The 144,179-nt window shown below is 42.5% G+C and overlaps 7 protein-coding genes and 1 long non-coding RNA gene across 11 annotated transcripts; 5 read left to right on the plus strand and 3 right to left on the minus strand.

The window, feature by feature from the left end:
* Positions 1-1,730: 1,730 nt before the first annotated feature.
* Positions 1,731-5,437, plus strand: LOC119722262. Its single transcript, XM_038192304.1, has 4 exons — positions 1,731-2,055; positions 2,932-3,138; positions 4,576-4,714; positions 5,108-5,437. The coding sequence occupies exons 1-4, from the start codon at positions 1,731-1,733 to the stop codon at positions 5,364-5,366; spliced, it is 930 nt and encodes a 309-aa protein (XP_038048232.1). The 3' UTR covers positions 5,367-5,437.
* A 1,792-nt stretch (positions 5,438-7,229) lies between these two features.
* On the minus strand, positions 7,230-32,707 carry LOC119722461 (alpha-N-acetyl-neuraminyl-2,3-beta-galactosyl-1,3-N-acetyl-galactosaminide alpha-2,6-sialyltransferase-like). Of its 2 annotated transcripts, none has more exons than XM_038192593.1 (6): positions 31,702-32,707; positions 13,073-13,290; positions 11,963-12,208; positions 11,380-11,801; positions 10,572-10,679; positions 7,230-9,048 (listed from the first exon to the last, which is right to left on the minus strand). In XM_038192593.1, the coding sequence occupies exons 2-6, from the start codon at positions 13,184-13,186 to the stop codon at positions 8,535-8,537; spliced, it is 1,404 nt and encodes a 467-aa protein (XP_038048521.1). In that variant the 5' UTR covers positions 13,187-13,290; positions 31,702-32,707; the 3' UTR covers positions 7,230-8,534. The 2 variants fall into 2 exon arrangements, with proteins under 2 accessions (XP_038048521.1, XP_038048520.1); XM_038192592.1 differs by lacking the exon at positions 31,702-32,707 and adding an exon at positions 20,240-21,397.
* A 2,737-nt stretch (positions 32,708-35,444) lies between these two features.
* LOC119722464 (alpha-N-acetyl-neuraminyl-2,3-beta-galactosyl-1,3-N-acetyl-galactosaminide alpha-2,6-sialyltransferase-like) lies at positions 35,445-40,320 on the plus strand. Its single transcript, XM_038192596.1, has 5 exons — positions 35,445-35,675; positions 36,182-36,481; positions 36,925-37,340; positions 37,669-37,776; positions 38,097-40,320. The coding sequence occupies exons 1-5, from the start codon at positions 35,652-35,654 to the stop codon at positions 38,419-38,421; spliced, it is 1,173 nt and encodes a 390-aa protein (XP_038048524.1). The 5' UTR covers positions 35,445-35,651; the 3' UTR covers positions 38,422-40,320.
* A 98-nt stretch (positions 40,321-40,418) lies between these two features.
* On the minus strand, positions 40,419-76,199 carry LOC119722462 (beta-galactoside alpha-2,6-sialyltransferase 2-like). Of its 2 annotated transcripts, none has more exons than XM_038192595.1 (6): positions 76,065-76,199; positions 61,935-62,344; positions 46,783-47,427; positions 45,710-46,134; positions 45,009-45,116; positions 40,419-41,688 (listed from the first exon to the last, which is right to left on the minus strand). In XM_038192595.1, exons 2-6 carry the CDS (start codon positions 61,965-61,967, stop codon positions 41,322-41,324), a joined length of 1,578 nt encoding a protein of 525 aa, XP_038048523.1. In that variant the 5' UTR covers positions 61,968-62,344; positions 76,065-76,199; the 3' UTR covers positions 40,419-41,321. The 2 variants fall into 2 exon arrangements, with proteins under 2 accessions (XP_038048523.1, XP_038048522.1); XM_038192594.1 differs by lacking the exon at positions 76,065-76,199 and adding an exon at positions 68,279-68,597.
* Positions 76,200-76,294: 95 nt separating this feature from the next.
* On the plus strand, positions 76,295-92,133 carry LOC119722465 (cysteine-rich protein 2-binding protein-like). Its single transcript, XM_038192597.1, has 16 exons — positions 76,295-76,397; positions 78,510-78,642; positions 78,781-79,000; positions 79,267-79,381; positions 80,089-80,217; positions 81,077-81,231; positions 81,347-81,492; positions 81,644-81,763; positions 82,785-82,905; positions 83,561-83,843; positions 84,253-84,373; positions 84,773-84,967; positions 85,582-85,697; positions 86,309-86,514; positions 88,148-88,329; positions 91,804-92,133. The coding sequence occupies exons 2-16, from the start codon at positions 78,592-78,594 to the stop codon at positions 91,975-91,977; spliced, it is 2,334 nt and encodes a 777-aa protein (XP_038048525.1). The 5' UTR covers positions 76,295-76,397; positions 78,510-78,591; the 3' UTR covers positions 91,978-92,133.
* Positions 92,134-94,494: 2,361 nt separating this feature from the next.
* LOC119722466 (E3 ubiquitin-protein ligase Topors-like) lies at positions 94,495-99,671 on the minus strand. Of its 2 annotated transcripts, none has more exons than XM_038192599.1 (3): positions 99,515-99,671; positions 98,189-98,665; positions 94,495-97,900 (listed from the first exon to the last, which is right to left on the minus strand). In XM_038192599.1, exons 2-3 carry the CDS (start codon positions 98,621-98,623, stop codon positions 95,942-95,944), a joined length of 2,394 nt encoding a protein of 797 aa, XP_038048527.1. In that variant the 5' UTR covers positions 98,624-98,665; positions 99,515-99,671; the 3' UTR covers positions 94,495-95,941. The 2 variants fall into 2 exon arrangements, with proteins under 2 accessions (XP_038048527.1, XP_038048528.1); XM_038192600.1 differs by having other exon boundaries at positions 99,506-99,666.
* Positions 99,672-99,810: 139 nt separating this feature from the next.
* LOC119722467 lies at positions 99,811-101,737 on the plus strand. Its single transcript, XR_005270448.1, has 2 exons — positions 99,811-100,090; positions 100,750-101,737. It is a non-coding gene; the product is annotated as an uncharacterized LOC119722467 (long non-coding RNA).
* Positions 101,738-115,079: 13,342 nt separating this feature from the next.
* On the plus strand, positions 115,080-125,619 carry LOC119722468 (bone morphogenetic protein 8A-like). The gene is made up of 2 exons (XM_038192601.1): positions 115,080-116,076; positions 122,724-125,619. The coding sequence occupies exons 1-2, from the start codon at positions 115,626-115,628 to the stop codon at positions 123,590-123,592; spliced, it is 1,320 nt and encodes a 439-aa protein (XP_038048529.1). The 5' UTR covers positions 115,080-115,625; the 3' UTR covers positions 123,593-125,619.
* Positions 125,620-144,179: the final 18,560 nt, after the last annotated feature.

Consider the following 144,179-nt stretch of genomic DNA (forward strand, 5'->3'; position numbering starts at 1 on the left):
AACACGTATACGGACGAAGTTCTCACCCAAATCATATCTCAATAATTATCAGTTCCATGCAGTTTAGACAATGATCATCATCTTAAAAGTATATATTTCTAGTGATTACTTTAATTTATGTACTTCCATTTCATGTATTTATATAAACAGCTCCACACAATTGCGCTACTGGTGGCGAAGAGCCTGATTCTAAACCAAATTTTATCCATCTATCTATCAAGCTAATATGTGTATTAATGTATACAGAACTTGTATTCACACGGGAAACAACTTGTAAACTTGTTGGTGTTTGAAACATTTTCTTCCTTTTTTTGGGGGGGGGGGGGAAGGGACATTTGACTGTATGCAAAAAAGTGACATGAGTTTGAAACTTACCACGATCAGACATCTTGATGTGACGAAGAAGTGCTGATCAGATCTTTGCTGTTCTCAGCAAAGCGGTTCACCAAGCCTGTACCTCTGTCTGTCGAAGTAGACTTTGGTGTCGGTCTGCAAGAATCCTTGGTTCTTGCAGGAGGGGTTGAATCGGTGTCTTCGGGTGGATAACCAGAAGGATGGGAGATGGTTCTCTCTCGGTGGTTCCCTGAAGACACTCCGATGAGGGGTCGGGGAAAAATTTCTCAAGACTTCTTGAGAAAGGGGTTGGCAGAGATATCTGCAGGATATCACCAGACCTCAGAGAGGCCACTGGTGAAGAGTTCACTTGGACTTTCTGGTATCAGACCAGATGGATAGTACGAACAACCCAAAGTTTCGCAACTTCGGGTCTGAAGCTCGGCAGGAGTGCTCGGTCGAAGTCCGGCACTCTGGTCTTTACTTGCTCGTGCTTCGTGAAAAGATCTCTCGATGAAATCGCAATCGATTCGCAGCGGAAAACGCTCCAAAAAGCCTCACAAACAAAAACTTGCTTGCAACGCCATGAAAGCTAAAACGGTTCTGAGGACGAAAACAAACACGCGGGGAAGCCTTGGTTCCGGCGTCATTGTTACATCATGGTGAGCATGCGCGGTTTGGGAGGCGCGCCCAGAATTTCGATGTGGTTATGGAAACCTATGTTTTGTTTTACACTATGACGTCATTCCGAGCAAACACGCGCTTAATTTGCATGGATGTTGCGGAAAAGTTCAACGAACTTAATTTTGAAATTTCAGTTTTTAAACTTAGCGTAATAATAAGACACTGAATATGAAACTAAAATGACATTTTTCTAACATTATTTTGTGGGTCCTTTGGGTTTGGGATAGGTTGGGTAGGTAAACTTTTTGGAGGTGAAGATGAAATAATTCTCAACACGTGAGGTTGTTCTAGATTTTCTTTCATTAATTTTTTTTTTGCATTTTGTCGACGTCTTGAGAAACAATCACGGAAATGTCAACTTGCTTGAATTTCCTCGTTTTGCCGATGTACATTTTAAAAATGCCTTTCGCCCTTCATAATTGCACCTTCCCAAGATTTTCACACTGGCAGTATAACGAAGAAAATGACAGTATGTATATGCGAGCAAGCTCTGGCGAAAGACACTGAGACGTTTACATTCATTTTTGAACTTTAAATTTTCGAGAAAAGGGACAAAATCAGAGCAAAGCAAAATAAGACTCAACCCTCTCCTGACATAAGAAGTGAATACACGTGTTGACCTACTTGAAGTTTGAGTCAAATTCAAATATAAGCTAATTTTGTCTTTCTTGTTGTAGGTGTCTTATAAACCATTTGAAATATTTCCATTTACTATGACCTTTGCTGCTGACATCATCACTGTTCGCTTGTTTGTTACTCTTGTGACTTTCTTAGACTGCGTCCTGAAGAATTCTGTCCTGAAGGAATCTAAACTGAAGGCAACACTTCAAGGTCCGAGTTGCCGGTACCCCCCTCGTCAAACCTGTCTGCCGCAGCCCCTTGACGGCCAAGACAAGTACAACATCCCGAGCGGTGCTCTGCTGAATTTCAGCTGTTCGCGGACCGACTCGGCGCCTGCAGGTGCCGACCTGTACGGGTTGGACCGGGTACACTGTGATGACGGGTGGTTTCAACCGGCAAACTTCCCCGTATGCTTCGGTGAGTAAAAGTGGGCTGCCATTTTGTACTGAGTGTTGCAACCGTGGCCTAAATGTAAAGTGGTAAAGTCTGTCAAGAACCGTTTATCTCCGGTTTCCTTGGCAACGAGTGAGAATAATCCATTCCTCCCTGGATGGGATGCCAGTCCACCGTTACTCCCCATCTAATTGCAGTATCAATTTTTACTCCTGGGTGGGGGTGGGAGAGGCAAGTTGGGGTGAAGTGGCTTGCCCAAGGACACAACATAATATCCAGCAGCTGGAATCGAACCCCTGACCCTCTGATCATGAGTCACGAGCCCTTACCACTAGGCCACACCACCCCTCTAAATGAGGGGTCACATTCAGGCTCCTTATTAGATTTTAAGAAATCACAGTTGCAATCGATAACAAAATATTAGTTATGCCACCGTATGCATATTCCCTGCTTTTGGTATGAGAGGATACTAATGAAGATCACAGCTTTTTGGATTTCGATTTAAGGAGAAAAAAAACAAGGTTTGCTACCCGGATATTTTGCACGTCCCAAACTCCTGGGAATGTTGTCATTGGTTCCAGAATCGCAGCGACCTGTATTTTTCAAGGACTTGTATTGAGCAATTTTGCAACAAAATATGCAGATTTGAGGAAACATTGTACCCGATAAAAAAATAATGAACAGAATTCGCCTGTCTCCAACCAGAGTGAATTTGAGTCGACTCAAGTCGACTTGAGTTGACTTGAGTCGTTCCAATGCTTGTTGATTTGGTTCTGTGTGATTCAGAAACAGAAGTCTGAACTTGGGGTCAATACTGCGAGGTACATTTCATACAATCTGACTAATGTTAGTTATTCTTTTAAACTTAATTCCTTGCTTTTTCTATTTTAATTTGACAAGATCGGTGCCAGATCAATGAGCAAAACTTGACATCTGCCGGTCTGAACATCAGCGGTGGGCAGGTGGCTGAAGGGAACACTTTGCGTAGTGGGGACAGCTACACGGTTCACTGCAGTGCTGTGGATGAAACACTGTGGGGACATGCGACCATTTACTGTATGGACGGGGAGTTTGTGCCTTCAGTCTTGCCCGTATGTTGCCGTGACGGTAATTTCGATTCCTTGACTTTCATTTAAAACCGAAACTCCCGACCCTTCACTTCAAAATCAAACACTTTCGTAGACTTCAGCGCGTCCCAAAATACCCGCAACTTTTTTTTTGGCGAGGCTCTAGCGTCGGCGCGGAAACACGTACCGCCATTATTTTTATACCATTTTAAAGCTTGGATTCTGAAATTTATTGGTGTGAAATTTAAAAGAGTTTTAAAATTATTCGTGTTCTAATAAAAGGCATGTCGAAAACAAACTCGACCGATTTCAAGGAAAATCGATGAAGCGGTACATCAGAGGCAAATTCGAGTCACACTTTAAGCGCGCTTTTTGAATAGGTACATATGCACTTGAATTTCAAAACTGAACTTGAAACGAAGAACAATATTGTGAATTAATTTAAGTTTTAGTCTACGCGTGGATCGCAAAGAATAGGAAACACAGAAAGTAAAAGGCAACGAGATCGTCACATCATGAACATGATAAACCGTTTCCACATTAGAAAACATGCGCATGATTGATTGATTTTCCTTAAAATCGGTCGAGTTTGTTTTTGACATGCCTCTATTTGAACACGAATCATTTCAAAACCCTTTTAAAAAACAAACCAACACCCACCAGAGATAAACTTAAGATAAGATTCTAAGCTTTAAAATGATATAAAAATGATGGCAGTACGTGTTTCCGCGGCGAAGTTAGAGGCTCGAAATAATTGCGGGTATTTTGGGATGCACTGTAGTAAGACCCTAATGTGAGAGGTTTCAGAAGTTTCTTTTCGCCGCGGTTGATACGAAGAAGTCAATAAGATATAGGTGCCGGTCACCATCGTTTTCCAAAGTTTGGCACAGTGTTATTAAAACAAAATAGCCGCATTAATCAATTTGAAAAATCTGTTATTATTGATTTTCAGTGCCGCGCGTGGCTCGTTAAGTAGTGCGTTCGCGCGCAATTCTCTGACTATTTTTTTCTATTTCTGCAAGTGAGTAAATTGGGGGGGGGGGTAGTGTTGAGAAATAAGCGGAATGGTCGAGTAATCACAACAATATTTTTGGACACTGACCAAGTTCATTGCCCTAATGAATTTCAGTGCTGTGTTATGCACGCTGTGTAAACTCCTGCATGTTGTGAAAAGGGCTATACGATTATAATTGGAATCATTTGCCTGGTTATCAGTCATCATGGCAAGACCTCAGTTTAATGTTCAAGGGCAAATGATTCCAATCCCAAACCACATCAGAAAAAGGCTTAAGCCTTTAGGATGATGAGTTTTTGCACAATCAATTCATGGTTTTGTAGTAATTTCGAAAATAGTCAGACAGACACTTTTTTTGGGGGGGGGGACAAACTGTGTTTAACAGGCAATCTTCGTTTTCAGATTCAATCGTATTTTGTTACAGAATTAATGAGTACTGTCCTCTCTCTATATATTTCCCAGGTGGCACAGTTGACAAAGAACAACCCTCGGACACCGTGTCGATGGTGACTTTTGTAGCCGTGGTAGCGCCCACGGGTGTTGCCGCCGCTCTGCTGTTCATCGCTCTCGTGGCCGTCTGGAGAAAGACACCGCCGCGAAGGTGGGACAGTCAACTTACAAAGAAATGTCGGCAAAATTATTGTCGTAAAATTGGATACAACACCTTCTGAGCTATCAGTGTTTTGTTTCAGTAGTGGTTGTCCGTCGAATCGACTATGATGTCCTCACACAACACAAGGTTTAATTGTTTAGGTACTTGTGACTTCATGGCTTCGCAGGCCAAATTCAGAGAGACAGAGCCACTCACGCGCCTTGTTTTAGTCCTAAGGGATAAAAAGGACTGCAATTTTGGAAAGCTTCTGATGGATTTCCAATTTCAATATCAAATTCAGTTTCAAATGTAAATGTTTGAATTTCGTGCATTGAAATTGGATTTAATAACCAAACTACTTCTTTTTTTGGTTTGTTTCTTTGTACTTCTACTACAAACTAGTGAGGAACGGTCGAAAGAAAGACAGAACAGCAGGGAAGTCATGATTGTGAACACCGCCTTCGCATCCGATCGTTCCCCGTCAACCTCGATCCCACCGAACGTGCCCGAGCGACCCTCCAACAGTTACTTCTCCTCAGCCGGGGTCTCCGAGTCATACCTCACGCCCACCGTCAAGGACCCGCCCACCGACAGCAAGGGCTCGATCTACGACTACATCGATCCCAAATCCACAGATTATTACCTTGAACTGGTGGCGTAGATGGAGGTAAACTCATAGTCGTTTTTGTGGGGAGTGTGGCCTAGTGGTAAGGGTTTGTGACTCATGATCAGAGGGTCAGGGGTTCGAATCCAGCTGCTTGTCGTATGTTGTGTCCTTGGGCAAGCCACTTCACCCCACTTGCCTCTCTCCACCCAGGAGTGTAAATAATAGCTGGGGAGTAAACTGCAATGGACTAGCATCCCATGCAGGGGGAATAGAAATATTCTCAGTCGTTTCATGCAACTGAAACCGGAGATAAACGCCGGCCTGATGGGTTAGGGCCTACATTGGCTCGTGACAGACTTTAGATTTGCTTTACTACTTCATAGTTTTTTTTTAAGTGAGACTTAAATGTCTCCTGACGACGGACAGAGCACACTGTTCGAAACGTCGAGTTTAAACAACTGGTTCTTCTCAGAATCACACAACTCAAAGGAGATATCATTCACATGGTGTTACCGCAAACCTTCCATCCATTGGTCATAGTCGTTTGGCGGAAACAGTAGGGGTACTTCCAGAGCGTAGAAGAGCCGCAAACCACCAATTAGGGATAGTTTGTGTATATTGTTCTGTTTATCCAGCCAACTTTTTTCAGATATTTATGCGATAAGTGAGATTCCTTTCCTCCCATTTCTACCAAAAACTTGATATCCGTTAAAATGACATGCGAGGAGAATTGTATTGCCAATGCAGTTTGGTTGAGGAACCACAGACATAATAAGCCATTGACCGACGAAGGCATCGGTTCCAAGCGACGTCAGGGTACCACACACGCGATACCTCGCCAGACTGCAGCAGCTCTTGCCCGAGGTATTACCACTTTCGTATTGGCTCATTCTGCGCACGTGACCCGGTCCTCCGATTGCTCATGCAAGGTCCAGAGTACACTCCAGTAAAGTGGCCAAAATCCGTCCGCCGAGCTCTTGAATAAAAGTTATACACTCACATTATTCTATATTAGAGAGTTCTGAGAGCCGTGGAATTGGGGAATTGAAGACATAATGGCACTGCACCTCTAGTCTGGACTTGGGACTTCCAATTCTGAGCATTTTGGATGCAATTGGGTCCGAAAGTGGCGCCATGTAGCCATGTTGTGGAGGGATCCTTTTTTTTCAAAATGGCCACTTTCTCAGGTTGGGAAACATCATTCGTTTCAGTGGTGGTCTTCTCTCGGGGTGAGAATTTCTCGAAAAGGCAATGGTCAACCCACCATTAATTGAAAAGAAAATGAAAGATGACATGTTGATCATCAGTTTTCTGTGCAGCCTGAACACCTGCGAGAGTTTTGATTATTTTTAAAAAGAATTGTGAAATATGGGGATTTAACACTGGTGTATATGGGATTTGTATACTTGGGTGCACCCCCACGACTTTGAAAGATTCACCTAGTGCGCCCTCGCCGGCCGTATGCATTTTCTTTGAGGTGTTTGACACTTGGTGGCGGTGTGACACGAAATCAAATAGAATCTCCATGTACAATAACCAGGAGGGTTTGTTGTTTAAAATATAACGGTTGATAAATTGTATTTGTAAGAATACATATTGTAAATAGCGGTTCGGAAAATAGCGAATCTTAGCATTGCTAGGCGTCTGAGTGCAACTTTAATTTCGAGCTTTTAAGCATTGTTTTGTAAATGATTCTCTTAAATTTGTTAAAACAAATTCTGGAATTTTCCCCAGATTATCAGCTCACTTTCCTTCTCGCGCAAATTGGCCAGAGTTTTTTTTCTTTGAACATTTAGTAAACTAAACTACATCGCCAGCCGTTAATCAACAAAACCGATTTACATTTTAAGATTTTGTTTTTGATGATATTGGTTTATATTGCGAGACAACTTAAGAGAAGAGAGAGAGCGAAGAATGTTTGTTGACATAACTTACTGTTTATTTAATATATATTGCATATCGTGTGCCTTTTAAAACAAAACAAAAAATTATACTTTACATATGTTATTGTATACGATAAGTACATAGTGTGGAATAGTATATTTCATAATGTTTCAAATTCGTTGGTGTTTAAAATAACTATTTATACTAATTACAGACCAACTTTGATATTAAATAATTCAATATAATACAGAGTATGTTATTTAGCTATATATTTATAATATTGGTTTTGCATGAAAATATTAAAATACCCTGAAACTCACTACTACAATATTTCATTCCGCTAGGAGGTATATCATACACAATAAACAAAAATTACTGAAGTTGATTTTTAATCCATTTTGTTCTCGACCAATCACATTTGTTTCATTCGCTCCGTGCATGAAATACAGATGGCGCTCTTTGGTCAACCAACGATGGCCAATGAAGGACGCATCACGCGACAACAAAATGGATCCCAAGTGTCCTTTAGTGATGGTGCATTTGTACCGCTGAGGGCGTTCTAATGCACGGAATCCACTCGGCCGGCAACATGTTGTCCAACTGCAACAGGCGTGGTCTCATTCCCGATTTTGGGAAGCGTGGGATGTTCAGTAATTTTGGACAAGCAAATTCCCATGACAAATCTCTCTTTTTTTGTTACAGAAAGTTGTAGGCGCCAAAGGAATAGAAAACAAAACTTGATTTAGAAACATCTCAGTGTCCACCTTGCCCCATGCACAGATCGGCTGCTGTGTACACCAGAGTCGGTATACTGCTGGTTCTTTTGAGATTCAACCGGCATTAGATTCTACGTGAGATGGAAAACTGTGGTAATAACGTGCAGCAATGATGCTCTGATATGTACTAGCAGTTTACTGCAAGTCGCTGCAGGGCAGTTAGCAGCTGCCGAGATCAGCAAGGCAGCGCAGGACATAACACAGAACAGGGTAAAAAGTCCAACTGCTCCGATGAAATTAACGAGGGTGATAATACAGGACGGGTCTTGTGACCAGCGTTACTGCCTCACTGCCAAACATGGGAAGATAGGTGCAGCAAGAACTCAAGGAAAGAAGTGTGGAAACTAGAAGTGAGAGATCGGGGAGTATTTATTGATTGATATATTTTACTCCATCCATTCACTACTTCGAACAAACTCATCACACTTTGGCACGACGTAACATTTTGAATCGTCTGAAAAATAACCACCCACAGAGCTGCAGCTACCAACGTCTTGGCATATTGCAATCAAGAACATCATCTCTCACTTTGAGTTTTTTTCTTTCTCTTCATCGATTATTATCAGCTGTCAGAATCCGTAACCATCTCTTTTTGTCTTCTGATCTTGCGACCTCCCACCATCAGGAAGGCATAGTCCGCATCCTCCCGACTCTCAGCACCGTCTTTGGGGTTCCCCATCAGCGGGTCCCCAGCACCGTTCCTCGGCGAGGCTCTCTCGCTCTCGCCGCTGTGCTTTGCCCCGGCGTCCGGCCGGTTCTTCCCGCTGCCCGCACCGGCAACGACCACCGCCGGTGCGTCTTTAGTCCTGTTCCAGCCGTATTTCTCCCGGTACAGCCTCATGAAGGGGGAGTCCAGCCCAGTCCGGTTGTCGGCCTCGCTCGGAGTCTTCCAGCTCGGGTGGATGAACTTGATGTTGTACTTCTGGGCCCAGCGGGCGAAGATGAACTTCTCAGTGACGAAGAGATGGCCGCTTGTCAGTCGCTCCTCGCTCTTCATGTAGTAGCCGCACTCGGTGCGCGTGGTGTTGCCCGCGTTGCCGTAGTAATGGTATGGCGTGGAATCGTTTGGGTGCTCCCTGGAGTTGAGATCCAAAACAGAAAAAAAAACGACCCGTAAAAGAAAATGATGAACTGTTTTGTCTTAGAACTAAAACAGTGAAACATAGAACAAACTGTATCGGGACTTGCACCTACGACCCTAGATACACCACAACGGCGTTTTTTGGCAAGTTGACCTATAAGCTGGTTGGAGGTTTCCCAATAAAGCCAATGTCTTTGTACATGGGGCTCTTGTCAAAAAACAAGTTAAAACGACATGCTAAAGACCCACGCACGCCTTCATCATTTTTTTTGGGGGGGGGGGGGTTCATATCAAACAACGAGTATACATGCCGAGCACCGGAGGCCACAGGTCTGATATGAATGAGATTTTCGACAACATCAGGCACGATTACGCATGCCTGAAAATCATCAAATTCACCAGAGAGCATTACTCAAAGTGCATTGCGCTCTCTTTGAGCCATATCGCCATGAAAATGCCTTTTTTCCCTTCTCAATTCAGACACTCAAGGGCCTAGCCTCTCCACAAAAAAAAAAAAAGCATTAGCGACGTGTCCCCTCCAAAAGCTGCCTTGCATGATCGCGCCTTATCTCTCGCTTCTTCGGCAAGCAGCAGTCGCCATGGCAACGCATCACTTGGGAGAGGAAAAAAATACCGACCGGAAGAGGTAGTTACGGCGAGAGCGAGCGAATTGAAAACCGGCCAGTGTTTATCATCTTTACTCAGGCCCGGACGCGCGGGTACAGTTCGCCCCGTGAGTGACTCGGGACGTATCGATAGCACGGCGTGTGGCAGGTCGTCACATGGTCCCCTGGAACCTATCGAATGACTTGCAAGCAGGGTAGGGTTATCAATTCCGAGAGAGCGGATGCCCGAATGGTGCTAATTGGTCGATTTGTATTGAAAGCCCCGGGGAGTTGCCACAAATACATGACTTCAGAGAATCAGATCTTTAACAAAACGGTCGGTACAGAATTAAAAACAACTTTACAGTGACTTCTTTTTTTTTTCTCCCCACGTTAAGACGATGCCGAAAACAACACTCGAATTCTAAACAAAATCAGGCATCTTTCCTAAGGCCCTGAAGTTTCGTCTCAGTGAATACATCCGACTCGGCCGCAGATTCAAACGCAAGGCCACGTTGGGAAAGCTTCAGCCGACATTATTATGTGCACGCTGTTATTAAATTACGCGTCCTAGACGAGGCTTAATTCGAGTTTGATTTCTGATTCCCTTTCGAATTCAAGGCTGAACGCCTTTCACGGCGGTCTCACTTGCATAGCGCGCACGCAATCTGTAATGTGCTAGTTCAGTATTTGTTAACCCCAATAGCGCCTGTGACGTCACACAACATGGCGCTTGCCATGCACGAACAAAACGTGTCGATGTTTTGTCAAAAGAATTGTCAAAATTTGACATTTAAAACAAAACTGTTTATTTCCCCAAAGACAACCAGATCTTGCTGTTATGGAAAACATGTACTGCGAAAGGAAATGTCTTTTTTCTTTTTTAAATTAAAAAAAATCAGTTTGGACTCACAAGCAGTAGTCTCCGTACACCATTCCGTACACGATGAGATCATCGCACATATCCAAGGCTAGCAACATCGTGTGCCATCCGGTGGTCAGCCATGTCTTGGCCTGGGTCCTGATGTCAAAGGTCAAATAAAACAACAAAGATGGTCAATAATGTACAACCTCATTTTTATACTAATAATGTTGTGCTTATGCGCTTTATACCAAAGGTCTCAAAGCGCTTCACAATTTTATACCACTGTTCATCAGGCCATATGAGACCAGTTCTTCTGCAGCAACGGATCAGCGCATTTTGGTCTCTTCCTTCACAGGTACCTACTTATACTCCTGGGTGGAGAAAGGTAATTGTAGTAAAGTGTCTTGCCCAAGAACACAAGCATCAGCGCAATCTAGTCTCTACCTTCACAGGTACCAATGTATACTCCTGGGTGGAGAGAGGCAATTGCGGTAAAGTGTCTTGCACAAGAACAAAAGCATCAGCGCAAACTGGTCTCTACCTTCACACGTACCCATTTATACTCCTGGGTGGAGAGAGGCAATTGTAGTAAAGTGTCTCGCCCAAGAACACAAGCACCATATTCTCCGTCAGGGTTCGAACCGACGTACCGCGGCACACGAGTCGAACACCGTAACAATTGGGCCACAGCGCTCCACAAAACCGAAAGTATTTGCGTGAGACAACTCATATCCAAGAGTGGACGCAAAACGAATATGGCGCCTAAAATGTGGCATTCCAATCACATGGTGATTTCGGTGTCTACGAATTGTTTGATCACGTGCTTCGTGCGTTACGAGTCACGTGACCCACTCACCTGGTGATGCCGGTCTCGTTGTGGAAGACCTCGTTGTTGTACCGCATCATGGCCAGCGTGTGCATGTAGAAGCTGACATTCTTGTACAGCTGCGAGTAGTTGAGTATCAACCGGTAGGCCGGGTTCTTGTAGACGTTGGTGGCGTACAGCCAGGCGATGATGATGTTCTCGCTCTTGGTCCTCTCGTACATGAAGTGAGTCTTTTGGTTGCTGGGCTTGTTCTGGAAGGTGGGCCGGAAGTTGGAGTGACCCACGACCCTGACGGTGGTGCGCGAGCCGACATCTGCCTCGTAGCGCCGCGTGGGGGCGTCGTTCATGCGGATCACGCACTCCGTGGCGTCGATGGCCTTGCCCGCCCTCTTGCCTAAGAGCTGACCGGAGCTGGTCACCAGTGCGCATGTGTGGCATCGGAGTTCAAACGGCTGTAGAAAGGAGGACACTAAAGTATTTATAGAACCCGAAACTAACTGGAAAAGTTGACTAGGTTTAGTTTAATCAATTTGTTGTACAAAAAAGTCTGAATTTGAAATTTGAATTGGGGTCTCCTGGAACTCATTTGTCAGCCTTTTAGACATAACAATACCTTGTGGTCTGGCACAGATATGGGCACCATCATCTGCTGCCGGTGCCTCTGGAACGTCTCGTTCTTGGGGATCTTCCGTAAGAGGTGAGGGTAGCACCGGGGGAACGGGCAGGAGAGCGGCCCGCGGGCGAAAAACGCAGCCCCGCCGCTGGATACGTCCGCTCCAGAGGTATCGACGTAGTAGTAGAAGAAGAAACAGATTAAGAAGGAGTAGAAGGAGGCGAAGAACAGCATGCTACATGGACCCTGTGGAGAAGAAAGAATTGGAATCGAATATTAAAATTCAAATCTAGCACCAACATTTGCATACCTGATGCAATGATGTAAACCTTTCAGCAGCAAAAGTTAAATTTCTCAAAAGTGTTGCCGTAGTTATGTCCTTTCTTGATAGAAACCGAATCGGACAACCGAAGCGGACGGACATCTAGCTACATCTCTCCCACCACTAACTGTAAGACGCTACGTTGCATCATTGAGATTGTTCTACGGGTACTGTTATTGGATGTGCTTGCGGGGAACGTTCACTTCTCGTTTCTCCATGGTAAATCTTCACCTGCTCTGCAGCATTTGTTGCATCCCCTTCATACAATTTTTTCTTAATGGGTGGCGCTGGTTGAGGTGTTCTTCTTCTGCCTCATTATGGACACTCCTTGCAAGAATCCGGCTTTCCCTTCAAATTATTTACTTCAATGAAAGCAAATTGTTCAGCGGTTTCTACTTTCTCTTACAGATTGTATCTGTCTTTTCTTCCTTCTACATATAGCTGCCATCTTGATGGACTGGAGACCAGCAGATCTCATAACACACGTGTATATGAGGACAGGCATCGGCCACGCGTGGTCTTCTATTTTATTGGTTGCCAATAGTTTGGTTGGCCTACTTCTCCTGCACAATCATGCGTCACGCTTAACCAGCGAGGCATCCTATTGGTACGCGCGTAGATATTTAAATTAGGTTGACGCCTACAATATAGGTCTTTCTGGCCGGTATCAGACTTTGAATGGCCCGCCTGTGTTGAAGTGGAGTGCCTTTTGGATTTCGGTTCTTAAATAAAATGATTCAAAATATACACTTTTTTTTTAAAGAAACTACTAACATCATGTTACTTACGCAACTCCTGCCAGTGATTGGGTTCTGGAAGCACATGATGACGAGTGTCCCGCTGATCCATGGAGTCACGGACATCGGGCTATCGTGATCATAGTGCGCCCCCTCTTGTCCCATACGGTGTACTCGATTTCAGCCACAGAGTTCGCTTTGGTACAATCCATTAATTAAAGGTAGTCAGGAAACTAGACTGGTTGCAGCAGTTTCCAGTAACGACGGACCTGAAAAACGAAAGCACAGAAGACAGATAGTTTCAATTGATATATAGGGATACTCGTTACAGTTTGATTTGAACCAGTTATCAATATTGTAAATGAGGGTTGCTTTTTCCTGTCGGAATCATACTCGCAACATCAGGTGTTATTAGTCATTTCTTATTTTAACTTTGCCTTAATTTTAATTCATTGCCTTATTCAATGTTCAGTACTGTAATAAGTAAGTTAAGTAAAAAGGGATGCAGTTGGGATTGGAATCATTTGCCTGGTTATCAGTCATCATGGAAAGACATCAGTTTAATGCTCAAGGGCAAATGATTCCAATCCCAAACCACATCAGCCTTTTATTACAACATGCAAGATGTTACACAACTTACATAACACAGCACTGAAATGACTCAGGCATTGAATTTGGTCACAGTGTCCACAAATGATGTTTTGCTCAATTGACAATTGTAGAGTGATGCGTGACTGAAATTAAATGAAACTCATAAGGGTTGAGGCCAAGGCTTAGGAGTATCTGCACAACCAAAAATGTTTAAAATTAATCTCATGGTTTTGTAGTTATTTTAAAAACAGTCAGACGAACACTATTTGGAGGACATATTGTATAACAGGAACACTTTCAAGATGATTCGACCATAAAATTAAACCGGCACGAGTCTCGTAGTTCACTGGTTCTGTGAGAACATTGAATATGGTTGACAAGCCAGTAAAATTAACAGTTACTGCTTACCACCGCTTTTACCGACCATTTGCTTCAAAAAAAGGTTTTTAACCCGAAGTCTCCCCTTTAAATACAAAATCTTAGCTTAATGTGGGACACCTCAGGGTACGACAGACTGCATATATTATTACATCACTTACGTGATCATGTGGCCCGCAAGATGTGGCCGGCGCATATGTAATAGCATGGCGCAGCCGAGTCGATTAATTTGATGGCAATCTAAATGCATGAAATGATTTTCCCCGGGGATAATCTTTCTGCTCAGATTGCACGGAGAGGCCCTCGGGGAGTGCAGGGCTCGGCCATATACGCTGGCCCGTTGCAAGCCGATCGCGGGCCACAAAGCCCCCGCAATCATGCTAATGTGTACATAGTGCACGGGGTAAATTTTAATTTGCCCGTTGCTTTCCCGTGGCTGAAACCATTATAATTCATTCCTTTATACTCAAATAACAAAAATGGCCGCACGGGGACTACGCTCACAAGTTCACGACGCCAATTTCAGTGTCTTATGAAATTTGAAACTGTATGGAATTCGTCACCGTGCGCGATATATAACATGTAATCTGTATAGCTGCGTATTCTGTGTCATGCGCAGTATAGTCAAGGAGTATCTAATTCACCGGGTACAATAATATTTTTACAATTCGGCAGGTGTTGCATGGAAATTGGTCCATGAAATTAAGCGCCAGTTGCGCAAACAAAAACGCCACTTATATCCAGCGGCATCAAATCCTCTTGAATACCTCTCGATAGGCCTATATTATGTTCCTTGACGCATTTCCAACTCCAAGCAACTGAGAAACATCATAAGTATATTCAACATGAAAGCTTAGAACAATTGAGGGGGTAAGAACCAGCCGAAGCAGGTGTTTTCGAATCCAGGTCATCTTTTTTGTTCGGATACGGATTAATTATATAGTCGGGCTCCCTGCCAGCAGCTGAATGCATATTTAAACGGAGATGGATATCGCCGGTCCAATATATTGTGAATATATTATAAACACAAGAGTGCAGGTAGCTGCAGTTGCATACTGCATCGTGGAAAGTGCATATAATAAAATGATATAATATAGTTTAAATATATATATTCAAACTATACATGATCTATATCTTTTATCTTTGTCCTGTACGTCATTCTTTTACGAACTTTGTTATTTTATAATACAACAATCCACCAGCATCACAAGCATCGCAAACTATCAAATATGTATCATATCTGTTCATCAATTTCTTGTATAAATTCATCGCAATTATCTTGTTTACTGCGACCGACCGTGCTGGCTGCAAGTTTTCTGCGACATGACGATGATCACAAGAGGAGCTCACGAAGTTGGAAAGAAATTTGATGTGAAAAAACAAAAACTACAGCGAGGCTATCTGCGGAGAAAAAAACAAACATGACCTATATTTATTTTACAATTTTGGTTTGTAGCGTGGCAAGCACTATCCTCATGGGGCGGATGAGCAGCATCCTTGCACGGCCTTCCCGGTGGACTAACAAGTTGCTGCTCGCTCGGAACACGCGCGCCTAAAAAGGAAGTGTTCTTTTATGGCTGTATAACACGATATGGTTGGAGGCCTCTTACGGGTATACGGATTATCATATCATACACAGAGAGAAGCACTCTACATGTGTTTGCTTTTCTTCTGGATGGAGGTTGGGGGAAAGAGGACGCAGGTTGGGAGCTCCAAAGGGACGGAGCAAGAGCAAGATTGCTTGGAAACCGTTTCATGGTATTTGGAGCAGCCATTTTACACATGCGTTCTATAAATTCGGATCCACTTCTTTTCCTGTCCCTGTTACATTTGACATCTATGATTTTATAATTCTGATACATTTCTTAATGCAGTCGTCCTCCAAGAGTGATTATGAACAGCAAACTACCTCCCCCCTCCCCGTCAAAATAACCCATCCTTAAAGTCATTCTTAATGATACAGTGCTTGAAAGGTAAATTACACAATACCAAGATACAAAACTAGAAAGTGTCACACTTGTCCATAAATCTATAGAATATCCCGTATATCCCTGCACGCCTTTAATGGATAAATGCATATCAAACGTGTTATTGGAGGACACTTGGACGACATTGCTGGAGTGCGCCATGGGTAGTGTTAATTTAAAACCATGAACAGTGTTAGTTTTACACTGCAGTGTGAATGAGAGGACCGCTGTCGAAACGCAGAGATACTTTAAAGGTACAACATTGGGTTTTGCTGGGTGGATTTGGGGGTTATAGTAGTTTATAATAAACTTTATTACACTGGCATGTTTACAGTTTTATGTCCATAGATGATGGATATTTTCTTGTGGTATTGTTCCCTGACCTTACTTCAGATGAAACGCAGCAATTCATGGACATGAGGGAATTGTCAGGTCAGGGAACCAGAATAGCTGGCTTGCACCTGTTCACGGTACGGATGTATAACCGATTGCAAACACAATGTGGGCTAAAGGGCAGCATTTGAAAAAAGGCATTTGATACTTGTCAATAAAACTACATGTGACAGCACACCAGGTGTCATGATTTCACAAGATATGCATTAGGCTATTATTCACTTACAGTCAGTCAAGTGAGGTATTTCATAATAATTTGGTAGTTCTGTTTGTTGCTGATGTTCGCAAATGTTGTATATTCCTTTAAGATATAGCTTAGATATAGGAGCAGCCCCTTTATGTTTTCTTCGGAGCATTCCAAGTCGCTGCGTGGAATGCTTGTTCGAGATATACGACCTATGCAGGCGTTGACTCTTTACGTCTGACTTTTTACCGAGAAAAGGTCTCGTATGGGGTCGTTCGTCATTCCCTTCCCCCCGGAGCCCGTGATGGATTAACTACCCAATGCCGAGACGTCGCGCTGCCGCCATGAACTTCTTGGTTTCGATGTCTTGTATACCGAGGTTTGAAATGCCAGATTAGTACGCGAATAGATGAGGTACGGCGTAATGTTACATTATACTTCCGTGTTAAACACATGTTGACAGCACATTGAAGGACGAGGGTCATGAACTATAAGCTTGGAATATACATTCGGAGAACGGGAATGTGTGGCGGATCTGCGGGGAGGGGGCAGGCGGTCTCCCCCCCCCCCCGGCCGCAAAACAAAATGGAGAATTATGCAGAAAAAAACGTAGCACGTGCCTGCTACATCCCCGCCCCCTTGACAGCTATCGTCCCCCCCCCCCCCCCACCCCGAGCCAAAAGCTGGATCCGCTCCTGGAACATAGGTAAATCACTTTCAGTCACGTGATTCAGAAATAATGTTTCTATTTACAGCAGAAACGACCGTTAGGCCTATGAAAATGTCCTAAACAAACATTCGTAGAGCGTAGGGTTTCAAAACCAAAGACAGGTGCCGGTTAATGATAATCGCTTAATTGTGACTCAGCTCTGAGCTGGTTATTTTTAGGTTAGCGCTTAAATGTAATAAACAATATTTGAAAACATCAAAACACAAAACTGCCAAATTATCATACAATACCTTTACTTGACTGTAAGTGAATAACAGTCCCATGCATCTTGTATAATCACGGCACCTGATGTGCTGCCATTCTCAAGAAAAGTATTTTTTGTGGATACCAATTCCCAACGTTGGTCGGCAGACTTTTTTTTCAAATATACCCCAATTTACCAATATCTTAGTCCACATTTTCTTTGCAATTGATTACACATCCGTGATCGTGTGCAAGCCAGTTAGTCTGGTTCACTGACCTGACAATTCCCCGACGTCTATAAATTGTTCCGTTTCGTCTGAAGTATAGGGTCAGGCTACCAGAACAACTTTTTTTTGTCCTGCATACTTTTTCGTCTTGCAGCTCCATATCATTGGGCCCTGATTAGTCCATATTACAAATGTACATGTAATTATTTTAATCAGGAGTATAATCAAGTGAATCACAGAGCAGTAACAAGTCAATCACAAGTCAAATCGCAACCAAGCTCTTACTTTAGGTAACGGAGAGTGGATACCTGTACGGCAGCGTAAAATTCGCAGAGGACAGTTAGGGTCCTCATTTTCTCGAGGGGGTACTTAGTGGGTTGTCAATAGCTCATCTCTGCCATCCCTCAGATTCTGAGCGGTGGAGGTGGGAAGGAGAGCAGAAAGGGCAGGGGCCAGGGCCCAGGCCCGACCCGGGGGGGGGGGGGCTTGGGGACACGCCCACTTAGTTACGTCACTAAATGGATGATGATAAAGAAATACATGGGCATGCCTTTATCACAGCTCAGACAAAAAGATTGTCAATTTACGTTGAACTGCAATTGCGATATTTGAGAATTTTGATCATCTCTGATAACCTCCTGTTGATTGCTAATGCCAGAATTTGTCCTGATGATGTGACTGACCGAAGGCCTACAGCCATGCAACCGACGACCACTCGTCATAATATCAGCCCCATCTCCCCACAGATTCTCCTTGCCGTGTTTTTACGGGGGATTTTAGCTCATTCCGGAGCTGTTTGGACTGACAGGTCTCTGCAGCCCGCTTGATCCCCATGCCCGCCGGGCAAGTAATTCATTTCTAGGCGCGCCAGAGTGACACGATGTTATTTGTCGAGCTCCTATAGCCGGACAGAGCCGTTCGACAAGTTGCAGTTCGTGGGTGGAATTAGGAAGGGACATTGGAGCCTTTTAAGGCCCACACTGAAATAAGTCCTTCTCCATTACCTATATTAACTCCCCCGCAATGTTTTCGTATTCATTTGCTGCAAAAAAATCCCACCAGATTTCATTCCCCCCCGTAAAAAGTGATTTAGATATGTTACAATGATGACTTTTGTGCCTCAAGATTGACACAAAATCGTTCTGTATTCCTTAGTCGCATATCTTTTTCTTGTGAATTACTCGGTAGAAATTAAAGTCAAAATGTTAAAGTGGAAATATCACTTCTGTTAAAATAAATCGGGAAAACATTTAAAGAAAAAGATGGTTTTTTTATCCTTCAACAGCAAAAATTGATTTTTGTTTTTCATTTTCAATTGGACATTGGAACGCTTGCCGTGGTTCTTTCAGCCATGCGATTGCCTCGATTTAAATATCGTCAACCAGCAAAAACAAATCTATTTTATTTTTGATGCCTCAATCTTGTTATTGCTCCAATTAACACTCAAATGCTTCCTGGAATGGACCGATGGAAACGTTTTTTCCTCTCAAGTAACCAAAGTATAATCACTTACTTTCAAGCCCGACAAAAGAATGGTATGCAACTAATGAATTTTTATGAGTGTAATGGTAAGAATAATTTCCTCATGAAATTGTTCTTTCCATTGCACGAATGTGAAACATTGTTTTATACAACACCTGATTAAATCCTCGTCATCTGATTGGCCATGAAATTGTTCTTTCCATTGCACGAATGTGAAACATTGTTTTATACAACACCTGATTAAATCCTCGTCATCTGATTGGCCAGAGCCGCCAATAGTGTGACCGTGCAATCGAACTTTATTTACCATGGAATAGAACTTGATTTTTTGCGGTACGGCCGTGCCGTGGGTTGGGACGAGTAATTCAATGACATGTGATCAACGACCAACCAATGAGATGACGGGGATTTATTTGAATGTATATCTTACACAATGAGTGAATGGAAAAATTGGATGCTAAAAATTTCAAAAATCGTGCCTGACATCGTTTTAAATCTATTATAAACATTCTTTCCTGGTATATTCTTAGTTTTCTTACCATGGAGGAATGTTCTTACTGACATCCCAATTGCCGTCCAAAATACATCACCGGACACGTACGGATTCTTCTTATAGTTTTCTGTTTTGCAATTTATATAGCAATGACCTTACCAGTTATTTATACAACAGAAACAACATCATTCTGGTCACAACAGAAACAACGTCCTTCTGGTCATAGCCTCGTGAAAACAAAACATTGATAACTCAATCCTATAATAACATAAAGTATTTTTAGAACTTATAAGAAAAAAAAGGTAATTAATATCCGAATACATCCTGCGAAGTTTATCATTTTGTTTTCGATTTACTATAAAGGCTGTGCTTGAAATTACACATGGGTCTGTGTGAAGTGGCTGCCGCGCCACTACCATAGACTCGTGTGTAATTTCAAGCCGCAGCCAAATTCGGACACGTCCTTACACATCTCATTGCATGTGTAGCCCATTTGTATACTTTCCCGCAATGGTTGGAAGATTTTTCCCAGCACCACCCAAAGATCCAACTCACCCACCTCCTAAACACCTCAAACGCCGACGACTTACCGCTCTGAGCCGTACCATCTCCGTCGCCAGTTCTGACAAGGATATTAAATTCCCGTCACTTCGTCATCAACTGACACTGTGGCGTTATACGTGAGACATTATCAATTGGTTGATTACACCGTTCTTATGCTGTCATAACTTCACCTGCCTGCCCCCGTCTTTGCGTCACTCCCGCGTGCATACCGCCAGTATGGCATGTGCATGATAAAACGCCGTCTTGTTATTTTGAAGAACAGCATCCAATATTGCGAATTCCTGTCGCATATTTATCCAACGGTCCGCATTATTATGAGAGTGATATGAGAGTGCGCCGGAGTACGGCATGCATATACTGTATTTATACAAGGGGTGATTTTTTCCCCCACCAGACATCAAGAGCTCAGAAAATGCTGAAGTCAAGCCAGCGTGAAAATGCGCAGCGAGCACCGGCGGTTGATGGTGGCTGACCCCTCCATAAACTCGTCTCGCCCGGGGCTTGTTTTATCCAACCTCACGGTCCATCTCGTGACCCGTGGGCGATGTTTACATCGACCTCGAACCGTCTGTCGCCATCACCCCACTTCTAAACATGAAGGGGGTAAAAGTCGGACCATCAGCCTGCCCCGTTGAATGCAAAATTCACCGAGTACTGCTCTAGTACAACCTCGGAGAAGTAGGCCGGCTGCTTTTGTGGTGCACTGCACACAATTATTCAAACTCCAAGGGTGAGAGACCACGCTGAAGCGGAGCGCAGTTCAACCGGGGCAACCTCCGCTCTCGGCCCACAATACAGCCTGTTTACTGTTAGTACCGAGGAGTAAATTCCGATGGGATATCGACAAAGAGAACAAGTGCTGAAGGAGGCAACTATTCATTCCACGGCCTACATGCCGAACCACTGAGGATGACAGAATCGTCTGGCCTCGGCGGAGACAATCGGATCTACAACGGCATCACAACAGAAATAGTGCAAATTATCTCAGATCTTAAAACGCGAGACAACTCGCAGTGACAGCGGTGTTTTCACTCTCCCCGGCCGCCGGAGCGTAAGATAAAACGAGACGAAAATTACCCTGTCGTCTGTTATCTCCTAAACTAAAACGGTGACGTGCACCGAGTACTGCATCACATTCTGTGTTGTAGCTTAGACACGTCTCGGCTGGTTATGGACAGGGCATAGTGATACCTAATGGTAGAGTACAGCGAGTAAGGCGCGCATCCCTCATTGCAATACCGACTCCAAGTCACAAAACCCCGCCGGCAAATATTGACGGATAGCCTGGTGTATTAAAGGTAGACGGTGGGATTTGTAAGTTGTCCTCTTGAAGATAGCTCAAATTCAAACCGACATTAATTCGAGATTTTGTCAAAGCTGTACTAGGATTTGCGCTGAATCACCCACTCTACTATGAATTTCCATCGTTATCAAAATATCATGTTCACGATTGACGCCGTGAGCATGAGAAGTATAAGGTGTCATTTAAACAGGTCTTAAAACCGAGAAGACACTGCTCACTGTGAGACGGGGAAGATCAAACACAAATCCCTCTAAATCCCTTAGATGCTGCTCGAGGCACATAGAGAAATACAGGTTTTGCGCATGCGCCGAACAGTCCCAATTCTTCTCCCACACTGCTGCCCAGTAGAGGGCGCTAGGGTTATTCATTAATACCCAGAAGTGCAGTGAGATCAATTCCACACGACTTCCGAATACAAAGATCAGTGATCAGAAGGAGTTTGCTGCGGAAGTTTGTTCGGGGATGTATGTCCGAAGAGGAACATATAAATTGAAGAAAAACCGTCAGCACTTATATAATTAATGGACCTTTATCATGCTGCCATAATTTCAGTCATGTTCCCTGTATTCACTATCGGTAGTGGATGATAATGTTTTTGTGCAAAAAAGGAACCAGACTATTTTTTTTCTTCCAGCCTCGCTTTGGTTACGTTGATTTGAATTGGACAAACAATCAAGATGGCCGCAACATGATATGGTCTTTTAAATCTAAAGATGAAACACACCTACACAAATCAGTGTAAAGGTATAGAAACATCTTCAGAAATATTTTATCGTGTCCAACACATCTGATTGTCTATTACAGACTGTGAATTTGTATTAAAGCAGCAGCAACAACAAAATCCCCATCCCCATCATCTCCTCCTCCTCCTCCTCCTCATCATCGTCTTCATCATCGTCTTCATCATCATCAACAACCAACAAAGCAAAACAAAACAAAGCAAGCCTTCTGCTTCTAAATGGCGTCAGTATACAGCGCCCTCAAGCGACCACAATGCCCTTTACAACTTATCACCAAAGGAAGGCCTACCTATGTGTTTATGCATAAGAAACGAAGCCATGCCAATCCTCAGGGCTTGTAAGCGGTTGCAGATAGATTAATCCAGCGTCATCGTAATAATTCGAACGCCCGCCATCACATCCGCATCTTCATTACCCGAGATATCGCCCCGGGGGTAGGGGGTCTCGTGGAGTTCAGGTTTGCCAGCGACCGTCGTTCCTATCCCACGGGGTCGAGCCGGCGCGATTACATCCCGACTATGCAAGCGCGCCATGACCTGAAAACTAAAAACATACCGACTCGTCTCTCAAATCCGAGTTTCATTTCAGTTGCGGCCTCAAGTCGGACCCCTAACTATACTTTCAAGTATTATCTTTCGTGCTCAAACCAAACAACATTGTGTTAGTTTTCGTGTTTCATAAAAAAATAACCCTGAGCTGGAATTTCCGGAATCACAGAGCTCAATTTGAAAAACAAACAAACCAAAAAGCCGACGCCAATGCTGCAAAGTAAGCCGTAGCTTGAGGAATGGGAGCGGTCAGAATCACAGCTCAGTTCAGCATAGGAAACAATGTTTTTTTTTAGCCAATAAATGACTGTGGTTAATTACAAATCAACCGAGAACGGTCACAGGCGGAAAAACATATCACGATTATTTTGTCGTGTTTTTTGTGTGTGTGTGGGTGTGTGGTATTTCTGTGTTAGGCACAGCTAAATGGAATTGCCACCGATATTATACAGTTTTAATTAAGAAACTACACATGACATATATCATCCATATCAATTTTGCCCGTTAAACCATGGAGTATTAATATCGAAAATTGTTACACTGACCTGTAAAAAGTGTTTTGTTCATGGGTGCTGGACTAAAAAAACAAGACAAAAATGTTGGTCTTGTAGTCTGGTTCCCTGACCCTTACTTCAGACGAAACGGAGCAATTTACAGATGGAATTGTCAGGTCAGGGAACCAGACTAGCTGGCTAGCACCCGTTTACGGATGTGTAACCGATTGCAAACAAAATGTGGACTAACTAAATTTGGTAATTGGGGGGGGGGGGAGTATTTGAAAAATACTTTTTTTCCAACGATGGTCGGCGGACGGAAAATTGATAAAAAAAATTCCACCTTGAAAATGACAGCACACCAGGTGGCATGATTTAACAGGATGCTTGAGACCATTATTCACCTACAGTCAAGAAAGGTATTTCATAACAATTTTGTAGGTTTTTTTTTAGATGTTTTCAAACGTATCATTATTGCCTATAAGAAACTGGTATGCCATATATTCTACACATGACATAGATCATCCATATTCATTTTTCCCGTTAGAAAATGAAATATGCAAATCTAAAATGAAATGAAATGCAAATTTCTACCAATTTAATCAAGGCAATGTTTTAAGATGTTGACAAGAGATGTCATAATTATGGGGGAGTCCGAATATGTCAATATTACCTTTCGACGAGATCGAGGATCGTATTATTGCAATGACTCGCAACTGGCGCCGGTGAAGGAAACGCTCGCCAGACGCCCGCGAGTGTTTTATTCAAAGTCGAGCTCGAGTCTCGTGTATGACCGGCAGCGTTTGGGCCAAAATGAAAACGAACCCTCGACGACGTCAGATAATGTAGAATCGAGAAAGGCTTTTCAAATGGAATAAGAAGGAACAATCCTTGTACGGGCCCCAGAACCCCCAAGGCCCAGTTCGTGCAGCTCTCGCAGTTAAAGACAGTTCCGGTAATGAATCTGAAATTATTAATTCACCGGTGTTTTCCCCGTTTTGTATAGGTTTAACTGTCGGGAACAGTACCGCAGTGCTTCGGTAATTATCATGGGAGATCAGTCACTGTAGCTCTAAATTGGGAAGTTTACACAAACTTTTAGATGCCTGTGAAATTCTGATTTTTGCTTCGGTGATTATTGCATTTTTTTTTACAAGCAACAGAAATGTATGAACTATAATTGTACCAGAAATGGCGTGCACGCATGCGCAAGGCCGTAGTTTTGTGTGGGAACATTTTAAAACAAAAACATGTATGGGAACAATGTATCACAAGGACGTATGGGATATTATGTTATGTCTTTAAAAAGGTTATTTTGTGTTCAAATATGCACCTGTTCATGATACCTTCAGGAGACAATTTGTCGTCCTAAATTGTACCTTTGGGAGATACCGAACATTAGGGAGATGTTCAATGTCTCCCTAATGTCACAGCTCCTATTTAGAGGCAAAATGGTACCTTCGCAAATAGGCTAGATCGATTGCTCGTGGTCCAAAACATAAATACACCGAAATTCGAGAGGATAGGATAAGGTCAAATAGGAGTTAGGTGTCGTTAAAAGTGGAGAAAAAAAAGTGTGCACAAGTATTTGGGAATGTCTCCCAAGTGACCCATTATCGCTAATTATAATTATTTGAATTATAATTATAGAACTAGTGTATATCACATCAGCGAGTGAGTAGCTACAACTGGACAAAATGTCGAATACTAGTAACATTCTCCAACTGCGCCGGTTATTTAATAAAAGAGCAATCTATTATTAGATTTAGTATTAAATGCAGCAACCTGTACAGCGCACACTGATACAAGATTAAAATTGTCAGCGTTTTATCCAATTGTAGACGGCGATTATAGAAGATAAGTAATTCATGCGTGCTAGTGATGAAATTTTAAACCATATCTCCCCGGTTGAAATTCATCCGCGTTTTCCCCCTGCCTTTTCATATTTTCATCAAAAGCGCTCCCCGATCCCCTGGGTTTACGTATTGTGTTTCACTGTAATCAGAGTCCGTTACATACAATATACGTGCGAAGAGGAAACGTGCGCACGGGGAGATTGAAGCAACGCAGCGTGAAATCTGCTGGTGGACATACGGGGCAATTTCACCGCAGAGCCCCCTTCGCCCTCCGCGCCCGTCTGCGTCGATTGATATCAAACCAAGCCCTGTCTCGTGGTGTATATGCGTGCGACGTCGAGGGACGGTGGTCACTCGGGGGTGAAATTTGCCGGATTGGAAATGAAATTAACTGACCGGCCGGGTGGCATGGTCGATGGCGTTGCGCAGAAAGCCGAAGCGACATGTGGAAAAAAATACACTCCGAGGAGTAATATATCCCAACACTTGCCAGTATAGTTCAGTGAATATCTCATGTTACAATATTACACAGATGATTCTAATCAACATATAGGGCCTAATTGTGTGAAGGTTAGGCCTATATTCAATAAATGTATCCAGTCTTCGGGGAATCAGGTTGGCGTAGCGGTACTTTCCACCTCTTCCAGCACCGAGTAAATTGTTTAAATGTTTACATGTTAAACGGAGTATAACCACACAACATCTCCATTTCTTCCGCTCCTGGTGAGCAATTTCATCCTATTATAAAAAATCCTACACGCTGTCTGTTGTGGAAAAAGGACAAGGGAATATTGGGTTAGGGCACATTTAAGTTTGACACATTGTGTACACAAGTTTATGGGGATGTCTGCCAAATGTCCAATCCAGGGTCATTGTTATTATTATTAGTAGTGGTTGCTTCACCAAGGTTTACCACGCCCACTTTGGGTCAACATGCAAATTGAGGTCAAAGTAAACATCAGCACTCCACACTCGCGGCATCCCTCTAGTGTCAACAAATAATTAAACAGCAACTTTTTGAGATTCAGTACCCAATACTCACAACAATTCGGATTACAAAAACTCTGACCCGATTTCCCCCTTTTAATGATAGTTCATTCAAAATGCAGGACACGGCAAGTGTAAAATTAGGCCGACGAATTGCAAATTGTGCGCCTGAATTCGGAAATACCATTAACTAAATTAACAGCCCTCTAGCCGTGCACGATTTACGTGCATGTGAATACTCCCCCACACAGCCCGTGCTATGTGACAGGAATTAAATGAAACGTATAATATATATCCCAGACAGCCTGTGGGGCTAATGAAATTATATTTCACCAGCGGAATGTGCGGCTGCTTTCTAGACTAGGTCATACGGCTGGAAACGAGGTTATGGAAATCCATGTCATTAAGCACCGCGGCATATCGATCTACGCAGTTTCTTCTCTTTAACTTGAAATGTGGATTGGTTATTTTCTCATTTGTTTTTTTTTGGGGGGTACGCGCGCAGCAATGAAAAGAATGAGTATTTCTTGTGGTGTTGTAAACTATGATAATTATGTAGTTCTTTTTGGTTTGTGTGTGTGGGTGTGTGTGTGGGGGAGGGTGGGGGTGGGGAGTTGTTCAATTTCCTCGCAATCTATGTCTCTAATACGCCCCAATCCTCCCAGATATAAAAAAAAAACCAAGACGGGACGACGTTTTCAGAATCCCGGATTTTAAGAATGAGAATGTGACACTCCTTTTAATTAACATTCATTAATTAAATTCTAAATATAGATTTATTAATTTTTTTGTACATAATGGTTATTATGAGGCACTTTTTCATTCTCTGATTTACATGAATTATCGATCCACCAACAAGATATTTCTGTTAAGTTACCTTTTAAATTGTAATCATTCTGAGTGTCATTTTAAACTATTTTAGCAGCAAGTATATTTTTCAAATAAAATTGATGTTATTACCTCCGCCAAGGAGGCTATGTTTTCATCGGATTTTGTTTGTTGGTTGGTTGGTTTGTCTGTTAACAAGATAACTCAAAAAGATATTGACAGATTTGCTTGACCATTTTTGTAGGGTGGTCCTTGGTAAGTACAAATCGAATAGATTTCGTAAGTTAGCCGGATCTCGGTCTGGATTAAGGATTTTTTTGAAAGGATTCTTCACCATTTATGCAATTGTTATTTTTGGGTGTACTAACAATATGGCGCGGAATTGTTTAAGCCTTGGCGGAGGTTTGCGCTCTCTGAGTGCTTTCCAGTTATTTACATGTATTATGTATGTTTTAATGAACACGAGAACCACTGCACTTTCTATCGTCTACCTAACCTCTATATAAATAGCAATAAAACAATCTATCTATCGGTTTATCCTTCCCACGTACACAATAACAAAGTTATTTTATTTGTAAGATATAATATTATTTCTCCATACGGGTGCATAATATTTTCAGCGCATGGGAATACGCGGAGTGCCATATTAACGCGTGGTTGCACCGATTATGGACATATAATAGTATTAGTCATTCACGCTGATATGCAGAGATACGGTTGCATCGCCTTATCAGACGGCTCATGTTCGTCTCGAGTAAAAAAAAGCACTATCAATGTTTTCCGAGGCAACTGCAAATTTTTTTAAGCATGGCGTGGACATAGTACTGTTAAGTTGAAACACGTTAGGGATTTCTTGCGAGGGGCTAAGTACAATATAAGCGGATCAATCTTAATTAAATTGTCTTAAATTGCTTAAAAACATGCAAGCCATTTCTCTCCAATTAACACGCAACAAGAAAACCACCTTAATACTGGATATAAATAAGTGCTTATGGTACCATGTTGTATTTCTATTTTAGGTTTTTGCCCTATGATAAAATCAAAACAAATATCGAAGCTTTTGCATTTACAAGAAAACACATTTGGGAGTAAAAGCAAAAACAACCTAAAGACTAACTGGTAATGTTGTTATTTGATTGTGGCGTCACTGCAAGCAGTTTCGATTTAATACGCACCCATTTGCAACATCAAATTGCAATTATCCAGTTAATCGCCGCCAGCAGCCGTTGACAGTGACGTCTGTTAATTCGTAATGGGGGGGGGGGGCTATAGTGTATACGACTGTTTGCGGTACCACGCATCGGAAATCACATCTCCAAACGTGTTGTTCAAAATATGAGATGTCGTGATATCTGATCTTGATTTGTACTGCCGTCGAGACGGCTGTGCCATTACCGGGGGGAGGGGTCATGCGGGTCAAAGGTCAGTATCGATTGAACTTTTTTATTGACATTGAACGAGGCAGCGAGGTGAAATTCTGGACGAGGCGATTTGCATCCTCGGTGTGCGAGTGCAAGAGTGCATGCATGTCATCATCGAATTTCATATTGCGCTCTCCTAGCACAGATGATGCGAGCATGCCGATCACATCTCCTAGCTGAACTCAGGCATTATGCAAACCAGCTAAGATCGATCGGGCTTATTCAGAATTCTCTCTAATCTTTAGAAAACATGCCGAGAGTGCTCTTTTAAAGGACATTAAAACAAATGGATTGTGCTTTGTTTTACCAAAGTGTTTTCATAATGAGGTACATGTACATTATGGAGTCATACTGCGAGCATTTGGTTTTTGTTGTCGGACGTTGTTGAGTGGTCGGGCACAACCCGACCACTGTCTAAAATTGTTCTGATCAATCATCTTTATTTGGTTCAACAAACGCGAACTTCTAGTTGTAATCATTATTGTTGATTTGTTGAAATGTATCGAATTTTGACGGAGAAGGTTAACTTAACTGTTCGCTCTTTTCGTCATTTAATTTTTTTTTATAATTCAACAGATTGAAATTAACATGCGCGCTATGTTACTTATTTTTGTCGTTTTATCTCAAAGCAACACTCTGTGGAAAGGGTACACAAATTCATTGCAACTAGAGACACATATTCAGTTTATTAAACGATCACTGAGAATTGTACAGTACAAACCGGTGTCAAATTAGGGTCAAATAAAGGTCAACTCAATCTCAAATGACTCCATTTTGGAATAGACATGCTTTACCTGCCTAAACGCCACATTGTAAACTTCAGATATCTCGTTCTATAAAAAGGGACTTTTTATCGTGATATTGCAGATGTGTTTTAAAAATAATATTCTCATAGAGGAACATTTTCCATCTTGAAAAATTTCGCCGCGAGAACTGCATTAATTCCGTCTACCGAGCAGCTCTAGTGGCTCGCGATGCTAATCTCCTCGCCCCATCGCAAGGAGTGCGTTACCTGGGGGATGTTTGTGCCCGCTCTTGCTAATGCACCCAATGGCTCGCCTTCTTAGCGCTCGGGCCATTTTCTATTTGATTTTCAGATAAGGCAAGTGGCATTTCGGAGAGATGGATATCATTTTCCCTGTCCCCATCTTTCTTGTCTCGCTCTCTCGTCATTTTATTTGCATTGCCCAGCGGAGGTTATTACATACGAGTTCAAAATGGTGACTAGCACAGTGGCCAGCCATTTCGTGTAAATGTGAATAATTTAGATCATTTTTGTTGAAAAGGGCCCACGCCATGTAATTTTAGAATGTAATCTTTGAAAATGCTCCTTTGTGTCCCAAACAACCTTATTTTCAATTTTCGGTTCGCCTTTTTCAAGGGTATTTTGTGGCTTTTTGTTTTTATGCTTATGCCATAGTCATGAGCAAAAGTGTGATGTCATTTTTAGGCAGAAACCTCAATGTTACAGCTACTCCAGTTGCCAGAATTTTTGATATTTTGTTGTCGTGAATGATTCGGTTTTGTGTCATACATGGCAGTAAGCCGATGAGCATTTTTTTCCTCAAAAAATTAACGTTTTCAATGAGCAATTTTTTTATGCTCACAATTTGAACAAACAACCTCTAACAGGGGTGTGAGTGACCACTGATAAAAATAGCTGAAAACACCTGAAAAAAAGGGGTTAAAAAGCTGAACTTTGGAAATCTCCTATATTTGTGTACACAGCAAGTGAGGAAAAAAAAGCTTAAATCCAAAACAAAAAACCTGAAATCAGCTTTAAAAGCTGAAATTTCACACCCCTGCTCTAAACTGAACAGTGTCTTCCTGAAATGACATCACAACAACAGCGCCCTCAGCTGTCTGGAAAAGCATGGAATGTTTTTTAAATGTTTATTTTTTAAGGTCTGGCAGGAGCTTCTACATGTCACGTGGTCGGTCGGTCGGTCCCCGGCAAAAAAATATCAAAACATCCCCTTAATTTTCCATAAACTATTACTACCAAATTTTAATTACAAAAAGCAAACAAAATACATAAATACTTGACAAAAAATTGTTACAATTCGGCAAGATGTTTTTGGAAAATTTGTAAATGGAGGCAACAATATGTGCAGCAATGTTATAGCCACGTGGTATTTATCACAAATCGCTATAAATCTAGGTATAAATCTTAAGTACGGTGTTCCATATGTGCCATCGGCGTCGCATTTTTTTGGTGGCTCATTTTTAAGCTCTGGCAGGGATCATTTTGATAGACGTCATGCAAGACTTGCATGCAAGACGGTCAGAGCTTGTTGTGCACTCGCACTTGTTTCAAACTCAAGACTGGAACTCGTGGTAATGCAAAAAAGGGGATTCCATTTGGAAAGTTAAACTACTCTAATTGTAAAAAGAGTGTTACTTCTTACAGATTTAGGGACATGTCGCTGTGGTTTTCCCTTATTTATTATGTTTTAGGGAGTTAGGTTGGCGCAGTGGTTACTGTCCTCGCCTTCCAACGCTATGGCCCGGGTCCGAATCCCGCCCGGACCACATGTGGATTGGGTTTTCAGTACCTACCCGATGCCGTGGGTTTTCCCCAGAATATTCTTCTGGGCTTTTCCTCCCACCTCTAAAAACTGTAATTTCTTCTCAATGCCTCCTTTCTACAGGTTTCTTCAGGCTTGCGAGCTACAGTGTCTGGGGTGCTTTTGAGGAATCATTGGTTTCATTACCAGAAATAAATGGAGATAAATAAAAAAAAATAAAAATAAAAAAAAATAAAAATTTGATGACATCTCATTTTCAATTTGGGAAAACATAATACGTTGCAAAGTGTAACAACATATCTTATGGCGTTTCGTTTGCTAAGATAATTACATCCGATTGTAAAGCCTTTGCGTGCGCGAATGTATACGTAACTCAGTATGCGTTCATTTGTGAGAATGCCTAATGTCCGAGAGTTCAAAAGGGGAAAGAAAACACCGCTTTACGTTCGCCAAATCTTGCCTAAGGCTGATGCGTAGTATTGCCCATTCCAATTATCTACATTTTCAACGGTAGGATCGCGTTTCAATAGCGGATACAATCATGCCATCCGACAGTTTAATTTTGTGACGAAAGTATAGCTCACTTTCACCAGCTATGCAGGTAATACGTTGAGAAACTACATGGGAAATGAATTTATAAGAAGAGAAACTTTTCCTTTACAAAAAAATATGTTATTTTGTCCGCTTTTTTCTGCCTTCAATTGCAAAAATATCGAATCACGAGTGGCAGAACTAGATTTATTGGAAGGTAGCGTGTTCAGAGAGAAAGACAGAATATCTTACCATTGCCGTCATTCAAAGTAGACTGTCCCAAAGCTGAGATGTCGTCTCGCAATAATTTCTGGAATTGGAGAAATTTGGAGATGTCGCTACTCGTCACATCTGTTGGAGAATTAGGCGGAAGAGACACAGTAATATCCCCATTCCGAATCGGGATGGATGAAGAGCATGGGCCGCCTAATTGAAGAAGAAGACGAAGAAAAAATTGAAGAAGTCTTCACGGATAGAAGAGGCGCAACCGTCCTGCCCATTTACCGGCAATTATGTTCTGGTGAGGAGCATGTAAGCTGATGATGAAGGCACGCTACAGCGGCTCACTCATCTGAACCTCTCAGTCGCCCCTCTACTCTGCATCCCCGCGAGACTCTTTCTTTAAGACGCGGTGAGGAATGACTGGCGTTAAAAGAGATGGCCTATGACAACAGTCCTCGTTGCATCATGACTGTGGCGAGTCTTTAGGAGCAGATTCAGCATCAAAGGTTGCTCTCTATGCCACTCGAAGATTCGTCCAAATTTTAGGACGGGGGTCGGATAGTGTCCAGTGATTTCACATTTTTACTGGGTTGTAAAACTGCGCTCAATCTCTTGAGTGTGATAACGGTGATGCTCCAGTAAACGCGCAGTCACCGCGTCACATGGGAACTTCTCGTGGGGCGCCTAGGCTGATATCACGGGCGCGTTTTTACCGTCCGGAGCGCTAGCGATGACGGATCGATGTCGTATCGTAAGTAGGGGTGCATGTCAGCAGCATGTCAGCCACTGCAGGTGTGCCAACAACACTAGCGGCTCTTGCGGCGCGAGTTGGCGAGAAACTCTAGACCGAAATAACATCGATTTTGCCAATAATAGCCCGCCAGCACAACGCGACCCCTGACCCTTCAGCCGGTCATTAAACTTGTAATAACTTGAAACGTGGTCGTCAGGATACGGTGCGCAAGAAGTGACAAAATCGTTTCCATAAAAAAAAAGTGAATTAAACATAAGTCGACCCCATGCCGCGGGCGCTCCATTTAGTTGACACGTCCTGTGAATTATAATGGGGGCAGGCTTCTATTCTGAGAGAATTCCTGTTCTGAAAAAGATCGATTTTGATGATTCCAGGTCATTCATAATGCCACAAAGGGGAACAACGGGCACAATGCGACGGGTGGGGTAATCGATAGGGGTCTTAAAAATTCAACATGTATACATTGTTAATGCCTATGTACCGGGGGGTCATTTGGGTATTGTTGCAAACAAGTGCCGATGGGTGTCACTGTGAATGTTTTCAAAAGGCAATAGTTTGCTTAAAGAAAATAATGCCACCCATAGTCTAAATTTAGATTGAATATAGGCCTAATTTTGTCCCCCTCCTCCACCCCCTGCCATCCACCGGTCCGTACGATCAAAACCTAAACATCCTCCTTCACTCAGAACAGTTGATTAAAAAAATGGGTGAAAAATCGGGGAAGGCCGGGCGGGGGCCGAGGGGGCGGGGGATGCAACTAGAGCCACTTTTGGCAGAACATGGACTTATTTTTTACCAATACAGAAACTCAACAAATCTCTTTCAATGAAGACGACCCTATAACGCACCTTTAGTTTCACAAATGCGCGTGATCCTATTTTTTTTTACAGGACAAGCCAGGCGACCCTAGATAAGGCATCGAAATATGCTGTCGCTATGGCAACCATGGGATGATTATCAAGAAAAAAAAAAGCGATAACGATAATGTAGAAGCATTATCAGAAACATGACTGGACTTGACTATACGGGCACTGGAGGCCTAATGGTGGATACATTAGGTTTGCTGAAAAAAACCTTGTCAAAATTATAGGATTTTCCTTCTTTAAAGACGACAGTGTTGGCTCTGAAAAAACGGAGGTAATTTGTGTTCAACAGTTTGGATTAGCTTAGCAATCGTTTTTCAACAACCCTCTTGAGCTGTAAATGCAAAAAACACAGAAAATTATGCCTGCTATAAATCCCCCTCTTGGTAGCAAAACCACCTCTTGAAACCAAACATGGCTCCGCCCATGTTTTGGTAACATTTCTTCACAAATGACAATTTTGCGTTGTCTGCAAACGATTATTCTCTAGTGAATTTCATGAAGGACATGTAAAAATCTCATTTTGTTCAAGTTACTGTCTTCACATGTACATTTAAAGGCAAGTTGGCTAAATTTGAAAAGCCGTAGTGCTTATGTGCATGGTCATAGGAATTGGACGGCGTATTCGTATATCTGGGAAAATTCACTGCAGTGGGACACGCGATATTTGATAAACCTCGCGAGTACGGGGAAAATGGCCATCCTGAGACCCCCAATTTGCAAGATTATTGGGCCCAATTTCTCGCCACCGTCTCATGTTTCACTGCAAAGCGGGGGGGGGGGGGGGGTTGCAGTCGTGAGTCGAAGATCTGAAGACGACTATATTAAGAAACAGGAAGGACTTATTCTACTGAAGATGAAATCCGATATTGTCATTGCTAAAGTACGGAATTGGTCATTGTCATTTTGGAAGGCTTCATTCTTCAGCCTGAGGTTTCATTAGACCGCGGGCGTTTCTACAAGGGAAATGGGAACAGCGCCCTCACTCGGCCGCCCTGAAATGGAGAATGACTCGTCCTCTTCCTCACAACATTACACATCATTTTTGGATGGACAGATTATTAAAAAAAAACAAAAAAACACGTAAAAATCCGTTATTATATTTCTTTATAAATTCTCATTTAATTTTCCAAAATTCCAGAAATGTATTAACCCTAAAGGGGCGGGGGGGGGGGGGGGGGGCGGAATCCGCCCCCCCCCTCAACATTTTCCGCGATAGCTTCTAAAAAAATCCGCCCCCCCCCCCCCCCCCCCCCCCCCCCCGGCTGAGAGATGGTCAAAATAACCCGGCCCCTTTAGGGTTAAGTTACCAAGAATTTATTTTTTCGGAGAAAAGAAATATCCATTGTGAATGAAAATGTCCAATGGAGAAATTTCAGTTGCGAAGGCAATCAGAGGGTTGTAACGGGAGAAAAATAGGCAAAGAATGAGGTGTAGGTTCGCGATGACGTAATATAATAGGGTTTTGTTCGCAATGGCGCATAAATGTGCGGTACATATCGTGTCCACTTATCGAGATACAAGTTCTGGCAACCATTTTCTTTGGCGCCTTAACAGTAGTAATGAACAGCGCCCCCACTCCGCTATGCCGATCTTGGCAAATTTACGTGATTGGAATACGAACTGCCCTCTGTTGACATTTACTTCATGCTGAAGACGATCCATTTTGCCTTTAAATTTCCCAGTTTTTCAAGTTCGCGCGTGTATGTGTGCGACCAATTTTCAACCGAAAGATCACACGGAATTCATACAGAATGGCGGTCAAAATAAAAGATCAACATGAACTGGGCAAAATGCAAAAATCTTGGTACGTAATTTTAACTAAGTCTGCATCAAAGATTGGTTGGCCGTTATTTTGTTACCAAAACAAATCTTACGTAACGGGCCCAGTTGCGATCAATACCCAGGTATTGTGGATCACGATATGAGAGAGATAATACGATTAGCCCGAATGAAGAATAGTGAAAACGAATAGATGGACGCCCATAGAGATGTGTATTAGTGCTATTGCTCGTACAACAATCAAGTGAATTTTTATTGAATGGAATTCGTTTTCATTAGTATCTTTGCTACTACTCCAGTCCATGATAATCTAAACAACGCTAAAAAGGTCTATCAGTGCTCCACGCCTTCATGAGAGATGGTTGTATTTCATAAAATTCTTGTCTATATGTGATGAACCATACAACTTGTTGTACACATTGGTGGTCAGATCGCTTGTGATGATTTACAAATCCGTTTTAGTGTTCAGATATCATGGTGTTTACAGTATTCATCGCCGGCTGGGTCTGAGACTACTTCAGACAGGAGATATGGTACAACCTGTGGTTTGCTCTGCTATGTAGCTGGCAACTGGAATTAACATGGCGTTCAACAACTCAACCTTGGTGAGTATTCATCAACCGAGGGGAATGACATTAACCTTAAACCAACAAAACGAGGTCTGTCATGAGCCAATATGGCCCATCAGGTCAGCATTATCTCCGGTTTCAGTGGCATGAAACAAGTGAGAATCTTTCTATTCCCGCTGGATGGGATGCCAGTCCATCGCAGAATTCTCCCCAGCTAATGCCGGTACCCATTTATACTCCTGGGTTGAGAAAGGCAACGTTGGGATGAAGTGGCTTGCCCAAGGACACATGACCAGCAGCTTGACTGGAACCCTGACCCCTGATCACGAGTCACGAACCCAAACCACTATAGGACACCCCCAAGTTTTCATTTCTTGGTAATAATGTAACCCAATTACCAGAACTCAAACAACTCTATTGGAAACAATAATGTCCTCGGTTTCAGCCCATGGCATAATTCTGTTTCGTAATATTGGCAATTTTGCTAAAGATGACGTTCACAGTTCCTAGTGCATTCAACCTTTCTGTGTATTAATTCACAGACCCCTGAGAGCTTAATTAAAATACTGGCCATCTATATCACCTGTTGTGCCCTGCCAGTACTGTTCTACTTCACGCCTGGCATAGTTCCGTCACAGAATCAGACATCGCTGACGCCGACGGCAATCCGCTCCCTGAACCCTGCGGCCAAAAGCCAGCGCCGAATGCGTCACGGGTCGCAAGCTGCGAACCGAATTTCAAACCGGTCCAGGGACAGTTCTATTTCGGAAGGACGTCTGCTGAGAACAAGGCCCGACAACTGGATAGGGCCAAAGGGATACGTGACTTTCAAGGACAAACGGGTAAGGCAAAACCTCGTCCCCATGTTATAGAGCAGTACGTGACCGCAAGCTGCTGTCTCACGCTGTATTGCCTAGGGTCGTTAAAAAAGTTACATTTATTATAATGAGGGATAATGATAGGTTAAGCCTCAGTGAATCTGAAGACATAGAGCCAAAGCCGGACACTGAACCGAGGTTTGGAAAATGGCCATAGAAGCAAAACTACAGGGCTAATTTCATGGAGCTACTAAGCACAAAAATGTGCTGAGCACGAAAAGTCTGCCTTGGCAAAAACAGGATTACCAACCAAATGTCCATGTGATGTATATTGCTTGTTAATGGTATTCAGCTGTGGTTTGCTTAGCATGAAAATCACATGAAGTTTTGGCTGGTAACCTGCTTTTATTAGCAAGACTTTTTTGTGCTAAGCAAATTAATTTGTTTTTGGTATTCATTACACACAGCCTTTAAGCAAGCAGTGCCAGTCCTGCGCGCTAGTCAACAGCGCCGGTCGTCTACTGGGTCAAGGCGCCGGTGAGGACATCGACGACGCCGACTGCGTCATCCGGATGAACAGCGCCCCCACGGAGGGCTACCAACATGACGTGGGTACCAGGACCAGCTTCCGGGTCATAGGTCACCGCAACTTCCCCCTGCTGCTGTCCACCATGCGCAAGCGGCGGTGGTATCTGGGGGACCCGGCCACCCGGTCCGACCTGGTGGTGGTGTGGCACTACGGGGTGAGGTGGAAGTACAACCCGGCCGAGAGGTGGTGCCGGGTGTTCTGTGTCATGTACCACCAGGTTAACGTGTACCTCTCCTCGGAACAAGTCATGAAGAGAAATGAGCAGATGTTTTACAAGGAGCTCAACATCTCCAAGTAAGTCTTGCAGATCGTAATCGTCAATCGTTGAGAAATCTGAGAACTTGAAGGGAGTGCCATGACATCGTGGTCCGGAGTATCGAACTCCAGATCTGTGGGTAATTCCGCAGGTTGTGGGTTCGAGTCCAGTCGGGTGCGTGTCTTTATGCAACGTACTTTACAACTACCTGCTTCTCCCCGACTATGAGCATAGGGTTTTCTGTGAGCAATAACGTGTGGGGTCTAAGATCCACCGAATAAGTGGAGTTGGGTCCTTCTTGTTACATGTATCAGGATAAATTGCATTGGTGTTTTTTTCAATTATGGTCTTCTCTTGTCGATTTAGGTCGGAGGTCAAAGTGTGGATGTCGACTGGCTGGGGCGCGATGCTCTTTGCTCTAGATGTCTGCGATCAGATCGATGTCTACGGTATGATCTACGAGGACTTTTGCAGGTAGGACACAAGTCTTAAAATGAACGAAATCTGCGATAATCTGCCTGATTTCCTCTGAAACTTTTGGTATCTAATCTTGTAGTCGAGTCCGTCACAAGTCCAACACAAGTCTGGTAAAATGTATCACAAGTATTAAGTCCTAAAACAAGTTCGGTCACAAATGAACAAGGAATTAACAATGCTTAGTGGGAATTTACATGAACAGCTTGCAATTGTGACTTGATTTGAGATCATAGGACTTGTGCTGGACTTGAGATGGACTTGTGATGGACTCAACTCCAACATTGATTCTATCCGGTTATCTGCCTTTCCTCAACCAGAGAGCATCCTAACGACACGGCGCCCTACCACTACTACCACGACGACGCCAAAAAGGCAGAGTGCGGCTACTACAACCGGAGTGAGGGCGCCGCACGGCACGGCCACAAGTTCCTGACGGAGAAGGCCGTATTCGCTAAGTGGGCGGCAGCCTACGGGATCCGCTTCCACTTGCCGTATTGGGATGACCAGCTGAAGGGCTACGGTGCTGACACCGTGGTAGACACGCTGTTCAAGAGGAGGTACCGGGAGTACGAGAGGAACAAGCGGAGGCAAGAACCTCGGGCCGCTCAGGCAAAGGCGCAGAACGCCACACCTAGTGCGTAACACGTCAGAATCCGGTTCGCTAGTGAATTCGTCATGTACGCGCGCGCACCACTGCACTGGCGCCCATTGGATAAACACTCAAGTTGCGTTACTTTATGTTTAGTGGGCGCGGTTTAACTGAACCGACGCCACAATAACGAGCCAGATAAAGGTTCAGATCGTACGAAGTACCAGGTGACCATCCGGATCCCCGTGATTGGTAGAATTGGCTAAGTTTGGGTTGCGCTCGGTCTGTATCGTACATTGATCTCCATATGGAGATCAATGGTATCGTACCATAACGCGCCCTCATGCGTCAAATCCAGACCAACATGTTAAAATCGTACATGTACATGTTATTTTTATGTGATGCAGCAAGCTATTTCGACTTGAGTCAAGTCTACGTAATTGGCCGCTATTGCAGTAGGCAAGTGTTGGGTTAGTAACCACGTTGTCCTGTAAACCAGACCATAGGCTTATTTCCATTTAAAATAACTGCGAATTCTTTATCAAATGGCATAACGCTTACTGCCTGTGCTGTGCACGGCTGTTATAATCGTTCTGACCCAGCACTAGGTGCTGGCTCCGCGTTTTCCTCGTAGTTGTGTCATCCATCACAGCTTTGAGGCTTGCCTAATACCTACTGAGCGGCGTACTATACGACCTTTGCCTACCACAATCGACCCTGACTTGGGTCACGTGGGTCAGTGACATCAATCTATTTTCACAAGTTCAGGAAAGTCTATTAAGCAGTATTTGCACGGACTACACGAACAAAAAGAAGTGTGTTAAAATGCCTTTTTTTATAAACAAAATGAGATATTTTCTTTTTTATTGAATCAATTGAAAAAATGAGTTTATTCACAATGCTTAATAATTAGAAGGCTATCTTGATAAATAAAAGTCTGAATATTAATATTTGAAGTAAAAAAAACCCACACGGATGCTGCAATACTTTGATCGTAAAATCTGTATTCGTGTAAAAGTGAACTCTTAAAGTGAAGTTGCTTTAGTTAATTACTTAATACAATCGCTGCATGCGAACTTTTTTGACTTTCGAAAGCTCAAAAACATATTTTTCGACAAACGAACGAGACTACAAATTTTAGCACTAACAGTTTTACTTGGAGTCACTTTTGTTCACAGCTCTTAGTCACCGACAGTTAAAAAAATATTCAGGAATTTTAATTGGAAAATAAGAATGTGATCTTAATGGTCAGTGACATCAATTTCTCAGCTAACTGAAGATTAAGATTTAGGCAAGCTGACGTTCTCAGTGCATTTTTAATTTATAGAAAGACTCAAGGTAAGTTCAAGGACATCGCCTTTTAAAAGCGAACACAGAAATACAGTCGAGTCACACCATGCAAATAAAGACATAAAATTTCAAAACGCCATCATGACAATTTTGAGTCCCCATGATCCGTGACAACTTCAAGTAAGTCTTAAAAAATTACCACCTACAAGTCCAAGTAATCTTTATAAAAAGAAGCAGACCGCAACCTTCTCTCATACTCAAAATAGCACCGTTTTAGTCCATGCTGGAAACGTGAGTCGTTTTACGCTTTTCTTTGGTTTTACATTAACTTTTAGTACATTTCTTTTCAAAAACATGATTGATAACCCTTAATTATGGCCTAAATCGTATGATCCCTGGTTAGAACAACGTGTTTATATCCAGCCACAATTGACTTGAGTTAAATCAAGAGAAGAAAAACGACCAAAAAGTCCTACATAATAAATAATGTTCAGTTGTCACTTATTTGAAGTCAATACAACTGCATTTTTAGCAGTTTGATTTGGACAAAATAACATATCAAGAATTTGTTACAAATGAAGTGAAACATTCAGTGCATTTTAAAAACTACCAATTTCCAAAATGTTTCAGAGTTTTGAAAGCTCTGTTCATTCTTGGCCAACTACTTTTTCTTCTTCTCCCACTGTGCCCTGTGTAATGTGGAATGTTCGTTGCAGTCGTCCATTTGGTCTGGCGCCCTCAACGTTGATTATATTATTTTGCGGGAAAGTCAATGCTTAAATTATGCGGAAGTGTGTCAGAAATATGAATGGACAAAAATGACTGCGAAAAAGCATCGCCAACAGTGAGTTGATTTTCCCACGAGTTGTAAGTACAAAGTGAGGAACTCTGTATTTTAATAAAGGAATAAATATGTGATTGGCCGGTATTAAACAAGTCCGTTTAAGACCGAGTTGGGGATAATTGCCCGAGCCGAAGGCGGGGGACATTATCGGCGACCAGCAGTTGGTTTACCTTTTGGGTCAAAAAATAAAAACAAGTCAAACATTTCATAAATTTCCATCGATTTTGTTCAACAAGCTTACTTCATGTTTCTCAAAATATCCCTCTAGCTATGTTATGGTATATCCCTCTAGGGACTAGTCGTAAAAACTCCTTCTATGGAGATTGGCGCGCGCGTGGCGCGTACTGCGCAATGTGGCGCAGAACGCAGCGGTGCCGGTGTAGGGTGAATTGAGGACTCATTGGTAGTAATGTGCATGTCTAAGGGAAGATTGTGATCGTTCAACCAATAAAAGGGTAAACAGTGTTTTATCAACCGTTTGAATCGAGACCGGCCACGTGACGGGCTCTCGACCAATTGGAATGGGTAAACTGTCTTTATTTGTGCATGCGAGTTTGGCTGGTGAGTTTGTTTTGCCTATTAAGACGCAAATTCCAATACAGTGAGGAACAGTGTAGTGGTGAGGAATGAGTTGTCAATTCTTTAAAATAGTAAAGGTCCCACCAAGTTCATTCGTCTTGTCTTCGCTAAGGCCCAACCTCACCCCTTCAAAACTGCACGCTTCATCACAAACGGCCCGCTCCACTGAAAAATATAGCTGTCTCTGGGGCAGTGCCTGCTCCGATGTGCCCAAGCAAACTTCAAATTGCTCTGGCAATCTCACACTTTTGTCTTTTTCAGGACGGGCACCTTTCTCTTGATGACGACGCGCCGGACGATTCGCCGCACCACCTTGCGCGTGCGCACCGCCGCCACGCTCCGATTGTTGCGCTTGGCCTCGTAAAACATCTTCAGGAATGGCGTCTCCAGAGCCAGGGACAGGTTAGCGGCCGGGTTTGCGGTGAGATTCCAGGCAGGCGCGTGGAAGCGGAAGTTGAAGCGGTGGGCCCAGCGGGCGAAGACGGCCTTCTCGGTGATGAAGAGATGCCCGCCCGTCAGTCGCTCCTCGCTCTTTTGATAGTACTTACACTCGATCATACCACTCGGGTCGTAGTAGTGGTAGGGTGTAGTGTCGTTCGGGTGATCTCTAAAGATAACAAGTGGAATATAACAGATTTGGTAAAATTAGCGTAACTCTTCGATCTCCACTTTTGTGACACTCGTGTCGAATCTCGCTTTTTTAAAATTAATTTTGATAAATATTTGTTCAGAGACCTATATAAAAGCTTTGAGCAAAGTCATTTCAACCACGCATGTCTTTGGATCTGACGCAAGAGGGCGGTGTACTGTGCTAGCTTTTTGGCAGTGGGAAACGGACACCGTCCACCTCGTCTAAAGACTTAAGCCGTGTCCGAAACGGGCTTCGAGAGCTATGCGTACGGCTACGTCTATTGTCAGCGCGTCCCTGCGTATTTTCAATGGGCGCGGACCTAGTCCTAGCTCTAGACAACTGCATTCGAATGCAGCATTTAGTTCATGTGTAGCCTGAACATCGACATCGTGTGAAGGAAAGTTCGCTGGTTCACGCGTGTGCTGGTCCCCGTTTATATAAACCGCCGTGCACAAGATGGCGCCAAGAGATCCTCCTATATCGAGGTACACCCCACTAAAGGCCAGAAATCCGGTCGCCGAGCTAGTGATAAAAAGTTAGACACTCAAATTATTCTATATAAGAGAGTTCTGAGAGCCTTGACATCGGGGGAATGGACCGATCCAGTAAGCTCCGCCCAGTGCGCACGTGGGCAAATTAACACGTGCTCCTCTCCGATGCCACGCTGCATTTTCCTTCCGCGCGTATCATACGCGCGTGCACGCATGTCGGACTTTAGTGCACGCACGTCGGACATAAATCACGGCTATGATTGGTCAGAACACCATGGGGCGGTGCTTACTGGATCGGTCCATTGAAGAGATATGGCAATGCACCACTTGCCTGGACTTGGGGCTTCCAATTCCGAGCATTTCGGATGTAATTGGGTACGAAAGTGGCGCTATTTAGCCATGTTCTGGGGGGATCCTTTTTTTCAAAATGGCTACTTTTATCAGTTTGGGAAACATCATTCGTTTTACAGGTGGTCTTCTTTGGGTGAGAATTTCTCAAAAAAGTCAATCGTCAACCCAAACAAAAATTGAAAGGAAAATGAAAGATGACATGTTGATCATCATTTTTCTGTGCAGCCTGAACACCTGTGAGAGTTTTGAGTATAAGAAATGTTGTGGTTTTATCACTGGTGTCTATATGGGAATTTTTACACTGAGAAGCAGCCGTCGATAATCTTTCTTAATTTCACTGTTGATGGGATACACATACACGAAGTCCATGCATAGCCAACCCGCATGACACTGGGAATTAAATTACCAACGACTTCGATCGTGTATATACACCATCTCGCGCATTCAAAGCGCTCATTAAGTGTTTGTCGGAGCGTTGTAATTCATAATGCAATGTCCGGTCGCTACGGGTATTATCCACGCTTAATTTCAGCCGCCGACCGACCCTCCTCCTCTGTCCAGATGTTCAATTTGTCAGCGGGGAAAACGACGCGCGGTTCACGCATCGTTCGCTCGGCGCTGGATCCCCGACCATCGGCGGCGAAACTCACCCGTTATAATCACCAGGCTGCAATCGGCCGAATCCGCCAGACAAATTACCGCTGGGATGCATTGAATTATTAGTCCGCATCGCCTCCCTGTGTTTTTACAGGCCGTGCCCAGCCTCTTCATCGCCGCGTTCTGAATTTACCCCGTGATAGGATTACCTTTATGCGTGATGCCCATGCGCAATGTATACTCGGTACTTTCAGCACGCTACACTGCGACGGCTCAATGCGGAGCCATATATATATATGACTTTGCCGCTCGCCCTGGATGCGTTGATTAAATTGTCTCCTGTTGTGAGAGCACAAAAAGACGTGTTCCCAATATAAGGCTCCGTGATGTGCATTGCAGGTTGTGATTATATTTTGCAGTGCAGGGTGAGTGAAACCAAGATGGCGCCCCCTATTTTGTAAAGAAGCTATGCATGTAGCGCTTTCCAGATCTAGGCTATGAAAGCCCAATTAATAAGCTTTCTTTTAGTGCAAGAATCGTTCAAATCACTCATGTACTTTTTGAGTTATGGAATTTTGAACACAAACACAGTTTAAATATTTTGTCCACGGATCACATTCAAGGTACGTGATATTTCAGTAAAATGAAACCATGTCGTATCATGAAAACGGTTCAGAGTATTTCCATAGATCACCAGGTAGCTAGTATAGAAGGCAGGGTCAGACTATTAACTCTTGACATTGTAATTGTGGTATTAATATTGGAATGTTACGATAAGTTTCCAGTTATCGTGGTTATGAGAGTGTTCTGATGTGTTTTTTGATATGTGAATTGTTTTCGTTTTGCTGATATATCACTTACCTTTTTTGTGACCCGTGAACAAAAATATAAAACTGTGTTTAAATGTCCATAACTCGAAAAGTACATGAGCGATTTCAATGATTATTTTACTAAAAGAAAGCTCATTAATTGGGCTTTTACATCATAGATCTTGAACGCGCTACATGCATAACCTCCTTAAAAAAGAGGGCGCTATTTGGGTTTCCTTTATGTTTTACCCATCCTATACACCCATTCTGGAATTTGTATCCTTGTGGAGACATTTCTTTGTTCTCGTGTAGTAAAGTTTTCGTGTTTGAAATTGCAGTTTCAAACTGCTCTTATTTTAACCAGAATTAATTTCCTGGGCTGAAATTTGGACTAAATATCCCTTTTCTAAAACTCTTCCATTTGCGATAGATCAACCTACCTTGGAAATTCCTAGTTTTTGAGTAAAATCCATATATATATTTCGTGAAATTCTTGTGGAGACGTATTAATCTATAGAAATGTTCTTGTGGAGACGTATACAATCTTTTGTTCCCTATTGTGTGCATGTCTCCGTAAGGTAGTAAATTCCAGCACAAGGGTGCACTGGCCTTGAATCTTTGTCGATATAAATGAAAGCTTTTTTTTAAAATCATGGCAGTATGGGCAAATGTTCTCTTTCGGTACGACAAGATGCATGGAAATTCTCCACACGAGGCGAAAAAAAATCCCAACTTTGGAAACGAAAAAAACTTCAGATCTAAAATCCTCATTCATTTGCACCGAAACAAGATATCACCCTTATCTTTACAAACGCTAATCTGTGGTTCCGTTCCCCTTCAGGCAATGTTCTCTGAAGACACAACTGACATTTCCAAATCCTCTCCAAATTTCCACCGAGTTTCACCGCGCCAGTCGCCTACCCATCTGCCCTTTTCCCCCGTTCGGCAGGGATTAAACCAAATCTGATTTTACCCGGTCACCGAGGCCATGGCCCTCAGGAAACAGTACAAGCTTTGACCATCATGAACCTTTCTTTCTTTCCCCTACCTGCAGTGACCCTCGTCGACTAAGCCGTAGATATCGATCTCGTCACACACGTCAATGGCGAACAGTAATGTCATCCAGCCCGTCGTCAACCAAGTATTCGCCTCTCGTCTGAGCATGTTAAGAAATAAAACAAAATCAGCATTAGATTTTTCCCTTGGCCGCGATGTATTGGTTATGAGCAGGGTGCTCAGTGTGTTCAGAGAGCCAGGAACTCATGCTCTGGAACCTTGAATCACCAGAACCCATGGCCTATACTATTCAGAGTAGATTTTGTAGTTAAGTCCTCACAAGTCCTCACAGCTGAACACAGGTCCTCGAAATTCCTCGCAAGTCAATTACAAGTCCTCACAAGTCAATCACATGTCAATCAAGTCCTTGAAAGTCACCCCACGTCATCACAAGTAAATCACAAGTCATGAGTCCTCACAAGTCCATCACATGCCAATCACAAGTCCTGGAAATTCACCACAAGTCCTCACATGTCATCACAAGTCGTGCAGTACATCACAAGTCATGAGTCCTAAAAAGTCAATCATATGTGAATTCCAAGTCCTTGAAAGTCCTCACAAGTCCTCACATGTCATCACAAGTCCACCACAAGTTCTCACAAGTCCTAACAAACCAATCACAAGTCAATCTCAAGTAAAGTCACAAGCGACAGATATTTTCCTTTGCCATTCTTCATAAGGCATTAAACTTACGTCGTGAGACCTGTTTCAGATTTGAAAATTTCTTCCGCCATTTTTGATTTTTCCGGCGTCAAGAAGTAAAACTCCACCTCCGGGAATGTTTTTGAGAAATTCTGGGCGATTTTGTAATAAAGGTTAGTCTCCTTGTTCAGTCGGATGGAGTGCAGCCAGGGGATGACGATCTTGTCCGCCCGCGAGGTCCGGTTGACGAAGATCTCGTGCTGGTACTCGCGGCTGGAGTTCAAGACTAGCAAGTTGACGTGACCTATGACCCGCACCGTGGTCCTCGCTCCGACATCGTCCTCGTAGCCCACGGTGGGGGCGGAGTTCATGCGCAGCACGCACTGCGCAGAGTCGATGTCTCTGCCTCGTGATTGGTTGATGAGGTGACCCGAACTTGACACCACTGAACAACGGCCACAATGAAGTCTCAATGCCTACACGTATTAAATTAAACAAAAAATCCACAGTGACTACACAAATAATTAAATCCGGGATTGTAAATTATTGTGGTTTGCCCCTGGCCCTCTATGCAACCAAAATCACAACGCTGTATGCAGTATTAATTGCAGTATTCGCTCTTTGCACACTTCCGCCATAAGCATGCAGAGCCTCGATCTGGCAACTTTACACCATAAATATAGCCGGTTCAGTGATTCCCGGCTATTTGTATTGTGTAAAGTTGCCAGATCGAGGCTTCGCATGCTTATGGTGGAGCGTGCAAAGAGCGAATTAACCTTGCCAAGTATCAACGTAGAAGTAGAAAATTGTGCCAACCCCCCCCCCCCCCCCCCAACTCCAATGGCTGTACCCAACGTGAAAAAAATGGTTGCAGAATGGTATACACTTTAACAATCGATGTTCAAATCACATTTCACTTGTTAAAACAAAACGCATCAAGATACCCTCATGAGAAATTTACCCTCGAAATTTTAGACGCAAGACTCTAAAATCGTTAAATCCTTATCGACCTATGCACTTGAATTAATGAAAATCACAGCCTGGTGTAACACAGTATCAGCTTTCAGCCCTTAAAGCAACGATGGAAATTAATAAAAGATCGCAATGGATGTAAAGTGCGCTACCTCTGCTGAAGATACCCGCTCGTATCCCTCCACCGCCGGCGCTAGAGGGGGTTTCAGGGTGGCATTCTCGAACCCCACTGTCGTGAGATCCAAGGAGTAGGTGACAGGGTACCTGACCTCGTCGTCGTCCTCCTCCTCCTCAGTGTCGATCTCAGTCAGCTCAACCTCGTTCTCAGTTTCAACCCGCCTCCTGAGACTGTTCTCATTTGTAACATGATCCTGGTTGCTGCCTCCGGGCGCGGATGCGTTACGAGTTCTATTAGCGGCAACACCGGAGCCGCGAACGATACGGCTCGATTTGTTTGGTAGTCCGAGGATCGAGGAATCCCCACCGGGAAAAGGCAACTGCGGGTCGGCGGAGGCTGGGTCGCGCGCTCTCGCTCGGGTGTCACCTTCCGAACTTTTCCTGCCGGCCAGGGAAACATTCTCGCCCAAGATTCGTCTCAGCTCCGCTCTCTGCGAGCGCAACACGTCTGGGCTCTCCTCCAGCAGCGCTGCGCCTGCGCGGTGGTCGCCCGCCACAGGTACGTCGAAGAGGGCGCTGTACATGTTCGCGGGGCGCCATGTTGCGTAGGTGTAGTACAGGAACGCGGAGAAGATCACGGCAAAGTACCAGAAAGCCATCATCAGAACCTTGCGGCGACCCTGGATGACAGAAGCAAACATAGAACCAGTTATTGAGCTGCTCAAAGTTAAACCTTAGCACGGACGCATCAAGTGCTATACTCCATAATTGTGCGCGGCAGCCATTTTGAAAGCACAATGTTTTAACCAACATGGGTACATTTTGGTTGACATGTTTTAATTAATGGCTGCTACTTGCAAGGGTTAAATCAACAGGCGACGAGTAATTACAAAAAGAGTGCAGAAAAGCCTGCGGGATGTGCATTTATACCAACATCAGGCTAATCTGGGATACACCAAACACGAAGACCTTCAGGGTGTGATCATAATTTTATGCGCCTTCTTATTCTATCAGATTAAAAATTCACCTGACTATAAATCCACACCTCGTGTTTTTCAGACATTCAGCACGGATATCATTTTACGACATTCGATATGGCGCCCGAGGCTACTGCGCACATAGCGCGGCGTTGCCTTACCTCGCGCTAAAAAACAAAATCAACGAAAAATACAGTTTGTTTAAGTTAGAGAGACGGGGGAACAAAAAGACCCCAGGCGCATTTCCAATGGATATAAAAGATTGGAACAAAAGTAGATTCGAGCGAAGTCGTGCAGGCATGCACCTGCCACCATTGCAAACGGGGAAGGCTTTCGAATTTGCAGACAATTTTTTTTTATTGTGCAGGGGTCCTGGGTATATGGGAGGCCTCGAGGCCTAACAATTCTAACACACTCTCAGATGAGTCAATGCTATTTTTGTACCCGTTATAAGGAAATAATCCGAGTTCTGCAGGCTGAAACCCGAATACCCGTAGGAGTATTCTGCGAGAAGCGGAGTATGTCTATAGATTATTATTCTTCAAATCGAATGCTGTATTGTGTGTCATCCTTGACAGACTGTCGCTTGCAGAAGTGTTGTTTTTAAGTGGCGGTCGTGTAAGCCGGGCGAGTACAAGCGGGCTGGATGTGAAACACTTGAAATGTGCAACAGTATTCGATATCATCGTTAAGAAATTGTTGATTCGTTGTTTTTACAGTAATATGCTAGGTGCTGAAAATTGTCTACCTGACTAATGCTCAGAAACATTACCAATAACATTTATGGTACCGCTGGGAGACATTTTGTCGTCATTAAAAATAGGGAGACACCGGACATTAGGCAGACATTTCAATGTCTCTCAAAATGTCACAACTGGCAAGCTCCTGATACGAGCTCTGTAACTCAAGTCCCAAAAAGGTATCTTTTATGCACTTGTCATAGCTCCTATTCAGAGGCAAAATTGTATCGTCGCAAATAGGCTGAGATCTATTGCTCGTGGTCCGAAGCATAAATATACCGAAATTCGTGGGGATAGGATAAGGTAAAAGTGGGGTTAAGTGACATTATATTAAAGATGGACAAAAATTCCACGCATTAACCAAAAATTGTAAAGATCTTGCAAAGGATCAGAAAGCAGTTCAGTTCTCCCGACGAAGGGGCGAGCAACGAACGTTCAGTGTCATTTGAAATGCCACAAGGTCATGCATCGGTACCCCAGAGCCCTTCAGTTTCTAATTAACTGCTGAATTATTGTCATGAGCTATAATCAATTCTGATGAGGGTGAAAATAAGGTGCACTCTGGAGAATCGAGGTATACTGAAATGAGCTACGGCGTCGTTATCGACAGACGGAGTTATCGGGTCAGTTGTTAGATACCATCAATAATGATTCCAACTCAACCTGGGCCCACCTAAAATATTGATGGACAAAGAAATAAACTGACCCCCAAAACAACCTATAGAATATTGAAAGGGTAATATGGTATAGACTAACTTAAAGGCAAAGGCAAAGGCAAAGGCAAAGGTAAAGGCAAAAAGAACAAGGTACAGGTAAAGGTCCAATACCTTTACCTTTGCTTTTTGCCTTTACCTTTGGGTAAAGGTATTAGGTAAAGATAAAGCTAATGTAGAGGTAAAGGTAGAGGTAAAAGGTATATAAAGGATAAAGATAAAGGCAAAGGTAAATGTAAAAGTGAAGATAAATATAAAGGTAGAGGCTAATATTAAAGGCACATGTCAAGGTAAAGCAATTAGGTAAGGGTAAAGATATTAGGTAGAGATAAAGGTAAAGGTAGAGGTAAAAGTAGATGTAACAGGTAGAGTTAAAGGTAAAGGTAAAGGTAGAGGTAAAGGTAAAGGGTTAAGGCAAATGTAATGGTAAACGTCAAGGATGGGAGAGCTAAAGGTAAAGGTATTGATGATGAGAGAGTTCGAAATAGTGAATGTATGGTGCAAGGAGCAATAAATAAGTGGCCTAAATCAGGGACCTAAAATCTAGAAAAATGGAGCATGCAGCTGAAGCCGAAACATAGCTGATGTTTGAGCAAAAAAACCTGTACTGTTATAAATACATGTACTGCCAATGAGTTAAGCGCCCAACAGGCAGACATTGACAAATGCCAACATTTATTACAATATTCATCACATAAAAGTGTACAATTGAGTTTAGCACAGAAACAGGTGTTTCTACACGTAATTGACTATAATTAAAGATGCTTTATTCAGGGGAGCAACACGTTTGTAGTCCCAATGCGCTCGACAGGTGTTTTCATAAAGTAGTTGGTGAAACGAATGCCAAACAAAAGGTTACTTTAATGGAAAGTGCAATGTACACTTTCGATATTCAACCACGATGAATATAGCACTATAGCGATACTATTAAAATCCTAATTAGTAAAAGGTTTGATGTGTTTGACTTACACACCACCAAACGTAAACGTTCCATGAATCACATGATTTATTGGTAACTATTTCCTCAGGCTACATTTTGTCAAATGGCCGTGTTTTGGAACGGCGTGATTTACTATTCGGTGTCTTCCGATCGGGGACATCAGGTTTGTAATGTCTCGCAGAGCAAATGATTTACTGACAACAGTGCGTTAGGCATGAATAGAGTTCAGGGAAGAAAGTGGATCTTGTCTCGCTTTCGTCCGAAAGAAATGTGGGGACAAACCAATTGCATTTCGACTGATTTATGACACAAAACACCGGGGCACCAGCCTAGAGATGATTGGTGAAAATCTGAGAACACGTTGACACTTTTTACTTGCACAGTTCACGGCAAAGCTTTTAACAGAGATAGTAATAACGTTGATCAAAAACTTGACCCCATAACAGGCACATGTACGGTGTCCTTCAATTACCCTTAAAAGCCGAATTCTCCCGGGGTCAATATCCACAGATAGCGCGAGACGTCGGGGTGATTAGAGAGAAGAAGACCAGACAGATGAAATCCTCGGCGACCAAGCAGCGGACAATAGCAGCTGATCCAGCGAAGATTTCCATGGGGAAAAACGACGCGAGCGGACGGGCGGGTTAAGGCCGAGCGCGCGGCGCGGCCGGACTGAAGTCCCTCAAGCGACATATTGAGATTAATAATACAACACGGTGTGTGTGCCAGTCGGTGAGGTTTACCACCGTTCCGGTACCCAAGGGCTCCGATGAGAAATCCTGGCCGGTAAACACCAAGGGATTTCCTGAAGGCTCTACGGCAATTCTTTATTTATAACCAGGCAGACTTAGTTTACAGCCGGCATGTTACAAAACGGATTTCTTTTTTTTTTCATTAGTAAATCACAAGTTCTATTCCGCAAAAAAAAACCCAAAATGGCCCGGACGTTGAGTTGATTCCATAGTGGACTGGGGCGACATTAGACTTCATTTTGCTAGGTTAATGGACCTTTATTAGGCCTATTTTGATGGAATTTTCTTGGAAAATACAGAAAAATCTCCAACAACACCAAACGGAAGATGGCTTTTTTGTGCGAGCAAACTTCATTAGATGACAGCAAGGATGCTTTCCGGCAAGATCAGACGGCTGTTTCACGTTACGTTACAGTTCTGCTTATAAAAACGAAACAGTAAACAGTCGTCACTGCAGGCCCCAGTGGGACCTTTTTCAATTATCACTACATGGACCAAACCTTTTGTTTGGGGGGGGGGGGGGGGATGGGTTTGAGAATTTATCTTAAGATTTGAGTGGGTAAAAAATATATCGTGAAATCGAACTTGTTGTCTGACATATTATTAAAACGACACTTAGTTTCTACGAGGAAAAATCAGTAACTTAAAAAAACAACACTAGCCTGAGGACAAATTCAGTAGGCTATGCATGTTTTGTTAACATTGTGCATTATTTTATTAAGGTCTTAAAGTCACTGTTATACAAAAAAAGCATAACATTTAAGTCACGAAACAGCTATATACAGTGAAAACCAAAAATGCGTTTACCCTTAGACAAATTAATGCTCAGTGACTAGTGACCTAATTTGAAATGCCCACGTGCGTAAAAAAATCGCATACTTGCTCATCCGAAATGCAAAGGGATATTACACGTATCTCGGCCGCACTTATCAAAGGCTGGCGCATTTGCTCATACAGTAAGCAGTGTAAATATCTGTTCCGGAAAAATTAATTGGGGTCGACTGCGTCCCTAGCGTCCGGAAACTGGCAATAACACCCGTAGACCTTTCTATTGGAGTATGGGGTTTGCAAAACTTGGGCGTCAACACCGGCTCCGGCTACAGGTTTATAGCTGCGGACTGCAGCTCAACAAATGCTCATGTCTCTCCGTTAGTTGGTCGGTTGGTTAGTTAGTTAGTAGCAAGCGTCACCACCAGCCTTGCATGGCTATCAATCACTTCGTACCTCAGGCCTTTAATGGGTCTCCACTGATCACCTTCGCAGTCCTGGAAAATTGGGTCACCAGGGTCAAAAACCTAAAGTTTGTACTGAAAACGCTACTCCTTTCCAGAAATTACATGGCACAATCATGTCACACATGCATGAACTCAGATGCCTTGGCTGCAGCGTTCGAGTTTGTTTTATAGGTGCATAAATTAAATGAGACCAGCTCAAAATACGGGTCCATGTCATTCTCCAGAAGCATCAAATCCAATACAACGAGGCCTAGGTGTATTTCCATTTGATTCCAACACTGAATTATGAAGTCTTCTCAATGATTCTGAAACCGGAGATGAGGCTATACAGCTGCCGAATCCGGGATTTCACCATCCCCATGTTTTTACAGCATCATAGACTTGTACAAGTCTGCTCCGCCTTGTGGCAGGGATAAACAGCCTTAGAAGGGAAACACTACATTGAGCATATCAGGCCAAATCTCTCAACATTGATGGCGTGTATTGAGGGGTGCGATTAGTCTACGGAGTACCCCATGCACAGCAAGGGTCTATGATATGCGAGCAGATTCGGTGATTAATTATGCAAAACAATACTGCAACTTGACCTCGACATTCTGACCTTTCGGATCATCCGTATGCAGTTGTTTGTTACAAAAACATGGCATCCAAATCGACCAATCCACAGCTGAGTCCACATTTCTGACCGAAATGACATCGCGCGCGGGGTCGCATACAAGTTACATGCTATGATATATTAGACGTTCAACTGTGGCTCTCTGCCCACGTGAAGGACTGATCCTCAGACTAGGGTGCGATTGGGGGAGATGATGAAAAATCTACGAAATAATCGGCAGACGCTTTGGGGCTGCAAATGTCCCCAAAGCAAGCAATCTATGGTAGGATTTAGTTGCCTAGCGTGGCCCCGGTAAAATACAACTTAAATTGTTTGTCCCACGCATTAACCTATAGGTACAGAGGCCTTTTATGATACAATCTCACAAATTCAAGATTTCTTTTTATTCTGAAATCCTGACATTAAATGAATTGAGGTATTGGTGCGACATTCGCCAAAAAACCCATGATTGTATTTATACGCAAAACACGTCTGTATCCAAACGCCCAATACTACGTACAGTACTCTCAAAATGGAAATGGTCATTTCTTTCTACGGTGTTCCAAACATACCCCAATGCCTTGGCCTTTTTAGTTCTGTTCATGAAACCCGAGACGATGACAGAGCGTCGCGCTCTTTCATTGATTGAAATCAGTCTGGCTCCGCTCCTCTTTACACTAAAGATTTCAAGAATTTCCAATTCAACCTTATACATTCCCCGAAGACGCTCGGTAGATCGCTACTTCCTCCCCGTGCACATTATCATAAACGCATGCTGCCTCTTTTATGTTCGCCGGCCTTCGGTGATCGCAAAAATCATTTCCAGTTTGCCGTGAAATTACATTTCCCGCAATCTTCATTCGTGATTGCCATAACACAATACCGCTGTGCGTAGACCTAGATATACGCGTCGTCTTGCCTATAAGTTGCGGGGTCGGGCCGCGGCGAATCAATGGAATACGCACGGCGCACAAGATGAAAATCTACATGAAGTATATGTCTTTAAAGGGCCATGACATGAATTTTACTTGGGAACATATTGTGTGCAACTTTCTACTCCCCTTAAATGTAAGAAAACTATTTGACATCCCGTTTTGGTTAATCTTATTGAAAAGTGCACCTTTTTAAACATTTAAAATTGTCCATGCTTTTCCTGACAAATGAGGGCGCCGTTGCAGTGATGTCATTTCAGGAAGACACTGCTCACTTTAGCGGGGTTTCTGTTCAAATTGTGAACCAAATTATTTGCTCGTTGAAAACATTTGTGAGAAAACTTTGCTCATTGGCTTACTGTCATGTACTGCAACAACAACGAATCACCAAAGAAAAAAAGCCCATTACGATAGCAAAATATCAACAATTCTGGCAAATTTCGGTGCTGAAATAGCTGTACATTGAGATTTCTGCCTCCAATGACATCACACTTTTGCTCATAAAGATGGAAATTCGCATTAGCATAAAAACAAAAAGGCACCAAAATGCCCTTAAAATGGCAATCTGAAACTTGAGATAAGGTAAAATGTGACACAAAGGTGCATTTTCAAGGATTGCATTAAAAAATACATTACATGGGCCCTTTATTAAAGGCACTGAGGTTTTTATTTTTTGGCCAGTATCTGCGATTGAAGGCTGTGAAACTAGACACTGCATCGGGACTTTCTTTAAAAAAAAAAAAAACCTCAGAACGCTAATAAAGAGCAGACCATTTTTACAAAGGTTTTTACCAAAACAGGCTCCGGTGGCAAAATACCAGGGAATCGATTTTCATGTCAGCTAAACTGAGTTACCGCATGTTATTCCAGCCAGAAAGGTAAATGGTTACAATTCTCCAGGCACAATGGCAGATATTTACCTGAAAAGAGCTTTTTGGCTTTCATCTTCTTATTCTGTCCCCGTGAGACTTCGACCGTCTGAGATACGACTTTAGATGCGGACAGCAGCTAAACAAGTACTCATGTCTCTCCGTTAGTTAGTTCGTTGTTAAGTGAGTTAGTTAGTTAGTAACAAACGACAGCAACTGCATGGTAATAAATCACCACGTCCTTCAGGCCTGGATATATATCAACTCCTCCCTGAGGCCTGGCCCTCTGAGGTTCACTTTAATGGGTCTCAACTGACCGTCTCCCCTCATGCAGTCCTGGAAAATTGGGTCACTAGGGTCAAAAACCTGATGTTTGTAGCGAAAACACTGCTCCTTCATGCGTGGCACAATCACGTCACACGTGCATGAACACAAATTTGTTGGCCGGCAGTTTCCGAGATCATTTCGAGCTTATTTTGTATCGACATTGATTTGTTATGCATGTACAGACATCCATGTTTAAAATAAATCTGTGATGGATCAAACGAACATGGCATTTGTGACACGAAAGTTTGTAAATTACAATTTTATTATAGCTGTCAATAAAGAAGTCGACATGTTTGGGCCTAAACGTGCGTTCGAAAATGTGACACTTTGCGAGAAAATCACGTACGCAATTTGTCAACTTGGAGGCACATCGTACCTTTGGCGAAAACATCACGAAGGCCCGGCACGAAAAACGCGGCGGTGATGTGGGAAAAACATTGGGGGTGAATTCCCCTGGTTATTTAAGGGGTAAGCCTGCTACTTGTTGACTCAGATTTTAATGTTTATATCCAACTTTCAGCTACCTTTCCATAGATACTAACGAGAACGCACCAATGTCCTAAGTATGTCAACATGTTGTCTGTGACTATGCCGCAGTATAGTCTGTGACTTAGACTCCCTGCCTGCGTTCGACCACCGACCTTTAATGCATAAATTACGGGCGACTTTCTTACACCGAAGTCAATCACCCGTCTGGGAGCAGGCCGGCCGGCCGATCCGAGCGGCTCATGACTGGATACATACGTTTAACACGTCCCCATCGCTTCCCTGACTAATTCATGTTCACGGCTCCGGCTAATAAAAGTGGCGGCGGAAAAAATAAATCATACTTTTCCCTGCATATCAATTTCACTAACCATTTCCTGCCCACATCACTATTTTTTTTATACATCACACATTACAAATGAGACTATAAATCGTCCGAAATGTTTCACACGCCCGTGAGAAATGAACTAACTCTTCTTTCGCGGAATCATTTGAGTGACATCCTTTTCCCGAGGCCCGTGATTGTCTACAGACGCCTCGGCGTGTCTTCTCTCTCGATACTGGCAATGCACGGCTTTACTAGAGTACAGCCTGGGAATAAAAATGCAAGTCCTAATCTTGTTGCCGAGCAAGTATTGCGTAGAACGGCTCGAATGAAAGTTGGAAACGGAATCCCATTTAACTCTTGGCAGTAAATCGCGTTACCTGTCCCCGTAAGACGAGCACTTCTAAACGTGAGCGGCGATTTTTAGCATCCATGTATTTGGCAGAATTGCTCCTGGTTTCTTCAGGTGATGTAAAGTTAGGCTATAGTCGGAAGGCCTCAAATTGACAACGTAGACCTCATCAAGACTTGCATCCTGTCAATTTTCTCTCTTAATCGAGGGTTTTGTGGCTTGGCTCGAGGGTATGTAGTGATGAAGGGTCTCAGCTCTGAACGGATCTTAGAAATCGTATTTCTGAGAACTTTGGAATGAAATTAGACTGGAAAGTAGACGTGGAGGGATCATTATTAATAATGGCGATGGGCCTCAGAACATACTTTTAGGACTTCTCGTCTTTGGAGGGAAAATATCACCATACGTCATGTTTCCAAGAGTTTAAGAGAAAGTGGAAGACAGTAAATCTAGCTTTTAATTTAATATGTGAATTGAACACCTGTGAAAGTTGTGAGTATAGTTTTTGATAAATTGAAGACAGAGTCGCTCATTGGTCTCTGTTATTGGTCTCTATATTTATATACATGTATTGGCGCATGGTCTGCAATCCGAGGTGCGTGGGAAAGGATATTCTTTGTTTTTTTGGCCAATATGGCACTAAAGTGTCTTCGATTTGATTAATTTCGACAATCGTGCCCTCACTGCTCTGGATTGGGAGGCATAGCAAACAAAACCCAGACCCAGACTAGAGAGACTTCCGAGGGCTATCATTCATTCTCGTCAAATTTCGCGAGGGGTCGTTGAATCTCGCGAGGGGTACCAAAAAAAAACCCAGCGGAAGTCTACGAGACTATGCGGACGTCATATCAATCAATCCATTCGGGACATGGACAATGCACACGGGGAATATACAGTTTAGTTGACCATGCATGCTAAGAGCATGAGTATAGGCTCGAGGTTGAAACTCACCGTGCAATCTACACTTCAAGCAGACTGCGTGAATTCTGTTATATTTCCCAAGAGAAAATCAGGGGTTCTGTAAACTCCGTGCAGACACACTTTCCGAAACAATGGTCAGAAATATCCAGGAACAAGTTTTATCAACTAGGCCTATTTCCCTAATAATGACTGTCCGTTATAATAATCATTCCTATACGAATGCAATTAATTGGGCGACTTTCCCATAGACTTGTGCACAGACCTCAATGTGACCTAACCCAAGTTTACCATTTGCTGCTTCCACGAATTTTGGTACACTTATGTTTTGGTCGACCAAGGACCATTTGCGACCGTCCTTCTCCTATTTTATAACAAAAGGTCGACGCCAAATTGTCATCCCAATTAAGGCGTGTCACCCTCATACATGTATATAGCAATAATAATAGCAAGATCTGTCGCCCGTACACAGTATTCATTAGTTTAGGCTTATGCAGTATAATCTTCAATAACAAAATCCCCATCATTCGGACGAAAACCTAGCCTGAAATTGTCTTTATTCATTCCTCAATCCCCAGTGTTCAATATTCCGTCCAGTTCCATCGATAGCTTATGATGTCACAAAGGATTCGTCCCGAGACGATATATCACCTATATAATGTCGCAGCATTTAAAAACAAAATTGTCACGGAATGCCAACTTCCCAGCTAGCACCCCGTTGCCATCAACCTGTCGAGCTCGTATATATGCACACGTGCGAGTTATGAATAAAAGATACCTGACCTTTCGCTCAAAACTCGTGGGATTCTATATCTCTTGGAATAAGTCCGTTATGGGCCGATTCTTATTGGCTTAACGAACTCACGCGGTCGTCTGATGGAAAACACTCCGCGCCGCGTCATCGGCGAAGCGCTAAGTCCTTCTGAATAAGACATGGGAAACTTGGATTTGTGGTAGACACGCTGGATCGGATCTAGCGGATCTGGGGGTGGGGTTGGGGAGCACCCTCCCCCGAAGATCCGCTACTGATACGTTCGGATGAAGTTCGAGTGCGACCTTTGATTCAGCCACTAGTCGACTCAACATACGAACGCGCATGCGCACTTAAATAACTCCGGGAAATTAACTCATGTGTAGAACAGCTTCTTCGTAGCACCGCAAGTCATATAAGATGGTTTTCGAACCATTCGTCTCGCCTGCTTTCGCGATTATTAAAATTTATAAAGAGTGACTAATCAGTTGAAGGTTGGCATGTTGCATCTATGACCAAAGTTTGGTTCCAATTGGACTTCAACTCTTCAAATGAGACCAATTTAACATTTTGTTCAGGCTATTTTACAACTTGACCTCAGATGACCTTTGACCTTGGTATGTGACCTTTGACATCATGATCAGATGAAGGTTGCCATGTTGCATGTATGACCTAAGTTTGGTTCCAATTGGACTTCAACTTTTCAAATGAGACCAATTTTACGAAATTGCATAGTCTCTTTCCTGAACAAAGTTCAGGCGAGACAAACATGAGGCCAAGGAAAAGGTGTTTCTTTGCCCAATCATGCGGTTTTGCCGAATTTATCATAATTTCAATTAGCAAATTTTATTGGCTACACGGCTACAGCCTATGGCTCTGCAACAATCAGAAACGACAAGGGTTAAATAATTATTTTGCATGGTCCTTTTCGACACATGTTGACCATGCGCCTAAAATGGCAAACAAACAACCCAAAATCCCCCTCGTTTCGCGAATCAGCCATTTATCAAACTGTCCTCTCTAGAAAAACAGCAAGCCATCAATTTCCAACGGATTTCCTGTTCAATTCCTTTTTTATTTACGAGAAGGGAAAATCCATCAGTTGAAGATACGCGCACACATGGCAAGATCTGCTGCAATTACTCGCAGGAGATGGATCGGGTGTCGTCTTACGTTCTGCCGAGGGGCGTATAAGATGGCCGGGCTGAACAGCCCGTAAGGTGGATAGTGATAGCAGGTACTCGGCATTCCATTGCATGCATTAAGCAAATTACGCGTTCACGTGTGAGCACCAGCGACGCGCGTCGCAATCCAAGATGGCAGCCGAGAGATATCCAACTTTACTTCCCGATACACGTTGTGTAACCAAAGGCGTGTTGCCGATAACGCAGCCCGCGTCTTTTCTAGCCGTTACAACGTAAACCAACTCCAAAACATCGACGTGTATTCTAAATGGATCATCGGAGAGGACAACATGGCTCCGATTTCGGCCATAGCGATCGTTTGGAGATCCTGTCGGCTATCCACAGAGGAGTTAATCGATAGTGCTACAGACTTATTAAATTGTCGGCATCTAAATTCTTCTCCTTTTTTTTTAGTTATTCAAAGGAAAGGTACATGAACTTTACACAGAATGCGTTAACAATTAAACACGCAAAACTTTTGAAATTTAGGCAACTCGCCGAGTGATACACGCACTTCGTATACATACGGTCCAAAAGTTGTCTCGAGAAGCCCTTTAAAGGTAGAGTAGGCCTAGTCATTTGTGCATTGTTTTCGTTTGAAGCAACAAAAGGTCTCAAAATCTAAAGAAGGGTGCTTAACAACTAACCTGATGCCGTTTTAGCTCAGCGAATGCTGTATTATTTCGAGAAAACAACATTCTAGGATCGCGATTTCGATTCAAAAGTTGCTTTATCATGTTTTAAATTGCGCCCGAAATCAGCGTCCGGGACACGTTCTCATTCAGCCGATTGCAGCAACGCGATGTCGCGCACTGAACTGACGAATAATCAAGCAACCGCGTCGTGTCAACGCTTGCGTGCCTTCTCTTATTGTTTTCTTCAAAATGACAGCATGCCAGAAAGAACAATTTCACAGGGAGTTCAGTACCATTATCATCTTTAAACCAACCATGCTTTTCAACAATAATTTCTTAAGTTACTTTTTTGGATAGCTAGAAATGATGTACTCTACCTTTAAAAGTTACTTACAATTCACGGCCACCGAGTGCTTATTGCGACGCGCGTTTACGACAGTGCGATGGACTTTCTATCGCCGGGCATGTATTATGCGCATCACTCTATGTGAAAGTACGGGGCAGGAGCTGAGTGTGCGCGTCTATACGGGACCCGGCGAGGAGTCAAGACGCTCTCGCGATTTCTCTGAGCCGCTACTTTTATTCCATGAAGAGTGATTGCCTCAGGGAACTGTTGAGGACAAAAAGCCTGATACTACCTCAACCTGCATCCGCATTACGACGGCATTCGGTGTGGGGCAAGGGGCATCTTTCAACGGCGACCAATGTTTCGGGTCTAAAAGGCTTTAGTTCCTTGACGTGCCATTCGTCTTGCCAATCCTCCCGAGTCGCTCTTCATCCCTAGTCTAGACGTCTGAGCATTAATCCCAACATTTTTTAGCAACACAATACAAGAAAAATAAAGGCACGACATGTATCTAGGGACCAGTCTGTCAGTATTGAGGGGAGATGGACAAAAGAGCTCATGAAGATGTCACCAATACTGAAAAACAGAAAATAAACTGCAAGGAATATTACGCTTTTGTGCGTGGAATCAAAACGAGGTTGGGCACGCAAAACAAAGAATCATCCACGCTGCTGATACATAAGAACCAATTCAAGTAGCCGTAGCCTGCGGTGAAGCCTGCATTTCAACAATGAGAAAAGGTCCCACGGCTCAACTGACTGTTGTCCCGAATGTCTAAACGACAAAAACAGTTCAGTCTTATATCAGAGTTTCACTGACGGTATAAAAAAAAATGCCCGTGGAGACGAAATGATACACAATTCCAATCACGATGATTGCAAACCGCGGGTTATTATTTGAAACTCAGCCAGAAGATGAGGCAATGTTGGGAAACCAATCCTCCCTTGAATTACACATTCGGGATTACTGGTCGGATGCACAAAAGTCTCGAGTTTAATATACGATAGCCCAAAAAGGAAGGCCGCATTTTTCTGATTCAGTCGTACTGGCAATATTCGTACGTTTTACCATATTGCAGGAAGGCAAAAACGGGTTAAAGGGATGCATGCGACGATTTTTTTTCTTACGAACACATTTCATACAACTTTCTACTCTTCTTTTAATATATGAACACTGTTGACATCCTTTTTTGGTAAATTTTATTGAAAAGTGCACTTCTTTAAACATTTTAAAATGTCCAGACAACTGAGGGCGCTGTTGCCGTGATGTCATTCCAGGAGGACACTGTTTACGGGTTTTCTGTTCACATTGTGAACCCGAAATTTCGTTATTGAAAACATTAATTTGTGAGAAAAGACTGACTTACTGCCATGTACTTACACAATGACGAATCACCAAAGGAAAGGACAATTTATGATAGCAAAAAAGCCAAAAGTCTAACAACTTTTTGTGCTGAAATCTGCCCGGAATGACATCACAGTTTAAGAATATGGAAATTCGCATTAGCATAAAAACCAATGAAAATATAGGTCAAACCGGACACAAAGGTGCATTGTCAAGGACTGCATTAAAAGAATTACATTGCATGGGCCCTTTAAAGGGTAATTCCAACGAGACGAAAACGATGTTTCTGCCTGATGTATACGGTTCATTAAGTCGTGTGTTATTAAAATTCACAGGCGACTTCATTCAACATCGGGGTTACATTAATTTACAATATCTAACCCAATGTTTATCCGCAGATTGTCAAAATTTGTCATTTTCATGACGACTGTGTCGCCGCGGCTTCTTACAAAATGAATATTAATTTTCTTTACAATGGTGACGATTACTGTGTCGTTTTGCCGGACATTCGCCACAAAAAATGTCAAACAATTCATTCTGATATTGTCAGATTAAACAAATTGAATTAGAAATTTAAAATGGGTGTCTTTAATAAACAATGATTAATCCTTTTAATTAATCAGAATCAAGATACTGCCATTGTAAAGCTGGATAGCCCGGATAGAGCACCGGTATACGGGCGAACAGAGGACGCAGGTTCGAACCCTGCTCGCGTCCATTTAACTGTTCCACCTGTTATTAATTGAGATTCTCGTTTGGGACTTACCCATGTTCCAAGACGAGTCCTGCACAATCTCATCTTAAGGATCAGAGCTCATGGGCGTTCCGTCTTAGTGTTACGAGTTCCTCATCGTTGTGCAGATCACGGGTAACATTGTCCTGATCCTTTCAGTTGTTAGCCCCGTGTTCCCGTTTCAACAAGCCCGGTGCTCGACTCGACTCCCCCGGTGCTTCGACTCACCACACGGGGTGAGCGAGAGGACTTCAGCCCCCGGCAGACGTCCCTGCCCGTAGACCGTTGTCTCCTGCTCCCCCGTTAAATTCCCTCGATCACCTAAACCCCTGCCTCCTCCCTCCGTCTCACTCGCTCCGTCCGACGTGGATGCGTCCTGACAAGCCGGCCCGGACTCTGATTAAACGGATCACTTACCCATCTACACCTGCCGCATCACCTGCCTGTAATGAAGAGGGCGATGCGAGTGGGAGTCAATTTCTCATTATTGCTTTTTTTCTCCCTTTCCGTCAATAAACTGGGTTCTCACTGTAACACACACTGACAGCTCTTGCTTCGCACGTCATGCGGTTTTTTTTACTCTAAAAAAAGGCAACTGATTAGGCAAGATGTATAAATAAGCACGGTCATTACAAGTGTGTTTATGTTTTCCCCCGTCATTTCCTTCGTATGACCTTCCCGGCGAGAATTCAGGAATTCCAATTTCCTATATCACGCATTCAGCATTGTGTTGCAATTTTAACTTCTAAATTATGCATCTTTAAACATGCTGTCTGTTATCACCATTAATTATTCAGCTTGCTTTCAGCACATGCTTCTATAATGACGAACATAATATTTTTACAGCATTTTTTTTTTACCCTATGTGACGCGGCAACGGGCGGTGCCACTTATGATGGCGCAATGATGTAGCACGTCATCAGTCAATTTCTGCAGCGTGGCTGGCCTTGATTCAAGATGTCGAATGATTCTACTCGACGCACGCAAAGTCGGGCAACCCTAAAGGCTGCGTTCGTCGTAGTGTGAAACAAACAACAATCCAAACCATTTCGACCTTTACATTTGAGTATAAATAAACTGTAATAAAATAGCTGCTGCTTTCTGATGATTTGAAGAGATATTTTAGACACGTGATCATGTTTTGTCCTTAATCTTCACAGGAAGATGAAGATCGCGGGGCAGCATCAGGAAACTCTCAATATAGGGGCAGATAGGGAGCATGTTTTGGTCAATTAGTGCCTTTTTATGATACTAAACGTGACATTTGGCACACAGTCAGAGTATGTCATGAGACAGAAATTTGTCAATAGGGCCATCGCAGATTTATCCTTTGAAAAAAATATAGGTAAAATAAAAAGCAAAATCGTGAGGAAATCGATCGTACGTTTATTGCGCAGCTAAGCACTAAATGTTGCGTTTATAGCGCATGACGCAAGCTATACGCACCGTTCCGTGAAATCGGCCGCTGAAGCCTACTCGATTCCTAGTAGCGAAATAAATAATGAAATTTATCCGAAATATTTGATTATTTACAGTCGTTTCTACGGTGAAAGACGTTCAAGAGATGTGAGCATAGTGGCTATGCTTTAACTGTAGGGTTTTGGGATATGCCGCGTAGTACTCGTATTCTTCGGCCTCCAACTATAAAAGCGACCGGTGTTTGATCTCGGTCTCGTAAAACCCGACGAAAATGGCTTTCTGGGGAAATGCAGGATGTAAAACTGTCTAAGTTCATCCCCAGAGAGCATGCATTGGGATCATGGGTACGGTTGAAGAAGAAAAAAAAAACCCGAGAAATGTTTAAAAAGAAGAAACAGTTCAGGGTCTTTGGGTATTGATGCTAGAGCACGTGTGCGACCGCCAATTTCCGTCCATTTCCGATGCCGGTATCGACCGGGCGTGAGCTGAAAATGACAGCATCAATTTAGTGACAATTCAACGAGGGCACGCGCACGCTCCAGATCTTTAAGGGTTTTTCGCTGGGCCTAAACTCTATAAAAAGATAGGACAAATTCCTTGATACTGTTGGGTGAGATTTTGACTCATGGAAAACGGAACCCGGCGGTGATGCGCGTGTCTAAATAATGCCAACAAATGTTGTGGGCGAAGGTGGGGCTCCAATATATGAGGGCTAATTAGTAAGTCTAAAAAAATATACTACAACAAGTCAACATTCCTTGTCACATTGGCATTTGATGAAAAAGGTTAAAATATAAATGTGCCGGCATGGTTACAGATACGCTGAATGCTTAGAAATGCTTGGAATATTTGCTGTAATATATATTTTTGCTATAGCCTATTACAGTCGCCATATTTTCGTTGCCTAAAGAAATTGTACCAAAACTACAGGCAACGCGCTCTTCTATTGGCTAACGAGCTACTGAAAAAAAACATGACCGCGTAGATCAAGAATCATGAATATTCAGTGCGTAGGGAAACGTCACAAGGTATAAGCAGGCAATCTGATTGGCTGACGACGAGCGTCAACAAAAGTCGGTTTCGTTTTACGACGCGAGAGTATTAAAGCATAACTTGGCTAACGAGGATTAATCAATCGTGGCCTTCTGGTGTTGAAGAGGTTAACGGCAACATAATTTAATTTCAACTGAGGATAACAGATATCGCCAATGTCGGGGACAAAATGAAAGAATATCTGTGTGTTTGTTTGCCACTGAAGCATTTTACCAAAGTGTCACATTTTGTGGGCGGTTTAGCACCTGGATTCCCCGGCATTAACAGTTGGATCTATTTTTCTGTTCCATTTTCATCTTGAAAAAAAAGAGAGCACATGTGCTCGATAATTCAAACCAATGCATGCAGGTAAATCCAATATTGAAAGATGGAACTTTACCTGAAACAATTCACACTGCTCTGCAGAGAGAATTGAGCTTGGAAACACGGAGGCATATTGCCAATTACACGGTAGTGCCAATACATACGCACAGGCACGCTAGACTCCTGCCGCAGGCGTTAATGTGTGTATTACCGTTAGAATCTATGTGGACACCTTGCGGAAAAAGGACCGTATATTAAATCTTTTTGGACTCTCGCAACCTCCATCACTTGCGCTAAAGGTGCCCATGTAGCCCACATACGTAATATTCACTCCCGTGAATTTCCACATCAAGAAATAATGTTAAAAAACAAAAGGCTGTACGTACGGTGGCCCTAAATCAAGCTGAACGGACATCACATTGTAAAAAAATAAAAGGCATAAAATACCGACATCTGTCTGTATGAATAAGCGTATAAATATAAACAGTTACGATTATTATCATGTAATTTCTGTCATTCAAATCAAAATGTGATCATTAAATGAACCTAAAGTGCCTTTATGTAACGAATATAGGGAAGAATAACTCGTTTTTTTAATTTCGGTCTTGAAAGCATGATCTCTCTGTGTTAAAAAAGAACAACACAATAACAAGTTACAATCCCACAATGCAGTGCGCGCAAAACGTGTTATACAGCGTGAGTCGATTATTTCGCGTGCCTTATACATTAAGCTTCAAACCGAGGACATTCTGAGGTTGCACAGTTCAACGTCCTAGGACACAAGCGTCCGAGACCAAACATGGTGATGGAAGTTATTGACCACAGACTGGGGACCAAACCTCGCCGTTGCCTCAGGTTGAACTGTTCCTTCAATAAAATAACAAAATGTCGAAACCAAATAATTCACAGCCAACTACTGGGAGTAAGTTTATAGCTCAACAATTCCCTCAATCGTTTTTACACTCAAAGAAAACTGAACGAGGGTATCTCGATCTTTTCATCTAGCTATTCAACAAAACTGAATGAACCCTTTTGATTTCCGCTATTTTCAGAGCAACTCTTTCTAAACAGTCCACAATACACTAAACTTTCGGGGCACAAAATCCTTCCTTATCAAGGCAAACCCACGGAGGCAAGTACATGTACTTTCTGCAGTCTTGCCATCTTTCAGGTTAATTCGCTGATTAAAAATACCCAAAGGTTTCGTACTATCAATCTCAGTCAAAGGTTACTTTTCCAATTCAGTAAAGTGCGTCCCTCAGGTGAAATACACACTTGACGATTTTTTTTTTTTTTTTTTTAAATATATTAACGTTTACACGGTTCCACAAATACGTTATGAAGAAGGTTAATTGAAGGTGGACGGCTGGAATGCATCACGTGAGATACCACAAAATTAAAACACAGTCTCTGAAAATACGACTGGTTTTTTTTTTCTACTGACACGAGTGCTGCATGTCTGACATGAAAATCAGGATTGCAGTTTACACCCTGACGAGACTGTTCATCTGTGACGTGACAACATACTAATTGGGAGTTGGCGATAGTAAATTGCTTGCATCTTGTCTGAATGACAAGTGAAATCCTTCTAATTCCGACAGTCTGTGCGTCTGGTTATAGCAGGGACAAGATTTTTTTCCCCGCCGGTTATCCTGAAGGCATACGGGTCATGGCTCTGGATAGGGTGTGAATCAACAGTGCATACTATTTGTAGAATCAACCGAATAATAATGGTTCACATCGTGTGCACATCTTTCAAAAAGTAGAATTCCAAGTTAAGGCCTTTGGCTTCGACTAAAACATGTTTTTGAAATGCAAGTCAATTTAGTTTTACATCGTGTTGAAAGGCTGCATTATTTTTTAGAATCTTGTTCGAAGTAGGATGTGTCAAACACGATGACCCACTTCCGGGTCGGGTTGACCCGGGAAGAGTTTGAGCAAAACCTGACCCGGAGGTGAAAATTCTGATTTCGGGACTCTTACGGAGTTCAAGGGGTGCTATCAGAAGCCATAAACCCGTATATGCCATGTGGCCAGGGATCACGCCAAAAGTCTCGATGCTAGCAACATAAGCAATGCTGCAAACCCGGGAAACAGCAAATGGGAATCAGTAACAGAGGATGGCTTCTGACAATACTATCTTCAGTAAAGATACTGACAAAATAAGAACCGCCAACATAGGGCTGGATGGATAGCTCAGTTGGTAGAGCACCGGAGCGGCAATCTGGATGTCGCGGGTTTAAAACCCTGCTCCAGTCGTTAAAATTAAAAAGTAAAGTCATGAACTTTTAAAATCTTTATGAACGACACGACGAGACTGATAAATTGTGCACATGCTTTGAATAAATCTGAAGGAATAGGAAGAACTCCAACTGTATAAGACTAGAAGCTTCCTAAATCTAAAATCCTAAAATATGTGACATGGGCCTATTTGTTCCTATGCAGTATGAGCATTGATTGATGATATGGAGTATAATGGCTCAGACTTAATGGCACAAGACAATAAAAAGCACTCCACTCAGCAAGGCCCGGGCTAAGTCAGCGATGGCTTTTGCACTTGGGAATTATTAAATTACTCCGCCGAATCCGGGCGATTTCAGCGAAGCTTTTAAGAAAATCCACTCTGGTTTTCGACGGTTTGATGGACGACAGGACGTCTTTGTTAGCATAAAAAATGGGGGGGGGGGAATGTTTGGCTGATGCACATCAGTATAATTTTTTAATGTGTAAAATAAAGACATAGAAATGACGGTTTTACGTGCATCTTTAGACGGCTAGACGAGACAACAATAAAGTCTGCTGTGTCGCTGTTCAGGGTGCTGCAAAAAGAAAGAAACCACTTTTGACAGCAATTTCCACCTTTACTTTGTCAACATTTCAAATATGGTATTAACATTTTGATCTTTAAACACGAGTGACGAAAACATGATTGCAAAAGCATATTTGTCTCTGAGATATGGTTTAAGCATTTCATGTGCCAAACCTGTTTGTCCACGGACGGCTTTATTCCATCCGCTTGACTGAGCTCCGGAGCTTGATTTGAAGATGAAAAACACTACACAAGACTTTAATACACGTTGACAACAGTGATTTTGGTGACTTGTTTTCAAATTAGCATTATAACACTATTCTTGCGATTTTTTTTAATATTTTTTTAACCACGTATGGTTGAAGAGCTATACTTCACTTTACAAAAAAAATCATTTCAAATCAGTTAAGTAAGTAGGTTAAAATTCGTGTCAATAGTGGGTTTCCTTCTTTTTGCACCACCCATATAATCAGGTATACATGGAAGTATATTCCGAATAAAATTTTGTACATATTTAAGAAAAGAAAAATACCAAATTGTTCATTATTTTTTTTTCAACTGCTTAATAATATTGAGGACGTGAATGACAAAAAATGTTGTCAACAAATGAAACAAAAGCAAGCAAATGGACCCAGAAAAAACAAGAAAAAAACAAAAGGTAGTAATACAAATACAACAACAAAACAAAAAGCACACAAAACTAACAAAACAAAACAGACAGACTCGAAAATGAAAATTAATTCATAATTTCACCCCATCGTTGAGCTACGATACATGCAACGCGTCCACATACCTCGTGAAATCCAGAGGATACTCACAAAATGGTGTAGGCCGGCCGCATCAACAGAAATCTCGCCAAGAACAATAACCCGTATCTTTCACTGTATTGACTCGCGTAGGAAGTGCACGTTTTATGCAGGTATTCGAGTGCGGTCGGTGAATCGCTAAAAACATGGGGCTAAATGCTCTCCGTGATGCGCGATGATGTCAATGCGATTTGCGTTCTCAGGGGACTGAGCGAGCCAGTGACGACGTCAGCATGGGAGTCAATCGCTTGACTTGCCCGTACTGTATCCAGCGAGCTCGCGGGCTGACAACATCTTGAGGCTTTTGGATGAGTTTTTGAAGGAGTTGCGCTGCAATGTTTGCACAACCCCGCGTTACGTGTCTTGAGTATATATTTGTATAGACGGCTAGGAGGAAAACAATGAGGAGTGCATTCAAATTGGTTTCGTTGTCAACTCGCCCCTGGCTACAATCAACAAAGCGGACGCGGTAGCCGTGGAGTCGGAATGAGCCATGTTTGCTTATTATTCAGACACAAAACCGCTGTGGCCAAACAACCATTCCATGCTTGTCCTAGCAAAACAAACCTCTGTAAATCATTTCGTTGATTTGCGGGAACCTTGTGCATAAATCCAACCCAACTCAACTGACCAAATTAGCCCAACCCAACTCAACCCAACCCAGCCCACCTCCTCCCTGCCCGACCCAACCCACCCCGACCAAGCTAGCCCAACCAAATCCAACCAACCCAACTCAACCCAACCCAACCCAATCCAACCCAACCCATACAAGTGTGTATTTGCCTGCAAATTAATCGGGGACCCCCTATTGTCCCTCTTTTGCTTGTGGAAGACCTCCCACATGTTTTGTACACGAATCCAAATTGGGGACTCTCGGGAATGGGGATTCTATTGTCCTCTACTGTTCAACGTCCTCTATTGAACGCAGAAACAAACTCAACCCAATCAAACCCAACCCAACCCAACCCAACTCAACTCAACCAACCCAACCCAAACCAAACCAACACAGCCAGCCGGCCCAACGTACCCAACCTCACCCAACCAAACCAAACCCAACCCAACCCTACCCTACCTTACCCTACCCTACCATACAAGCCAAGCCTAGCCAATCGAACACGGGCCAACCCAACCCTACCTTACCCAACCCTACCCTACCATACAAGCCAAGCCTAGCCAATCGAACACGGGCCAACCCAACCCTACCTTACCCAACCCTACCCTACCAAACCCAACACAAACAAACCAAACCCAACCCAACCCAGCCCAGCCCAACCCAACTCAACAACTCAACCAACCCAATCCAAACCCAACCAACCCAGCCAGCCGGCCCAACCCAACAAACCCTACTCTACTCTACCCTACCCTACCCTACCATACAAGCCAAGCCAAGCCAAGCCAAGCCAACCCAACCCTACACCCTACCCTACCCAACACAACCCAGACCACTTGAACCTACCCAACCCTGTACAACCCAACCCAACCCAACCCTACCCTGCCCAACCCAACCCAACGTCAACCCATCTGAACCAATTAGCAAAACTTCTAGTGTCCGCAGTACCTTCCTTTTTCCAAAACGACAGAGTGGAACGGAAATAGAATGGAATGACAATACAAGGCCGTCACGGGAGAGCATATCGATCTCTAATCAATACCTCTGAATTAGACATCAAATCGATATCTCCGAATTACATGTCAATATCTCTGAAGTATAAGGACGATTCTTCAGGGCAATTGAGGACAAAGAAAACATCTGTACCAAAGGGAAACTCAAACATGAAAACATGTCCGATTGACAATTAATGTAAAATTGAAATCACTTTGCTCCTGTGTATGCAAGTTGTGGGACTAAGATTGAAAAAAAAATGCATGTCGGCACAGAGCCAGCCAGAGGTCTTGAGTTAATATTGGTCATTGGACTATAATTAGATTTTTCCTGTTAACGATCAAAATAATTATTAACACTACATTTCTCTAAATTAATTTCCTCTTTCGTTTTTCACTTCTTGGTTCTACAGAAAGCGCGCCATACTTCTTTTTTTTGGGGGGGGGGCGTGAGGGGGAGGGGCGGGCCGAGGCGGGGAAGAAAATACAAGTATCCTAGTTCATCAATGAAATGTTTTTCAGACGTGATCAATTTAAAGGGGATTTGCTGCATGAGCCGCGTCAAAAAGATGTCTTCATCCTAAGGAATTATCTTTTTTTCTCTATTCCTATGTAAAATGACAGCACGTCCGACTGGCATCTTGCCAAGTATAGACGTGGAGAGTATTACCGTTTGTACAAAACAGAATTAGCTTTTAAATATCAACTCGGTTGCTATGTTTGCTGTTTATTTCCAATCCTTCAATTTCTATCTTTTGGGATAACAGTTTTGCAGAAGCTTCTTACCTCTCGAGAACTAGTAATTTTATGAAACTGGAGCAACCCGTAAACACACACGTCCGCAGCCTTTTAAGCCTCCCAAGAGATCCGCAACATACATCAATATTTCCAACAAGCAGCTGAGTGTCTCTAAAGACAATACTCATAACGCATGGCTATTATTTACTTGTTTGCAGATGTAGGAAGGATGTTAAAATGGTCATCAAAAGCCTTTTTTTGTTTGTTGAGTGCTTGGCCCAAGTCCAGCGCGGGCTGTACACATAATGCAAGGGGTGGGCTGTCGATCGATTCCTATGTGTACCCGACATGACACCCCCTTGGACCATTTATTATTTACGCTGAATCCTTTTAGACTTACGGGCAATTAAGGCTTGTGTGTTCATGTGGGCATTACCCCCCGGCTGGTTTTCAGGATGGAGGCATCTGTTGCTTGCTCACCTTGGAGAACCATGCATCTACAAGTCCCAGTTCTAAGTTTCTCAGCTGACAAGCTAGCAAATGAGCTAGATCATGGATGAAGTGAGACCCAGTCACATCTAATGACGATTTGGCTGGTTACCCATTTTTATGAATCCGAGTTTGTCTGGCTTGCTTGCTTGCTCGCTTGTAATACATCCAACGAAATTATTCCATCCTTTAAAATGTCTTTCCCAAAAAAATAAACGGGTGGTAGAGTTTGTACCCAAAATATTAGACCTATCGTGAATTATCTATGCACTTCTCTTTTAAGGGGCACTTTGAGCGAGTTTTAAAACAAATCACTCCCCACTTTCTTACGGCAAGTTATTTATAACTTTTGGACGCATGCTGAGTAGTATTACACGCATGTTTTTATTACATATCCGTGTGATGAATAACACGGAAGTTCTATCGGAATATTTCTCTGGTGACAAAACTCTCTTTTTTAACCAACAGATAAAATAACAGATAAAAAAAGTCCAAATCAACAAACGGAAGAAAGCAAGCGAGGAACCAAACAAATAAACAAATAATTAACAAGCTCAATTTTCACAGTGCAAGTAAAAGAATATGAGAAAATAAAGTACATGCGGTAAACATGAATGACATTAATAGTAACCACAGGCAATAATACAATCAGCAACATCACAGCTTTACTTTTGAATCGCCGAACGACTAAAACACACCGCTATCTATTCACACGGAAGTTGGGATACAAATAATATGCTGTTTCGGTGTTATAACAAAACCAATCCGGCAAGACAAAACGCTCATGGATTTGATTTCAACGGTCCACTGTTAGTTGAGCTGACGAGCATGTTAGTATAGGGTCGATTTCGAGATCGTTTCAAACGTACGTGACCGTGGGACTTGCTTTTTAAATGAGGTCAAAATCGATCGAAAATCCGGTCAAATTGCAGTTGCAACGAATAATCCTAAATAAAAACGTCCTTTTCTCGTAAGAGGAAGTGTCCGTTTAAGTATGCAAATGCTTCATTTTTTGGTACTGGGCTACTGCAATACCAGTTTCGTATCGGCAACATTTTTTTCCACCCAGTATACTGGGTGGAAAAATGTTGCCGATACGAAAATAATCCAAGAAAACAAATAGTACAATCATTTGGAAATCCAGACAGTCCATCAATAATACATTTTAAAGAAAAAAAAGTTCGTTCACATTAGAGTCAAGTTATTTTTTATATAATTTTGTATAAGCCTATATATTTTGCATTTTTCTTACGCCGTAAGTTTGCAATTTCTAGAAATAGAATGGATGTACATGCACATGTACGTCTAAAACAAATGCTGGTTATTCGAACAGTCGAGTAACTTCGGTCACTCAAAAAAAAAACCACCATAGTTGAAACCTATCGTTCGTTCACAATTTCAACATCTCGCCGTGTTTTCCCGTCGTTAAAACATGTGACGAATCTCGTGTTTAAAGCATAGGGCGTTGTCGTAATAGTTACGACACATTTCACTTAGGAGTTCACTGACCTTACTGACATCTCTGACCTTGAGTTGCTCGGGGAAAATCCGTTCTCCCGTCCAAATGATTTACGCCTATCTTAACTTGACACTCGACAGTACCCTGACGATATCTCCGTCGTATCCTAGTACAAGCTGGTTTACCCGATCATAGATCGGGTAGGGCGTAGTGTTGGGGATGAAAATGTGGGGAGTTAAATGTAAATGGGGGATATAGTTGGTGAGACATGCAGTTAAAGAATATCAATTTCTGTGGTGTGATCTGAGGCAATTTCTGATCACTGAAACCAATTTTAGCAAAAGATCATCTGTGAAAGTTTTGAGTTTTGAGTAATTGAATCAGCTACATGTATTCTGAGCAATAGAATCATTATTGTAGGCTACAATATTTTTATTCGGGGAAGAAAAAGTGTGGAGGGGGGGGGGAGACCAAACAATGTCCCCCCTCAAAATGTGGGGGGGGGGGGGGGTGTGTGTGTGTGTGTGTGTGTGTGGGGGGGGGGGGGGGTCCCCTGTCCCCCGTCGATTTACGCACATGATAATTATGTACCATGGCAACTGTCTGTAAATGTTGCCGTTGGTCTGTTAAATTGGCTTTTTGTGAGGCAGTCGCATTTGGAAAACGAAGATCATCTTTTAAACATCATTTTCGAGTTTGGTGTCATTGAATCAGCTATTCTGAGTAATGGAATCATTATACATGTAGTAGCTACAATTTTTATTCGGGGAAGAAAAGTGGGGGGGGGGGACCAAAAAAGTCTCCACCGCTTTAAAATGGGGGGGGGGGGGGGGGTGGAGGGGTTCCCCGTCCCCCACCGATTGACGCCCATGATAATTATGTACCATGGCAACAGTCTGTAAATGTTCCCTTTGGTCTGTTAAATTGGCATTTTGTGAGGCAGTGGCATTTGTGAGAAAACGTACTTGAAAGGCTTGCCGTAGTACACAGGCGATGGCTGATTGAGAAGGTCATAATTAAATTTCAGTATATTGGACTCTTCAACAAACGTAAACTTGAACGTCTTACAATTTGCGAGACTGTCTGCGAGGAACTTGTCGAGTCAACTGTTATTCAACTTGGGTCAACCATCTATATAAGAGCAAATTTTACTCGGCCTCCGAGAAATGTTTGCTCCTGAAACGATCTGAGACCGCGGTCTTTCGCGACGCCAAAATCGCTCCACGTCCGTGGAAAAATGTGGAGGGTGTCTTCCGCCGGATCGGACACATTTTCGTTGATTTTTTGTGTGACTGCGTTTAAGATCGCGATGTTTGAAGCAATGCATCGATCCTTCGTTGATCCCAGACAGGCCCCCGAAATTATAACGCAACACTGTGGCGGGCAGCGAACTCACAACGCTCAGCCTTGGTGGAAGCATCACTCACATGCTTGTGCTTCAAATCATGCAAATAGTGAGCACCGCAGACCCAACCTCGTTTCCAGGGTGTGGAGCAGGCTGCAGTACGCGTTGCCATCGACAGTTTTGCATAGCCCGGATATACTACGCAGTGTAGACTTTCGATTGGTCAGACCGCGCAAGGCATACTTAATGTGTAGTCCTTCTGAGTATTCGTTGCACTCGGCGCAGGGGCGGCAAGCGAAGCATATGAAAGAATAGGGGCACTCGGTGGCCACGCACCATGGAGAAAAAATATTTTACCAAGGTCACCCCATATCACAATTTGGTGAACGCTTTGGCCGTACGGCTGAGTAGAACACGTAAACGAAACCCCTACGTTGACCTCGCTGACGTCGCACAGTCTAGACTCGCAGAAAAGCCAGCACAGGGGGCGGCCAGGCAGTCAACGTGAAAGCGCACACGACGGAAAATTCCTGTGCAAAATGCTGTCACGAAAAATAGACGAAAAGGATCGCCGGTCCGTACGGGAAAATCAGGACGACCCGAAGTGTCCGACCCGGCGGAAGACACCCTCCGTATTTTTCCACGGACGTGGAGCGATTTTGGCGCCGCGGGAGCCCGCGGTCTCGGATCCTTTCATGAGCAAACATCGTCTCCGAGGCCGAGTTAAACTCTCTCTTATATATATAGATACGTACAGACTGGCTACCGTAAGCTATTGACCTCTGACCTCCAGTTGAGGTTACCCAAGAGGTCACACATACCTGGCACAGTGTTTTGTTTCAACTACAACTGAATGAGTGCGGTATGCATTATGCTGGTGACAATTTGAAACAGCCTTGTTTTACACAACGTAGAACTTCAGTAAACATATATGATCTGGTTTAGAAATATCAGTGATTGACGATTAATAGTTTTGTGATCTTACAACAGAACAGACGACAGCATTAACTTCGGAGTGGGAATTCTTGTCGGCACTTAATTTAAAATAATAAATTTTACAGCGCAAGCGAAACTTGATTATGAGGCACACACTGAGTGTGGTCGGCTTTGCAACGGCGATAGTGACAAACTTGTTAATGTGATTGCCTGAGGATTGTGTGTCTAGGATTACACCACTATACAACATTCAGCATTAAAATCGCCCTCTAGACTCGCACTGTGTAGGATACCGTTGGACATTATCACACACTCAATTTGTTATACACTTGAGCATAGGATGTAGTGCATAATTGTTGTTAATTGTGTATGTTATGCACAGTTCTTGTTTCAACATGTCCCCGGCCAAAAGGAAAATTATAAGAAACGATCTGCAATAAATTAAAGATATAAATCGTCATTTGTAAAGAGTGTAAAGATTATGTTTAAAATTTGTTGAAGAAAATTACAAAAATGTAGGCCTGCAAAATGAAACGAAGTGAGCTTCGCCAAATTGTGACAGAATTTTCATCTTAAAAGATGATGCCAGATACTATACAGGATTTCCATCTAAAATACGCTAGACTTTCTACAGATCCTTGCACTTTTCTCTGTCGAGAAGGTACGTTTTTCTCAAGGAACTGGCCAAGATAAAATTCCTCAGACTGAGCTCATATAATCCAATGATGATAAGCGTGACCTGTGCCCAAGATCAGTCGAAGAGTAGAGACTTATATTATTATTGATGCTGTCCAGAAAACGCAGCCTCCAACAACTTGAACATAAACTAACGGACTATGTTGCCCAAAACTAACGGACTATGTTGCCCACATAATGTAGGCCTATACGGTGTTTATAAATTTATCTGAATTAAGAAAATCATGGTTAAAATTATCATCGACCTTCCTCCTTTATATTCCACACGACAATCCATAGGGATATACAACAAGCGGTTTTTTTTTACAGCCAGCGGCGACTCCGCGTAGGCCTACCTACGGTCTGCATAGCGTTCGGCAACGCTGCAGATCGCACGTACATTTTATATCTCGCATCAACCCCGTATGACTCACCGCGCGAAACACAAGAGTGTAAAATTACCCGAGATTCTCATCCATTCAAACATTTTTTTGCTTTTCCCATCAAAGAGATCCTGTTCTAAACTCACCTTCTTGGTCGTCAAGGGTGGACTCGCATCATCTCGAAAAATGCTGGAATCCAAATCTTTGAGTTGGACGGCGGAAAACCTGAGACTTAGGATCAGGAGCATTGTTCAAAGTCGCGTGTTCACACAATGTCAACGTTGTCGTACGTACATAAACAAAATAGAAGTTTTTATTTTTAGTTCGTCCTGGACAATTCTTACCGATTGGTGGCGCTGTTGCTTTTGCAGTCGACATATCGAGAGTTCATTTTTTTGCGGCGTGCTGTCTGCATCACACCGTCGTTTGTGCATGGTTTGTGAAAACATAACCTGGAATATATAGCTTGAGTCATTGAGGTAGTATGCCTGTATTCGTTTAAATGTTTATATTTATCCGTAGTGAAGTTCATTTGTTTAATTTCAGCAGGTCAAAAGAATCGAGTATTACTACACTAGCGCATCACGGTCATTTTTGTATTGACCAGTTGTGATATTGCAATTTGTCATTGTTTGTGCACATTAAAGGGAATGTACAACATTTGCTTTTGCTGCATTTTTCAGAAATAAATGGATTTGGAGGGTTAGTATGTAATAGCAAATGTTGTTAAACTGAGTTGCTTCACGTTTTGGGCTCGGAGATGCTGGAAAATCCAAGAAAACCAACCATATTTTTGTAGTCTGGTTCCCTGACCCCAAGCAAGATGCAACGGAGCAATTTATAGACTTTGGGAAATTGTTAGGTCAGAGAATCAGTCTAGCAGGCTTGTACCCCTTCACAGGTGTGTAATCAATTGCAAGAAAATGCGGAATAACTAGTTAAATGAAAAATCAGCAGCCCTTTTTGAAAAAAAGTCAGTTTTCTCCAATGCTGGTCGGCCGACCAGTGTGGAAAAATACAAGTTTTCTTGTAAATGTCAGCACACCAGGGGCCACGAGTTTACAGGATGCTTTGGACTGTCATCCCCAAGCAATCCAGTAAGATATTTCATGATAATTTGAACATTTTGTTTTTTGAATTTGATATTTGCAAATGTTGTATTTTCCCTTTAAGTACGACCACATGCTAAAAGGCTAAAAAAATATGGTTTATTGTTTATCTACCCTCTGGCTAACTGCAAACTCATATGTCAATGTCGGTTCAAAATTGATTCAGTGTTCGGCAACTTCAAAGTATGTTGCTGAAAATACTGGACTACCTCCGTTTATTTTCAGCCACATTTGGACTACCTTCGTATATTCAGCCACATTGCTACATGACATGTACATTATATAATTTTATAACACCTCACCCACAGATTCTGTGTCTTGATTGGCCGAGAGCGAGTCACATGTTACTTTCTAATTTTGCTATCTTTCTGTGCACGGCCAAAAGTACTATGCGCATAGCAACCAAAGTACTATACAATTAGCAACCAACGTACTATTTCCACGGCGCGGTAATGCAAATGCATGCTGGTGTGCGCGTTGTGCGTAGCGCGTATTATTCCAAAGAGAGTGCGCCGCAGACTTGGGTTCAAACATTTCGTGAAGGGGTACTTTTTAAGAGAGAAATACATTTTCCACCAATTTTGTATTGAAATTGAAGTTTATTTCAACTGTGTTCAGATTTAAATAATGTAAAATATCAAAATCAAGCAGAATCTGTGGGTGAAGTGTTATAAAACAAATATTGAATGCTTTATCTCGTGGTGAAGTAAAACTAGCCTCCCTCGGTGATCCATGGACCATTCTATTTTCCCTCGGCTTCGCCTCGGGAAAATAAAATGGTCCATGGATCACCTCGGGAGGCTAGTTTTACTACACCACTCGAAGCATTCAATATTTGTATAATATACCCTGTGTGCGCATGGACACCCTCATTGCTAAGGGAGCAGAAAATCAAAAAAAGATCGAAATTATTTTATCACTTCATAATCACCCCAAGTATTCTAGTGATAGCAAAAAAAAACAACCTGTTGAATTCATTACCGGTACCATCAGAGGTCTAGTTATCTTGTAATTTGGGGTTGAATTCAGACAAATTTGGGCTGCCATTGCATTGTTCACAAAAACGTCATGCTGCATGCCGTCATGGGTTGTGATAATGGCGCCCTCACTGAGCTTGCGTCAAATTTTGGTACGGCTATATCTGAAACTGAAAGTAATGAATTCAACGTTTTTTTGCTATTAAGCAGTTATAGAATACTTGGGGTGATTATAAAGTGATAAATAATTTTGATCTTTATTTGATTTTCTGCTCCCTTAGCAATGAGGATGTCCACACACATGGTATATTTAGCAATGTGGCTGAATATACGGAGATAGTCCAGTATCAGCCACAATATACGGAGATAGTCCAGTATTAAGCCACAATGTACGGAGATAGTCCAGTATTCAGCCACACTCATTGGTCAACCTCAAAGCCAGAGAGCCTAAGATGTAAGGTTAAACATGTAGTTATCATATAACTCTATCTGTGGCTCTCTTCAGGACTTGTGGCCGATTGCACTGACTATTCTGCTCTCATCAAGTTGAGGAACCTTTTTTCTGACGTTGCTTCAACAACTTAACGATGTCACTCACCAAAGAAGCCTCCCTGTCTGCTGAAGAGGCTGTTGATCCGGTGAGTATTTTGTTTTACTGAAGTTTTCAAAACGTGTATATATTCAGTTTTTGTTGTGTGGCTGACTATCATTTAGCCGTAAATAAGTCTTTTTAAACATTGTAACATGATTGATAAAAGTGGTTGATAATGTAACAGGGAGATGGGGAGGAGATCGATGTCGTTTCCATGGATACCAAGTCGAGTGATGAGGTCAAGGTTGAGGTCATGACCCCAGAGCGTACCTCTCCCGTCACTGTCGTGGAACCTCCCACGGAGCCTACCACACCCCAGGATACAGACCCACAGTGTTACTGTAACAAACCCAGGGACGGACTCATGCTGCAGTGCGATATGTGCAAGAGGAAGTTTCATATGGGTGAGAGTTGAAGAGAAAATCTACCATCTTTTTTACCCACCCTCAAGCCCGGTTCATACTTCACGCGAAAGCAAGTGCGAAGCGAAATTCATGTCGTCAACAATGGTGGACGCGCTTCAAATGTATTGTTGACGTCACGAATTTCGCTTCGCTTTCGCTTTCGCGTGAAGTGTGAACCGGGCTTTAAGTGGTTTTTTGTTTTTAAATACATGTTAATGCTGTTTAACTGTTGGTGTGTAGCAAGCTCAATTTTCCGATCTCTGCAGGTTGTCTGAAGACTGGTAACCCCAGCACGCTGGATGGCGACACCTACTTCTCCTTGAGATGTGAAGGATGTAGCCACACCCACGAAGAGGTAGTCACCAGGATGAAGCTGACATGGTAAACGGACCAAATGATTTTAAACTCTTAAAGGGCCCATGCAACGTACTTGTTTTAATGCAATCCTTTACAATGCACCTTTGTGAACCTTATTTTCAATATTCATTTTGCCATTTTCAAAGGTATTTTGGTGCCTTTTTTGTTTTATGCTAATGCAAATTTCCATATTCATGAGGAAATATGTGATTTCATTTCAGGCAGAATCTCCATGTTACAGCTATTTCCGCACCAAAAGTGATTGAGAATTTTGGATATTTTTCTGTCGTAAATGTTCTTTATTGATGCGTTGTTGTGTCAGTACATGGCAGTAACCAGTGAGCAAATTTTTCTCACAAATGTTTCCAATGAGCAAAGTTTTGGGTTCACAATTTAAACAGAAACCCCTAAACTGAACAGTGTCTTCCTGAAATGACATCACAGCAACAGCGCCCTTAATTGTCTAGAAAAGCATGGACAATTTTAAATGTCTAAAGAAGTGCATTTTTCAATAAAATTAACCAAAAAGGGATGTGAAATAGTTTTCATACATTTAAGAGAAGTAGAAAGTTGCACAAAATATGTTCCTAAGAAAAAATCCATTGCAGTCACTTGATTTTGTCAGCCAGAGAGGTTTGATTAATTAAATGCTGGATGTTGAAGAGCATTATCTTTTCAAACCTTGTTACAACTGTGCAAATCTTCATTGCTTGATTCCTGTTCCTTCACAGGCAACAGGTGGTGATTCTGTCGCTGTATAACCTGAGTCTTAAGAAGAGCGGTCGCAAAGGGTTCTTCCGCTGGAAGGAGGACATCTGTGAATTCATATCGCAGCACTGGACCCTAATCTTTGGCAACAGGTAAGACCTTGCATATACACCATACGATGTCACAATGTCTAAACTTTACATTTTGTGGAGTTTTTGGACTTTGAATTTTTAGTTGTGCTCATCATATCAGCTAATTTTGAATACTTTTGGACAATTTCAGCGTCACGGACATTACATTTACAAAAATGTGATGTCCACGACAGAGCGAATTAATCAAGATGTCTAATTAATGATTCAGAGAAATGATCCCAAACTCCTAGTCTGTAATCTCCTTGACCACTACTAGATGATGGATGTATGAGATTTGAAAGATACATTTTCAGGCTTATCCACTGAGCTCCTCAAATACAAAAAAAAATCGGCTCATCGTCCGTGAGGCTGGATTCGCCCCTTTGCAGTAAAGCCAATTAATTTGACATTTCCAAAAGTGTTTCCGGATAACAGAGCAATAGTTTGAAACTTGAGCTCGGAGTCACACATGCAAAGTTTTGTTTGTTTTCTATTGTGTCTGAAACATTTATGTGTCAAGTTCAAACAAATTTGACATCATTTGTCTCAATCATTGTGCAAATCATTGTGTCACACAGGCGCAGCCTGTGGTTCAGTGCATTAGGGATATGTGGGGTGTGCCATGTCAATTTTCGAATAATTTAGTATTCGATTATTTAAAACAGCACTTTACCAAATATTTGAATATTCAAACTTGCCAATCAAGTTTACACATGCATGCATGCAATGACGGATTGATGCAGATGATGGCGAAAAGCTATTCGAATATTTGATTTGATGGTCGAATATTCGAATATTCAGTATATTCGGGAAAGCCCTAGTGTGTCAACAATTGCCAAATACAAGCCCGATTTTATTATTATATTTCTTCCATTTCCAGCAAAGCCAAGACCCAGACTTGGCACGGTACCGTCGCCGGTGTCCTCTCTGTCAGCAACAAGTCTCTCTTCAAGTCAGGAGCGTCCGAGTTCGGCGAGGCGGGCTGGTGGTCCCTGATCGAGATGAAACCGCCCGAGCTCAAACCAGAAATTCCTCGTAAGCAAATCTTAAACATCTTCTTTTGACTATAATTCCATTTCTTAATATTTAACTTTGCGTAAGTTTGATCACTTACATGTAAATCCCCCGTTTTGTTATTGGACTCTTCCAGCTGGTACTGGGAAGCAGTATGTAGCTGGTAGAAAAGCCAAGGTCCCCTTTGAACCAACCATTAAGGTGGAGGGGTTGAGGAACAGGAAGAGGGGAACATCTGTCGAATCGGCCATCGAACTAAAAGAAAAACGATCCAGAACCCAGGTATGAGTGTTTTAAAGCATGACTCTTAAAATAATTAAATTAAAAACTTAAAGCTATTTCAATTCTTCCTTTTTTGGTCGAGTTTTTGAATGATGTCTTACAGTCCTTGTAAGTAATCCTTGTTTTTTGCCCTCTGGCAATGTAATGGCAGGAGGCCAAGGATATCCGCAGGGCCAAGCAGGCCATTGCCAGTGAGGAGCTCAACAAGAAAGTAAAACTACAGAGGGAGGTGGACATTGATGATAGTAGTATGGACAGCTTTGGTAGCGAGGTATGTGTGTCAGTTACGTTAGCATCTTGTCGATTTGTTTTCATGAAATGATTCAGTCAGTGTTCTTTAACCTTCCTCCTCAATGAACAGGGTTTGAATCCTGTTCAGGCCTATCGTGCAGATTGTGTTCCCTACTGTGTTCAGGGTTTTACTTAATAGGCATTTCCTCTCACATTTTTCACCATCTTCCATCAAAATGTTTCTTTTTTTAGGCATCCTTGATTTTTATGTTCAGGAATTTAAAAACAAAAATATTTGTGTGTGCATGAAACCTCTTTTCGTTCAATCAAGTGTGACCTGTTCTGTGAAAAGCAGACGCTTCTGGGCAGAGGTTGAAATTGAGATAGGGCCAAAAAACGCTGTGGGGGGTGATTTTTTTTCGATTTTCAATTGTTTGCATATTTGTTATCCTGAACATGTCTTAAATATACCATAAGAGTTTGAAACCCTAAGTTGAACTCTAAATATAGTATTTTTGATGATAAAGTTAAAGAAATTACTGTTATTGTGACGTTCGTGGCCATTTTCTCCGTTTTCTACTTTTCGACACAATGAACTTAAAAATAGCATAACTCTGCCCAGGAATGACCGGTTTCAAAAATTAAACCACCTATTAAAAGGAAAAAGAACATATGTTAACAATATGCACAAATCTCATTTTTGACTTTATGCCCAGAAAAGTCTGATTTTGACAGAACAGGTAACAAGTATGTTCACTCCAACTAGGTATTAAATTAACTTTTCCATTTATTTCTGGCAATGAAACTGTGTGCTCCTCAAATCACAGGGAGCCTGATGAGATTGAAGTGCAAAGGAATAATTTAAAAATGGGAAAAGAGCAACCAAGTAAAAACACTAAATAAAGAGAAAAGAAGCCAATTTCATTCAGGATATTATATTTTGGATTTTGTAAGTGGTTTGCATTTTTATTCCAAGAGTTCACTTTGACTGGTACTATAAAACATCACAGATCTCCCGTACAATTTCACCCTTCTTCCTTTTTTTACCCCTGTGATTGTAGAGCTTTGGGCTGCCCCCTTCTGTTCCCGATTCACCCTCTGTCCTGAGCTTGCTTGGAGGCGACAACAGCTCAGACTTCCTTCTCTCCAATCTCCTCAACGAAAGTGATCTTACTCCAGCAGGTAAGAACTCGTTTTGGAGCATCAGAATCAACAGTCCTTGTGAACCCTTTCAACTCGCTGTGTAATGCATTGTTTTTCTGTTTGGAATACAACAATACTCCAGTAAGGCCAGGTAAGTAAAATAAGTAGTTTCTCATCCTGCCTGTTCAGTTGAGAAAATGAAGGAGGCGGCGCTGTTTTTTGTGCTTTTTTTCCCCAAGATGGCGGATGGATTCTTCAATTTTCTTGACTATTTTGCTGAGACAAATTTGTGTCCTAAGGAGCCACTACCCTTTCTACATAAGTAAAACACATGTTGGAAACAAATAAAAGACAGTATATTGACGAGATACATGCAAAATATATTGCAAATGTATGAATTAAAAAAAAAAAAAAGGAAGTGGGTGGGGACAAGAAACTAGTTTATTTTTTACTCAGCCTAAGACTTGCAGGTTTGCATGGTGGATTGTTAGATGTAAAGTTTGCAGTAGCACCATGTAAACAAATCTCTTTTGTGACTTTGTGAGGTTCTGAAAAGAGCCGGTTCGATTATAGTATGCAACTGTGGAGCGTCTATGTCAAACAGGTGTGTCATCTTGCCAAACTACATTACCCATCTTCACCCCTCACAGCATCTTTCGCCCCTGCTCACCCTACTTTCTTCTCACCCATACAGAGACCATCCCCTCGGCCCTGATGGCGGGAGACGAGGACGACTTCATCCCCCCATCCAAGGGCATCCCTCTCTTCCGCATCCCCACCCCGGTCTTGAGCAGCCAGGCCAGCAGCAGTAACAGCTCCTCCTTGGGTCTTGACATCAAGGAAGGTGATGGAGGAGACAAGGGCGGGGGGAAAGCAACCATCGGCGACACCCGGGCGGAGACTGTCTCCAAGGCCATGACCCGGAGGTCAAAGGTCATGGAGGTCAAAGCGGATGAGAAGCAGGAAGAAGGCCCGAAGTAAGTCAGGAGATGGGATCTTATGTACAATCTTGTCGCTAAACGGATGAAGGGTGGGGCACTCCTCACTAAACGTTGGAGGAGGAAACTGTCTTAAGAAACATATTCATGAAGAAAGGTTCCCTTAAATTTCATTGGTGGCTACCTGTCATGACGATAAATTTTATTCCCGGTAGTGTAATTAGCTAAACTTACGTGCGCCTGCAGAATGCGACATCTGTATTTTAACACGCAAAATTGTTGATGCCATTTCACCAGTCACATAAAAATGCCAATAAGAAACCCAAGAAATATGGCATCACAAATGCCCGTAAAAGTACACTGGCTAATTAGCAATGCAACAGCATCCAGTGTCTGAACATTTTACCAAATCAGATCACAATAGTAGTGACATTTCCAAAATATTTAGATACCTGCCGATGAGTGTCTACGAGGAGCAACAGTTACTGCGCGTGATTGAAGCCTGCCCTCAAGCTGTCGAGAAGAACCCGGCCGCGAGACGGCTCAGGCGAAAACTACTGGTCCGACAGGTAAGTTCGAAATCTGTGAATCTCCCTTTCTGCGTACAGCGGAGAAGAGAACCCTTTGCAAATCGTAGGTGGCGAGTTTGCTCAATTCAAACACAGCTGGTGAAATTGCGACTGGCCCAAATATCATTAGCTTTAATTAATGGATTGGTTTATTCGCCACAAATGTGGAGCCGCAATTCCTATGCTGAGTTTGGAACTAACTCTCTAAATCTTCTAGAGCAGAGCTGCCCAAGCCTAAAAAGCCCCAAACGAGAGTTGTTGTCCACGGCTATGGATAGTCACTCTAACTTTAAAAGCCTTGGCCACAAAACAAACCAATTTTGACAAAGCCCAACAACCTATCCTAAAGCCGATGTATCAGGCACCGGCTATTTCTTGTTCATTTTTTGCCTCTTTCAGGAGAAGCGAGATCGGGGCTTACCGCTGTTTGACCTTGACGCCACCATGCAGCAGATACTGCAGAAGGCGACCGACATCCGGCCAACCTCAGTCTCGGACCTCTTACTCACCCAGAGTCCGCTGCGACACCTCAGCCCGTCCAAAGTATCGTCCAGCCGCGACAGCGGCGATTACCGCATTCTGGATCGCTTCCAGGTAGTTTAAGAAATACTCAAACACGCAACTAAAGTTATTAGAACATTGTAACTGTTCCATGAATTTATTAATAGTATGACAGATTGGTGATGGAATTGTTAATTTGATGATAAAAGCATGGAATTTAGCACAAAGTCACTGTATCTCATGAGAAAGATATTTGGCTAAGGGCCATCGCAGATTTGTTCTTTGAAAAAAATATAGGCAGAATAACAAGCAAAGGCAGCCATTTTGAAAGTTTGCAAATCGCTTGTTATTCTACCTATATTTTTTCCAATCTGCGATGGCCCTGTAGCTAAAAAGTTTCTGTAGGGCATGTTTTAACTGTGTGTTAACGTTCATGCTTTTATCATCAAATGAGCAATTCTATCATATTTTGCACCAATCTGCCTGACAAAAACCATAGAGTGCGTGACTGATTTGGGGTAGTACAGGGAGTAACAGGCAGGGTGGTTTGGGGCAGTACAGGGAGTAACAGGCAGGGTGGTTTGGGCGTTACAGGGACTAATGTCATATATTCCTTTGGTGTGTAAAACATTGTTTGCCACATTACAGCCGTCAACTATTGTGAAATATGACTTTCTTCATTCGTCTTTCTTTGGACTCGTATGCAGATGCCTAATACAGCCGTGAGAGCTCAACAGCGCCACCACACCTCCTTCAGAGCTCGACTAGTCGGTTGTGACGAAGCGGCCATGATGCAGAGTATCATATCTCCATACACGTCCAGGTAGTGCATCCGTCTTTACATCAACAACTTCTCTGGGTTTTTCAATTCTAAAATCTCAATACCGGATCCCACAAAAGCAAATTTAGAAATCATCAAATTTATATGATCTCAAAGATAAAAAGGGGTTTTTAAATCCAAAGTTTAAGTGTTAGTTCACAAGATTTGCGTCAATACGAAAGTGTGATTTTTTTGCAAAAGGCACTCAACATTTGGAAATTGTTGAAAAGTTGAAATGGCATCTTGACATTTAGGATTAAAGAACCTTCTGCAATTTTTTTATGAAATATATTTTAATCTTTATATAATTGGCGCTGCAAATACTGTAAACAGTTTACAACGGATGATGTATTTGAAGCACCATTATAAGAATTTCAAACGGAACTAAATTTACCTTTAGCTGAAATAAACAACGTCGGTGGTCGAGTGGTTAAGAGTAGTAAGCAGGAGGTCGTGGGTTCGAGTCCCATCCACATGAACAAGTGAAATTTTCAAATTTTCAAAGTTCTAGGATAGCACAGTGTTAATTTAAAAGAATATATCAGAATATGAAATCTGAGATGGGCAAAACTCAATAATATTAAAACTTGTACTGTACCATGGTTACCCTGCAGAGTGCTGAAGCCTTTCATTAGACGTGACTACGAGTCGCGTCCCGCCAAACTGAGATTGATGGAGGAGATTATACAGCATCGCAAGCAGCAGGACCCTGCCTTCATCCCCCAGCCCCTGGCCCCCATCGACTACTGCTACCTCCGACCCCAACATATCCCATCAGTCAACAATCTGTGCAGAGAGTTTTTCTGGCCCGGAATAGACCGTAAGTCTCCAGCAGTGTGGGAGTCAAGTCCATCACCAGTACAGTTTAAAAGTAAATCATAAGCCCAATCACAAGTCTGGCCACAAGCAACAGTTACTGAACAGTTTCAAAGGACTGCCTTTGGACAGCTCATTTGAATAGCTTGTGACTTTACTTGAGAATGGAGGACTTGTCATGGACTCGACTACAACACTGGTCCAGAGATGTGTGAACGCAAGTTTTACAGCGCGTCCCAAAATACCCGCAACATTTTTTTGTGAGGCTCTAGCGTCGCCGCAGAAACATGTACAGTGGAACACCGCTATAACGAACATCGCAAGATCCACAGAAAATGTTCATAATAGCGATCGTTCGGTATAGCGATTTTAAGCTGCCGGTGCTCCGGTACTCATTTTTCAATAAATGGCGCCCTTCAGAACTTCACCCTGCACGCCCTGGTAGTTACTGAAAGACGACTTCGAACACGTGCCGACTACTGAATTATGTAATAACACAGTTTTGAGCTTACTACCTATATCAGTGGGTGGCTTTCCCCTTCTATGCCTTGGGGAAATAATAGCCACTTGTTGCTCTTCTGTTGACGGTTTTCAACAACAATCTTCGGTTGGTTTTGTACACAAAAATGGGGAGCCAAGGACGATGTTCGGTACAGCCGATTGTTCGGTATTGCGGTGTTCGGTATAGCGACGTTCCACTGTACCACCATTATTTTTATATCATTTTAAAGCTTGGAATCTTAACTTTATCCCTGATAAGTATTGGTTTGATTTTTAAAAGGGTTTTCAAATTAAGGCACGTCAAAAACAAACTCAACTGATTTTAAGGAAAATCAATCATTAGCATTTTGTTCTAATGTGGAAATGGTTCATCATGTTCATGATGTGATGATCTCGTTGCCTTTTACTTTCTGTGTTTCCTTTTCTTTTTGATCCACGTAGACTAATCAACTCACAATAGTGTTCTTCGTTACAAGTTCAATGTGTTTGTAATATAAATCAACTTTTTAAAAATTTATTTCAATAGCTTGTTGACTCCAGTTTGCATCTGATGTACCGCATCATCGATTTTCCTTGAAATCGGCTGAGTTTCTTTTTTGACATGCCTTTATTTGAACACGAATAATTTTAAACCTCTTTTAAATATCAAACCAATACTAGCCAGGGATAAAGTAAAAATTTGAAGCTTTAAAATGGTATAAAAAATAATGGCTGTACGTGTTCTCACGCTGATGCTAGCGCCTTGCAAAAAAAAGCTGCGGGTATTTTGGGACGCGCTGTAGTAACCAACTGTGCAGCTGAAGTTGTGTTGATCGCAGCACATCAATGTTTTATTTAGTCCAGTAATTTTAATTTGTTTCAAGTACCCCTTGATAAGGGTGGGTGAAAGACCATGAATCCCCCCCCCACCCCCACTTCCACAATTTGAGAAACCACAGTTTTCAAAACCCTGATTGTGTCTATAGTTTCTCCAGTGAGCAGCACCACCAAGTGTCCACTAATTACGCCCCTCACGCCCTCCCCCCATACTTTCAGAGACGTCCAACTGTTGCTGATAACAGCTTTCAGATACCAAGAAAAGCTTTGCAGCGTGGCGCATCTCATGAACATGTCTATTTCAAATGTTTCTCTGACAGTGTCCGAGTGTCTGCAGTACCCAGACTTCAGCGTGGTGGTCCTGTATCGCAAGGTAGTCATTGGCTTTGGATTCATGGTACCAGACGTCAAGTTTAACGAGGCCTACATCTCCTTCCTCTTCGTGCACCCCGAGTGGAGGGGGGTCGGCATAGGGACGTTCATGGTGTACCATCTCATACAGGTTGGTGATGTAAATGTGTGAATGACTTAGACCTACCCCACCACCACCCTCACCCCACCCAGCACCCCATACCATCCCCCCTGAGTGGGGGGGGGGGGGGTCGGCATAGGGACGTTCATGGTGTACCATCTCATACAGGTTGGTGATGAGTGCATGAATTGAACCTATTCCCGCCCTACCCTCACCCCACCCAGCACCCCATACCATCCCCCCTGAGTGGGGGGGGGGGTCGGCATAGGGACGTTCATGGTGTACCGTCTCATACAGGTTGGTGATGTGTGCATGAATTGAACCTATTCCCGCCCCTACCCTTACCCACCCAGCACCCCATACCATCCCCCCTGAGTGGAGGGGGGTCGGCATAGGGACCTTCATGGTGTACCATCTCATACAGGTTGGTGATGTGTGCTTGAATTGAACCTATGCCCGCCCCTACCCTTACCCACCCAGCACCCCACACCATCCCCCCTGAGTAGAGGGGGTCGGCATAGGGACGTTTATGGTGTACCATCTCATACAGGTTGGTGATGTGTGCTTGAATTGAACCTATTCCCGCCCCTACCCTCACCCCACCCAGCACCCATACCATCCCCCCTGAGTGGAGGGGGTCAGCAAAGGGACGTTCATGGTGTACCATCTCATACAGGTTGGTGATGTAAAATTTGTGAATGACTTACACCTACCCCACCACCACCCTCATCCCAGCCACCACCCCACACCATCCCCCAACCAAATACCCCTTCCCACCTTGCAAACAAGTTTTCCACCACTTCATGGGCTCTGCATGGGCACTTTTATGGGCTGAAATACCCCCTCAATGGTAAGAAAGGGAGAGTTGGGGGAGACCACTGGGAGAGACATTCGAACGCATCACCGATGACGCCTGATGCTCACGCAAAAACAATGTGGCTTTGTACACTTTTAGAATAAAATTTGTCATGCCTACTTTGCGCTATACACGTGCAAACCAGTACATGCCCAGCTAGGGTTCCTTATGGGGTAGAAAGCACAATAGAACAATAGACCCCATAAGGAAATCTTTCAAAAAATCAATCTACCCCATAAGGGGAACGCTATAGAGTTTGAGATTTCAGTCTTCCCCAAAAGCATATGTAAGTGTGTTCATCTATTCAAACCGTGGACGAAAAATACCAGAGAACAAAAGAGAACAATATCGTCCATGATTCCCAGCATACGTCCGTGATTGGGGTCGTGTACAAAACCTATGGGAGTCTTCCAAAAAAGTTTAAGTACAAACAAAAGAGGGACAATAGGACGTCTAGGATCGACGGTGTGAACACGACTGCGTGTGTAAGACTATGTGTCAAAATGGGCCCTTTCTGTTTGTCCGCCTCTTTTACGGGTCTTATTTGGGAATCCTTGCCCACTACCAAGCCCTGCAAACTTAAAGGAAGACACGACCATAGTTGGGACCCCATTCAAATTGCTTTCTCAGTATGAGCCCTGCGCACATCATGTACCCCCTCTAGTGGTTACAAAGAGAGAGTCAGAAAAGGTGTGAACGCAAAGACTCTGAAGGCTTACGCATATTCGTATGAAAATTGGCTGCAGAGCTCCCATGCAGTGTGTCCAGCAAATAGAGCTCTTTCTGAGTGCTCTCAAAGCGCCATCTAAGTGCATGCACAGACCATTTACAAAATAAACAAACAGGACTACATACACAAGTTTACATAACCCCCATATTCCACATGAAATGTGTTCAAAAAACAAAAGTACAGACAGTCATTACTCACAGTTTATTTGTGTGGTTTGCAAAAAGTCATTGAACTCCGACAAAGTTACTAGTAAAAAAAAACCTCATTAAAACAGACTTCAGGCTGAAATTTGACATCCTCTTATCAAGTGAAAGATAGTTTTCAGGTTGGGGAAAAAACTCTGATACCACATTCTAGGTTTCGTAACACCTAAAACAAAGGCCCAGCTGACGTCTCTAAAAATATATTGCCAAGTTTTAATGATGTTGGCCCAATTCCATCGCGATTGGCCAGCATGCTTCAGCTGTGCTTTGTGTTCAAGTTAAAACATGACAGTACAAAGCTGACTTTCTCTTTTTTTGGCATGTTTCCAGAGAAACATTTTATTTAAGTATCAGAACAAGAATCATGTTAGATATGCTTGGAATTTGTCTGGGTATCTGTCTAGGAGTTGTGCCAAAAATGTCGAGACTGAAATTTGAGATAACAGTCGGTCACGTCGAGACAATGTTGTCTGAACTTATGCTTGTTGGTAACCAACAGGCAGAACTTCCATTTGGATTCATGTTTATTTTCACAGTGTATTGTCGATATTTAGAAAAACCACCTCTTTTTGAAAGTTCAGAAGAGTGGTTTGCTTTTTTCCCCCGGTCAAAGTCAGCTTCATGTGCGTAATTTTGGAATTTCTTCATGCTTTATTTGTTACGACTTAAAATTGCTCTCGTTGTGCTCTTATTTTTTTAGTTTTGCCCCTGACTAATATATTTTGTTTTTACATTGCTATTTTTGTAGCAATACAAATGTTTGTCACTTTTTAAATGAGATATAGAACCAAAAATTCTGTCCCGTTTAGTTAAACAAATTTTTAATTATTTGTAGTCAAACAGTAAGTCAGGCATATTTCTTGTAGTGCAGTGTGCATAAAAACAAACCCACATTAAAACCTACTAAAGTGAGGAAAAAAACCTGTAACGTTTAAATAATACATAACAAATTGAAGTTTGTTTGAAAAAAAAAAGTATACTGAAGAGCACGGTTAGAGCAATTTAAAGGTATTTCTTTGCTCTTCCGGATCTTATAAAACATCCAAGGGAGAAGTTAAATCATGCCAAGGAAACTGAGCCTAGCAAAATCAAATCAAAACAGACTTCTAGGCTGTCTGACAATAAAACCAGGCATTTCTTAAAAAGGGCACAAGCATTGTAGGTCCGAAGCCCAAAGACACCGCGATGTACAACCCACAGAATCAGGTAGAGACTGGAGTGCTGTGGCCTCGTGGTTAAGGGCACTGGATTCGTGGTCTGTGGGTAAAGCTGCGGGTTGTGGGTTCGAGTCCAGCCAGGGTCATGGTGCGTGTGCCCTTGGGCAAGGCACTTTGTCACTCATTGCTTCTCCCCACCCAGGAGTAAATGGGTACCCGTGAGGGCAGAGATGGTTATTGTGATTGAATAAGCGTGCTTGCGCCTAACAGGCAGCATCGAGCTGTATGCTCCCCAGGGAGCTGAGATGGTATTTGGAATGTTTAATTGGCCCGATGATCAGGGGTAATGATAATACTGTAAGCACTGTGATTTAGTTTACTAATAAGAGTGTGCTTAAATGCCGATTATTATTATTATTATTAAAACCCATCCACAAGTCATCCCAGGCGGGATTCGAACCTGGGTCACAGAGGTGGAAGTCGAGGTGAATACCACAGCGCCAGTCCAACTCCTTTTGCATTTATTTGTTTTGTTGGTTTGGTTTTTAATTTTTTCAGACCTGCATGGGGAAAGACGTCACTCTACACGTCTCGGCCACCAACTCGGCCATGCTGCTCTACCAGAAGTTTGGCTTCAAGCCCGAAGAGTTCATTCTGGACTTCTACGAGAAGTACTATCCGCAGGACAGTAGGGAGTGCAGGCACGCATTCCTTCTAAGATTGAGGCGGTGATGATGATGATGATGATGATGATGATGATGATGATGACTCCCATTTGTTTTCTAAGAACAGCTTTTACCCTGACCCTTGCAGATCTTTATTTTTTGTTGGGTGCTGTGGTCTAATGATTACAGTGTTTGACTCGTGTGCCATGGTGCATGGGTTCACCGTGGGAACACGGTGCTTGTGCTCTTGAGCAAGGCACTTTACCATCATTGCTTCGTCCTTCGGATGGGACGTAGCAGTAGGTCCCGTGTGTTGTGCAATGCACGTAAAAGAACCCAGTAACACTTATCGCTATTAAAGAGAAGTGGTTTGCCCCTGTGTTTCTGGCAGTGGCAGCACCTTGTAAACCATTATAAGGTGCTACATATAACGGGTCTCATATTTCTCAGAAACTTTATTTACCTTTCTTTAATAATAGACATAATGTCCAGCGCCTTGAGTACCTAATTGTTGGTAGATACGTGTGCGCTACAGTATTATTATTAAACTCCACTACGAGTTTGGGGGAATTTTGCGGGATTGAGATTTACGTTAATTCATGTGAAAATAAAAGCCCATTGAAAGGTTAGAGTGCAAACAATGTGACGTTGGATTCCTGAGTAGTGGAGGATTATGGAGGATCAAGGAAGCTTAGGTTCCTTGCAAAAATGTCTTGGGTTATGGGAGCAGGTGGGGTCTTAGATTCTGGAGCTTCAGTGATGAAGATTGGTGTGCTGGTGATAGGCCCGCCGCATCCTGGCCCTATGCCAGATAAATTCATTTTGGATTTTAACAGGTGTGTGAGATGTATGGGTACTGTACCAGGAAGACACACTGGCATTTTTGTTTTGAGAAAGAGGCGATTGTACTATCCTGGACTTCAGTGATGAAGCTGGGCATGCTGGGTGATATTTGGCGGACTGTCTTGGCTTTGTGCCAGAATGTGTTTAATTTTAGACTTGTTTCAGGTCTGCAAGAAGTACCGGTACTGTCTAAAGGACCACCACCTCTTTTTTTTTGGGGGGGGGGGGATGGGGTTGATTGTTTTAATGCAAACATGCATTCTGTGCCAAGTTGTCCTTGCAGTCAAAATCAATCAAGCGACTGTTTTCAACAGTTAAGTCTTAAGAATTCCCAGCCCACATAAAGCAGGATTGACTGGCTGGGACTGTTTAAGTAACTTGATATGGGTGAGTGATAAAACAGCTGTATCCACAACTTGCCTGCTTTGTCTGTTGACCCAGTTTGACTAGACACAGTGCTGGCTTCACATATGATATGACTGCTGGTGACTAGCCTTTGTTAAAAGTACCATAGCAGGGGAAGTGGAAGTGAATTTAAAAATAAAATTGATGTGTAAAATATGTCCCTCGAAATTCTAATAAAATGAAATCGTGAGCCACACTCACAATTTGTAATTAGTCCTTTTGCGGGTCCACCATATATGTTGAACTAAAGAAAGAAGCAAATTAAATCTTGAAAACGATAGTGTTTTCTGAAGTCTTGACTTTTGATTATGGGTAGGAATTCGAGTATCTGGACAAAAAAAGAATGGTGGAAATGTCAAAATGTAATGCAAAAGTAATTTTGCAAGTATCACAGAGAGAATATGGTTTTTTTAATTACACATCACTGTGGTTTATCTGATATATGACAAAAAATATGACAAAAAATCACCATGAGAATCTTAAGAGCCATTGTGCAAGTCCAATCGTTTCTTCTGACAATCATGTCAAAGTACGTCCGTAAAAACGTCCTGTGCATCAGAATCAATTATGACTAAATTATGGAGTTCTACCATATGTCTTGGTTCATTTCATTAATGATATGTTTTCTTTTTTTTATTGGGGGTTGGGTGGGGAGGGCTGTAGCATTACCGGGGGGGGGGGGGGGGGGGGGGGGGGTTGGAACTGGGGGTCATGTTCCAGTATGCCGAGGCCTCATGGTCTGGGGCATTGAATTCATGGTCTGCAGGTAATTCTGCAGGTTGTGGGTTCGAGTCCAGCCTGTGGCTATGGTGCGTGTGCCCTTGGGCAAGGCACTTTGTCACTCATTGCTCCTCTCCACCCAGGAGTAAATGGGTATCTGCGAGGGCAGCAATGGTTTTTGTGATTGATTCTAGCTTCATTGCGCCTAGCAGGCAGCATCGAGCTGTATACTCCCCAGGGAGCTGAGATGGTATTTGGAATATCTAATTGGCCCAATGATCAAGGGTAATAATGTAAAGCCTAATCTTAGTTAAAAACGCTATATAAGAACCAGTTATTTTTATTATTAGTGTAACCAAACTTGATTCTAATACCCTTTATCCTAGGGATTTATGAAAACTGAATAAAATAATGAAAAAGAGTGCCCTCTAACGTCAAGAGGTCTCCCCCCCCCCCCCTCTCCCGGCCCCCCACCCACTGAAAAAAATTCTGGCTGCGCCACTGGCGAAGAGAGGAACTAAACCTCTAAACTTCCCTGATTCTCTCATTTGACATTCAAGCCATGCCAACTCTTTTTTTGTTAACTGTTCACAAAATGCTAGGCAGGCAAATCACATTAGGCCTCACTTCCCGTCTTTAATTATTGCTGGTTGCTGCCAGTTCTGAGAACTTTGAACAAATAAAACCACTTTTTTAAGAAATGGGCATTTACAGCATTGGGTAAAACATATTTGAATATCTAAGCTTGGATTTGTAGTTAAACCACAAATGGTCACTTCCGACCATTTTTTCGTAGTGTTTGCGATTTCAAATATTTAAAAAAATGATAAAAAGCAATATATTTTTTTGAAAACCAAAAAGACAAAAACAAATCTAAATCATCCTTTACACAATTTCTTACTGTACAAGCATGACAAGCAACATATACATACAAAATGCAAATTCATAAATGCAAGCAATTGCCTAAATTATTGGAGACCTATGTTAGCCATAGGGTATTTTTTTATATTCCTCTGATTTTGTTTTACGAATCGGGTGCCTGTTATCAACTTTACAAAGAACTTGGTACTTCACAAACAATGAAAAAAAGAAAGGTTTTGAATGTCATTTGTAAGGAAGTTTCAAAAATGAAACCAGGCTATAAAACAAAACAGATGTCATGTTTATGACGTTCATGAAAGATGCAGTTAATTCACCATAAAGCTACAAAGCTCACTGCACACACATGAATTGTTGCACTGATGCGCCGATGTGGTAGTATTATCGTGCAAAACTTTATGAATAATCTGTAGAGCAACTTTGGGGATTTGAATTTTGGGTTTTTTTTTTTTTTAACAGGTACCCGTTTTTTTTTCAATCTGGTACCTGGTTCCAGTACTACCCGTTAATGCGCACCCTTAAATAGGCTACAGTTCATCAAAGCTACATATACATTGTACATGTGCATACGTACTGTGTACAACTTGAAGTTGAAGGCCAGACATGCACGCAAGTGTGCCAGGGTTGGACCATATTTATGATAAAACCAGCCATACATGTACAAATATCTGATGCCAATAACTCGCCCTTGATAAAAAATGGTCTATTTAAGTAAGCAAATTGATTTCAATCAGTCAATGCCGTTTGAGATATGAATGTGAGTTCTTGAAATACTATGCCATTTAACCAGTTCAAGTCGGATGACTTGTATACATGTACAAATGTACACGCAAAGGTTTTGCAGTATTCAGAACGGATGAAGTATAAATACACAACGCGCGAGGCCGGAAATATCTGTCTGCCACCCTCTCGCAGCGAGCAAGGCCGAAAGCTTCAGGTGTGCTTCCATCGAGGTTCGTGAAAACAATCCCGAGCCTGGGTCGGGTCAATGTCAAAATAATCCCGGCGCGAACTGTTAAATCTATCTTAATTTGGTTTAAAATAAATTTCATTGAATTATTGTTTTTTCGTGAATTCATTGGCTTCGCACTCATGGCCAACCTCTCATTGAAGAGATTTGTTTTCCACAAGTTAAGTAGAATAACCAATCAAGAGGTCTAGAATAAAACAACTTTGGAAGACATTTAAGACTCCTCAAAAATGAAACAGTGGGACTTGATGCTCCTTTGAACATACTCCAAAGAAAATTTGACTTTTGATCGTTTTTTAAAATATTCCTCTTCCGTAGAGCCAGAACTTTCATCTCCATCATTGGCTTCGTCGTCGTTTCTGTACGAAATGTCATAATGTGTGAAAGGCACAAAGTTGGCAGGTTTCCCCTTGCTTGGGTGCCTTTTACGTTCACTGTCAAATTTGTGTCGTTTGTGCTTTTTGTGTTTCTTGTGCCGGCTGCGGCTGGACTTGACCGACACAAAATCGTTGCTGCTGGAGGACTTTTCGCGATCGTCTGCGGTGTTTCTGCGACTGATAACCATTGTTAAGTGGAGGCCGGAGCTATGCGCATCCTCGGATGGCCGTCTGATCTTGTATCCCTCACTGCCATCTCTGCTGTCACTGGATTTATGTTTTCTAGAAAGCGTCGTCTTGTAATGATGATGCTCGTGGCTGAGCTGTCTCGTGCTGTACTCGGCCCATTCACTTGAGTCAGAATCAGTGGCACGTTTAGTCTTGACCTCCCAGTTACCTCCTGGTTGTCCGCTCTGCTGGGCATCATGGCCAGAACCATCCTCTTCTGTCCTTTGTCTCTTATTGTCTCTGTGAGTATCCATGAGGTAGGTCTGGTCGCTTCTCTGCCTCGAGCTACTCCTAGAGTGGGACTGGACGGAATAGGTCAAACTAGATGATGCCGTCTTGTTGCCGTCCCTTGAGTAATCGTCCATTGTAACACTGCTGTCTTTGTTACTGCTTCTCCAGGTGTGGTGAGATGAGGAGCTAGATTTGGATCTAGACCTCGAATGTGGCCTTTTGTGATGCTTTTGTGAAGTGTGCGCCCCTTCTTTTGGCTGGTGTGGAGCCTCTTCGTGTTCTCTTTTGGCACTCTTGGAGTGCTTGTGGTGTCTGGAATCTTTGTGCTTCTTCTTGTGTGAATGTCTGTAGGATTTTCCGGCATGGCTGTGCTCGCCAGTCTTACTGGAGTGCTGAGTCAAGTTTTGTTGCTTCTCCTTGTGGTGGGAATCTTCCGTGGTGTGCTTTCTCTTCTTGTGTCGTTTACCGCCTTTTTTCTCTCGTCTTGAATCTGTCCTGTCCTGATCTTCCTCCGTGCTGGATGACAACAGCATGATGCACTCTGGAGTTCTTTCTTCGTAGGGTTTGACGACCCCTACTATCTCAACATCACTGTCGTCGTCACTGATAACGTTCTCCTGATCAGTCCTGCACTCTGTTTTGACTTGGGTAAGTTGATTGGAGGAGATACCTGATGGACCGGCCTGGTCAGGATCAAACTGGTGAGAGGGGGGCGGCTCTGGATTGTGAGTGCCGGATAGGTCAAGAGCTTCTACCTGCTCACCATGAGCTTGGGAGGAGCTTGAGGAGGCACTGTCTGATCTCAGAAGGCTTCTCAACGTGGGAATTTCAATGACCTCGTCATCTGAAGACAAGGTGATGACATCGTTGTAGTCAGTACTGCTTTGGAACGGGGGGATTGGCTGAGAGGGCTCCTGCTGTGGCAGCGGCTGTAACTCGCGCACGGCTGCTAAATCATACTGCGCTATCTGATCATAGGTGTTCATGTCGTAGGGGGAACGGGCAAAGCTGACAAACTCGTGGATGAAATGCTCCGTCTGGCCGTACAAGAATGGGCGCAGGTGTTCGTGGAACTCCTCCGTCTGCATGTGGACGTTGGGAATCAGCGACAGGATGTACTGGGTCATGAACGTCACGTGGTCCTCGCCCGTGAACAGGATACCGAGCTCCCGACGCAGCCAGGGCACCAGTCGGTGGGTGGTGGCAGGATTCTCGCTGAAGAACTCCGGGGAAATGTCCCGGAAGCGGGTGAAGCGGTTGGAGCCCATGTGTCTCACCCAGAGGCCAGCTCGGTAGATCATGCGCCGGCGTTCAACGGCAGCGGCTTCGAGGTGGACCTGTTGGTATAAAGAATGGAAATTGTACGTTTAATTTGCAAAACACTTACTTGTGTAATTTTCTTGGCCCAAAGATGCACACTTATCTTGGTCTAGCAGCATAATGAAAATATTAAACAGGAGAATTTGTATACGTGTACAATGTTCGTGGTTGACACAATACGTAGTTTCTGATCATTGCAAAAATGTATTTGAAATATAGTCCTGGGATGGGATCACCATTTCTAATGTTCCAATTAACTTTTGGGAAATTTATCAACAGATCTTGACTATTTGTCAAATCTTTACCTGGTGGGCACGCCGATAGCGTCTCTCAAGCGCCCGATTTCGCCTCCAGGTCAACTGCACCCTGTGTTCTTCCGTCAGCGTGGTGGAATAACGGAACCGTCTCCCTTGGCCATCTGTCCCAAACGACCCAGTGTCTGTCGGCTTGAGGTGGTACTGATCGTAGACGTCGTTGGACACCACGTTGTGTATGATAGACTTGAATGTTGTCTTGCACAGCGGGCAGGTGGGTCTGACTTTCGACCACTCCAACAGACAGACGAAACAGAAGGTGTGGAAGCAGGCGTCGGTGAAGGCCTTGTTGTTGACTTTGCCCAGGCAGATGGGGCAGTTACCGTCTGGGGAGTTGCTCCGTGAGGATGAGCCCCCTTCTGCATCTGCATTCGATGGCAACAGATGCTCGGGGGTAACAGGCGGGCTTGCCATCTTGGACTGCATTTATTGTGTTGGGCTCAGCATTTCCAGCTAAACATCTCAGATCTGCAGAAATAATCAATGAGGTTCTTTGCTTAACTCAACTGGTATTTTGTTTTACATGGCCTAACTGCCCGCTATTAATTACTATCATGACCTTGTCTTATAAAGGGGTCCTTTACATAATTTACATATAACTACAATTACCTCTTTTATTCATTTTTACGAAAGTTGTAGCTATTGTGATGGCCATGATGGCTCATTTGGAACATTGTCAGTGAAAATGGAAAACCCATCCACCATCTTGAAAAATTCAAATTTCGGGTTTTATTTTTTGTTTTGTGTTGTTTTGTTTTGTATAGTTTTTTGTTTGTTTGGTTTTTATTGTTTGTTTGTTTGGTTTTTTTTTTGGGGGGGGGGTGGAAGTGCGACCCTCTTCCTTTGGTAAAAAAAACCCTGGACAAACATAACGAGCGAGATACTACTACTTTACTTCTTTAATTAAACTTAGGCTACCCCTAACACAGTTAGTCATCTAGTGTCTGTAGACGTGACAGTGATCAGTGATACACAGAATCAACAATTTTATTTCCTTTTTCATGTTTTGTATTCTCAATTATTCCTATTCCTAAGGCTAATGACATGAATGATTAAGTCATTTTTTAATAACTTCTTGTTTTGAACAAAAAAAACAAGAGTAGGACGAGTACGAGTTTGGCATGACTGGCGGGTAGGAGCCTACTGTTGAGTTCACTTAATACGGATAGACTTGGGAACGAGTTGGCTTGGACTTGATAGCCCTACCGGCCTATACCGCTTACGTTGATCGGGGACGAGTCGACTCAGGACGGGCAAAATACGACGGGTCTAAATCAGTAAATGTAACGAGTATAACTCGACACTTACGCAAGTTACGGTGAGGAAAGTTATACAGCTGGCGTGTTAAAAGATGCAGCTTTGTCGTCAAAAGATCCTACACGAGTAAGACACTTTCACTGTTGTAATAATTAAGTAACTACATCGTGAAAACTCTGAATAAAATGCTTCCGCAGTCGTCATTAATTGTGTAATCGACTTTTTCACTGAAAAGGCTGGTCTGGTGCCTGTACCGCCCGCCGATCATTTACGTGTGTCAGACAAACAGGCCATTGTGAAACAGACGAACATCCTTCGTGAATTCTAAGACTCTCTCTGATTGGTGAGAAATTCCCAGCAATGCCCACAGCAGCGAATCAGAAATGCCTGTGTATGTGTAAGTCTGATCTCGGTGTTTGATGTCACACAGGTTTGTTTATGCACGAAGATGATGCGGCAGAATTGAAATGTTTGCTGAATGAAATATTATTGAAATAATGTAGCAGCAGGACTACACTAGGAGCTAGCTTTTGCATTCGGCTGTTTGGTTGTACTACGAGCATTCAAGAATACGACTGTTCGGGATAAATCATGATTCACTTCAGTAAACAGAGTCAAGATATCATTGTTTCTTTGGTGAGTTTTGTTTAGATTAGGCATTATCTTTTTCATTTTGTCATAACTATATACACAAACCATTGAACTTTTGGAAGAAGGCCCAAAAGTAAACTGAATTATATTTTATACATGTACTAAGAATAATCGTTTTGAAAAGAATGTTGCATTCGGACACTGCTTTTTTTCTTCATATATCATCAATGAAAGTCAGTCATTGCAAAAATGATGACATTGATTGACAAGACATGAATCTGGGACTGAGAAACATTTCAAAAATTGTTTTGACTCTCCATAGTCTTTGTACACAACTGCTGCAAATGGTGTCATGTTGCAACATTCTTTCCATACGCATACCTTCTTGTTGGTAGAATAACATTCCTGGTAGAATTGGACTTTTTTGGAGATCAGTGTTTGTTTGACAATTACCGATTACTTGTTAAATACGTTTACATGTATTTTTACATTTGTTTACCCAGGTTTATCAAATAATTAAGTATCATGACCATATATCATGTCATCTTCAGTGTTGATTGCTGTTCTTAAATTATATCTATTTTTGTTGGTTGTATCCCATTTTGCATATTTTTTTGTTTTGGAAATTTGTATTGGCTAACGTTATTTTTGTGTATCTTAAACATCATTTTTTTGTTGTAATCCTTATTTTCATCTTCACCTAGGTTCTTGCAATTGTCGTTTTGGCAGTGTGGGCCCATGTCATCATCGCTGGAAGGACCGCAGCCCTACGGGTGTACCCAGAGCTTGGTCAACCACCTGCCTGAACAAAGACTCCTTGCACTAGTACCCCCTCAATGGTGAAAATGAGCCCGAGTACCGGCTTTTGAAGGACCATTGGGCACCATACCGGTGTGTTTTGCTTGTTTAAACAATGGACAGTGTGTGTGGGAACCAGCGAAGTGTCCTTCACAAGCTCTCCTTGCTGGAATCAACAGCGCCCTCTGTTGTACATGCACCGAGTCCTCAGGTGTGTGTTTGACACATGAAGACAGCAATGAATTCAACCCATCGGTTCATCAAAACCAACAAAGTGTCCTTCACAGGCTCTCCTTGCTGGACTCAACAGCGCCCTCTGTTGTACATGCACTGAGTCCTCAGGTGTGTGTTTGACACATGAAGACAGCAATGAATTCAGCCCATCGGTCCGTCAAAACCAGCAATTGTCCTTCCTTGCTAGGTTCAACAGCGCCCTCGTTTGCTGATTCACAGTAATGCTTGACACTTGATGACAGCCATGATTTCAGCCAACAGTTCCATCTGTGATTTGCTCTTCGGGGAAGTGTTCATCAAAAGAATGACTCACTTCATCATTAATCAGTCAATATCTGAGTGACTGTTGCTGATGAAATTTAGTATGTGCAAGATGATTAGAACATGTACATGTATGTGCAAGATTGAGTTTTGCCCGTCACATATGTAGTTTCATGAGCACTATAAACAGTGCTGTTGGAGAGCTTGCGTAGAATTCCCAAGGTTGCAAGGGTGGGATTTGAACCTATGACGAAATCATGTACATTTTGTCCACTGGGCCCTTGAAGATTTTTGAGTGTTATTTATGTTTAAAAATCCAATTAATGTGTTTCTTTGGAAATGTGTGTTTTGTAGCTGATGCTTCATGAAGAATAAAAAAGAAATTTGCAATGAACACATTTATGAATTGGTATTCCAGCATTACATTTTGTGTAAATTAATCATGTATGTATCTCTCTAAGATGCACTAGTTGAGAAATATGTGGTGTGCCTGCATTTGCATTCCAAAGAACAGTTTTTCTGTTGGAGTGTAAAATTATATCAATGCTACATACAGTATTCTTTGTGTAGTACATGGAAGGCTTATATTGTATATAAGTGTGTAAATATTAAAGGCAGAATTTGAATTCATGCATCTATGTGCATACATGTACAATGTATGTGATGGACGTAAAAAACGAATGACGACGATAAGTACATAATGTACATTCACGAGCACGCTTATAACGAACACGGTTAGGACGAGAACACGGTTGCCACGAGTATAATATTTCATCAGTCCCTAACACAACGTACGCATTTCTACTGGAGAAAATTGGCTTAATACGAGCTCAGCTGGGTTCGCATGAGTACGCGGATGCGATGTATGTTGGTCACGGGCGTCGCTTGAGTGGGTGTGGTGTGGGGGTCTGACCCCCCCCCCCTTTTTCTCATTTTGTTGGCACAATTGTGTCTTTGACGGCAAATATGCCGCGACGAAAAGTGCCACTTATGGCTTATAGTGCCTCCCCCCTTTCGCCCCACTTCTTGATTTGATTCGGTCGGCTGACCGAAAAAACCTGGGGTACCTTTCATCCAGCACACGTTATGGCCTGTCGGTAAAATGTTGTCACACCCCCTTTCAAATTGGTCTGTCCACGCCCCTGATCGTATTCAATACTTGTTTGTTTATCATTAATCAAAAATTCCTTGACAATACCAACAAACCACACGTGAACAATACTTGGGCCTCTTTACGATTTGTGGAAATTGTACGGGGATTTGACATTAGTGTACCGTTGAATATCTCATAGACTAGTGGTGTGTGAAATACCAATGACATAATGATTATTTTGGGTCATTCGTATGGTAGCCATTGTTGAGCAGTCAAGCATCCCAAATGTAATGGAGGAGAGTTTTCAATGAGTCTCCAAAAATATCGCAAAAGATCCGGTCTTTAATGAGCGGCTTTAGTAACGTTTGGCTGAACGCATACAAAAGATGACGTACGATTTACGTCAGTCCATTGAAATCTTGCCATTTGTTTATCGTTATTTTGTCAACCAATTCACCTTGTTATTTGACGTAAGCCATTTGTTTGTCCCATACAAAGTTTGTTTTGTTGTAATTACTCTTTACCATATAAGCTCAAACGCGTGATCCCAGATAGGGAGAAATATCGATCATAATTATAATGAACTATTCAGGACTATAGTATCGTGAACGGCAAAATAAACCGAGGTAAAGTGAACACTGACTGTCTTGGAAACAAAATCAAAATATTTGTATACCGCCCGAGGAAACGAATGAGCAGTTTCTTTTAACGCTCTCCGCACAAGAATAGTTCAGACAAAAACAACAATTCTCTTTGTTACCATGTCCAGACCAGACACATAAATTGACGTAAATATTTGTGGTATCCACGGCTGGAAATTTACGATAAATCAATGAGTTTCGTGGCACTGTCGGGTGCTTTGTCAAGTTCAATGTCGCTTACATAACTTGCACGTTCCTTTTTGTCACCTAGACGCTCGTCCGGTGTGTATTACGATCATGTGTTGATGGATACTTTTTCAGGTTTTTATTGGGTATGTTCCGTAGAAACTATTCGAACTATTTTGAAAGTTGTAAATTATTGGAGAGATGGAAACAATTATGGCCATTGTTTCGGGTTACTCGTTAATTATCAGGGTAAGACAAACAAACAAAAATCTGAAGAAACGCAGGCCCTTGTCAAAATGTATTTACACCCAAATTTCCTGTTGTCACGTGACGCCGACATGTATAAATGGTGAAAAGAAAGCGCTGATCGTTACAAATCCATGGATGGTTTGAAATGTCTCTTAGCTAGGCTTTCCCAATTTTGATACTTATTTTCCTGCTGGGAGTAGGCCTGTACTTTGACCTGCCAATATGAAAAGCGGGGTTAAATCACACAGTTACACAATAGTGTTTGTCATCTAGCTACTGTGTGACAGTATTTGTGCCTGGTTCAAGCTGGTACCGTCTCTGCTAGTCAATTAAACAAATACAAAGAAATAAATCTCTTTTTTTCGTACAAGGAATTCCAATATTCTTTTGTACAAGCCAGGGTCAGGGAACCGACAATATTCAGGCTTAAATTTAACCTTGGGAACTCACCAAGCACTTCAGATTATTTGTTCTACACTTTAAGTTCACATTTCAAACAGAAAAGACTGTTTTGTATGCACTTGGTGTTGCTTCGTGCGATACTCGTATTAAACTCGCACTCAATCCGTACGAATGCGTACGACGTCCTATACGCAATACGCCTTAGCTATATATACTCCTGCTGTCAACACGATTTTAATATGTGAACAATATGGTGGTAGTTCCAGATACTTTTACATAGACATCAGACATTAATCCGATCGGTAATGAAATTAAATTTTAGTGTCGACTATTTTGTTCAGTTCAAAGTTTCGGCACTGAGAAATGGCCATGTGAGACTCGCTCGCTGGTCAAGTAGTAACACGTCTGCACTAGTAATAATTATTAGGGAGGTCGTGGGTTCGAGTCCCACCCGATCAATTTTCTTCGCAAGTCCTCTTCCAGGGTATATACACATCACATTGGAGATTGGCGAAAACCTAACAATGAAAGAAATTCACGGACGATTTGGGTAAACCTTGTAAATAATTAATATAACATCCAAGCACATTGGTGTCTTAATTAGAGCCCCAAGAAAATGTACTTTCGCGACCCCTCAATTAATCAAATCTTTAGTAGCGTCCGCGACGTGCGTCGTTGACAACTGTACGAAACAAAGATGAGCATGGAGGCCAACATTAATGATCTTTTCATAGCTTTAATTACCCCTACTCAACTCAACGGTTCTGCTTGTCTTGTCACAAAGGGAGATGAATGGGTTTAGATGTTTAATATGGAATGATTGAAGCGATGTCCGTATACAGTGAGGTTTATTCAACGTCTTGAGATATTCGTCATGACTTCGAGTTGCAAAGTGGGTGCGTGAGTTCGAATGCGTTGCGTTCAAGCGAGACCGTACTACGTGACTCTTCAGCTGATTTCAAACGCACAAAATGTTTGAGCATTTATTAATTATTGTCTTCCTTTTGAATTGTTGGTTCTGTATGCGGTGTTTTTTTTCCTTTTTCGAGAGCGGGGAGCATTTTCTAATTTCAAGTGTTGTCTCAATCATGCGCACTGTGTGCCAATTGGACATTTTTTAAAGCTCCAGCAGGAGCTTCTGCAAGCCATTGGTGTCGGTCGGTTGCCGAAAAATTTACCAAAAATATTTTACAAAAATTGAGCAAATGCCATGCCGTCGTCAGTAAATGAACTCTAAAAATTGTTTGTAACAATTCGTAAAGTTGTTTATGGAAATTTTGTAAGAGGCGAGATATATGTGCAGTATTGTTATAGCCACGTGGTATCTTCTGTAGTGGTTGGACGGTATCCAGAAGGAGAAAATGACAATTGACGAAAAGTATGGTGTTCCATATTATGTGCCTTCGGCATCGCATTTTTTTCGCCAGAGCTTATTGTGCACTCGCACTGGTTTAAATCGGCCGAGTTATTCTAACGTAGATGAAACTGGAATATATTTTTGCAATTTTTTTACTAGTTTGTCTTAAGTATACATGTAGTATCTTAGTTGTTAAATATGGTATGTGTAATATTTGGACATATTACATGTGCTACCTGTACTATACAAGAGGACATTGACCTAGAATGTTACTACTTGACTGCTAAGGCATTGTCCATATGTAGTGTATCATGACCTACATAACCACGTCAATGTAGATTGGTGATCGTGACGATGTTCTGCTCTGCGGTGCGCGGTATTTTTGTTCGTGTGTGTCTCGGTCTTTCGGTTAGATTAAGGCGGGAAATGGTGATTTTTTCTTCCATGCATGTTCCCGGAACTCATTGATGTTCTGTGGTCGGTGGTTGTGTGAACCTCAACATATACATGCAGTCTGTTGCCTTGAACTGTCAAATTTAATGCTTTTTCCTTCAAATGGGATCCTTCGATGTATAGAAGTGATGGTGCTCGGGTTCAAGAAGGTCGGTTATCTATAATCGTGTCGGCAGTCGTGATTACCAATGGACCATCTTTGTGAGTCCCGAACATTCATTCTACCGCAAGTTCTTTGAAGTATTCCTAGGGGGTGACAGGGCGTTCACTGACTGGCGGCAAAGCACGCGTGAACCCTGACCAATCTGTGTGGTTGCTTCAAGCGCTCACGTACGGGGGAGAAAGCTGCCGTGGACTCTGTATTACCCCCCCCCCCCACCCCCACCCCCACCCACCCACCATCCCCAACAAGCGGCACTGTTCGACGTCGTTTTTGCATTTCCCAGAGGGGCCAGCCTATTCAGTCCTCTTTCTATACATGAAATAGGCCTACCCAACTCATTGGCTGACTGATGACTTGTGAATTAGACTTGCTTTATATCACTGACTGGTGTCACTTGTGAATTACACTGGTTATACGTATACCTCACGTCACCACTTGGCTTATTCTACGAACTTTTTAGCCACGCTAGACAAATTCAGTAGAACTTTTGTTATACTGGGATTTTACAATACATTTATCCTAACACCGTTGGATACTTGTACAAATGTTGTCATATATTTTGAACAAAGAAATTGACATAATAGCGGGTATTGAACCTGCGACATCCGGATTGCCGGCGCTCTGCCAAGCTATCCTGCCCTATGTCGGCGGTTCCCCATTTTCCCAATGTCTTTTGTTCAAGGTGCTCTTTAATCAGAAGCCATAAGCCTGCATTTTCTTTAATGCCATGTAGTCTCAGGAGGATAATCCCCAAAGTCACGGTGCTATCCTGCAAAACGGGGAATAGCAAGCGAAAATAACTTCTACTTTTTAAGCTCTGGCAGGAGCTTCTACATTTCACTAGGTGGTGTCGGTCGGTCAGTCTGTCTGTCTGTCTGTCTGTCCCCGAAAATTGACCAAAAATATTTGACCAAAAATAATTGACTAATTGACCAAATGCCATGCCGTGGTCATAAAATGCACTCTTAAAGTTTTCGGAACACGGGTTTTGATTCGATCGATCGATGCGCATGTGCGTTCATTTGTCATCTAGTTAATTGTCCCCGAAAATGGACCAAAAATAAAGAAATTGCTTTAGATCACACCACAGAACATCTAGAATCCAATTTGTTTCGGGGCCCTTAAGCGAACCGAACCCCACGCCGAACCCCACGCCGTAAGGGCTTCGCGCTCACATCAGTTCTGATCAAGGTATGTCCCCCCCCCCCCCCACTTTTGAGAAGCGATTGACGCCCCTGCCCCAAATTGACCAAAAGTGTGGTGTGGCATTATGTGCCATCGGCGTCGCATTGTTCGCCAGAGCTTATTGTGCACTCGCACTTGTTTAAAAATGTTCTTCGTACTAAATGAAGCGTACTAACGCTTGCTGTCACTGTTGACTTGACTTTCACTGTGTCTCTTTATTTCTACTCAGTCACCCTTCTTGTAGGGTTGGTAGGGGGGGGGGTTCACAGTAGCAAAACACTGAACCCCCCCCCCTTCTGCTCACCAGAGCGACACATTGGTGTGTAAAATGCATGCTGTAAGCTTAAGGTCAACGATTTCGCTACAGAACTCAAGATAGTGTTTTTTTTCCGCGGCTATCGCGTAATTTTGTACACTTATTTGTGCTATGTTCAGATACTTTAATGTCAACTTTAATGTCAGAGCTTTAATGTCAACGTGAAAATGCATCTATTGTGACTGCCTCTATAATGGGTTTCAAAGCGCATTATTTTGAAGTGTAAACGTACATCTTTATTGTGCTCGATTCTCGAAACAAAGAAGGCATTTGAAACAGGAAAGGATATTTTTGTTATAACCCCCCCCCCCCCCCTCACCATGTTCTTGCCACTTACACCCCCGCGTATACATCACAGTCAGTGGCGTATCATTCTCTGACATTTCAGGGCTATACCTGGCCATTGAGCTCCTTTGGCCAGCATTGCACTGTAGAAAATGAAGCGAAAAGTCAGAGGGTTTATGGTGACTTTTATAAAATTGTCCGGGGAAGGAGTTGAATCACCGATTGATTCATGCATGCATTCATCGGTGCTTTATTCCAGACAACTAGGCACATAAGGAAAAGGGTGAGGACCATAAGTTCGGGACGTAACCTATACGCCTATATGCCTCTACGCACTGATAGCAACGCACGAACGCCTCTATCCAGTCAAACGATGATCAGAACGTCATCACGAATCTGCTTGGTCCTGGCTCCCATTGTGCTTTCTGATTCTCGCGGCTATTGGTGACCAGCGGCGATGGCACCTTGCCCAGTGGTTTGGTTTCAAATAGCTGGAGTATAGACTAACCATCTTTCGTTCGAGCAAAGTTGGTCGAGCTATGGTCAGGGGCGGCGGAACGCTCTTCAAACTTGGGGGGGGGGAGGCAACACCAAAAAGGAACACTTGCTCAGAAAAAGGGCACCTTCCGTCGGTGTGAAAATGGAGGAAAAGAATATGGTCCAGTCTATTTCGCTTTAAACTTACATGTAATAATAAATAATAACAATAATACATGCAGTGGTATAGCGCACGGGACTATCCACCAGGACATGAAAAGGCTTCTGCAGGAGATCTTGCCCGCTCAACCCACCGATGAGAAGACCCTTTGATCTTTCGCGGTGACCCAAACTTTGTACCGTAATAGTGCCGTACTGTACTACTAGACGCCTCTCGTCTATATTTTCCAAAACCATACCTTGGTCTCCGGAATCCCCCCCCCCCCGGCTTCTGTCAAAAAAATTGAAGCTGGTAAATAAATGCCTAAATCAAATTGAAACGATGTAATCTATTGTAATATTATTTGATATATTTAAGCTATGGCTCCGTATCAGGCCGCAGTCCCAGAGGTCAGCGCTCAAAGCCGACCCTGAGCCGAAACCGAGTTTTCATAACCACCGCGCCGGCGGGAAAAGATGCACCCAAAATAGGCCTACCGAATCTCAGCTGCAGCCATGCACGCGTCCTTCACGACCCTTTCACGTGCATCCTTTGACCTTAAAATCACCTCTGTAACTCGAATCCTGTCCCAAATTTTAACGAAAAAAAAGCCACTGACGGATGGCCATCTGTCCCTGAAACGGTTACCCTTGAACTGCGGTTTTGAGGTAGCGAGACACGGAGCGTGACGCAACTGATGATCGAACGCCCAGCCACCGGCCGTGAACTTCTGACGATTCCCCCGGGTCTCGTCTGGGCAGAAATGGGGTGAATTTGAGGACGCTTTGCAGGTGGTAGTTCGACTGCCTGAGGCAAATCTTGGAGATAATAGAACTATCAACTGAGTTGACCAAACAATTTGGAGAAGGAGGAAAGAATGCAGTTGTTAGCCTCAACAAACTCTTCTCATTGCGGTTTGTGGCCTTGATATTCCATTCCACGGTTCACGGATTCACGTCCGTTCCGCTCTTTTCGCTCATCGATTTCATCGATCATTTCTTTTCAAATGATCATGGGATGAACAAAAAAATGGAGAGTTCAATTATCGTTTGCAAGAGCTTATTAATTTTTTGCAAGACAATACAGATGCTATAATAGGGTTGCGCTCGCACATTTCTGGGCGGTGCACAGAGGTTGAAAGAAAGGTCGCTCACCTCCTGACCGGGGCATACAATTTCTACTGATAAATGTAATGATTTTAGGTTGCTTTCCTGCTGAAAATGAATTCGTTTCTACCGTTAGATCATTTTGTCTTTTGTCAACGAAACAAGTGTAAGGTATAGGCCAAAGGGTGCCTTTCAAATTTCAGTTCGGATACTGCGTTTCTGCTGTTTTAGCACAAAATACAACATTTGCAAACATCAAAAAATAAAAATCATGGCACCTGGTATACTGTCATTTTCAAGAAAAGTGGTATTTTTGTATCAATTTCCAACGCTGATCGGCCGATCAGCGTTGGAAAAAACTGGCTTTTTTCAAATACTGGCCCCAATTGACCATCGCACTTGTTTGCAATCGATTACAAACCTATGAACGGGTACGAGCCAGCTAGACTGGTTCCCTGACCTTACAATTCCCCAATGTATGTAAACAGCTCTGTTTCTTCTTATATGGAGTCAGGGAACCAGACTACAGGAAAATGATTGTTTTTCTTGGTTTTACAGCATTTTCGAACACAAAACCTCAAAAAAGTCAGTTTAACTATATTTGCTATATATTTCCAACCCCCCAATTCCATCCATTTCTGAAAATTACAGCAAAAGCAAATTATGTATATTCCCTTTAATGTACAGAGGAAGTCTTCGTAATTTCAAATAACAAACGAATGTACGCAGACAATTTAAATTTGTTTTGACATTTTGGATTGTTTCATATTCCGTATAAACTCAAATATCCATGCACTTAAGAGCAGGGTCAGCCAATTATTGTCTCGTTTCACTTCAGTCCTTTGCGTCACTCCAGACATTTTTACAGCAAAATGAAGAGCCTGAAAGATGAACATTACTAATATTTGTGTGTGTTTTTAAATGGAAAACATCGAAGAGATATAATTTAGGGATTGTGGGTAAAACCCTCTGACTTGAAGACCGCAGGTGTATTTATTAGCCCGTATAATATCGGCAATATGTACACAGAAGAGAGGGGTCGGAAGAGTCACTAAATAACCTTTGAATCGTTTTATGTCCTTCTATATATAGTTCATAATTTATTGAACAAATACAATTCAATGAAATCTCACCTCAAAAAGGTCCTACTGGACAAATACAGTAAATTTCATTCATTTTGTTCCAGAGAGCAAAACAAAAGTAGACCTTTTTTTGGGGGGGGGGTGAAAATTTAATCGTGAAAAGTTGAAAGTTTCCAGAAAGTTCCAACCCAAAGCGTTATACCACAACCCATCACTATACACAAAGCTGTTTTGTCTTTCCATGGTTTTGTGGAAATGTATAATTTGTCGAATGTCCAGTTCAATGAACTCCAATTAAACTTTATTCCCCCATTCCTATTGTAGCCGTACCCATTAACACTACACCTGTTCCACCCCCGTCTCCAGCCCTACCCTGCATACTCTATAGCCTTACCTTAACCACAACATCGACTTGAACCACATTTTCATCTTGAACAAAGAAAGTTCCCCGAACGAAGAAAAAGAAAATCGCAAATGTGCGTTTTACTGTGCCCTGTTTTTTTGGAAAGTAGTAAAGGTGTTTCCATTCTTTTTGGAAACCCCGCCAGGGGGCTGGGTGCGGTGTTCCGGAGGTCGAAGGTTCAAACCCCGCTTTAGTAAATTTCATCGCAAAACCATCTGTTGATTAATAACAAAAGTGAACCCATTCCGTTTCTCATCGTGATCTATTTGATGAGGTTAAACAACTTATGTGACTCGTCATCACAAAATGAGCTTAAAGTCAGACTTTTTTGCAAGAATTGAGATATTTATTTATCTGGATTCTGCAGAACATTGCTTTCCAATGCAGGGTACCGACTTCAGTAACGGAAATAGTGTTGAGTGATGTGGCCTCGTGGTTAAGAGCATCGGATTTGTGGTTTGCGGGTAGGCCTAATTCTGCAGGTTGTGGGTTCGAGTCCAGCCTGGGGTCACGGTGTGTGTGCCCTTGGGCAAGGCACTTTGTCACTCATTGCTTCTCTCCACTCAGGAGTAAATAGGTACCTGTGAGGGCAGAGATGGTTAGTGTGGTTGATTTAGCTCCCTTGCGCCTAACATCCAGCTGTATACTCCCCAGGGAGCTGAGAACGTTTCAGGAGTGATTGCACGTTGAAACAGGGGAAATAATAATTGTAAAGCGCCGTGATACCTTGTTGCAGCGTAAAAGTGCTATATAAATGCCTGATATTATTATTATTATAGTAGTAGTACTAGTAGTAGTACTAGTAGTAGTACTAGTAGTAGTAGTAGTAGTAGTAGTAGTAGTAGTAGTAGTAGTAGTAGTAGTAGTAGTAGTAGTAGTAGTAGTAGTAGTAGTAATAGTAGTAGTAGTAGTAGTAGTAGTAGTAGTAGTATAGACCACCAACTTACTTGGGGTTGTATAACCGATTTTTTTTAGATAATGGCATTTAAAAAGCCTCCAGTTACGTACAGTTAATGAACAGTCAACTACTAAAACGGGATGAAAACAGGTTTAAGATGTTTGACAGAACACCAAAAAATGGAGAAAGGTAGCGGAGGACTTGCAGTTAAGGTTTACCCCAAAACAAAGTGACAGGCCCTTCAAATTTGCCCCCACTGTACTGCAAAGTAACAATTTCGAACTTCAAGCTCATTATATTTCATGGTGACAGGTTACTTAGGGCACAGAACTGGTCACAGAGTGCACACAATAATATTTTAGTCAATGGATTCAGAATGGCTTTTCACTGGACGTTTGTGCATGTATCTGTTCGACACAATGGGCAGGATATAGTCCATTCATAGGAGTCACGAGGTAATCCTATGCAATAGCACTGCCCGACTCTCTTAACCGGTCTACAACCAGTGTAAGTCACACAGATGAAAGCTAGTCTGGAGGCTGGCCCTCTGGGATCAGGAATAAAATGAAGTGTGTTCCTCTCCCTTCAATTAATTTAATACTCAACCATTACTGTCCTCCTAATGTCCCGTCCCCATTGATTTAAGACGTCAAATTAAAGAATTGGACAACCTCAATGATGCGTTGAAAAATAAACCCGACGCATCCAAAGACTTCCGTAATCGTCTAAAAATGACCGCCAAATTTCCAGTTACTTAATTAATAACGCGCGCGTCGAGCACCGGCGACGGTCCAATTTGCTTCTAGGTGTCATCTACGTCATGTCGTATTCACAAGTACCGCCTTGTGACGCTTTCTATCGCGTACGCAAATATAAGTCGCTTGTTATGTTGATCTTCAAGTACGTCCGCAGTTCAATTTGCGTCGATATTAAACCACGGTAGCAAAAGACGAAACGAGGGATACAAATCATATCAGTGCTATATTTTTAAAGGTCAACTGGCTTTACAAGTCTAATTAGTATCGCGATATGAGGAAGACTGGTCTTCGAATTGATGACTTGGGCAATCGATATTAATATCCCAGTGTTTGTTTTGTCCCGTGTTATGTACGGACCATTCGGCAGTTGTATGTGGGCGTGTCATTTCAAGACAACCCCATCCGAACAGCGGTGCCAGTTTGTCTGTAATTGAACATTGAAGAGCGTGACACCAATTTCCGTGCTGCTTGTATGAGACAGGTGCTACGGTCTCAGTTTTCCGGCGTGCTGATCTTTCCGGGCGAAATAACTTGCTTATTTTATCAGCCGTTCTGCGTCTTCTAGATGAACGACATAACTATTTGCGCACGGTTCGACCACGCAGGGGTGTTAGCCCTAAAAGGGCTGGGTTATTTTGACCATCTCTCAGCCGGGGGGGGGGGGGGGGGCAGATTCCCCCAAGATCTCGGCCATCGAGTGACGAAAAATTTTGAATCTCGGTACATGCATAGAACAACTCATCATGAACATACCCAAGAAATTTCATGACTATAGGTCAATGGGTTTTGGAATTATGGAAAATTAATTTATTCATATGTACGAATGGCAATTCTGCTCTGTGTACACGACGTATATGGGAAAATTCAGTTTTCACAGCGCCTAGCGCCTGAAAATTGTTCGCTGCGCGTCAACCCGTGTCCGATTTTTATGTTTTTAGTATAAGATGCGCAAGGCTCGAGGCTAAAAAAGTCATAACAGCTCGCATAACAGCTCGGGTCGCGAAAAAAAATTGTTTTTAAGGCTATCTCGGAAAAAGTTGAGGGGGGGGGGGCGCGGGGGCGGATTCCCAGACTTTTATCCTGGTTAAAGATCCCGAAATGTTTTGCTTAGTCGTGCAAGGAGACGGGATTAGGATTGAGCTTGAAGAGGAATTGTGTGGTCCAGTGGTTAGCGTTCGTGACTCATGATCAGAGGGTCAGGGGTTCGAATCCAGCTGCTGGTCGTATGTTGTGTCCTTGGACATCCAGCCACTTCACCCCCACTTGCCTCTCTCCACCCAGGGGCATAAATGGGTACCGGCATTAGCTGGGAGTAACCTGCGATGGAGAAATATTCTCAGTCGTTTCATACTACTGAAACCGGAGATAAACACCGGCCTGTTGGGACACATTGGCTCGTGACAGACTTTACTCTTGAAGATGGCTAAGCCACTTCACCCCCACTTGCCTCTCTCCACCCAGGAGTATAAATGGGTACATGCATTAGCTTGAGAGTAACCTACGATGGACTAGCGTCCCATCCAGGGGGAGTAGAAATATTCTCAGTCGTTTCATGCCACTGAAACAGGAGATAAACGCCGGCCTGATGGGACACATTGGCTCGTGACGGACTTTACCCTTGAAAAGGGCTAAGCCAGGAGTGGAAAGCAAAACTTTTGACATTTCGTTTGCTAATATAAACGAACATTGAACACCATTTTGTCCGATCAGACCATGCTTCCATCGTGCATAGTACCTTTCCATTGGAGTCGAGTGCAATGCAAGTGTATTCTTGCTGAAATCTGGTTGAAACCCCCGTGCGTCATCGCATCGTGTTTGGATCGTACTGTCCCTTGGACTAGCCCAAGTATTGCCCAGGGTCAAGTGCACATAGTGAATAAATGAAAAATCGCCCTTATCACTGCCCCGGTGGGCCAAAGTACACGGAGTGCGCGTGTTATTATTAAGGAGGACTTTGCGAGCAAACAAATGAACGAGCGTTACTGTCACTATAGCTTAGGCCTAGTCATACATCAGGTCAACTCGGAAAAAAGGTCTTCCAACTCGACACTTTCATAGGCACTGCCTCCAGAATTCCACGGTCAACAGCTTAGATATCTCTGACAGTATGTAATCCTTGGGGCCATTTTAATGCTACATCTGTCACAAAATTCGTCGAAAATAGCTTTCATTACCAGTGCGAATCGATAATAGAGTGGGCCGGAATCCTCGAACTAGACTCGCAGAATTTAGATCAACATCACAATCAGAACCTTTTTGAATCGGAAACACATTTTCATACACCTGACCTAGTATTCCCCTTCCCCTTTTTAACGATCGATGTAGAATCGAGGTGGGGATATAAAACTGCAGACGAATCCTCAATCATGATCGAACAGGCCCACTTCGTGGAATTCACTGACAACGACCCAACCGTGTAGTACATAATAGCGCAATCATTATTATACGTGCGATATAACAGTGGCGGCAGGGAACACGATGACGTCAGTAGGTATGCGGTGACTAAACGCCGGCCGGTGCGCGAGGGCGTTTGCCTTGTGAAGTATTTCGCAAGAGCGTCTATTGGTTTGTGCAATGTATTCACTTGATAAATGACCCCAACGGTTTCCTCGATTGCCTTTCCGCTACCGGTTGACAAAGTTTACCAACAACAGAATACCTGCTCTCGGAAATGCCAGTAGAGTGTCGCTGCCTTGTAATTTAAAGTCATCTTTAATTAGTTGGCGGTGTGTCTAGCCAACTACGTAGGCATCTGCATTGGATATTACAATGATGAACGCGGGTTGCCCACGTGAGCAACCAAAACCATGGGACTTATAAGTGACGGAGCTCTGGGATTGGTTGTCTGGCGTGTGACTACATGGCGTTTATACGGCGGTCAACCAGTGGTCGTGTTAAAAGAAAAGAAAAGTGCTGGGCGATTTCAAATTCGCAGGTGCAGCGTGTAGTAGTCTGGTCGAGTGCTCCGCGCTATACGTATCGTGTCCTCTCGCCGGTACGTAACTCACCCGTCGTGTCCTGATGCTGTGTATGCACGACGCCGCCGTCTGTCGTTTCCCGTGTGACTTTGAAGATGCCTTTCCATGCCAAAGAGTCCCCCTCACCAGTACTTGTTCTCGTACTGTGCCTGTTGACGTTGTTGGTGGGCGCGCAGCGCGCCTCTGGCCTGCCGTCCCCTCACCACCGTACCCCCGCCGCGCGGGCAGCGGGTGGCCCGCTGGACCAAAGCACTGCACGCACCGGGGACCCAGCTAGCAGAAGCTCATCCACCGATAGTCATAGCCGAGAGGAGAGACGACTCGAAGCCATAAAGGAATCTATTCTTGCCACTTTGCACATGGAGGAGCCCCCTTCGCCCGAGGTCATCGCCCGGGCTAAGGCTAACTTATCGCCCGAGGATGTGGAGCGAGCCTACACAGAATACGAAGAGAAAGTCCGAGAACTCTCAGAGACAGACGAAAACATTCCAACAAGAACTCCAATTCAAACACCAAGAAGGGAAATTCGGCAATATCATTCAGTAGGTACGTATTACTATTACAGAAACTTCCACAAATGTTTTTTTTTTTTTTTGCCTGAACCGCCTATATTACCGCCAAATTACTTGGGAACTTCAATTGTTCAATGTCTTAATACTTGAAAATAATATCCCTCGTTAAGCCATCCCAAGTCATTTTAAAAACCTAAACCATTTTATCATCAGAGATCTACTTCGTACATCCACTCCCCAGAGTCCAAATTCCTCTTACTCGACCTAGATTTATTAGAATCTAACCGATTCATACTCGCATTCTAAAACTATTTTAAGAAATTAAACAAAATTAATTTTGGCATCGACCAGCTCCTAATATGCTGCGCAGCACGTTGTGAAACGATGTCAGGTAGTTCCCACCTGTTGCGGTTCGCTCGCTCGAAGGCGAGAATTAACGATCCAGAAAAATCAAACACGTTCGGAATACTATTGGAGTGAACAGTGGCAGAGTTCAGGGACTTTTTATTGCCCCCCCCCCTCCCGTTTATAATGCCGTTATGCCGTAAACGGGGCTCGATCTTGCCCCGAGTGTGAGGCGGGTGCCGGGTGTTTCATCACACTTGGCCCCGTGTGACTGCGAGCCCACGGGCTAAAAACACGTGGCCCACCCGTCATTGCGAAAGACAGTAGACGTGCGACCATCAGCTGATTTTACTCGCGCTATTTGGCCGTGCACAAAATGCACACAAGGTCTATACGTGGTTTGTAAACGGCTGAAGTATTTATTTTGCCAGTCGTGCCATATATTCCATCCTCCATGGTTGTGCAAATGCCATACAGAGTCCAATTATAGTTGGCGAGGGAGTTTGGGTCAGAGGCTACAAATGAAATAAATTCGGAATGGTTTGGGTCTTTGCCATCTACCGGAACCTTCCAGAAACTCAAACTATCCTGTTCGGGCAATCATAAGTCCGAGACTGAAACACCCTCTCATAAATATTGTGGGGAATATTTGTCCGTGCCCCTCGACTTGAGTGACCGTAATATATATTGTCCTACCACAAAACCACGTCCGGCTCCTGAGTTTATGCCCGCATAACGTCCGCCCAAATTCAGGTCATGATATCTTGCCAGAAAAACAACGGGAAGTGTAAATCTTGAACTATATCTGGGATGTGCCGGGAAATACCCGAAACTAAAAAAAGAACAAAGAAGGTAAATAATGATGTGATGCAATCATTATACTTCACTTGTTCCTTCCAAACGTTTGGTCTATAAAGCTGACAGTAAAATTTGAACCTAAAGGGTAGCCACCGTCATTATCCGGTGGTTGTACATGTCAAATATGATCCTTCTTTATTATCCTGAAATTATTTATCACCTGTGTATCGTATTTCGAAATATGTAGACTGGAATTTCGGATCGCGGGCCGACAGAGTGGCCTTATGATAAATATAACCGCTGTCATCAAACAAAGGATTATCGCCCCGAACAATCACTGTGGTTTACGTGTGGAATCTGACAAGCATGCTCGTCAAAGGACGATGGAATGTAGACATAAAATAGATTCTGTGATTTATGATTTTTTTTTCTCAATTCATAAAATTTTGTTTACTGTCATATTCCACTGACTTCCTTCCATCTGTAGTATGGAATAATAAAAACCGCAAAGCCACAAAAAATTTCATATGTATCTTTTTAAATATGCATTCGCAGACGGCGTCCCTTCGTCTGCACCCTTTACAATTCTCGCTAATTTTCGAATACATGTATCCACCGTTAAGTTTTGCAAATTATAACAAATTAGTTTTACTAAACAACCCAACGCCTTCGCAATTTCGTCGGGTTTCCGGTGGACACAGCTCTTCATACAATTTCCGGTCTTTTTTTATTGATAAATTTACTCACATGGGGTTTTGAGATTATCTGATGATAATTTTCTAAAAATAGTGAGAATATTATCTAAAGATAGTAAACGAAAAATATAAAGCGCTTCCAATGCTTTATTCGTTATCATAATCAAACACCACAACTTCATGTATTTTGTATAATTTTAATTACAACGTTGTGTTGAAGATGTATTCAAAATGACAAGTTTATGAAGCTTTTGTTTGGATAAATGCTTTTAAAATGCTTGAACTTTGAACCGAAGTCACGTGTCAAGATAAGTCAGAGTGTCATGTGACTTATCTTCACATTATGTGGCATACATGGGTAGCTCGCTAGACTTGCATTCAGTCGTTCATCTTCAGTCAGTGGAAGGCATGCAGTTCTTATCAAAAAAAAGACAAAACGCTGAACTGAAGAAATTGAATTCTAAAATTGGCAAGTATTTAACTAATATTTTCCTGTTATTATTTGCACTGTAGCATGGAAATCCTGGAGCATATTTTGATGAAAATCGTATGAGAAATTGTCAAATTTTAAAATGTTTTTTTTTTGGGGGGGGGGGGGGGGGAGCACCGGAATCAGGTAGAGCTAATGAGTCGAAACGAGTTAATTTGAGTGATAAACTACAAAATGTCAGGTCTTGGCATCCATACGGTCTTGAGCGAAACCCGTGCGCATGCGTCGTACGTGCGTGTCTCCATGTTGGTCTAACATGGAAGGCTCTGAACAACATGAGACGGATCTGGACAGCTAATCTCTCCCCAAGCATCAAAAGTCGCTTCTTTGTAGCTACAGTTGAGACAGTACTCCTGTATCATGGTTGGCAACCATGAGGGATGAGAGTCTTACATCATCCAAAAGTCTCTCGATGGATGCTACACAAGAATGCTTAGGGCGGCACTGAACGTGAGCTGGAAAGAGCACATTACCAACGCTGTGCTATACAGCGGGCTCCCAAAACTTTCTGCGCTGTTCCTCATGCTCTGCGATGAGACACAAGGAGCTAGCAGTTGGTCAGTTGGTGCTCTGCGGAGCCACGACATGGCCGCCGCAGAAGAGGACGTCCCCCGCAACTCTTATCAACACGTGTGTGTAGGGACACTGGGGAAGATGGGACCTCTGAGATGAGGTCACTAATGGAGGACCATGCAATCTGGGTACTCCATTGCCAATGCTCGGCTGATGAAGGGCGCCAAAATGTAAAATGCAATTTAGCTCTAGGGTACCTACTTTGGGGTCAGTGCACTGGTGAAAAGGCACCTGCGCATGGAAAGATAAACCAATATGAGTAACGCATTTCGATAACCCTATGCCCGATGGAAGTACACAGCAACACCAGCGCTTCTGAAAAAAAGGTCATATTTAGATGTTTCGGTATATCTACCGAAACAGCTCTATCTTGTTTTCGTTAAAGTTTTTTTTGTCCCTCATTCCCCCCCCCCCCCCTCCTTTTTCAGACTCCTCTCCACTGGTTTATGCGCGTTTCAGAACACTTTGGCATTTACGTCCGATCGACTTTGGACTTGGCATACACTTAGCCAATTACCCACAGATCGTCCTAGAAGACGTCATCAGGTGTCAATTTACGTCACATTATAAAGGTGCATTTGTTTTCAAAGCCTATCTTCTGAAGTACAAGTCCGAATGGTTTGAATCTTTGTATAAAGGTACTTACATAGGGACTTGCGAAACAGCTAGTTTTATTAAATGAAAAACTAGTATATACAATGTATGATGGCGGTTCTTGCCCATGATACTTCTGCGGCTGATGTTAAGTCCACTGCTTGTCCATCAAATCACATCGTCAAAAGAAGACTTAAGAGTTTGTATTTAATTCTTGTTTCAAAGTTTGGGTCTCAAATTTTGTGCTACAAACAGTTTCTGGAGTAGGCCTACCAAGTTTGAAGTGAACCAAGTTTTGCAACATTGGCGCCGATGTTCGAATTTTTTTTAATTTTTGTGCAGAAACTAGGACCGCACTCAGTGGCTGATAGCAACCCCGTACGAAGGAATGTTTCGAAACTCAACCGATAAGGCCACGATCTATTGCTGCGATAAACGCCATTGCACTGGGACAAGTCGCGCTATGTTAATCCTGCATTCACGGGTTCCTATTAAAAGTTGACTGTTTTACTTTTTTGAAGTCTGTTTCATTTTCAGTTTGATCCATCACATCGGAATTTTATCACTCATGTTCGATAAACAAATGAAACATAATCAGAATGTCCCATGGACGAACGAATTACGCTGGAAACGGTGGGCCAATGTATGTATTGCGTTTCCACCACGAAATTATTTTAGTAATTTTTAAAAGCAATAAAGCTTGTGCGTTGACCGGAACGAAATAGAAAATGGGTGTAAAATGTTGGTTTTCGATGATAAAGCGACCAAGCATGCAGCCCACCCTGACTTCCCGTCTATGGCCCGGTTGAATAACTTCGGAAGTTCGCGGCGCTTTCAGCTGTTCCCGTACAAAGTCATCTTCACTATAGTGCCGAACCACGCGTATCCGCACCGTACCGGCGCCTAGGGGTATAATTAACCACCCAAGGTCGTGGCAGAGGGAACTACCAGCCTCAAGTAATATGAGGTATGCGTTGGTGGGTTTCCTCGAAAGCTTTTGAAGTTGAACCTAGCCGTCACTTTTCACGCTTCGGAATTGAAAGTGATCGTGCAATGGGTTGCAAACCGCGCACGGGTTTGCGTGAAATTGGGTCATGGCAGGACGGTGGATGATTCATATTTTTTTGAGCGGGAGTGTCCTTCGTGAATTTGTCACCGATTCCCACAGATTTGTCACCAACATTGCCTTTCAATGTCAAGGGTGTGCCCATTTCATCTGTGCTGGTCTTTTTGTTGATGCACTGCGAAGGATTATTGTTTGCGATTTCAGACACAGAAATACATCCACGAAATACTATCAGCTTCAGCCCACCCTTTGGTGATATGGATAACCTACACGATGGCACTGCCCGGTTAACAAGTGACAATCAGTCAGTCAAGTAGTTATAGGAACAAAGATGGATTCTATGGGCTTGCACTCTGGGACCCGCAAAAAAGAGGGACACACGAATGGTTGCCGGCGTCTCTGTATAGGCTAGGCTTTTGCCCGATAGATAGCCCTTGTTTGATGATGCTATCATGACAGTGATAACGTCATCCGTATCGACTACAGACGTGTGGGGTTCACTTTGTAAACAAACGTTGACCTTTCCGAATGATTGGCTTTAAAAAAAATTATTATAGCGGTCAATTCAGTGGCGTAGACGGGGAGGAGGGGGGGGGGGCCTTAGGGCACGTGCCCCCATACCCCACCATAATTCAGAGTACCCCCCCCTAAAAACAAAAGCCACAAAATTTGCTCCTTGTTACTGACTGCGCCACTGGTTCCGTTTGATGAGTTCAACGCTAAGGTTTCTATGACAGTGGTTTCACTGTAGTGGGAGTTTGCCAATATGTCAGAGAGCCAGTGTCTGAATTTTGACTTCGGGGCGAACTATTTATATATTTATCTGTTCATTTAGTTTTTATAAATTGTTTGGAAAACTCGGCAGAGAAGGCTGACTCCTTTGATGAGAGACCGTCTCAAGATTGGCAGTGGGGGTGGGGGTTAAGTCGCATCAGTGACCGTCGGCAAGAAAAAAAAAAGCTGTACAAATGTCAAGATGACCATGTGGGCGTTCGACGACAGGTGCCCCGGAAAATGAGCAAATCCGGGTAGTAATTACGTCGGTTAATGCATCCGCTGCGACGTGCGCGCAGGAAATACCTAACCAAATATATATCTTCAATTAAAAAAAAACATAAATAATCTGTCCAGCGACAGAATGGGGATGATTGACAAGCTGGGAATCTTATTTGAACAAGGACGAGGAATGCCAACCCGCCTACTCTTTTGTCTCAGCCAGATGCTAGGTTGGCATCACTGTGCGTGCACTTGGTCAAAAGGAGATGAGACAAAGGCCTCAATATTCTCCGCACTTGAAAACTATGAGGTTTTCTTTGTCACGGAGGCTATTTATAGGTTTAAGGTCAGCTAGGAATCCGACGCCAGGTGTTTGAACCGCAGCAAGCTGGAAATAACGGCCCTGATGTATATGGGGTTTTTTTGGGGGGGGGGGCACAGGTGCGAACTTGGGCACAGGTGTAATGAGTATGAATTTCAGACCGCCAGATGTTTCTAGTCTGGCGAATGAAAGAGTTATGAGTGTCTTTGCAATAGGGACTTTTAGAATTCATTTCTGTTTTGTCTTGTGTAGACTGTCAGGTGACCTTTTGTTACATTTAGTGCGAGCAAGTTCTGTAAACACAAACTTACTTTTACTCCCTGTTTCGGCATATTTTTTTATTTTCTTCGTGATCTTGTTAAGATGGGAATGAGTGCAAGGATAAAACGGTGCTGCAACATAACAAATAATTTGTGTTGTTTAGTTTACTATAAGCAATTTGTGTATGACTCTTGACCTTTTGGGCTTTGCTGATTTTAGAACGGTACCGGTAATTATGAATGGAATATTATGAGTGCGATTATCACATCTCTGCAAGATAAAAATATTAATGGCCTCGCTATTGAGGAAGTTGTGAATGGACTTCGACTTCGGTTCAGTTCATTAATATCGACCACGCCCCTTTACAGTCAACACTGATATGATAAAGCACGGGTCATCAAACTTTGCACTCGGTTAATGTTTACACAAGCGCTTGTCAACTGGACGTGAATTCCTTTGGCAAAGGTGAAGTCAAGTCCAAAATTAAGTAGGTTGATAAGTTCCTTTTTTTTCATGTTTCGCTCATTTTTTTCCTCTTCAGGGTCATCAAGGGAAAGTGTTCACTTCAGTCGACACTTGAAACCAGTCACGTTGTTCTTCGGTACAGGGGGCGCGGTGTCGTCCAGCAGACGCGCCGAGGACGTGGCAGACGGGAAACTCAAATTGTACCTCCGTCCCCACCCCGTGGGTCACACCCGTCACCACACACCGAGGGGCAAGAAGGTAGCCTGCTCAATATTCATGGTTCGTCGAGACAACACCACGGTAAAGGGCCGTGCGGTGTTAGAAGGCAGCGAGATACAGCTCCTGGATTCCAAGGAAGTATCGCTTCAATCTCCGGGGTGGAAGACGTTCCACATCACCGAGGCTGTGCGTGGGTGGCTGGACCGGACCGACGGGGACGCAGAGGAGCTTGCCCTGGTGGTGACCGCTGGTGGACGGTCGGCTGATAACCTCTTCTACCTGGAGCAGGGCTCGGGATCAACCCGTACCGCAGCCTTCCAGCCTCGCGTCGACGTGCTTTACCGCGAGCCCCCTCCGGTCTTCAACCGTGAGAGACGGCAGGCGAATCACGACTACAACTGCCAACCGGGGGACGGAGTCACGACCTGCTGCCGGTACGAGCAGCACGTCAGTTACAGCGAACTCGGGTGGAGTGACTGGATCATACAGCCCACGTCGTACAAGTCGTATCAGTGCTCCGGAGGCTGTCCGGCCAATTTCCGTTCAGCCACTGCCTATTCACGCATCAAGTCCTTGATGCACACCATCGACCCGGATGACTGGAATGCGCCGTGCTGTGCTCCCGTCCGATTCAGTCCAACCGTTTATTTGTACATGAACGGCACGGGAGGTTTTGAGGTGGCCACGCAAACGGACTCCGTTGTGGAGGAATGCAAATGTCTATGAAAAAAAACACCACCACCTCTCTTTCTGTGTTTTCTGTGTTCTCGCATCAGCTTTCCATTCAGAGAAGAAAGAAAGTGTAGACATTTTATGAGCTCGAAGGTTATGGAGGCGCACACCATATTGTATTGTAATTGCATTTTAAACTAAGTTATTTATATGTTTGTCTGACTTAAGGAGCGTTTTGAGGCATGTAATGCAAACACCTTATAAAAGGTACTAATTATGGAAGTTTTAAACTGGATAGAACATGCATTATATTTGTTTGCATGTAAAAAAAAAAAAAAAAAAAACTCGATCGTGCATCACTGTTCACTGGTTGTTCACATGTGGCATGATTTCAAACTACGGCCACCGTACAAGTATAATGGTTCGATTCGGTATTAATTATTTATATTTAATACAATTAACAAAGAGAGTATATTCTGATACACATCACTTTAATTCCTGACGTGCATTTTGCACATATTTTATGCTATTTATGTTTTTCATAGAATTGTTATTTGTACATGCCGAGTACCCGTTGAATTGAGCAGAAATATATCATAGTGTTCAGTTGCGTATCTATGCGCATGCGTCTGCGCACGCGTAGAGTCAATGCAAAGCATTTTTTGTACACGGCTGTTTACTGCTACGCATTATGCCTACGCATGTTAATTCTGTCGAATCTTGGGTCAGGTAGGCGCAAAATACCACGTGACCAAATCTGGCACGATTCTGCACATTCCCGAAAATGCCCGAGATTTTTCGAACTCGTATACCACTCCGATATGCTCGGAATAGCTCGATTGTTTCCTGTGTCTAAAAAGTTTGATTTTACCCCATCAAATTATCCGTTACGTGACCTACTGCACGCACGATCAATTAAGAGACAGCAGGAATGTTTGGCAGGTCAGGGAACCAGACTATACTACACACGCATTCTCAATCCATCCAACCAGTTCGAAATCTTCATATTTTCACGGGCATTTACTTGTACAGTAAACTTGGTGTCTTATAAAATGTTAGTAATATATTCTTATAATATATGTTCTATTTATTCCATCCAGCATTATGTGTGTGTGTGGTAACTGAGCACGAGTGGGATGACAATGATTTAAATAATAGACCTGATTGCCGAGACCGCCATTTTCGATCGTGTTCCCTGAATTTATTTTACAAATTGTAAACTGTTGAATGGGATGGTACCAGACTATTTTATGATAGGAGTGCTTGACAAGCCTCTCTCATTTTGTTTGTAAATGTGGCTAAAAACGGTATGTTTAATCACACATTTTAAATTATTCATCAGAGCAGACTGGTATTAATTTATAACGAAGTTTTATTCATTGCTTTCATTTCTACTCGCAAGTTCAAAACAAAAGAGTTCACCTCGCTTTTCAGTTTAAAATGGCCGACTCGTGATCAAGTCGATTTAGTTTTCTGACACATGTACCTTTGAGTGGGTTTATCTTACGCCTTATCTAACAAAATGAAAGCTGCAGCAGGTCATTTGTAAGTGACGCTCTGTTGAAAAATAACTTAAAGAAAGGAAAATTATGTTGTAATATTTATGACGAGGTTACTTTGAATTATTAACAACATTAACATTAACAACAGAAACAATCCAGCTTTTGTATAATATAATCTATAGCTATTTGTGGTGGTGGATCTACCCAAATGGTGCTGAAAAAAAATATGTAACAACATTACAACCGACAAGCATTCATCTGAATTCTATATATTTAATGATCATAGTTGTATCAAAATTAGCCGATCAAAGTTTACATGCATGATTTTATGAATTTATGTATTCGCAAAATGCCTCGGTCTTATGAATTAATTGAAAACGATTTTTTGTTTCCAAGTTTTAACAATATTAACTCTTAATACCCAACTGTCATTCACTGTCGTTAATTGTCATAAACTGGTGCAATATTAACTTTTTTTAAACGATACTTTATAGGGTGAGTCACAAAAAAAGACCCAACTTGTGCCCCCTATTTTTCAAAGCAGTTCTGCATGTAGCGCTTTTCAGATCTAGGATATGAAAGCCCAATTAATAAGCTTTATTTTAGTGAAAGAATAATTCAAATCACTCATGTACTTTTCCAGTTATGGAATTGTGAACACAGACACCGGTTTTTTTAAAGCTTGTCCACGGATCACGATAAGTGATATTTCAGCAAAACGAAAACTATTCACATACCAAAAACACATCAGAACACTCTCATAACCATGATAACTGGCACTTATCATAGCATTTCCTTAAAAACCTGCTGCTTCCAATGTTAAAATAACATGCGTACAATGTCAAGACTTTATAGTCTTGCCCTGCCTTCTTCTTGGCTACCGCGGAGACTTAAGAGATTATTCTGATATAATTTTCAGGATGCGACATGATTTCATTTCAGCTGAAATATCACGTACCTTAAATGTGATCCGTGGACAAGGTTAAAAAAACGGTGTTTGCGTTCGAAATTCCATAACTGGAAAAGTACATGAGCGATTTCAATTATTCTTGCACTAAAAGAAAGCTTATTAATTGGGCTTCTATATCCTAGATTTGGAAAATGCTACATGCAGAATTTTTTTGAAAAATACGGGGCACCATTTGGTTTTTTTTTTTTTTTTTTACTCACCCTGTATATGCGAATACTGAAGGTAGGATTAGAGTACTTGTTTAACATGGGGAAAAAGTCCCCTGACTCGAAAGTCGAGGTGAACAATTGAATTGTTTAAAGTTTCCAGAACAATTCTGGAGCATACTAAATTCCAGATAAACATCTGATTATTATATGGTACATTGGGCTGTGGGAAACAAAACGCAAAGCCCATGAAATAAATTGAAACAGCTTGAAGTAGACTTTGAAGGACTGTTACCGCTGTCGTCTAGAGAATTGTGCCGAAAAATAGAACATGATTATTGAGTAGATTGTAAAAAAACACCTATTTATTTGGAAGAGACAGACATTACATTGAGGGAACGTAGAAGTATTTATTTCTTGTAATGTGCACATTAATGTGAGAATTGTTTTGAAGTGAATGATTTTTTTTCACTCTTGCATTTATTTATTAATATAACTCAGAAAACCACGACCACTTTTCTCTGAATTATTAGAGCTTCGTTGTAAAATGGGTGATTGGTAGTTTGTGGTCGCAAGCAACATCTTAAATCGCGCTCTCTAACGAGAGATTTGCATAATGTACCAAAAGGTTTTCGTTTTAATTTGTCGTTTTTGACTTGTCGTGTGATGCCGTTGGATAAATTAAGCACGAGGTTTTCATATGATTAATAAGCTAAGTAGAACTGTTGTTGATCTGCCCGTAGTATTTATTTATTGTTTGGAAGGCTCTGATTGTTAGTAGGAACCGATTGAAATATTCCTGTCTTGCTTTCATTGTGAAACAAAATGCAACCCAACTATGCATTTTTGGATGATATGGGAGTAAACAGGTTAAAAATAGTCCGTTATTTTGTATCACCGTTTCGCTTAATACGCCGCTGTATTGAGCAAGAAAGAAAGATGATAACATAATAAAGAAGGGTGACACTATAACTTCCATAAAACCTCGTGAGAATTTGCCGCTTTGTTGTTGTTGTTGCTGCTGCTGTTAATCTGAGCCTTGTTGCAAGCAGTATTCTCTGCAAATTTGCCTGGACATTTCTGCTGCAACAAGAAACGACACCTTTCATTGAAATATGGTTCGCACGTGCACCGTAGGCGGACAAATTAGAACAAAATTGAGATATGGTCTCCGCTGGATTTCAGTCCCTCGAATTTAATGGATCCAAGATCAGGAAGGATAGCATATCTGCTTCCAGTTCAGTGTTTCGTAGAGGTAAAGTTCGCGAACGCTTCGTCACTATAGAGCCGTACAGTGAAAGGTCACGCGACGAGCTTTCTGGAACCCTCGCTCGCCCTGCCTTTGGGCATTTTACAGTAGGTCGCCCTTTTTCTTGCTATAATTTTTGACAGATGATGATTTGCAACTGTAATCTACCCAAGAAAAATTCATGTCGGAATTTTGTTTTGGTTTTGGAAATAAATGATGAGAAAATCACTTGGAGATGGTTAAAAACGCATTTACGTACAACCTTTCACATCCGGCATTTTCGTTCCTAGGTCCCCTTGTTCGTTCACGTTTGTATTCACATCGCGTACGTGCGTGATGATCTAGAGAACGAAACTGATAACGACGCGAAGATTTACCTTCCTACAGCAAATGGGTTCTGGAGTTAGTCAGGCTGGCTTGAATGCAGTCCTTATCAGCGGTCGTTTTAGATTTGTTAAAAATTATATTGGACGCTTCAACTTTAATTTCATGACTCCTATTTGTTTCTTCTAAATGCAAGATCACCAGGGGAAACAAATAAATCAATTTCTTAATTGAAAACGATATCAAAAATAATATTTGCAGAATACAGCTTGGTAACTGCCGAAGGAAAATCCGCCGAATCCTCGCTGTTTTCGCGTCTCAAGAGAACGCAATAGATCACCCATGAAAACTAGGCTGAGGCAAAGTTGAAGTGGAAATTAGATTAAATTGTCTCCCCTGTCTAATTGCCTGCCTGTGTCGGTCTCACAGCCCACCTCTTTCCGGAGTCGTTCGATCTTAATGGAAACGATAAATCCTCGGGTTTTTGGGTCACTTTTTTTCATTTCTTTTGCCGAACGCGCCAGTATGTCTACGCACGTGATTTCTGCGGTCAAGGCGCGTGCTGCATACATCACTCTGGACGGATTTCGAGATAATCTGCGAATTCCCCTGCCGAATTTTTTTTTCAAGTTGTACAAATTACTAAACCCTAAACATGATGCAAGACTACTGAATGTAGCTGAACGCATACAGAGGGGAACAAGTAAATATAGGAACTAACATGTTGAAATGTTAATGAAAAAGTGATGAGGTTGTTTCAAAAAACGCAAATATCCATTTGAAAAAGTTGTGAAACTTTAAGACATAAAAATAGTATAACGGCTGTTTGTAAACTTCAATTTTCTCCTTATTGCATTTTAATAAAAGTTGTGTTAAGGTATACAATAGCCGTCGATATTTATTTTGGGCAGCCAGGAGAGAGCCAACCTCGTCCCCAGTGCTTACTTTATTTCCAACCTGGTTTCCAATAGTAAGCTCTGGATGGGAAACTTTCTTCCTGTATCCTGATTCGTTGCCGCAATTTGCTAGTATAATGGATTTATATCGTGTAGTTGGTGGTGCTAATTTCCAACGTGCATTACGTGTTTTCACGATCATTGTAATTATAACGTCCACGCCTTTTCAAAAATACTCATTTCCTTTCCAATTTGCTCATATTAATTTGTGATGTTGCATATTGCCGGGCCAGATTGTAACATTTTAACTTCATGAAAATCGTGCTTCCATAACTCACGGCGCGACGAATTGATGCTGTTTTTACCCTAGACACCGCATACAAAAACAAACGCTAATGTAACGCACATACAGGCACCAGACTTCTCCTCATTTGCATACGTGTTCAAAAATCTTGCACATGCAAATGATCCAATACCAGGGTAAGAGAGCAGGTAGTGGTGGGCGCGTACTGCTCGACACCCTGGGGACGAGGTTGGGAGAGAGCAGAATTCTAAAACTGAAGGAAACACATTGGCGTATATTGCGTCTTGGAAATAAAATCTATATAGACACAATTTGTGATAAATTAAAAAACAAAATCACAAAATCTCATGTAAAAGTATTCATTAATGATTTTTTTTTTACAAACATTCAGAGACGCATTTGCAAGAATGCCCTGCACAAACAAGACGGAAATTTAGTTTAATTAAACATGCGTCTCTGATGTATATAATTCAATTTATTGTTTGCATATAATTATGCCACAGCTTGAAATTGGTAAACGCATTCCCGGTGTGCCATGTCAGACAGCGACTCCCGGTTACCAAAAAAATAAATCGTCGAGTTTCTTTCGAATTAAGTGAAAAATGATTTATGCTCGTTCCTTTCTTAATTTGTCGGCCGTATAATTCAGCAAATACAGAGAGGGAAAACGGCAACGATCTCTCCAAATTCAGACAATAACCTTTCACCCGCATTGGCCCCACGTCCGAAGTGTGACGCAAGTGCGAAAAGACGTACGCAATCGCGAGGCGAGACAATCCGATTTTATTGGATGAGTAGGGCAAAGGTGTCGACAGAATGATTGGATGGAGTTGCGAGTGGCCGAGATTGTGTTTACTGTTGCTACGGGATGGACCGGCATGTGTAAAGGACGACACGATGACTTTGCTCTGTCCATTATACGCGTCAATAGCAACCGCCCTGTGCGTCCTTATTGGTGTAAGATTCACGTTGTTGTACACAAAACGGAAGTTGATTTATGACATAATTCGGTGAAGCCGTCGGCAGAGATCAAAGAGACTCCCTGTGTGCCGGTTTCTGGTTACCTTTCGTCCCGACGCTTCGGTCGTCATCTGACGTGCGATACGTGCGCGAGGGGCTCTCGGCTCAAGACGGCCTGGGGCATACGTGCGAAACGCTCGAGTAGACTCGGTCTCGTAAATTTGAATTTTATTTCTCTGTTACAGCAAACTGTCACGAGGGTGAGAATTTAACGAAGTTCTGTCAACGGGGTTTACGTCCAACACCAACGCCTTAGGAGACACATTCAATACAGTGACTGCATGGTTTATCTTAAATGTTTCTTCGAAGTGGTTGGAAGTTTCGTTATTCTCAATCGAGCAAACCTAGCAGTGGGGCAGTGATATCTCTGGGCATCTCGATGGTGCAAATTGATTTGTCATCTACCTGCTCTCGTTCACTACCATGACGCTTGCCCTGGTGACTTACGTGCCTTAGAATGCATTGTTTTGATTCGGCCGGTCATCGGTCACCGACGTCGCTTACCTTTCCCTAATAAACACCTCAATTTCCGTCAGCACTTCCGTAAGGCACGATCTAATCATACAGCAATTCATTACTCCCCCTCTATGTATGTGAGGTAATCGATCGTCTAAAACTGACCATCGACATCTCACACAAGCGGAAACTTACCAACCTTTTCACCTTTTTTCCGGATTGCATTTACGCACCTTAATGGGTGAAGGTGCGCCACAACTGACCTAATACCAAAACGCACCCATTCAAATGTACTGTGTGTCAGGACCGCCAGGGTTAATTAGGCTCTACAGTTTTTTGAAAACGATTGTCGTTAGTGAAGCGAACAGTAAACATGTCCAGGTTTGATATCGGATTGGGTGAAGGACGCGAGGATCAGGAGCGCGCTTGTAAACAAAACGACCATAAACAAAAGTGATCATCGCCTACTAAGTCATTAAATCGGGGGACAATGCACGCTACATCCAACGTGACATACTAAACTAAACAGCAAAATAAAAGACTGTCCCACTTCCCCCTTTAAATATTTATATTTAATTAACGTTGTGACTAATTCTGCTCCTATAGAGGCCTTAACTTAAAAAAAAAAATCGCCCCATTGATTTTCCCGAACCAAGCCTTTATGGGCATTTGCTATAGGCTGTGAGTTTGTTTCTGCATTCAATAGAGCAGAATAGGGTCCCCAATTCCTGAGAGGTCCCCAATTTGGATCCGTGTACAAAACATATGGGAGGTCTTCCTAAAAAGTTAAGGTAGACACAAAAGATGAACAATAGGGGTCCCCGATTGCAGGCAAATACAAACTTCGGGTGTGTGTGTGTGTGTGTTGGGGGGGGGGGGGGTTATCTGCAAAATCGTGTGTCGTCAGCAACTTGTACACCATGACATTTACAAAAAAAGAACATACCGCAGTGTCATCTTTATTTAGCAAAGATAAGAATGTCACTTTAATGACATTGCAATAATCTGTGTTCCTGCAAGGTGTTGTGCAGCTGATACTGGCTGGTTCCGACAGGTGTAAACCAATTAGCTTCATACTGATCAAAGTTAAAGGTGAACTGCCCCTTTACTGTTCAAACAATGTGAATTTGTACCTGACGTTTGATGACTTTTTATCGAAATAAAAAATCGTCGATATTCCTTTAAATAAAACTGTTTGTTATTTTGGTTGCTTTTGCGCATGAACAGATTCGCAAAAAGTCCGGTTCTCGGTATCTACACTATCGATCCTGATAGATGGTTGGGAAAAAGTCCACTTTACCAGGACCGAATAATAATGGTCGGTCCGCAAGTAATTCGAAATTTGTGTAGAAAAGTTACTTGGACCATTGTTTCGTCTGCTGTCCAATTCAAAAGTGAATTAATCTCATTGTACTTGTGTTTTTTTTGTGTGTGTAAAACTGTCATTTTGCCACTGAACAAGGTGATACCAGCACCTATATGCTATAGCCCCGCTATTTTCCCCCAGATTTGTATTTTTCAGTCAATTCAGTCATGCAGTAAGCATTTTGCAGCAGGGGTATTCATTTTCATTAAATACAATTTCTAGAGAAAAGCATTTCGAAGCGATCCATTTTCGGCGGTGAAACTCGAAGATAACACCGGCACTATGCATCTTTTAGCAGTTTTATAGTCGAGTACTTTTTTTCCGAGTGCCGACTACTTGTACTTCCGAGTACAAGTACAGATCTCAGAGTATGAGTACTTGTACTTCCGAGTACGAGTACTTGTACTTCTGAGTACGAGTACGAGTGCTTCCGAACACAGCCATGTACGGCAGATGGGTTATTGTGCGTAGTTGTTCAAGGCCCAGTCACACCAACGGACAGACCGACTCACGGCTAGCTGTTAAATGTGTTTATCCGGACGTGCACAGATTAAAATCAGGAAAATTCGATTTCTCCGCAAGCCAATCAACCATTTGAAACTGAAAGTATCGATAAAATAAGGCCGTGGTAAGTCAATCAAGCTATACCTTTTTTTTTCGAGTACTGCCATTCGAGTACGAGTACTTTGATGATCGAGTACGAGTACGAGTACGATTATATGAAACAAGTACTCGATTAGTACTCGAGTACCGAGTACGTGTACTACAGCACTGTCTTTTAGCACGCATACAAATCAAAATCTAAATATGGGATTAAATGTGATCACTCCCTGTACCGATAAAAGTCTTTCCGATATTTTAAGTCCTGATAACGAGAATGTGCTGGAAGCAAATACCAGAGCTATTTTAGGCAAACTTGTTTCTAATTTCCGCTTGTTAAGGACACAGAGTTGTTGACACATTGATTGTGCCTAAAATGTTTGTTCTAAGAGTAAAAAAAAAAAAAACGAAAGAGGGCGTGCGTCAAGGCCAATTTTGTTATTGTTGTGCATTGGCTGGTATCCACTGCCACATCTGCGCTGGTGATCGCTTAGGGTGCAGTCAATCGGTCCAAGATGACCTACGCCGGCCAAATCACGACTTGCATGCCCTCAAATTCTTCGGTTTGACATCATTTTGTGGGCCATGAACTTACTGGTTTGTAAAAAAGGAAGGTGGAAGCCGTGCACAGGACTGTGAGCTTGTATTTTTGTGATGAAATTTGAATGAAATTGGGTCCTGAAAGCGTTCTATTTTGCAATGGAGCATTGGCATCGTTTTTCAAAATGACGATGGGCTTCATGACTATTTTTTCGGGGTGATCATTTTCGGATGAGAATTTCTCCCAAAGCCATTGGATTACCCCCCCCCCCCCAATGGAATATGGAATACGATTGGATGATGGAATACGCTTTATTTTGATGTGCGTCTTGCTTGAACACCTCAGAGAGTTGTTAGTATTTTCAATAATTTGGGGAAGTGCGCGTAGTTATCAGGTCTATGGCAGTGTATTTACTGGTCCGCAGCCCCTAACCGCTTTCGTTTTGGGGAGGATATGCAGACTTTTCAAAGAAAGGCAAGCCATTTAATATCGCGAACATCGGTTTCTGTCTATCGTTAATTACAAGTATATTATATATCAAACATCACTTCATTTTCGCCGATATTGTCTGTCGCGGTGATGTTGCCTTGCGCACTTGTTTTTTTCCCCAAACCAATCAATTATCATCGGAGTTCACTGCCTTCCAAACTACACGTGCCGTTTGAACTCGTCTCGCGGAGAGTCCTTGTTTGTGTCAGAGTAGTATAGGCCTACGTGAGGAATACTTGGAGTACATTGCGATATCTCTTAGTTAGCATCGGTGCAGACATACCAGAGACTATATACTTTGCCTGCATGCCTTGGCTTGTTGCCGAACGGTAAACCTATATGTCCCTAATTCATTTTTTATTTCAAGAAGAAACACCTAAAACAGTAAAACGACACAGTCGGACGTTATCGCGAGAACAATGTTGCTGGCAAAGCAGGTCGCTCTCTTGGCATCTATTTGCTGGCCCTCCCGTCACGAAAGATAATCGTCATTTTTGTTTGAAGGGTGTCGTCTGGACTAGGGCAGATTTTGTGTAGTCTAAAAAATTGAAATTGGACCAATTTTTTTTTAGGGGTTTCGTTGCAATACCATAACAGAGTTCTCTCTATAAAACCATTGATATTTCTTCAGTTGTTTTTGGAGTCTGCATCCTCGTTACTTCGTGACGTCAAATTCTGATTTGTGATAGTGTAAAACTAATTGAAATTTGCTAACATGTGCAGCAAATAATATGGCTCAGAGTCGTTGCATCCTTGTTGAAGGCAGCAACTGAACCTTGAAACAATCTCATTTTTTTTTTTTACAATACATATATTTCAGCCGGGGTTAACGACCGCACCCAGTTATACAGTGCAGCAACGAATGCACAAAGGCAGGTGTATAAAATGATTGTTTTAAATGTCAGGTGAAATGTCGCTGTTTGGAAAACAAAGGCAGCTCCTTCAGCGCGCGGCAGCTCCACTTTGAATACGATTAACCGGCTCGTGAACTTCTTGCAGACGTGGTGGAATTAAGAAACTTGAGGTTATATAGGCCTACTCGGGAAAAATACTCTGTGTAGGCGAGCGACAGCGACGCCAAGGGCTCTTGACTGTTGGAGCCTCAGTTACTGAGGATGACTAATATAGACCTGTTTTTGTATTAAAAGCCACATAAAACTTTCTAGTGTTTTCCGCTAATTCTGCTTACCATGCACGCACGAACAATTTTAGGATGTGCTTCATGAGGAGAAACCCATGTTTTTCCCGTTTTTCTGCGTTAGCGTCGGTTGGGTTTGGTATGGGGCCTAAAACAAGCAGCCAAGCTATTGAATACTAACAGGTGCCTTGCTTGATTGACTCGAATCAGGGGTCTTTGGCTTCAAGGTACTATACAACATTGGCAAACATCAAAAAACAAAACTACCAAAGTATTACGAAATACTTTATTAGACCGTTAGTGAATGACAGCCTCAGGCATCATGTACAATCACGGCACCTGGTGTGCTGTCATTTTCAAGAAAAGTGGAATTTTGGTATCGATTTCCAACGATGGACTGCCGACCATCGTTGGACAAAAGTGACTTTTTCAAATGCCGCTACCAATTTACCAAATGTAGTTAGGCCACATTTTGTTTTCAATCGGTTACACATCTGTGAACGGGTACAAGCCAGCTAGACTGGTTCCCTGTCCTGACAATTCCCCGACGTCTATATATTGGTCTGTTTCATCCCAAGTGGGGTCAAAAATGACACGTTTGGTTTCTGGGTCAACAACGACATTAAAAATGATCCAGAGAAGTATCACCTTGACCCAGCAATGTGTCATTGTCGACCCTGAAAAGTATTAGAATTACGGAGATCGGGTCAAATCTGACCAGGAACGGTTTGAAGAGTGTCTCGGAGATGGAAATAGTTCATCCTGTCATTTATACTTGAAAAGGGGAGAATGTATCGGTCTTTGAGGCGACATTACCGGAAGTCTTCGTTGGGTTGATCGGTTGACCAAGCCGAAATAATTAAACTAATCCGTCTTCACCGCTGATAGATTCGTTCTCCCCAGTCTACTGGCCGGCCGTATTTCCCGTAACAACTGTTATCCTTAGTTTAATTTTAAACCCTACTTTTCTCAATCACTCCGATTATACAGGGTACCCCAGCCCCTCCTCCCCCCTCCCCACAAAAAATAGAAGTATGCTCATTTACAAAAACACAAGCTGGTTCGTCTGTTATTGAAATGGTTCTGTGACATGTGAAGACATAATGTTTCATCATGAATTCATGTCACTAAATGTCACAATGTATAGCACATATAACACTATAACACCGGAAAAGGCCTACAACTGAATCGGACCTTTACTTCTAAATGCTCCTTCAATGTGCGGTCACATGACACGTGATGACATCATCATGACGTCACTTAAATTTACATCTAAATTTACTTCTCAAAATAGGCTCTGCAGCAAAAACTACTGAACCGAATCGGGAGATCTTGGTATCATATTTCTTCTAAAAAGGTTCTCCATCCATTGGTTCAGGTGGTTTGCGTCTCAAGGTAGTGGAAGTATGCCATTCCATTGCTGTGTTGGCCACCCAGTGTATTTATTTATTTTATTGATGAAAAATAAACCCACATGGTCTGCCACGGAAGGCCATTCTTATAAGCATATTTATTAGATAAACCCCCGACTCCCAACCCATGTAGACCCAGCCAAAATGGATGTCTCCGGTGGCCTGCACCTCATTTCAATATCGGCCTACGCTGCACATCAAATTTGCTTTTTTCTATACTCCAAAAGGTACAGCAAAATATTATTTTAAGTCAAGGTAGTAAATGTTGTGGACTAGGAATTATTTGATTCGCTTAAGACGAAACAAATATTGTTTTATTGGGTCTGCATACATAGGACGTGAACTCCGCAAAGAAGTTAAGTGTTTGTTTAAGATCCAATGTCGAGACAACAAATGATCTTTCTTATTATTTGGGCCTATTTTAAAGATGAAAAATATGTTGTTTTTTTCCAGGAAAAACCAAATCCAGACGCCTACGCCTTGCTTACCAAAACTAACTCTTCCTCTAGCTATTTACCCCAAAACTGGACTTATTGTCAATAGGCCTTATTCGCAGGCCTATTTTAAATTGAAAGCGAGGTAAATTCTTCATTTTTGAAACTTACGAATAAAAATTAAAGCAGTGACATAAAGTTAATTACACATTAATACCGGTTTTCTCTGATGAATAATTTAAAATGTGTGATTGAAACATACCCCAATGTTTTAGGCTCCATTTTGAAAAAAGGAGGCATGGAACGCATAAATAGTCAGGCACCATTCCATTCAACAGTTAAAATGTATTAAATACATTCAGGAAACACGACCAAAGATGGCTTCATCGTGAATACGGTCGATTAATCAAGACTACCAAGCCTCAGCCTTGCCGCATAATTAGAATTAAGGTCGGAGGTGCAGTTTTATTCCTGTTATCTGTATAATGCCCGTGACATTTCCATCGATGTCATTTTCCGTAAGCGGGAACACTATTATTAAGTATTGTCTTTTTATCTTTTGTGTGCAGATTGTCTCTAGATGTCTGGAAATGTGTAAACTGTTATTCTCCGTTCTCCCCTTAAGATTTCAGACGCACGTCAGACGTCACTTCGGAATTACGACCATCGACGAGCAGTTCTCTTTTACATGATCCTATAATACTTTTGAGTTATGAAACACGGGTAATTCTTCATCAATAATTGGGGAGAATCGAGCAATCATGGTGACGTTCAATTATTCATTCCAATCAACCTATAGGACAGTCTTCCACACCATTTCTGCGGGGGCAACAACCGACGAAGTTGACGGTCCTTTTATGCAATCCTTCATGAGAGTTTTAGGAGATACATCTTGAGTTGTTTGTGTGTGTGTCGGTAATTGAAGCCGAGTAGGCCACTCAATTAAAAAAAACAAGCGCATGTATCACTTCGAAATCATCGAGACAAGCACTGTGTAAAAGAAATGCGGGGGAAAAGTTATGCAGAAAATTTGCATATAACCCACACATCGGAAATGATATTTTAATGGTATTTTTACAACATTAATTTGCTTTTGCTGTAATTTTCAGAAATGGATGGATTTTTGGGTAATATATTTTATAGCAAATATTGATAGACTGACCTGTTTAAATTTTTGTGTTATTAGATGCTGGAAAAACCCAGGAAAAAATGATGTTCTTGTAGTCTGGTTCCCTGACCTTGCTTTAGACGAAACGGAGCAATTTATAGACGTCGGGTCGGGATTTGTCAAGTCAGTGAACCAGACTAGCTGGCTTGCCCCCGTTCATGGACGTGTATACATGTACCGGTTACAAACACAATGTGGACTAACTAAATTTGATAAACCGGGGGCAGTGTTTGAAAAAGTGTGTTTTTTTCTCCAACGATAGTCGGCTGCCCATCGTCGGAAATTGATACAAAAATAAAAAAATTCCTTTTTTCTTGAAAATGACATCACACCAGGTGCCATGATTTCAAAGGATGCTTGAGACTATTATTCACTGACAGAGTCAAGTATCTGTATCTGTAGCGTACTGCAAGCAAAACTCCACTATGGGATATACGGTTGCAGGCGCGTGGTGGCGACGCCTACCCAAGTAAGGTATTTCGTAATCATTTGGTAGTTTGTTTTTTTGATATTTGCAGTTTGTTTTTTTGATATTTGCAGTTTGTTTGTTTTGATATTTGTAGTTTGTTTTTTTGATATTTGCAAAATATTGTATAATTATTAAATTTAAACAACCAGGCGAAATGCCTGACGGAAGTTAATTATTTTTGTTTTCTTTTTTTAAAAATACGTCATTTTCTTCGTGGGCGAAAAGCACAACTGTTTCCCCCACCAGGCAAATTGACGAACATCGTTCCTTGCGGTTCCGGATGTCAACCTGCGGTCGGCAGCTAATTGATCGCGGGCGATTGAAGACTCCTCGGCCGGGCGAGTTGACTCGACGTCTCCCGGAACTGGTTAGCTATCTTTAGGTTCAGCGAGTCCCAGCCGCCTCCTCCTAACTCATTATATACCGCGATTTCAGTCATTAGTGCGCCAGCGTGCCAAACGAGAGAAGCCGCAAATGGAAGTTTTCAAGTACATCGCGGGTAAGGACAAATACTGTCATGTTCCCACCGCACACATGACGTCCATTCTAACTCCTTGATACACTGTCTCAAAGAAGAAGAAGAAGCAGGAGAAGGAGAAGAAGGAGAAGAATAAATCTTCTTCTTGATTCTTATATCCTTGGCAGATCACCAGACATCCGATGTTACTTCCAAGAAACGGCTTCGCCAATTGAAGTTCCTTTTTATACTTCTATATCCATTGTCCGCTCCATTTAAATTTACCGAAAACGAGACAAATGTACCGCACATCCCGTTCCAGCATCTCAGCCAGTAAAATGCTTTTTTTCGAGGAATTGTCCATAAATCGGCAAAACCGGATACAGCTACCGACCCAGTTATCTCAACTCGCTCGTAAGCCGCGCATTTTAAATGGACACATCTCATGGACGACCAACTTCCTTAACTCTGCTAGGCGGGACCTTAAATTGTAAACGGCAATATACAAGCTATTCGGTGGGGAGGATGGAAGATTTCATTCAAAATATTGAAGACGAGGTGTTTGAAAAACAACAACAAAACAAACAAACAAACACGTGTCTGTCATCTTGACTAGTTTGATCACTGTTGGGCTTTTTAGACTTGCCTTGATTTACCTTTAGTATACCTTTATTCCGAAGAATAGCATTTCGCTTATACCCAATATCAGTGTTTAATGTTGTACCAGGTAATAAGGTTACCGTGCAGGTAATGGTAAGGTTACCATGCAGGTAACGATTATGTACTGGTTCGAAGGTTCAATATGTTATCTTTTATTTACCTTTATTAATACCTTTATTCCGAAGGAAAGCATTTTGCTTTTTATTCTACCCGACATCAGTGATAAATGTTTTACCAGGTAGTAAGGTTACCATACCGGTAATTTCGTAAGGTTACCATGCAGGTAACGATTATGTACTGGTTCGAAGGTTCAATGGGTTATCTTTTATTTACCTTTATTAATACCTTTATTCTGAAGGATAACATTTTGCTTTTTGATTTACCCGATATCAGTGTTAAATGTTTTACCAGGTAACAAGGTTACCATGCAGGTAATGGTAAGGTTACCATGCAGGTAACGATTAGTGTAGGCCTACTGGTTCAAAGGTTCAATAGGTAATCTTTTTTAAAGATATGTACTTAAATTGTAAAACTCGAAATTGTGAACCTATCAGTGCCTCCCATGGTTTATTCAGTGAACAAACGTATTTTTCTTTCTGATTCAGGCAAGAAGTAAACGTTTGTCATAAGTTCACATAGTCTTACCACAACGACAATGATTAATGGAGAGACCATTAACTCAGGTTGTAAAATAGTAATCGACCCAGGTGACTCGAGGCTTCGCTTAAGTGAAGAGCACGTCTTGACAGAAATTTGCGGATATGTCACTTTGCGATAACCGTTATATCTTAACATCAACATCCGAATGACGGAGCTCAGCTAGTGGAGCTTGATTCGAAGACAATGATATCAGCACACTTCAAACAAGCATTGTTAATTCTACTTCTTTTTCTTGTTCTCGGTTGTGATGTAAATGTTACGCAACAATGAACTTTAGCCTACGTCTCCCTGGGTAGATGATCTAAACACTTACATGTGAATAATCGTACAGCCTCAATAGAAGTTACCAGGTCAAAACATGTTGTTGGCAATTTTTCTCATGTTTGTGAACTACAAAAACCTCCAATTTACATAGAATGAGTGCAAGGACAAGACTGATTTTGGTGACTTGTATTCAAATTAGCATAATATCACTATTCTTGTTACTTCAACCAAGCTCATCACCTCACATGGTTGAAGGGCTAAACTCTATTACTATGTGAAGAAACAATTGAAATAAGTTAACACAGTAGGTGAAAAATGCTGTCAAAAGTGGATTTCCTATAATTTTGAACCACCCGTATTGCTTGTTTGCATGCAGTCTCAAAATTCGTATGGTTGAAAGAGCCTCAACGCATCACCCTTGGTCTTCTCAATCATTCATAAAGTGGAAAGGTAAGCTGAGCATCAAGCTGCCAGGCAAAGTCGTAAAGTCCATCTATCCAAATTAACTACAAAGGTTATTCGGCGCAGAAGTAAACGTTCTGAAAGAACAGGTCGTGTCTCTGACAAAATCAGCAAACTTAATAATTTAAGGTTCATTTTTGTTTCTATCCAAAATTCCACATACATAATTAACGACTGCTCCTAGAAAGGCATCGATTACCGACCGTCGCAAACTTCTTGACGTCACGCAAAGCCGCTTCGTTACCCGAACTTTTTAGTTTCAAACAGAAATCGGGCGAGAGATTAGATTGGAGGAGGGGCCTAATGAGGGGGCGGGGGCGGGTAATTTGACTGTGACAGGGAAGAGACGGCCATCAGCGGCTGCCCCCGTATCCGGCACTGTGTTTAATTGAAACGTTGAAAACAAATCTCTGACTTGCTGACGAAAATGGTAGCCTCCACTAACATTCACCTCGGTTGTAAGTTATGCCAAGCGAAGGTCCGGATTATTTTTGTACAGGGTGAGTAAAAAAAACCGAAACCCAAATATCGGGACAATTGTTTTAGTAAAGTTCTGCATGTAGCACTTTCAAAATCTAGGACATGAAAGCTAAATTCAGGAGCTTTCTTTTAGTACAAGAATCATTCAAATCACTCATGTACTTTTCAAGTTACGGACTTTTAAACACAACCACCGTTTCAAAGTTCTGTTTCACGAATCACAGAAAGGTAAGTGTTCTTTCAGCAAAACAATAACAAATCACATAGGGACGTGTGTGAATTGTTTTTGTTTTGCTGAACGTACACCTTTCTAGAAACATGTATAGTACAGTTAACACGCAAAAAAGTAATTTTGTTTTGAAAACCGTGCGCCTTTTCAATTTTCCATTTATATTCATGAATTTCGTTAATGTCTTGAAAGCCATAGGCTTAGACAAGCCCTCAAGATTATATCGTTAGTCCATTTCTCAGTAAACACGAGATCGACTCCGGCTAGCCTGACGTCATACACGCTATTATGTTTTTTTAAAAGCACACATTTTGTGATCACTGACGTAAATTCAACACACGTGGAGTCGGAGTCGGAGGCGGGTCGCAAATTTTTCATGTAAAAAAAACAACTTCAAATGACTTCCCACAATAAATCCCGTTGAAGCAATTGGTGGTAAATGACTGAATGGACTTTTATCGAAAATTTAAAACAGAAAGAGGTTTACCTTTTTTTAGCCTCCAGTTGACAACATATCCAAATCACTTTCAATGCCAAAAACTTTAAAAACACTCTTTGAAAGGGGTGCAAGCTAAGCAACGCTCCGCATAATTCAAAACAGGTTCAAAATTTGAGGGTACTGAGGGCGCAAAAATCCATCCTAGCGAATGCCACAAATCACAGAAAACATTTGGCGGCCCAGGGATTATAACTGGCGCGTTCAAACCTTCGACTCACACTTTATATTCTAGTAGACCTCTAACGGTTGGTGGCCAGAATGGTGTAATCAGATAGCTGCATACGTTGTATTTAGCGCTATAGACATCCCACGCAGTGTTAAAATGTTATTTTAAACTTATCGTATTCGAGACTCGGTGTTGGTTTCGCAATTTGCGCTCTCGATACTATCTTAAGCCGGCCTCAGGTCGACCCACGATTTGTTTGTGCCACGACAGAACCGTCGGCATCAAGCACAAAAAAATATGCTAAGTCACAAAAATGAGAAATCGTGTGATGGTCGCGGAACACGTCGCAGAAGTTGAAATTGTTGTACTCTTGCGACTGTTGATTTTTTTTGAGCGCCAACTGATGCCGATCGTCTAAATGTCGTCGCAGTTGCACTTAGGTCGCACAAAATCGGCGACTGAGTTGTTTCCGACGGTCGTAGCTCACTCAGGCCTAGCTTGATCCTGAAAAGTTAGTCGCCGACTGATCTGTGTCGTCGCAAGGTCGACCTGCGGCCGGCTTTACGTTACGCACTCTGGTCTCGGCTACGCACCCTCACTCTTACTGACATCAACACATTGCACGCTGGGATCTTTATGTACAAATATACTAATAATCTTCTCCCTCGCACATTTTCCTCATACTTTACATCGCTTATGAAATGCATGATTACTCAAACCAGATTTCGTAATAACCCATTTCTTTCCTTCAGCCGCACCGTGTACACACTTCACTTTTACGCTCCTTGTTTATGGAATGCCATCCCATTGAATTAAGAACGGAGCCGTCCGTGGGTCGATTTAAGATTTCTTATAAAAAGAGTCCCCCTCTCCCATTATGTATTTATAGCTTTATTTATCTCCTTATTTACGTTGTTTAGTCGTCATCATTCGCCTTTAACTGAGCAAGTGCCCTTTTTTTGGTGATGCCCCCCCCCCTGTTTGAAAACCGTTCCGCCACCACTGCTGCAACCTGAAAAGCGCCCCCACACGGAAGAGGTATAGGCATATCTTAACTCAGAGCCGTATACAGAGTGCCCTCAAAAGAAAATTGAACTTCTTCCAAAGTTCTTTCCGCTTGTAAAAATATTGTTTGGTTTGTTTCATGTGAATGTTATTCTGTAGATACCAAGCTTGAGCTACTCACGGTGTATATTGATGCCAATTTGGCATGGTTTCAAATCGACCCTGTGCGCCACAACAACATTCAACTTTTTTTTCTAATTACAAAGGAGGAAATAAAACAGCAGTTTGTTTTTCATCGGACCAATACGGGTGCATATGGAAGTGTAGATAGGACATGGTTAAAAATAAAACTAATTCGTACGTACAATTACTAAACCGTACGTACGAAATACTACTTCGTACGTACGAAATACTAATTCGTACGTACGAATTACTAAACCGTACGTACGAAATACTAATTCGTACGTACGAAATACTAATTCGTACGTACGAATTACTAATTCTTACGTACGAATTACTAAACCGTACGTACGAAATACTAATTCGTACGTACGAATTACTAAACCGTACGTACGAAATACTAATTCGTACGTACGAATTACTAAACCGTACGTACGAATTACTCAGTGGCGTAGCCACGGGAGGGGGGGGGGGGCATGGTGGAAGTGGCATAGCCAGGAATTTTTCAGTGGGGGGGGGGGGGGGGGGTGGGGGCGGCGCTTGGGGGCTGGAACATTTCATGGGGGGGGTGTCATGTAGATCAATGATAATTTCTTTTAGAAACTCAATATCTCAGTGGGGGGCGACTGGTGGGCGACAAGGTTTCCATGGGGGGGGGGGGCTGTCACCCCACGCCCCCCCCCCTGTGGCCACACCACTGCAACAGCCCACCCCCCATGAAACCTTGTCGCCGCCCCCCTAAGTCGCCCCCCCCCCTCCACTGAGATTTTGAGTTTCGAACAAAATTATCATTGATCTACATGACACCCCCCCTCACCTGAAATGTTCCAGCCCCCCCCCCCTGGCGCCCCCCCCCCCCCCCCCACTGGAAAATTCCTGGCTACGCCACTGGAATTACTAAATCGTACGTACAAATTACTAAACCGTACGTACGAATTACTAATTATTTCGTACGTACGGTTTAGTAATTCGTACGTACGATTTAGTAATTCGTACCTACGATTTAGTAATTCGTACGTACGAATTAGTAATTCGTACGTACGAATTAGTAATTCGTACGTACGGTTTAGTAATTCGTACGTACGAATTAGATTT

Source organism: Patiria miniata, unplaced genomic scaffold (genome assembly GCF_015706575.1).
Source record: "Patiria miniata isolate m_02_andy unplaced genomic scaffold, ASM1570657v1 HiC_scaffold_15, whole genome shotgun sequence".
Classification (NCBI taxonomy): Eukaryota; Metazoa; Echinodermata; class Asteroidea; order Valvatida; family Asterinidae; genus Patiria; species Patiria miniata.

Coding starts and splice junctions, on each gene's coding strand:
- LOC119722262 (XM_038192304.1), top strand. CDS start 1,731: ATGACCTTTGCTGCTGACATCATCACTGTTCGCTTGTTTGTTACTCTT. Junction 3,139..4,575: donor GCCCGTATGTTGCCGTGACG/GTAATTTCGATT, acceptor TATATTTCCCAG/GTGGCACAGTTGACAAAGAA. Junction 4,715..5,107: donor AGAAAGACACCGCCGCGAAG/GTGGGACAGTCA, acceptor ACTACAAACTAG/TGAGGAACGGTCGAAAGAAA.
- LOC119722461 (XM_038192593.1), bottom strand. CDS start 13,186: ATGGGACAAGAGGGGGCGCACTATGATCACGATAGCCCGATGTCCGTG. Junction 10,680..11,379: donor AACGAGACCGGCATCACCAG/GTGAGTGGGTCA, acceptor CTTTGACATCAG/GACCCAGGCCAAGACATGGC. Junction 9,049..10,571: donor GTGTACGGAGACTACTGCTT/GTGAGTCCAAAC, acceptor TCTCAACTCCAG/GGAGCACCCAAACGATTCCA.
- LOC119722464 (XM_038192596.1), top strand. CDS start 35,652: ATGGCGTTCAACAACTCAACCTTG. Junction 36,482..36,924: donor TGACTTTCAAGGACAAACGG/GTAAGGCAAAAC, acceptor CATTACACACAG/CCTTTAAGCAAGCAGTGCCA. Junction 37,777..38,096: donor ATCTACGAGGACTTTTGCAG/GTAGGACACAAG, acceptor TTCCTCAACCAG/AGAGCATCCTAACGACACGG.
- LOC119722462 (XM_038192595.1), bottom strand. CDS start 61,967: ATGAGATTGTGCAGGACTCGTCTTGGAACATGG. Junction 46,135..46,782: donor AGCGGGTATCTTCAGCAGAG/GTAGCGCACTTT, acceptor TAATACGTGTAG/GCATTGAGACTTCATTGTGG. Junction 41,689..45,008: donor GTCGACGAGGGTCACTGCAG/GTAGGGGAAAGA, acceptor TGTTATCTTTAG/AGATCACCCGAACGACACTA.
- LOC119722465 (XM_038192597.1), top strand. CDS start 78,592: ATGTCACTCACCAAAGAAGCCTCCCTGTCTGCTGAAGAGGCTGTTGAT. Junction 81,764..82,784: donor TGGACAGCTTTGGTAGCGAG/GTATGTGTGTCA, acceptor CTGTGATTGTAG/AGCTTTGGGCTGCCCCCTTC. Junction 88,330..91,803: donor TGGTGTACCATCTCATACAG/GTTGGTGATGTA, acceptor TAATTTTTTCAG/ACCTGCATGGGGAAAGACGT.
- LOC119722466 (XM_038192599.1), bottom strand. CDS start 98,623: ATGCAGTCCAAGATGGCAAGCCCGCCTGTTACCCCCGAGCATCTGTTG. Junction 97,901..98,188: donor GCTATCGGCGTGCCCACCAG/GTAAAGATTTGA, acceptor TTATACCAACAG/GTCCACCTCGAAGCCGCTGC.
- LOC119722468 (XM_038192601.1), top strand. CDS start 115,626: ATGCCTTTCCATGCCAAAGAGTCCCCCTCACCAGTACTTGTTCTCGTA. Junction 116,077..122,723: donor TCGGCAATATCATTCAGTAG/GTACGTATTACT, acceptor TTTCCTCTTCAG/GGTCATCAAGGGAAAGTGTT.